Genomic DNA, 104,409 nt, shown 5'->3' on the forward strand with positions numbered 1-104,409 from the left:
TTCCCTTGGCAATAGAAGGCTCTAAAGAATGTCACCATTGACAATAGTGGATTTATAGACATTAGTACATTAAGTGACAGACAAAGACACTAGTAATATAGACCTAGACACTAGTAGCATAGACCTAGACTCTAGCATCATAGACCTGGACATTAGTAACATGGACTTAGACACTAGTAACATAAACCTAGACACTAATAACATAGACCTAGACACCTAATAACATAGACCTAGACACTAGTAATATAGACTTAGGCACTGTAACATAGACTTAGACACTAGAAACATATACCTAAACACTAGTAACATGGACAGTAGTAGCATAGACCTAGACACTAGCATCATAGACCTGGACATTAGTAACATGGACCTAGACACTAGTAACATAGACCTAGACACTAATAACATAGACCTAGACACTAATAACATAGACCTAGACACTAGTAATATAGACTTAGGCACTGTAACGTACACTTAGACCCTAGTAACATAGACCTAGAGACTAGTAAGATAGACTTAGACACTAGTAATACACACCTCGACACTAATATCATAGACACTAGTAACATAGACCTAGACACTAGTAGCATCACAGAAAACTTACTTCTTCTGAGGATCTCCTGTCTCACCAGCTCACTCTTTTTATAATTGCATCTGAGTTTCTTTAGTTTTGCTCTCTCAGGCACAGTTCGCATGTCACACTCTGGGCATTTATCTATGTCTTCATCTTGAAGGCAGGCTAAACAAAATGTATGCCCACAGTCTAAATCTCTTGGGTCTGTTAATAGATCACTACAAATCTTACAGACGATATTAGGAACCGCACCTGACCCGAATGTAGCCATTACTGACACAGATCACTCTCTCAGTGATTAGCTAGTTATTTATCAACAAGTTGCAAGAGCGTAGCCAGGAATGGGTACCAAAGTCTGAAAGGTGTACTTTTTCATTGACTTATTTTATAAAATTGCTTCAACTAGTTGTTTAGTAATTAAATAATTTAATTAAGCAAACAGCTACAATGTAACTTTGCTGGATTTTGTGGCAAAGTTTTAGGATCAACATCATATTTACTCCACCCCTCTTATTCCACCCCTCTTATATAGGGTTTTCCAAGGTGAATAATGTGGTGGATTTGCCACCATGTAAATAACGTTCTTTTTATAGGGAGTTGTGCCCTATTTTATTTTTATCTTTTTCCGAGTAGCTACGCCGTCGTGGGCTGGCCTTATGTTCCACTAGTTTGCATATCTTATAGTATATAAAGGAAGGCATAAGCCTTATTATTTCGTTCTGAAATACATGTTGTTCCATGAACCATCTCTCTCTTCAGTTTTTCTGATAAGGAGAATTACTTGCTTTATCGCAAGTATCTCGGCATTTTGCCTCTAAGCGCTGCTCGGTATATCAGGACAAGTCGACCTGTCGACCTGTCGACCTCTACTGGCTGTCGACCCTGTCGACCTTGCTGTAGATTGTCGACCTGTCGACCGGGGGTCGACCCCTGTCTAGAGACGAGCAATTGTGTTGCCTATAGCGTAAGACGTCTTGTACGCCGCTGTGTGTTGGTGACGCAATCTAACGCAAGGTTGCCCGAGTTGGTGACTTGTTACCTGTAGCATAAGACATTCCATATGCCGCTGCGTGTTGGTAACTCGGCCCAACGCAGTGCTACCCGAAGTTAGAGATTGGTTGTCACCTGTAGCGTAAGACGTCTCGTACGCCGCTGCGTGTCGGTGATTCAGTCCAACGCAGTGCTCCCTGAATTAGGGATTGTTGTTACCTGTAGTGTAAGACGTTTTGTACGCCGCTACGTGTGGGTGGCTCAATCCAACACAATAATCAGTTTCGGAGCAATTACCAGTCAGCTTCGGTGCGCATAGGAATTTTCCAGTGACGTATTGGACTTCCCAACCACGTACCATAGTACGTTGCGCTGCAGCCCTTCTATACTATACAGCGCAGTGGTAGCGATTATCATGATTCATCTCTCCAATATTGTTATGTTTCTGTTTAAAAACAAGTTAGCTTTCCTCTCATCAGGTATAGAGTGAGCTTCTACAAAAGTATCATATCGAGTCATGTAATCAGTCAATAGTTCTGTGGCTGGATCATACTCTAAAAAATTGGGTAAGGCTGCTGCTGGTGCTAGCTTACCTGCTGCCTCAGCTTGACCTTTTATCAGTAGTTCTATGAGTTTTTATTTTCTCCTAGAGAAGCTTGAGGAGTTGTTCTTGAGGAGCGTTTTTGGTTCTTTCATCTTCTTGTTTTGAGCCGTAATTGCTTCAATTACGGCAATCTACTTATACACTTCCGAAAATATACATGTATATTGATGTTGTATAGAATGCTGTATAAGTTTCTGAATTATATTCTTGTAACTATTTCAGTTGTACTACAGGTGTACTACTATCCCATCCTTGTTGCCAATAACTTCTGTTACGTTTCTGTATGAATAGCACAAACTACATTGTATAACAAATGTGGTTTATTCACTCTCATAGTATGTAATGAACTTATGCCTTCAAAATCTAGTTTACATTACCATTAGTTATAGCTGTTGTGTAAATGAATAGACTCACATGAACTGAAGCAAAAAAGGATGAGAATAAAATCCATCTTTTGTTCCACTTCCTAATATACTGCCAATACCACCTATTGTACTTGCCTGTAAGATCACCTGTACTGCTTGGAGCTCAGACACCAATATATTCTGAGCCTAACAAATCCCATAATGCAACAATAGCTATTTAATAAATAGCTAAACAAATCATAAAATTTATATATTAGATATATAGCGCAAAGTTAGGTTTATCTAAGCTTTTTTATTATAGCATTACATCAAATATAACGATAAAAGTCACAATTCTCCTCATCCTTTTCTTCAATTTTTTGCAAAATCACAAATTTAAATAATAACTCACCTAATATAAACTCATCTTTGTAGTTACTAAAGAAAAGTTGAAATACAGGTGACAGCTATGAGTAAAGTGTGCAACTCTGAAAAAGTGGAATAACAATTCTGAGATAAAAAGACATGAAAGTTTCTGAGAGTTTAGTAAACTGTAAAAATAAAATAAATTCCACTGAAAAAAGTAAGAGCTATTTAACATAATTGGTTTCTTGTCTGTAGGTTCAACAATACAGCTAACATTCTTTAAGGGAACATGGTACTCTGGAGCTAAGAAGAGAAACTAGCAGTCAGTGTAAGTAGGTCATAGTAAGTAGTAAACAGCTATTATATGATAAACTTACTAGTATCATCGACCTTTGTGTCAGCAACTGAGAGAAGTGAGGTCATATTTAATATTTATGGTCTGGCTATACTAGTAATTAGGTATCTATAGTATTTACTCTAATAGTTGTCTCTACTGCAAAAGTAACCTTTCTAACAGCTTAGAGTGTTGTCAATACTGTATGAAATAGCCTACAATAAGTTTGTTCACTAAGGTTCTCCTACCTTACAAAATATATGGATTTAACTGATGAAAACTAAAAAGACTCTGACCTTTGATTGACCTCAAAGTGCTGTGGAATGTAAAAACTTGGTGGTGTACCATTTATCAGCAGCTACAGAACTTGAGATCAAAGAAATACAAAAAGGAAAAGATAGCAATAAAAACAACTTGTAAAGTCATTATTGACAGTAGCAGCCAAAAAAAATAACTGGAACAGCTAATATTTAAAAAAAAACTGCTGGTTTCCTTTAATCTACACGAGAATAAATACACCGAGTGTATCAGTAATGCAAATACAATGTATATGTTTAAAAAAAAAGTAAACACATGCAGCTCATGTTTGCGCATACCAGTAACTACATGCAGAGAGATCGCTGCAATCTCTCTCTTTCTCTCTCTTTCTCTGTTTCTCTCTCTCTTTTTCTTTCTTTCTTTCTCTCTCTTTCTTCCTCTTTCACTCTCTCTTTCTCTCTCTCACCCTCTTTCTCTCTCTCTCTCTCACCCTCTTTCTCTCTCTCTCTCTCTCTCTCTCTCTCTCTCTTTCCCTCTTTCTCTCTTTCTTTCTCTCTTTCTCTCTTTCTCTCTCTCTTCTTCAGGCTCAGCTGGCCGGTTTTTTGTTAAACAAGCTCAGCATACCGAGCTGGCTCATTGATGCCGAGTTGCCTGCTGTGATGAGATTCGGTCCAGTTGAGCGGTCGATCGTAAATCCAGTTTGGCATCCGGCTTTGATTTCAGGGCCAGCTGCCGTGATAATATAGAATACAACTAAATAAGAGGCAGTCATATAGCTGTGGAGACAGCAGCTGACTCTCTATAGCTGTCTAGTTGACCTCCAGAGCTGATCAGACAATCTTATCGTATAAACATAAACTATAGGAAGTATAAAACTCGGTTAGTAGGAGCTTTAATATACAACCCTATTTAGACTAGAATGGTTGGATAAACATGTGCTTTCTATTGTTTATCACTAGTGTGTCGACCAACAGCTCTGATTCTCATAACACTGACTATCATACAATATATTTATTATATTTATATTCAGGTTATCTGATGAGCTAATGATCTCTTTATTCCGATGACTCTATAAGCTGACATGTTGTACTTTATCCTACTGCTGCCTTCTCTAGTGTTAGCTGAGCAGAAATGTGAAGAACACCCTAACTACCAGACCAAGGCTTACACCTATATCATCTGTAGTGGAACTTCTGCAACAACCTTAAACTCTAGCCGTGTGTTCTGTCAGAAATATGATGATGGGACAGATGTTGTGACATTCTCTAATCAGAAAGAGTATGAATTCATAGCTTCTAAAATAAACCAAACAATGAATGGTGGTTTTAAGTACTTTCCTGGGTTTTTCCAAAAAGCGGATAGAAGTAATAAGTTTGACCCATCCACAGGAGAATACTATTGGACGAGCGATCCTGATACAGTTATCACTATTAACAGTACAACTTATTGGGAGCCCTTCAGAGAGTTTATTACCAATTTTGACAGTTTGCTTGCTACCTATGCACTGACAGCTACCTTCCTTCTTGATGCCAATGGGCAGTGGTTTTTAGGTGAAACTTTTAGAGGAGGAATCTCACGTACACCGCTTCACGGTAATGTTGTCTGCATAAAACGTGGAACAAAAGAAAAGCCACCTAGGACACTTTCACCTCTTATATCTAGCTATCTCATCATTGGTGGTATTGTCGTTCTTGACTTGGTTATATTGGTTGTTTCCTTCTTTATTAATATAGCCCAAAGAAAGAGACAGAAAAGTTGTAGTGGTAGTTTTAATCACTCAAGGAGAGAAAAGATAAATAATGTGTATGATTACTAACAACCAATCAGCAATATGTTAAACAATCATGGCATAACAGTTCAGGAAACTGTTATCATATGATTTGATATATTCTAAACCCTCTCTTTACTATAGCTATTCAACTGTATATATATATAAATAAGACTTTACATATGCTTGCCAACAGCGTATCATAAATCAACAAAAATAAACTTGAGCTTCCAATATTTTATTGGAGTTGTTCTCTTTCTGAATAGATTGACTATTACATCTATATACATGTATACAGATGTATTATAGTCTTGTATATGAATCTCAAAGTTTGTGTGTATGTGTGTGATTTGGTTTGTCCAGCTATAGCTATTAAAATATTAGAATGAAAAACTCGTATCGCAGAAGATTTTTATCTCGAAACCTCCCGTTGCCCAGACAATATGCTAAACCATTGAGCTACGCGAGATTGATGGCTTTATTGGGCGATAAGAGTCGATATCTGGGTGAAAACTTAAGTCATATCATAAAAGCTTGCTCTCACAGCTCTTATTAGTAAATTACAAGCGTACTCAAATTATCCATTGGCAATGTGCCAGGCTAATGGCGATTGGCAGGCAATTAAATTATTTCCCATTGTTTATAAGCTGATTTTTAACTCCCGTGCAATGCCACGCATTCTGCTAGTTATGACTTAAGTTAGAATTTACAGCAAACAACCATCTTATGAAAAACAACTTATGTAAATTATTGTCAAACAGAAAGAGTAGACTTTTAAAGACTCAACTTCTTGATACTGTTTGATTTTTACGATTGAATTTCCTCAGTCGTGAGTTTAATGCTGACCGTTATATCATTATGCTGACTCTCTCTAGTTGATGCCACCCAATCTATCTTTAATAGGAATATCAGAGCCCAGCAAATGGTCTAATTTAAATTTATAATTGGCAACTTGTCTCCTAACACAGGGAGGTTACAGTGTCTCCCTTAGTAGGAAGGAAAACATATAGGCTATCAGCCCAGATATAAAAAAGTGCTTTTTGACTTTGTGGCCACCTCCTTTCAGATGGAAGACCCCTTCAATTTACATACGCTAACTCAAGTATGTAGATTTCAAATCTGATGAGTGACTCTGAATTTGATTCCCATTTCTTTGTAAAACCAAATTTGTATACCTATAAATCGGTAGTTATCTCCACCTAATATATGAACATATGTGACTTTCTGGGCCAAATAGCAATAAAAATACAAGTTATTGCAAAATAGATATTTATTATCATCTCCAAGCCTCCAATAAAAACTATGTAAATGACATGAATAAAAAAACTTCACATAACTTCACACAAATACTGATATCATTGAGAGTTAATCAACGTCGCTTTCAGCATCACTGTCCTTTTTTTGCATCTACATCAGATTTTGTGTCTTCCAGATCCAGAATCTTCCGCAGAAGAGCTGTCGCTCAGTATTGACTGTACCAAATCAACCATCCTCGCATCTTTACAGTGGACGATCTTCCTCTCATTGCATCTCATAGACTTTAGACCACTTTAGACCACTATTACCATCTCCTAACCCATAATAACAAAAAGACCACAGAACAGCCCACCAAATACTTGGATGGTCCCAGGAATGGCACCAAATCACAGCTCTTTAAATCATTATTTGAAGAGAAATATGAAAACTGATAGATTGTGATTTGTTAGCAGGTTAATGTTATTCACAATCATCACAAACACACAATTAGTCTCACACAGTGACATATAATTTACCTGTATGCTTATTTCATGCTAAAAGACAATAATTTTCAATCACCACGTAACACCTTCTGGTTACTATAGATTTATTTTACAAGAAAAAACTTAACAAATGAATGGAATGATACATAAAAACAATGAAACATTGTTTTAAGTTTTACAAGATTTAAACTTTGTCATGCGTATTCTATTGAACTTGAATGGGTGATGTGAAATCTACTATACCGTTTGCTTTCAGCAGCGGAGACGTAGGTATCATGTGGCATTTCTGTGGTATCACAGGTAATCTCTGTGGCGTTTCTTGGGATAATGTATCTTTGAAGCAATAGGATTTTTGACAAAGTTCATAAGTATGCGGTTATCTTGTTTTTGTCTTGCATCCTTTAGACCAACAGAGCAGGATATGGGAAAACACAACCTTGCTAAACTTCAGAGTGCAATCTGTTTTTCATAACCATTTTTAATCATAGCCCAAATAACTCACCTGCATGAACAGTTTCAGCTCGCATGAGTGTGTCGAGCACTGTCTTTGATTTTACAGACAAGTATCTGGTGTGTTTCTCGCAGATCACACATACTCTCTCCAGTACAGGCTTACTTGTGGACAGCTTCACGTTACCTGCAGATCCTAATGTTTTCTTTGGCGGAGGGATACTGAAATGCCTACTGGGTCATCTGCTACTAACAACTGTGGTAAAAAAGAAAGCTAATTTTTCACACCACATGACAAAACAGGGACATAACATGCATTCACAAGCCAAATTAAACTTACTATGAGGGTAACCCAATTAGTGCTGGAAAAGTTATCATTTTTTTATCTTTTTTAATCTAATGTAACTTCTCAAGGACTTAACTGCAGTGAGTTTGTCTGTACTCTGTGTGAAAGTGAATGAAAGAGATACACTAAGAACCTAACACACAACACAATATGACATGATCTCGGCAGGATTGGGTAGTGCTACCTAAAATTACCTCTGAGTAGTTCCTCTTTGCTTTCCCAAGCTTGCTTTTATTAACTAATCTGGAGTAGCAATTCCTGTGGATAGTTGCTCCAACCACCAATGAATCTCCTTCTTTTAGTCTAGCACACACAATCTTCTCAGGTTCTTTGTTAAGTTCCATCCATTGTTAGACAGAATTCTGTAGCACTGAGGCTGAATAGTCAGTTAAATTAATTAAGGCACCTTTGTTGCCTTCAAAGTGAGCCACACAAGCCATCACAGACAAACAACACAGACGAATATCATCATGCTTACAGTTCTGTAATGTGATAACATGACTCGACTGATCTGTCCTAATTATAGAATGAAATCTGATTGGTTAAGAAGAAAAAGTTAACTAATTAAAACGATCATTTTGAGAGAAAACAACTCCCTATTCATAAGATTTGTTTCATCAATTTGACATAGACCTGGGAATTGTACATTGAGTCACTCATCAGATTCATAATCAGTACCCTCTCTATATCTAAAAGCACTTGGTTAATTTTTTGAATCAAATCCCAAATAGTTGTTACAATTATCGAAGCTAAACAATTAATCAAATCAATTCAAGTCACTAACTAATAAATCAAATCAGTTCAGCTCACTATTTAGTAAATCAGCTCACCTCGCTAAATGGTAAATCAACTCACTATAAAAATGACTTTTTTTGTAATATTTCAATTTTCGAACCACTGTTGATTAAGGTAGAGATCTTTTAGTACGTGGACAGAAATATCTGCTGTAGGTCCAATTAGGAACCAATAAGGTTTAGGCTTATTCTCACTTTTAACACAGCTATTTGCTTTTATAACATTTCTCAGGACATTTGTATTTTTGTACTTTTTGTATTTCTCAGGACATATGTATGCAGAGTTATTCTGGCCAGCTTTTATCCTGAATCCATGTATCTGTCCTCATCTCATGTCTACTTTAATTTCAACTTTCCACTCAAAAAAAGTTCTTTTGTTTTGACTGCAAAACAAGGGATGTAGTTTTGCAGAACTCTTGGGTGTTATAAAGTTTTATTCAACAATTTAGTTGAAGGTTGAGGGGCGAGGCAGGTACAGTACTAGGATTGTAAATTGATAGCTTATCATCTGCTGTAGTCAAAGTGCTTACTGAGTGCCCACTGAGTGAAGCGAACAGTCGAGCAATCACCCAAATATATCGCCTGGATACTGCAACGCTTCCATTATTCGCTCGTAGTTCTAGAAAAATCATCATATCATTGGAATATTTTAATTATTCCACTTCTATTGTTGTTTTTTAAAAAAGTACTAAAGAGAAACACAAATATTTTTTACACACATTTAAACAATAGCAAATTACAAAACCTTCACAGTAGAAATGCTGCTCATATATCTGGTAAGGGGTGTAGTTGGGAGATTACAGTGCACATAATTTTGTCACTAGCGTTTTACAAAGCGGAACATATCGCAGGTGCTAGTAGAGTCAACTAAAATGCCTTCTGCATCCCTAGACATTCAGGAGACAGACTCTGGGGATTCAGGGAATTCAGGGAAAAAATCACCCAGACGAGAAAAGTGTTTTGTTGTATTCGGTAAGACTGATTTATCATATCATGATTTGTTGTGGCAATTGACTGAATTTCTGCTCAGTACACCCAGTTTAGACTTTACAACACCTGAATATTCGTGAGTCTATAATTAGTAATACACAAAATATTTATTCACAAATTCTTCTCATTCCATATTGCTCAATACCTCAAACACCTTGATCATGTTCGCAACAAGCTTTCATCAAACATGTTCCTTTAGAGCAGGCCTGCCAACCCAAGAGTGGGGCAATGCGTGAGATTTGGTTTTGGGGCAATTGATGTATTAATGATAGTATATATCAAATTATGGAATTTGGGGCAAAAATCTCACGCATCTCTCACACATTTTCATTTTTTCTTTGGGGTGATTGCGTGAGTCTCACACCTAATGCGTGAGAGTTGGCAGGTATGCTTTAGAGGCCATACACATATTTCATAAACAGAAAGATAGCGCTGTTGTTTTACTCTCAATTCATGCATCGTCATCTTATCTATGACTTTGATATATATTTCCCCATCTCACCATAGCGACAGCAAAAAAGGATATTTCTCTGACAGCAATCTCTACTCAGGCTTGTGCACTACCGATCGCGTATCCCAGCTCACCACACTTCCACTAATCACATCAAAAAATCTCTGAACATACTGCCTTATCCCAAACTTGCTCAGTTCTGCATCTGTGTTACAGGTTTCAAAATCCTGCAAAACCTATTTCAAGAATATTTGTATTTATCCTCCCACACATTTGACCAACTTCCTTTTACACTTCGTGACACCAACATATTACATCTACCACCGTATGTTTCAGTTGATTGAACTTTCTGTCACTACAACCTTCAATTCACTATCCTGACTCCTCAATACTATTCGATCAGCAACTTTTACAAGACTTTTGTTATACTTACTCAATAATTCTTGATTTCTGTATTTTTATTTTTTTATTTGTTTTGGCCTGCAAAAAAAAAAAAAAGAAAAAAAAAAAGAAAAAAAAAAGAAAGAAAAACAAAGAAAACTTACACATGCATCCCATATTTGAGAGCTCGGCTGTAAGACTAGCAATAAGAAAGGTAGAAGCATATAAAACTGTTTAGCTGTAACCAAATATGTGAGAAATCTAGATGAATATCTTAGAATCACAGTTTGCAAGGATATGCAATGAATAAGTTGATGATAGACCTAACACATTGGCTAATTTGATATCAGTTAGCTAGCAGCTCGCAACAGATTGAAGTGGCTGTGCAAGGATATGGTAACAGAACCAAGGCACACGGGAGGCACCATGACAAGTTGCTACATCTCTATTTAACTCACCAGTGCTATACCAAATGTTTGCTGTTGGAAGAGATAAAACTGAATGAAAGAGTCTTAAGAGTTTCACTACTGTTCTAAATTCGTTATTCTGACCAAATTAATTCGAACAGATTTTTGAAAAATCCATATATCGCTGGTATTTAAGCAATAAATTGAGAATAAATACAGATATTGTTTTACTGTAAAATGCATCTTATTCAGAACAAAATTCTCTACAGGATAAAGATAAAATTGTTTAGTGAATCTCACTCTCACAACATTTCCAATGCTTTCTTTGCGTTGAACAACCGTGGTGAGTTTCTTATTGCTATGACGATAACAATCTGGTTTTTCCGGTTTAAAAATGACTAGAAATGGAATAGCTGAGCCAAAAGATTTTCAATTAGTTGCACGTGATTTGCAACAACGTTTTTTCGTAGAAGACAAAATTTGATTGGTCTAGCTAATGTGTAGGCTTTGTAATGAAAAGCAAAGTGAAACCTTATCGATAAGCCGATACATCGGCTCACAGTTTTTACTTTTATTACCGCCAAAGCCGATAGATCGGCTTACGATAGCGAAAGAGTTAATGGCTCTAAACACAAACATTTGTTTAGACGGCGATGCTTGAAAGGCTTTCTCCTGTTCCATTGTATTATAGGTTACAAGATGAGTTGGCTTAAAATCTATTGTTTATATATCTGTGGAGTTACTTGCTCCACATTTCATCCCTCTTCTCAGCTTGAATTTTTTCTCTCTTCTTAAGATTCATACAAGTTTTAAACCAGTTTTAAATATCTGTTTTAGCGATAGTTTTACTGCTGATCGCTACTGCCGTAGCGCTGTACATGATAATACGCCCCTACTCATCGGTTGTTGTGGTTAACTCAAGGCCGGAGAGACTTGTTCCATGCCCTCTTACCCATTCCCGGTCAGAAGGCTACACTGCAGAAACTTGTGAACAGGACAAACGGTATGAACTTACAAAAACAGTCTATGGCAGTAAATAGAATGAAACTAAATTTTTGCTTGAGCGGTTTTCTATTAGTTGTAAATAGATTCACTGTTACAAGTCCTTTGGTATTCCCTAGTAGTTTACATATGTTGCAACTTGCAAGTGATCAAGAGAATTATTGGACTGTTGAAGTTACAACACTTTTAAGCAGCAGTTCTGGTAGCTTCGAGTTGTATGAAATCTTTGATGGAGTTGTCTTCTATTCGTTGTAGATGTGAATGGATTCACTATAATAAATCCCTTGGTATTCCCTATAATTGCACATATGTTGCAAATGATAAAGAGAATTATTGGATACTTAAAACTTCAACACCTGTACCCACTTCTACGGTCTATAAGCTAGAGAGGGAAAAGACGACTCTCGCAATCAGCGTTTCTTGTCGAACAGCGAATCAGCTCAGTCTCACGGTATGTAGTACTACTGTCTTCTAAGTACAGAATAATCGCTTAAACTCCAAAGTCAATATCAACCGGTGGGATAAATATTCTCTATGTTCTGGTAAAGTAATCCCTCCTACTTACATCCCAGTCCCAACCGCAGAAGTAGAACTTCTGCCAAGTAAAATCTCGATTACTTCTTCAACTACTAATTTTAATTTAAACATTTTTTAGCAATTTTTAAATTTTTTTAAAAATTAACAATGTTTTTAATTTTTTAACAATTTTTTTAACATAACTTTAACAATCCAGAACACTTAAAACTGCTTTTTAAACTTTTCCACTTACAATACATGTAAGTGTGTATATGTGTCTTTGTACACGCAGCATACTTGTATTGCTACATTATATACATACAATACTAATATTTGTGAGAGATCAATGGGAACTTAACACTGAAGTATGACTGGGCTGAAAATCAGTAAGGAAAAAGTCAGTGCTTCAATTCAGGTTTTTAACCAATTAGGCTAGCAAAAATACTACATCTATACTTTTCAAAGTTTGTGTATTTGTCGTCGTATATGTCCAATGTACTATTACAATTTTCATATCTTGGAAAAAAGATTCCGTAAAGCAAAAACTTTGATCTCGGAATCTCCCGTTCACCCGTACGACTGCCTTATTAACTACGCCAAACAAGCTTGATCGATGCGATAGACAATATATGCGACTATATGGGAGCAAATACACTACGCTTTTGGTCACCACGTAAAGTCATTGTGTAGCATCATGAGGTAGCTCTTATTAGTAAGCTCACTCAAATTATCCATTGGCAATATGCCAGGCTAATAACAAGTGGCTGGCAACTCTCATTAATTCTCATTGTTTATAAGCTGATTTTTAATTCCGGGCAACGCCGAGTAGCACAACTAGTTGTACATATAAATCTCTAAGTTTTTGTGTGTCTTTAGGTTTGTCCAGCTATAGCTATTAAAATATTAGAATGAAGAATCCGTAGCGTAGAAGATTAGATCTCGGAACCTCCCGTTCACCAGGCAAATACCTTACCAATTAAACTACGCGAGATTGATGGATTCATTGGGCGATATATGTCGCTATGTCAATGAAAATATGCTACCATGCTTTGTTATGTCGCAACGTAATTTTATGCTTAGTCTCATGGCTCTTATTAGTAAGCTTACTCAAATTAGCTATTGGTCAGGCTAATGGCAAGTGGCAGGCAACTGCATTACCTCTCACTGTTTATAAGCTGATTTTTAATATCAGTGCAAGGTCGGGCATTCCGCTAGTTGCATATAAAATTCTGAAATCCGTGAGAGATTAATAAAAAGTGAATGAAGAAGCATGACTAGGGCAAAACGAAAAAGGCAAAGTCAATGATGAATATTTTTGAGTCCATCAGTATCAAGATAGCAAAAAGATGGCATGTGCTTATTGGTGATTCTCTGTAGATGAAGGAGGCTTTTGATATTCTATCCAATAGATGAAAAGTGGTCTTGAGCTATTATTGGAAGAGGTATTCTATTCGCAGACATCAACCGTTGTTACTAGTGACTGCCATAGCGATAGACTGTGTGCTCCACATTTGAGCCTTAGTGACAAGAATGACAGGGCTTTTATATACGTACTCAAATCAAGGCCACCAAAAGTCTGTTATAAAACGAATCATGCAACATTTGGAGCCTCAAAGTAGAAGGAATTCCCATATAAGAAGGCTCTTGCTTATACATAGGCAGGCAGTTATCCATGAATGGCAGTAGCGCCTCAGATAATAGCTTTACAGCATAGCTGCATGGCTGACATGCATCGGTCAGTGCTTGTTTGCATATGAGCCTTTCTAGAGAGCAAGCAATACTTTTTAGTTAATCACTCAAATGCAAACAAAAGGTTTTGATCATGCAAAGGTTAAAGTTAAACTTGCACAAAGTCTTACTAGATTTCATCAGAAAGTATCAGTATTTTTCTATCATTTGCTATTGTTCCTGATGTTTGAGGTGATCTGACTACCAGGATGTTTCTAGACTAAAAACTACAACTTTATTGCAGGTGAAACGCTCAGGAAAAGAAACATGCAGAATAACCTCGTTAGTTGTTACCGTTACTGTAGTTGATACCAGCAATAGCGATAAAGTTGTAGCATTTCGTGTCTCTATTCTGTCCGTCTCTTTGCATCTATAGACATCATAATCACACTTTTACTTGTTCTGAGAATCTTTACCGCGATCAAGTTTTGTCGATTTTAATCGTGGAACTTCCTAGCAATATCAAATGAAAAAAACCCTCAATATTTTCTGATGAAATCTGCTAAAATGTTGTTCGGGTTCATCTTTGAGCAGACAATAATACCAATGACAAGATTCCTAATGGTGTACTTAGTAAGTGTTTGTAAGTAATTTGTCAGGAGTGAATATGACCTGATGAACTCTCAAATCATAGCCCATCGAAAGTGTTGATATGAACAGCTGTGACTCGCTGATACGTACTGACTTATTATCAGTAGGTTGCTGGTTCGAGTCACAAAATGACCATTTGGTGTTAGGGAAGGCATTCAAGCACAGCTCTTTTATTAGATCTCCTGTTCACACTAAATCTTAAACCCAGGGGCGACAACCCCTATCGGGAAAAGCTGGAAAAAGATTTTTTTATTTTTTTATTTATTTATTTTCATCAACAACAGTAACTAAACAAAAGAAAAAGAGCTGGAAAAACGATGAAGCCAATAATACGCATTAGTATAGCTAGTCGTGCCATCGAGCTTGTCATCGTGTAATCAAGATCAATTTTTATGAGTAATTAGGTTTTATCCACTTGTTAAAAGATGTAATTTAAGTTTTTTCTTGAAACTGGTGGGTGGAAAGATGAGCAACAGTTTTGCTGAAAAACAATTGACTAACACATGTGAATAGCAAAAGGCAAAACTAAGTAATCGGGACAAAAAAGCTATGAATTGCATCCGAATACTATGAAAAGATGCGGCTCTCTGATCATCTACCAACTAACCTGACTGTAGTTACACGAGCAGTCAATTTAGTGATAAGAAGTCTTAGTGCTGATAAACACTGCAATCAAAGGGCCTGAGTAAGGACTATTGGCAAGAGATAATGGATGCATAGCTAACTGGTTTGTGCCAAGCGAGGCTTAGAATGTAGCAATCTTTTTAGGTGGGAACGTGAGAGGAGCAACAGTTGGTACCGCCCCACCCTAAACTCCTAAGGCTATGTTTAAACTTAGTATTATGGTTTCTTAAAACATTGTTGTTCCTGGCACCTGGGCAGCCCAGTGTGCTCTGAGAGATAGTCAGGTGTGCTAATGAAGCACAAAGTATATGCACAGTAATTCTAGAAGGTTCTAGAACATAGAAAAGCAAACAATCGGTACAATAGCTGGTGACTGTCAAAGAAATGGTTGTGAGTTCGAACCCTGTACAACGCAATCTTTTTTCTCAACATCTCGGCCTCGGATGAACAGATGTGGTTCTTATAATAGTGAAGGTTTAGAATGGCAAAAAACTTTACATCAACATTCAAGAGAGGGACGTGTGTGCACGCATCCCAGTCTGACAGCTCATCTACAGATGCATAATAGTCGTAAGGCTGTAATTGTAAGGCAAAAATCTGTCACAAGGTTAGTTAGTCTGAAAGCCAGAAATTCTCAAAGTTCAAAGTAGAAGTTGACTCGCTACTTTCTTATGATAGGCTGCAATTCTACTTGCATTGTGGTAATGCTCAAGTTACATCAGACTAAATGACAGACCATACCGTTTCTCTCAACAATAAACTATCAATTAGACCACTTAACTTCCTGTTCACAACTAGTCAGATACAAGTCGCATACAGACTGTCTGAAAGGTGAAACTCTTTTTTAGGGTGGGTTCACACTATATCGCCGTATCTCGGCAATGGTGCCACAATACTTTGGTGATAACCATGTTCACACTATCACAAACCCATCTGCATTTGCATCGACAAATACTCATTTTTCTTTTAATGTTTCTCGAAAAAACCTCTTTGTTTCTGCGTGCTTGAATCAAATACTAGTTATGTAGAAACTATCGTGAACGGAAATAATTAGATTACGCTATCTAGGACAACAAATCACCATCGCTGAAATGGTGCACGTTGTATAGGCTGTCGTTGATGCTCAGAAAGCTATTTGGAAAATTTGACCCTTGCAAACTTTTCGGACACATCCGCTTTGATTCATCGATACCGATATCGGTTTACAGTGTACATAGTCAACGATGAATTAAACGGAGGGAAATAGAAAATCATCTAATCATCAACTTGGAGCAGCAGTCTTTAGTTTTGGAACAAATTTATATATCATTAATAATGTGAAAAGTATGCTATCAAAAGTTTATTCTAGGCGCAATCTCTTAACAAATAAACTAATTCTGTAGAAGGCTTGGAATTTATTTTCAGTGTTTTGCTGACTTAGCTTTGAGAGACCTTTAGCGCGGGTGTTCAGTTCACTAGAAACGAGGTGATCTCCAGAAGGTATCAAATATTCAACTGTAATCGCACTGCTTGCCTTTGATTTTTTCTTATTTCAGTAAAAATGACTAAAAGACTAAAAACCAACAATATTGAAAGCTTAAAAATAGCTTTCAAGGTAGAGCGATTCAAATAAAAAAGTGCCAACAAAAGTTTGTATCTATTCACTTTTTCAAAAGTTTGCAAGCATCGAAAAATCGTTAATTACAATTATTCAAGAGATATTAAACAACAAATCACACATTTATTTACTAATCAGATAAAACCAATAAAACTACTTTCTCACAAATCAAGAGAATTAGTAAATACTAAGAATACATCGTAAGTAATAACTTACTGTTGATCTTTACAGACTTTTACTGGTGCCTTCAACACGCTTATTCCTCTCTTTTCACCTCCGTGTAAAAGTACTTATCTTTTGTTTTCTTTACATATAACCATTAGTTCAATGCTGTTGATTGTTCCAAGCTTTAAGGTAAATGTTATTTGCCATAGATCACAGACAGAGAAAACAGATTTGAAGTGCCAGAAGAAGCGCTGCCGATATCGAATAAGTCAATCAATTGTAGTGATGCAGTTTATGAGTATGAGATGAAGCAAACCTCCTTTCCTACCTTCTACATCAAACACAAGGGAGTAAATGTGTAGGTAGTTGCTACTACTGAGCAGTGATGGTCGGCAATATTGTTTTAAGCTAAGAGTTGTGTGCCCACGACGTACAGTGGGTTATGCGCGTGCATTGGTTATGCTAAGAGCTGTGTGCCCCAAATCAGTCTATTGTACACAAATCAGTGTAGAGTGGGACATGGACATGCATTGGTTGTGCTAAGAGCTGTGTGTCTCCAGTGTACCTAGTGGACACCCACCATATGACATGAATTCCTTCTGATTTTGGGATAGTAAGGCAAACATGCTGTATGGTGGGGCATAGGGACCTATAGCAATTACTTCATACAAACCTTTGGTAAAACATCCAAATCTGATATACATACTGCACATATTAAAAATTAGGGATAAAATAATATATTACCCTCAGTAACTATAGTTAGATACCTATTAATTTTTAGCGTTATGATCTGCAATAAAATGATAAATTACTATGTACAGTACAGTATGTAGTTCTTACCTTCAAGACAGACGGAGTGCTAATGGCTGTGTGAGAGAGACTTGACAGTGAAGGGTTCTGTACAATAAATATTTTGTGGCATAAGATAAACTTTAAAATTAACTTAAATGAATTCAGCTTACTAAACACACTTGTTTTAGTGTGTATTCTACTAGACTAAACTCTATCAAAGCTTTAATATTTTACTAAACTTAACTTGGATTTTGTCATCGTCTTAATTTTTTAGTGCTTGTCTGTTTCCGGCTTGGTGATTTTTGCCTCGCTATCACTATAACTTTTAGCCTAGCCAAGCTTAATAAAGCTTTATTAAAACCAATTTGACAAGAAAGACTGAGCAGTGCTGTTTTAATTTGAATCTTGAAGAGAATTTTGTCGAAGTCGTATGGTGAAGACAATGGTTTAATGAGAGACCGGAAAACTTCGTGTTCGACTCCATAAGGCCAAAAAACCATAACCCACTTTAGTGTGTTTTGTGAAGGTTTACCTGTACAAGATCAAGCTTAGCCGAAGTTGATGAATAGTGGAGACTATTAGAGCTTATAGAAATATCTCTTAAAGCTGAGCTGAAAAATTGCAAAAATTTACTGACTATCAAACTCTTGTTTGCTTAGCAGCATACAAAGAACGATTATTTGACAAATTAATGTTGAGACTACGAGTGTTTTTTGTAGAATAAGGACTAACAGTCTTTGAACTAGTTGTTTTATGCAATGCGTGACTCTCAGTGTTCACCATGTGTAAGGCTGCATAACTCTCACATATTGTTTATCATATGTAAGAGTGAATAACTCCCACATAATGTTCACTGTGTGTAAAGGCACAATTTTCACATAGTGTTTACAGTATGTAAGAGTGAGTAACTCCCAAATAATGTTTACAGTGTGTAAGGGTGCATAACTTTCACATAGTGTTTACAGTATGTAAGAGTGAATAACTCCTCTATAGTGCTTACAGTATGTAAGAGGGAATAACTCCCACATAGTGTTTACGGTATGTAAGGGTGAATAACATCTGAAAGTTTTCCAACAGGCTGTCCATTCCCTTTGACTCAGCCTTTGTCTATGATGAACAGTTTCTACAGATGACTGCTCGACTCAACAGCTCTACCAACTACGGTTTTGGAGAACATAATCATAAACAACTCCTGCTTGACATGAACTACAAGACCTGGTCGATATTCGCCAGGGATGTTGGAGTTGTCGTATGTTGCATTAACTGCTTTGTCTTGGGTGATAGATTTAACTCTTTGACTTGGTAAAAGCCCCGCAGAAACAACCGAAAATCATGTAATTTCTTTTTGAAAATTCATTAAAATTGGTATTCTGTGTACATAGCTCACACTAAAATTTATTTCTATTAACGAAATCTTTTGTATGTAAACATTCATTTACATATGTACTACTACAAAAAATCTACGACTATGTACAGTTGTCTATGTATAAAATGCCTGGAAGCATTCTTTTTGGCTTGAGTTCAACGCCACAGCGTAGCTAACGCCAGTAGCATCGTCATCGTCCGAGCTACCATAACCATCACTTTTCTCTGTATATTCAAAGTCTTCAAAATTTACATCACTGCCATCATCTGAATTATTATTATACTGATCAGACAAGAGATTGCTAACGATCGCGGGATGAAATAAACTATTATTTTTCTGCTTTGAATGTCGTGCCGTATGTTGACTGGTTTTTCCAACTTTCATTTTTCAAGATAGTCGTTATTTCTTCAGCTTTTAGCACAAGGCACCGTCTCTCAAATGATCGTTTGACATTGTAATTCATCGACTAACATCTTGTCGATAATATTTAAGCTTTACTATCGTTCAAATCCTCTGTTTATTGTTACTAGGCAACAGCTTTATAAATGTCTACCAAATGCTACAGAAAAATCATTTCCCTACGAAACCTAAAAACGACATTTTGGTCATTTTCCCAGCCAAAGAGTAAAAGAATTCTACTTGCAACTATGATATTTACGACCTCCTTCATAGTATAACCAAACCTCGACATAATATGTTTGGTTTATATGTTGAAGCAGTTGTATCTTGAAGCAAACACTTTTATAATAATACATTTTATTTAGTTTAATTCATTCAAAAGTTGTAGAAACAATAATAAATATTTTTAAGTATGTCAAGTCTAAAGTAAGTGTAAAAAAACAATTAAAGTGCTCAGTGAGAAGACAATTTATTGTCGTGATTAACCTTCCCTTGCCTTATGAATATGAATGTAGGTTTGGTGCTGCTTAGGTTCAGACATGAGGAATAGAGATACGTAGCATAAATTACACTATTACACACAAAATATAGTTTAAATTACCTTAATTTGTATTTATTTGTCGCTTTTATATTGGAATTGAAATTTGTTTTGCATCAATTTTTTATCAACTTACAAAATTAACATATTTTGAGAAACCAGAAATATTGCATGCTTTGTGTTTAATATGTAGAAAATTACTTCTCGCGCTGAAAAAATATGTTCAGAAGTTTTATTCTAAAAATTTGTATGTAGAAGTGATTGTAAGCTGAGGTTTGACTGTAGTAAAAATTTCAAGACTTAACTTTATTACAGTTACAGTTAGAATTTAAAGTTGAAGATTTGAAGTTGAAGTTAAAGGTTTGAATTTGAAGTTAAAGGTTAGAAGGTATTAGAAATTTCAAGGTTTGACTGTATTAAAAATTTCCAAGTTTGACTGTATAAATATTTCAAGGTTTGGCTGTATTATATTAAATACTTCCAGGTTTGGCTGTATTAAAGATTTTCAGGTTTGACTGTATTAAAGATTTCAAGGTTTGACTATATTCACGGTTTCCAGGTTTGACTGTATTAAATATTTCCAGCTTTAAACATAATTGCTTTGGTATTTCTCTTAATGAATGTTACAGACTGCAGGTACAAGATGAGACTCTGACATTGATATTGCGATGGATATGCATTGAGTTCTCACTGGTTACATTTTGTAGGATGAGTGGAACCTTTATGGCGTCCACCCGTACTTTATGAGTGTTAATTCCATGGCTAAGTCTGTAATAGGAACACTCCTCCTCAACTCTAATGCTATGGGTAAGTGTTAAGACAGAGAAAGTACATATTATAAGCTGGAACTCAATAAAACCTTTTTTTGGAATTATCCTTGCATGGAGCACCACTTCTATAGTAAGCTCACAACACTTCCTAAAAGGCCTAACAGTTATTATAAAGCTAAGGGAAAAGGGCGCATGTGTAAGAAAACTAGCAACCAATTAGGCTAACCCCCTTTAGCTCTACTAACAGCACACATCTATGCCTCTTTAGCTCTACTAACAGCACACATCTATGCCTCTTTAGCTCTACTAACAGCACACATCTATGCCTCCTTAGCTCTACTAACAGCACACATCTATGCCTCTTTAGCTCTACTAACAGCCCACATCTATGCCTCCTTATCTCTACTAACAGCACACATCTATGCTTCTTTAGCTCTACTAACAACGCACATCTATGCCTCTTTAGCTCTACTAACAGCACACATCTATGCCTCCTTAGCTCTACTAACAGTACACATCTATGCCTCTTTAGCTCTACTAACAGCACTCATTTATGCCTCCTTAGCTCTACTAACAGCACACATCTATGCCTCCTTAGCTCTACTAACAGCATACATCTATGCTTTTTTAGCTATACTAACAGCATACAGCTCTGCCTCTCGGATCAGAAATCTTAAAAAATGCATGTAGTTGTTCATCTGAGAATTGTAATGCTAGATAGCACGATACATTTGTACATTCACTACAGCAGATTAGCCGACAATCTCCTGAAAGAATTGACCAGCCAATCACAAACAATTTAATGCACTCTCTACAGAAGGGTTGGTACCTGCTGACAGGTGATAGTGTACATGCTAATAACTATACAGGCAATAGAGCAGCTGTACTAAGCAGGGCTGTATTTGCTATCATTGCCCTGTTTCATAGAGTTTATAGTTCTTGAGTTCAGCCTTTCCATAAGATTATCCAAATTACACTGCTGTGACTGCATCATTGACCAACGGCTAAATTATCTAATCATTTCACCCTATCACCTCTACTGCACAGTTCAGTATAATGGTTCGCTATGTGTAACTGATTTGGTGTAATCGAATTGGCTGAGAGTCAGACTGATAACAACGCGTAAGCCTAAATGAAAATGCAGAAGTGAAACGTCTATGCTAACAAGTTGATAGTATGACGAAGGTGCCAAAGACTGACAGGGCGTGTCTTCAGTTATCAGCTATCCTTTTAAAAAGTGTGTGTTTTTGATATGATACAACAATCATAAGCAGAACACTGTTTTCAAGTTAAAACGTGAGCTGCTGAACAAAATAATAAAATACCGCATGCTTTGGGAATTACCATGGGCCTGGGATCAGCTTAGAGATTTCTAGTATTAATAACAACTTGTAAATCTAGCTACTCTTTTGAGGGGAGGCCAATTATTCAAGCCTAACTACTTCAACAAAATCACAGGCTAAATCAAACTCTAGCTAAATGAAACCTATTTGCGCTTCATATTTCAATTCCTTCGTAGTTACCACAACTTAACTTATGTGATAGTTTGATTGTCTTAAAGCTGAGGCTACTTATTCTAAGACTTATTCTAAGACAATAGTCTGTTGTTAGCTTTTTGTTAGCAATTTTTGTGGCAGCCAGCTCGGCTGCCAAAGGATATTACACACACAAATAGGTAAATGTGAAATGTAATTTTTCTATGAAGAAAATTGTTTTGAAAATGAAATTTATTTTTGTAATTTCTTTTAAATAACATAATATCTTGTATTTTTCTTTGTACCATAAACCTGAATTTTTTCATGAAATTGCGCTTTATCTACTCTGATTGGTTGTTGCAACTGAACAAACATTTACAAATTGAACTGGCAAAAGCATGTTGAGATGTCTAAAAATGAACGTAATGGATCAGTTGTTGGAGATTCTGATACACTCTGTTCAATTAATAACAAATGTACACGCAGTTAATATAGCTTCTTGTTGACTTTGACGTTTCCAGATTATGGTAATTTGTGTTGGAAAGCAAAGGGAATAAAAGACAAATTAAGTTGCATTGCTTGCTTGCACATTTCCGCTTGATCAAAGCATTCATCAAATATTTAGTTGCTCCTATGAAATCAGAAAGCCTTAAAGGTTGACTTGCAACAAAATTCACATTACAGTTATTTGGTATCAGAAGATTCACCATGTCTTACTCTGTTTTGCTGTAAGTGCCAAATATGTGGAAATGTGATTACAAGCTCTTAAAAGCTCAAAAATCAAAAGCCGTCGTAGATTGGAATTTCTTTATTTCGGTGACGTAGCCAAGAAATTTGGTTATCGTCTTGTCACGAATGTTCTCACGTGAATTGAAGGGCCAATAAAAAGCTCAATATAAAACTTATCGTAGTACTAGTTTATGACAAACACTTCGGGTTTTACCGAAGACCCCCGTATCAAATATAGATGCTCGCTACTTTACAGTTTTGTTTCGGCCTGGTCTAATCGGCAAGTCGTAGTCTGATCATGTGACCCAATACTTTGTAATTAATTTTTGCAGCACTTTTCGATTTTCACAGGTGACTAACAAGCTCATCATGATTATCAGACAATGATATGTACTCCTTCGAGCTAAGGTTAAAAAGTTTAACGATTTTTTACAGTAAGTTATAAGATATCAGTGCTAAAAGTGACAGCATTGCAATGATGATAAAACAGACGCGTAAGAACAATAGACATGGTTTTATTGAATGCGTGAAGTATATTTGTGAAAATATTTCAATGAATTAGGTTGCAAGAAAGTGTAAACAGAAACCATCTCTCACAACTACATCACATTTGAGCCGTTTTGGAAAGGGAATCCAAACTACGGCGGTCTTGTGTGGCTGCGATTTTCTGTTCGCTTTTGAGCTTTTAAGAGCTTGTAATCACATTTTCACATATTTTGCACCTACAACACAACAGAGTAAGACATGGTGAATCTTTTCATATCAAATAACAGTAACGTGAATTTTGTTGCTAGTCAACCTTTAAAGGTTGACTTGCAATAAAATTCACATTACATTTATTTGGTATCATAAGATTCACCATGTCTTACTCTGTTGTGCTGTAGGTGCAAAATATATGGGAATGTGATTACAAGCTCTTAAAAGCTAAAAAACGAACAGTTAATCGCAGCCACACGAGATCGTAGTTTGGATTCGCTTTCCAAAACGGCTCAAATGGGACGTAGTTGTTACAGGATGGTTTCTGTTTACACTTTCATGCAACCTCATTCGTCAAAATATTTTCACAAATATACTTCACGCATTCAATAAGACCATGTCTATTGTTCTTACATGTCTGTTTTATCGTCATTGTAATGCTGTCACTTTTAGCACTGATATCTTATAACTTACTGTAAAAATTCATTTAATGTTTTAACCTTACCTCGAAGGAGTACATATAATTGTCTGATAATCATGATGAGCCTGTTGGTAACCTGTGATAATCGAAAAGTGCTGCAAAAATTATTTGCGAAGTATTGGGTCACATGATCAGATTACGACTAGACAATGAGACCAAACCGAAACTAAACTGTAAAGTAGTGAGCATCTATACCTGATACGGGGTCTTCGGTAAAACTCGAAGTGTTTATCATAAACTAGTGCTACGATAAGTTTTATATTGAGCTTTTTGTTGGCCTTTCAATTCACGTGAGAACATCACGTGACAAGACGATAACCAAACTGTAATGACTACGTCAGAGAAATAATGAGATTCCAATCTACGGTGGCTTTTCGTTTTTGAGCTTTTAGGAGCTTGTAATCACATTTCCACATACTTTGCACTTACAACACAGCAGAGTAAGACATGGTGAACCTTTTGATAACAAATAACTGGAATGTGAATTTTATTGCAAGTCAATCTTTAAGTGTGTTTTAAAGAGCCAAATGCATGCGTTGATCCGGTGCTTTTTTTTGACAGTCCTAGGACTATGCGGAAACTGCCTTGTTTGAATCTTTCTGTAACTTTGGTAGCAGAACATTTGTTTTATCACACTTTGGCATATATATATATATATTTATATATATTATATATATAAATATTTATATATAAATATTCTAATCAAAAGCACAAATGGCTTGTTTCAAATTAAATGCTTCTAATGTAAAGTTTAAAACGTTTTTATCAAAAATTATAGAGATGTTTCTATCACTTGAGATTGGTTTGTTGTTTGAGGTGATGTTATTGCCAGGACGTTTTTTAGATTGACATTGGCCAAACTTGATCGTTGTTGAAATGCTCAAAAGAAAAGACATCTTTTTCTTTTGAGCGTTTTACCCACGATCAATTTTGCCGATTTTTCTTGAAGTTTATGCAAAGATTATCTCACTTTACCTTGCTTCCGAAGGGCGATCGCTAAGCGGATGTTTGCTATAAATCAAATTTCCCCAAACCTTTAGAAAAGTCGTTGACAAAAATATTTTGCTGATGGCGGTAATAACGACGCTTATGAATTACGAAAAGTTGAGGTTCACCTCCATGGCTTGGAATAAAGTGATTTTCTAAAGAGATAACAACCCTTTCGGTAGTCGTTGGGAAAAAACAGTTCGAGTTAACAGTGTTGAGTTCGAGTTATCTATAGCAATTTATTATTACGTGGGAACGGACCAAAGAAACCGTTCGAGTTAACCAGGTGTTCGAGCTATCCGTGGGCGAGTTATCCATGTTTGACTGTATTTATATATAATATATAAATCTAAGTGTTTGTTTGTTGGTTTGTCGTGTGTCCTATTATAATTGTATTATAATGATAAAATAAGCATACTCACAGCGTTTGCTAACATTAGGAATAAAACAAACCGCTTTGACTGAAATTGATTGCGAAAACAGTGGTTTTGCAGACAGACGCGCTAACCACTGCACCACCTTGCCATACTATAGAATAATTATAGACTAATAAGTATGCACGCTAGTATAGTAATGCTTGAACTACTAGAGACACGGTTGTACACAAGAGATCATGAGGTGTAACGATTATAAGCGCAATTATTCCAAGCTATGGCAAGCTGGTTGCATGGTTTAGTGGTATTGACTTGGCTTAATATCCGTGCACCTAAATGTATAGGTTTGGTTCCGTGAGGTGCAATGTTTTTTCTTAATGCCAATGGTGAAGGACAGACACCGCTCTTATTATAGTAAAAATTTAGAATAACTGAGTTACTCAAATACATTGGGTAGAGAAACATAGTCAATGGCAACTACATTACCTGTTTATAAGCTGTTTTAAATCTAGAACAAATCTGTACCATAAGAAGTAAATTGTTTTTCAGCAATCTGTTTTAGCCATTATGCTTGATTTGAATCATGCATTGGCTGGACACACACAAAAATAAACAAACACCTTTATTTAAAAGCTAGAATGATAAATGTTGTATATGTTGATAGAAAGTAAGTCTTCTGTGCTAAAATCTTTTTGTTACCTGCACAACACCAAGCATTTAGGTATTTATTGTTAATTTTCTTGCTAGCAGTTTCATGTCTACCTATAATTCTAGTACAATAGGGTGAGTAAGCTCTCACACAGCAAGTATGATTTTTTGTGTACATGTTTTAGAGAATTGTATTGGTTGGACATGTTTTGACTCAGTGATGATGGTTTCTCAATCCAGAGACATGCCTGGTTGCAGGATAGTGATTGAGGATTGGAATGCCATTTATGGGAGTTGAACCCCAGCCTGCTGTACATTGGTCAAGCGCTCTAAACCACTAGGCCACGACTGCCCATGCGGAAAGGGCACAAATTTTATACGTACTTCCTATTGCACTGTAAATGTCATTTCTTTGTAGATGTGCACATGCAGCCTGCACCGTATCCATCTGTTACCTACAGAGTCATCGGTGGCCTTTTCAAGTTTTATTTTACTATTGGAGACACTCCAGATGAGGTGACTCAACATTACACAGAGGTAATTAGTCTATTTTTAGCTAATGGTAATTGGTAATCGTCGTCCTTGGTTTATTCCAATTAGGCAGTTAATATAGTGTAGACATGAAGTTGTGACTAGGTAACTTTAGTAACCAAACATGCCACTTTATAAATAATTAGGTTCTTTATTGTTTATCTCAAAGACGTTTAACTAGTTGACAACAGCGCCAATAATAAATGAATTAATGAAATATAAGATTTAATTAATAAAGAATAAATAAACTGTGAACAAAGGAATGTTGACTCACTAATACAGTATTAAACTATAGTAACTAGCATGTAATTATTTAGAATTCATCATAGTTATGCCTTATTGACAACAGGTTGATGAATAGAACATTGCTAAATGGTATTCTCTGTTTGATTTCCCATTCTGCGGGTCATGGTAGGATAAATCAGTTCATTACATATAGTTATGGGTGCCTTCAGAGTTCAGACTCCTATGCGTATTCTAAAAGGTGAAAATTGCAAAAATTCAATAAAAGATTTTATTGTGAAATGGTAATGTGATAATCATTCACTAAGTACTCCATGTATAAATTAAATTGAAGTTGTCTCTTATATGCTGCTTTCATGTACATGTACATGCGTTTGTTATGAAGCAAGCATACGATTGTCATAACCTAAAACACTAGCACATTTTTAAAGATCTTAGAATTATTTTAATTATTCGTTGCTCTGAATTCATGTGTTCTCCATCGACAAACTTAACATGACTTGGTTATTATGTAATTACCAAGTCATGCCAGTCACGTGATTAGCACATGACTGGCATGTGGTTAGAATCTAAACACCTCACCTGTACCCCTTATGCACTGGGAACCCAGTATCATCTTTAATGATATATCCTGATATTGCAGTTGATAGGCCGGCCGATTTTACCTCCTTACTGGAGTTTAGGATTTCAGCTATCGCGATGGGGCTACTCAGACACAGATCATCTCAAAGAAGTAGTGAGGAGGAATAAAGAAGCTGGCATACCATTGGTGAGAAGACAACTCCTGCCTGTTACTTTTCAGCCTCACTGAGACCTACATGCAGTTGAAACAATTGACTGTGAAAACTCGTCCTACTGGTGCCAGTTCTCCACCTCTCTGGACTTTGTACTGCTTTTGCTAATCTCAAGAAAGTGTTGGTTGTCGACATAGATATAATAAACCCATTATTATATCTATTATTATTATATCTATGGTTATTATATCTATTATTATTATATCTATGGTTATTATATATATTATATATTTGTATTATGTATGATAATATATATAATATAACATAACATATTATTATATATATTGTATATGATATAATATATATAATATAATAATATAATATATTATTAATATTATAATATATTATTATGATATATGATAATATATTACTATGATATATTATGTATATATTATATATAATGTATATATAATGTATATATAATATATATATATTATTATAAATATATTATATCTATGGTTTTCGGTCTATTTCAAACTGATGAGTTTAACAAACAATAAATTCTGAGATATTTGGTTAATTCGCGAAGGTACTTTGTGGTATGTATAATTAAATGTGCTTCGTAAAACTAAACACTTTAGTTGCAAGTCGAATAACTACAGTAATTCCTCATCTTTCACAGTTAATCTGGCTAATCTTTAATTAATTTAAATTAATTTAATTAATCAGTTAATCTTTGCAATAATAGAAAGTCTGCATAGTAGTAAACCCACATCTAATAAAATCTCTTTATCATTATTTGTAAGCATTTTCCTATTTCTCTCAGGTATATTAAACAAACAAACAATGTTGTGACATTTAAGAGGCATGATGTACACATATATCTCTCTCTTACATATATCTCTTACTTACATATATCTCTTACTTTTATTGCCAATAAAGTACTATATATATATATATCTTACATAGATCTCTCTCTTACATATATCTCTCTCTTACATATATCTCTCTCACATATATCTCTCTCTTACATATATCTCTCTCTTACATATATCTCTCTCTTACATATATCTCTCTCTTACATATATATCTCTCTTACATATATATCTCTCTTACATATATCTCTCTCTTACATATATATCTCTCTTACATATATCTCTCTCTTACATATATCTCTCTCTTACATATATCTCTCTCTTACATATATCTCTCTCTTACATATATCTCTCTCTTACATATATCTCTCTCTCTTACATATATCTCTCTCTTACATAAATCTCTCTCTTACATATATCTCTCTCTTACGTATATCTCTCTTACATATATCTCTCTCTTACTGGGCCAGAGTAAGAGAGAGATTTATGCATCTTACGCGTTTTTTGATACAGTTTTTAATTTTTTAATAAATAATTTTACTCCATGAAGTACTGAAACTACAAAATGTAAACTCGCAAACAGTACAGAGGATTACGGTTGTTAGTTTTACTGGTCACTTCCTGTTTGTTTTTCTGTTGACAGGACGTTGTTTATGGAGACATTGACTATATGCTCCACAAGTTTGCTTTTACATATGATAAGCAGAACTTTGGAGACCTTCCAGATTACGTGAAGGAACTTCAAGCTAACCACACCCATTATGTTATAATTCTGGTAAGAAATGAAGCTGTTTGCTCCTACTTAAGTTGTGACTTTTATGAGTGGCATATTATTCCACCACAATTCTTATCAATGTATATCAAACAGCAGAAACAGGAAACAGGTTGTGATACAAAGCAAATATTTATTGTATGTTTGCCGAAGTTGTTACAGCCTACCTACCAACCTACCCTGTCCTGGGTACACAGCTTCTAAAAAACTTTCTGTTTTCATTCAACAAACTTATTTTTAATATATTTCAAAGTATAAAAGCAAAAACAAAGTAAATTCTATGAAGTTGGTGAAGTTTATGCAACTGCATGAGATATTTTGTCTATTAAAATGGACACTCCTATAGCTTAAATAATCCATCCAGAGTTTACATTATACAAGGCATAAAATATGTGTAAACAGCACAATCTATTTTAAGATCTTTTCAAATTCCCATTTTGGCTTTTTAAAAAGAGAAAACTAAACATATCTGCTTAATTTAATGACCTTTAATGACCATATATATATATATATATATATATATATATATATATATATATATATATATATATATATATACTCATGCTACAGACAGTACTGTTTCGGCTATTGAAGCCTCATCAGTGCAGCTCAGAGCTTAGGCAAGGGACACAAATCCCATTACCACAAATCCCATAATACCACATATATATATATATATATATATATATATATATATATATATATATATATATATATGGTATTATTGGTTTGTATCAACAGCACTTCCCTGTTTTTCTGATGCTAGCGTTCTTATGTGCAGCGCGATTTAAATTTATATCAATTTTTTCACCACTGCTTCATGCGAAATAAAAGTATAATAGCAATATAAAAGCAAAATAGAGTAAAATATATATATTAGCTGAATGCCTGGCATTGCTCGGATAATAAAAGTCTTTGCACAGAAAAAAATATTTTTATTTAACATAACAGGTGCATTGTAACTTTCAAATTTCATATCATGAGGGAAATGTTTTGTGTAGGTCAAATAAATTAACAAAATAAGATGACTATAAAAGGTTTAGATGTAAATGTGAAATAACTAGCAAGTAATAGCTAAATTAAGTCTGTTTTGCTACGATTACAATAAAAAATAATTCTGCACGATTTAAATTTATATTAATTTTTTGCCATTGCAAAAAAAAGTATATGTGCCAAATAAAGTAAAATATAAATACAGTCAAACATGGATAACTCAAACTTCACGGGACCGAGCGAAAGTGTTCGAGTTATCAGAGCATTTAAGTTATCAGAGCACTGTCACAAGTCTATGTATTTATTAGTAGATACATGTACATATACAAACTATAATTTAATTCAAAAGCATAGATGGCTTGTTTCAAATTAAATGCTTCTAATGTAAAGTTGAAAAAAATTTCATCAGAAAGTATAGAGATTTTTCTATGACTTGAGATTTGTTTGTTGTTTTAGGTGATGTGACTGCCAGGACATTTTTTACATTACCATTGGCAAAAATTGATCGCTTTTGAAATACTCAGAAGAAAAGACATTTTTTCTTTTGAGTGGTTTAACAAAGATCAATTTTGCCGATTTTTCTTGAAATTTATCCGAAGCTAACCTAATTTTTCTTTGCTTTCGAAGGGCCATTGCTAAGCAGATGTTACAATAAAAGATAATTCGGCAATAGTACAATTAATAAAAACTGAAAAAAAAATCCTGAATATGTTGAATTAGTAATAACAGTTCATGCATAGATGTGTAAGTGTATAAAAAAGTTTACTGTTCCACCAGAAGCTATCCATCAAAACTTTGAATGCAACGATACTGGTACCTCTCCATACTACTACAAATGAAAAAATGAGATATCGGACTGTCTTTGTTTGGTACTTTGTCTGACTGAACGGAGCGAGAATGTAGAGGCAATTCCTACTGGAGATAATACAATCGACCGCGTGAAAAGTATTTAGCTTTTACTGATTGAGCGATCGAAGCTTACAAAAACAAAAGTAGAAGTGTGAAGGCACATTTTAAATTTAAATGGCACATTTAAAAAATACAAATTAAAAAAATGGGGTTTTCAACAGCTTCAAAAAATAACAAATGCAAAAGGTAATTAGTTAATAATCAAAAGTGCACATTTACTGTGTTCATGCGGTATACGGTATATGATAAAAGCGATAGAATGCTAAGAACTGTATTGCTCAGTGGTTAAAGGTTTGAACCTTGCAGTTGCAATCTCCAGGAATTAAAATCCAGCACAATGTGAGCTTTTCATCCCAAGATTACTAGCTATAACTGGACAAACCAAAGAACACACACAAACTTTCAGATTTATGTATCATATATATGTATATACATATATATATAACATAATATGTATATAAATATATATGTATATACATATATATGTTTATATAATATATATAAATAATAATTACCTCTATGCGCCTTTTTTATTAAAACTGCGGTAAAAGAGAAAATGATATTTTTAAGGCTAACTATGAAGCTCTCGTTATTCTAATTGAATTTGAGAACGTGCATCGACTTAACATTTTAGGTTAAGTATAATTTTTTATGTAACATAATGCAAGAACTTTAAATAAACTTTTTGCGTTCAGTAGAAGTTACTTGAAGGTTGACTTGCAACAAAATTCACATTACAGTTATTTGGTGTTAAAAGGTTCACCATGTCTTACTCTGCTGTGTTGTAGATGCAAAATATGTGGAAATGTGATTACAAACTCTTAAAAGCTCAGAAACAAACAGTTAATCACAGCCATTATGAGAACGGCGTGATAACACGTGTTTTCGTTTTGACATCTGATAACATCACGTGTCAAAACAATAACCATGTCGAGTTGAGTACATCATCAAAATAAAGGGATTCCAACCTGCAGACTTTTTTTAACTGTTAGTTTTTGAGTTTTTAAGAGCTTGTAATCACATTTCCACATATTTGGCACTTACAAGTTAACAGAGCAAGACATGGTGAATCTTATGATACCAAATAACTGTAATTTCGTCGAATTTTGTTGCAAGTCAACCGCCAATCGTTTTATTTTGTGTAATGCTCTACAGTGTTAGTTGATAACCCGAAGTTTTTAAGTGTGAATAATTATTTTAACCGATGTGATCACAAGCACCCATTGCATGGGAATCGTAGTGTAGTGGAGTAGATCGCTGGACTGTAGACCTGGAAGTTCTGAGATCAAATCCTCTGCCAATTGGATCTTTCATTCCTTGATTTTAACTATGATAGTTACACATACACACAACACACAGACTTTGAGAGATGTATAGACTAGCTGTGCCATCAAGCGTTGCCCAGGTATTAAAAATCCCTTATAAACAATGAGAGGTAATGAGAGTTGCCTGTTATTTGCTATTAGCTATTAAACCTTTAAAAGGTTTATATTATAAGAGCGTCTACTGTATAAGTTCTATTTTAAGCTGTATTATAAGAGTGCCTACTGTATAAGCTCTATTTTAAGCTGTATTATAAGAGTGTCTACTGTATAAGCTCTATTTTAAGCTGTATTATAAGAGCGTCTACTGTATAAGCTCTATTTTAAGCTGTATTATAAGAGCGTCTACTGTATAAGCTCTATTTTAAGCTGTATTATAAGAGCGTCTAGTCTATAAGCTCTATTTTAAGCTGATGACAAAGTATTTTATTTTTTCTGTTTGTTAGTAACTAAATCATTTTTTTGACAAAATTGTTGACAAAATATTTTCTGTTGATAATATCAAACATGCTGTTGAACTCGGTCCATACAAGTCTTGGAGCACAAATAAACAACAGTGGACCTTGGAGTGGGTAGTAGCTACTCATTAGTGGTTCATTTGTTTTCTATGTCCATCTACTGTCCTTTTTACACCGCTCTGTAGGACCCTGGCATAGGCATAGAAAAGGAAAAGATAAAGGATATAAATAATGGGACGTACAAGGCTCTAGAAGAGGGTAAAGATATGGACGTGTTCATCAGATCTGAGGATGGAACCAGGCTAGTAGGCGAGGTGAAACAACTTTTATCAAATTTTAATCATACTGTGTGGACGTTTTTGTGTTGGTGGGATCGGCTAAGGGATATTGATTCAGACAGTCTTTTATACACCAAGCTATGTAATAAAGTTGTCTGGTATGTTTTCATAGCAGGTGGCAGCTATTGGGTAGTGGCTATTTGTCACTAGCTAGTAGAGCAACAGGAATGGCATTTATTAGCGGGTGGCGGCTATTGGGTAGTGGTTATTTGCCATAAGCTAGTAGAGCGACAGGCTTGACATTTGATAGCAGGTGGCAACTATTGGGTAGCGGCCATTTGCCATGACATTTGATAGCATACGTTTGAGTTCAATCTGTGATAGCAACAAGCTATTGCAGCAGTTTTAATTATTTTTTTTTAAGCAGCCATCAAACAATCATGCATTGAGCCGGTAAAAATATGTTTACAGCCAACCTTAACCTTAATTTTGCAAAGCAAAACTACAGCCAACCTTAAGCGTAGTTTTGCTTTGCAAAATTTTGATTTTTATAACATCTTCTTAGCAATGACGAGTCGTGTCAGACACATTACAGCTACGGAGGTTTCACCAATTTTAGATCTACAGACTTCTGATGATTATCTATTGAATAATAGTACTACTGAGAGTGATTGTGTTGTTTTTAGCTGTAATAATAATGCCATAAACTATAATAATATTGATAACTCGTCAGACTTGGAACATGATCACGGTAGTAGTGAAATGTTCAACAGAAGTCTGAGAGCTCATTCTGCAAAACGTAGTATTGTAAAAGAAACTGCCAGTTCCTTTTACTCTCCACAAAACAGTCAAACAACAATAGCGAGTGTTAAACACCAACGATATATAATATTATATTTAAATAAATATTAATTATCATGTAAGATAAGCAATAAACCAAATGCAAACATGTAGAGAGTGGGTGTACAACTCTGTTCGAATGTTCGTTTTGGGCTCCTTTTACATATTTTCTTTCTTTTTAGGCTTCGCCTACTTTTTGTTTTGTTTTACGTTCAGTCTTTTAGTATGATTCACTCTTCTAGTACACAGCCTCCTCATTCGTCAGCCATCTTCAACGGTGACCGAGCCTTCTTCTGTGACAGCAAAGCTCAGCCCGGTTAGCCGTTAGCCCGTTACCCGGTTAGCTGTGGCGGCCAGCAGGTCGATCGTTACGGCCCTGACCACAGCACTCTGCTATAACAGTATTTTTATAGCACGAGTTGAAGTAGACCTTTATACTGAATAATATGATATCAAGCTTAACCATAGACCTTGTAGTTCAACAGCTATACATTGGATTAAACCAATTATGTAATTACATGTACCCGGTATGTCCTTAAGACGTAGTTTATTAGCAAAAGAGTTAACTAAAAGAAGGCAAATCGCACATCGAGTCTCGTTTCATTTTGAGTCACATACGATAATGCCTATGGAACTAAAATCGACTCTATCTCTGATAAACAAACTTCAGTTTACTGTAGTTTATATAATGGTCAAATGAACACAAAATAGCCAAAGGTTCTCTACACTGTTGCAGGTCTGGCCCGGTCTGGTGTACTATCCAGACTTTACCAATCCAATTACTACCACCTGGTGGAAAAGTCAAATATTGGATTTCTACAACAATACTGGATTTCATTTCGATGGTTTGTGGGTAGATATGAATGAGCCCTCCAACTTCAGGGAGGGAAACAAGGCTGAAGAAGAGTGTGATATGGAAAGCCGATGGAATTCACCTCCATATATACCAGGTGTGTAGGTGGACACTAGAAGGGAGCATGGACCTTACAATCGTACTAGCTCTATAAACTACTATTAATTAATAAGTGCCAAGTTAAGTAAGTTACGTTTAGTAAATCAATAAGTCGTTCAACATTAGCACTGACTATCCTACAGGTAGATTGTCTAACTAGAAATATTAGAGACAATTATTACCTGTTTATCAAACGTTCAAACCAAAGAATTTTTAGGATGTTAGTTCAGAGTAGTAATCATGATGGTTTTCCCGAATGCATTGGAATTGTCTACTCTTGTTCTCATGTTGAGTAAATCAACAAAATCATCGCTTCGTCATCTTTGAGAGAGAGAATAGTGCACAATAGTTTTGTATGTAATTTATTATTCTGCGCATAAAGACGTTAAAATTATTGAACAAGCTTTTTAATGTGAATAGGAGAATTTTGCAACTGTGGTAGAATTTTATTGGCTAGTTTTTGTTGATAAAAAGATAATAAACAGATTACATGTATATAGTTAAACAAATTGAAATAAAGTGACTATGTGATTACAGTAAAAAACTTTTAGGCACCATTTAATCCTCACCCTACACCCATCGCCTTATAGTCCTTACCCCAGAGTCCCCAACATGTAGTCCTCACCCTACAGTCCACACTCTACATTTCTCACCCTACAGTCCTCACTCTACAGCCCTCACCATACAGTCCTCGCCATACAGTCTTCATCATACAGTCCTCATCATAAAGTCCTCATCATACAGTCCTCACCATACAGTCCTCGCCATACAGTCTTCATCATACAGTCCTCATCATAAAGTCCTCATCATACAGTCCTCACCATACAGTCCTCACTATACAGTCTTCACCATACAGTCCTCATCATACAGTCCTCACCATACAGTCCTCACCATACAGTCCTCACCATACGGTCCTCACCATACAGTCCTCACCCTACAGTCCTCACCATACAGTCCTCACCCTACAGTCCTCATCCTACAGTCCTCACCATACAGTCCTCACCCTACAGTCCTCACCATACAGTCCTCACCCTACAGTCCTCATCCTACAGCCCTCGCCCTACAGCCCTCACCCTACAGTCCTCACTCAACAGTCCTCGCCATACAGTCTTCACCCTATAGTCATCACCCTACAGTCCTCACCCTACAGTTCTCACTCTACATTCCTCACCCTACGGTCCTCACCATACGGTCCTCACCATACAGTCTTCACCCTACAGTCCTCACCCTACAGTCCTCAACCTACAGTAACAATTGCAATCATGAATGTCCTATACTCTGTTATATGAATCAGTTGTTTGTATGCAGAGCTTGTTAGTAAAAATTTTCTTTATTAGAATATCTCCAGGGTGGTCTGCTCACAGTCTAGTTTGCTTAAAAACAGTTTGACTTCCAATTTGCACTTTATTTTTTTATGTATCTGGTTGTGTCTGCTCATAAAGGTAAATTTTTTTATTGATTTCACAAAGCAACTGCAACACCACACTGCAGCTTGTTGAAAATTGTTACATACACAATAACCTTGCCAATGCACAGGATGGTAAGGTTGAAAGAGTTATGTGTATGGCTATTTCTTAACAAGTTAATCCAGAACTTAGCATTCTTCAGCGTTTTTCCCCTAAATGTATATCTGCAAGAACAGCCAGCTCCAGAGAAATTAATGAATCATCAAAAAGCTCTAAAGATTTTCACTGTTAACCAAGTTTTTTTTGCCTGAGAGATGTAGAGAGAAGGATTATCATTGGTTAGTTAAGAGTTGGTGGTTGTAAAAACTGTTTAGCAATACAATCTGTTTACATTTGAACGGCGTAACCTTTGCAATACTAACATACAGTGGACCCCCGCAATACAGTATTAATTCGTTCCGTTGTTGGCATCGTAAAGCGAAATAGTTCTATGAAAGGGGTATAAGAACCTATAGTCATTATCTAATACCAACACTCCTAGCAAAAAACATCAAAATTTCATGTACATATTAAAAAACTAGTAACCAAACAGTATATTAACCTAAGTAACTATGGTTACTTACAGTAACTTAGTAGTTATGATCAGCGTATGATTATGATTCTTACTTCTTCATTTAATGTTGTTATCAATCTTAAAAACTATGGATAGTTAAATAGTTATATGCGTATAATGAATTAAAGTTTATAGTAAATATTATATTAAACGCTAGAATGCATAACCAATTTTCGCTTCCGCTTACTTTTCTCTAATTTTCATTTAATTTGCGTAATATCAAGCCTTTCCGAACCACAAAGAATGCTGAACCGAAAGAATGCGCGAGCAATGTGTCTCCTTTAAGTATTTTGGGAGAGATTTGGGAGTATTTTGGGAGAGATTTTGGAGTATTTTGGGAGAGATTTTGGAGTATTTTGGGAGAGATTTTGGAGTATTTTGGGAGAGATTTTGGAGTATTTTGAGATTTTGGGAGAAAAAAATTTAAATTTCGAGAGCCGTTTTTTTGATGTAACAAAAAAAGAAAAAAAAATAACAAAAAAAAAGGCTGGATAGAGGAGACAAAAAACATAATGTTCCGCTGCGCAAAGCGAAAAGACTGAAAAACAAGCGTTGTAACCCTGGGTGCACTGTATTGTTTGACATAAACTCATATTTACTGTCTGTATGTCCAATTATGTTTTCATACTTTGCAATACCATGTTTATATTATCATGAGACCCTTCTGTCTCTATCAAATAATGTTTCTGATCAGTTTGTTGTTGAATGTAGAAAACCTACTGGGCAACTCCTTGGTTGATAAGACAATCTGCATGGACTCCGTGCAACACTGGGGGAAACACTATGATGTTCACAGTTTATATGGCCACAGCATGGCTATATCTACTTACAGGTATTGAGAGTCTAGTAGCAGTTAAAAATATGTAGCAGTAGTTGTTACTAGTGGTTAGTAGTCATTAGTAGTCGTTAGTAGTTGTTAGTAGTGGTTAGAAGTCATTAGTAGTCGTTAGTAGTTATTAGTAGCCGTTAGTAGTTATTAGTGGTTGTTAGTAGTTATTAGTAGCCGTTAGTAGTTATTAGTAGCCATTAGTAGTTATTAGTAGTTATTAGTAGTCGTTAGAAGCCATTAGTAGTCGTTAGTAGTTATTAGTAGCCGTTAGTAGTTATTAGTAGCCATTAGTAGTTATTAGTAGTCGTTAGAAGTCATTAGTAGTCGTTAGAGGTCATTAGTAGTCGTTAGTAGTTATTAGTAGCCGTTAGTAGTTATTAGTGGTTGTTAGTAGTTATTAGTAGCCGTTAGTGGTTATTAGTAGCCATTAGTAGTTATTAGTAGTCGTTAGTAGTTATTAGTAGTCGTTAGTAATTATTAGTGGTTGTTAGTAGTTATTAGTAGTCATTAGTAGTTATTAGTAGTCATTAGTACTAATAACTAATGGCAGTCATGGCAGGTCATCATTGGCAGTTTTTAGAATAAATAATTTGCCTCAGTTAGATCCTTGTGTTATAGGCAGTCACACAGGAAGCAAGCAAGTGCGAAAACTCTTTCTTCGAATGCATTATTGTTATTTACATATAGGTAAATGTTGATGGCGGTTATTAATAAAAAATAGTAAATGTTGGTGATCAACATAACGGTTTACTAGTCATGCCTATGAGTAGTTATACTTGTGAGCGGAGTGAGTAGTAACAGTTCAACCTTGGTTGGTGCTAACATCTGTTTCTAACAAACGGCGGTAAATATCATTAACCAATCATTAATAACATCCAATGAATACAAATTGTCAGGGCTGTATAGTAGTTACCTCAAGTAGCCTTAATACTTACTTTCTCTCAATCCCTTACATTGAAATTGCAGAGCCCTTCAACAGATTTTTCCTGACAAGAGGCCTTTCGTCCTCAGCAGGTCTACATTTGCTGGTACAAGCAAGTATGCTATACACTGGCTTGGAGACAACCAGAGTAAACCTGGTCACATGACCTGGTCCATTGTCGGCATGCTAGAGTTCAGCTTGTTTGGCTTCCCTATGGCAAGTCTTTAATTTTTGTAGCAGAATATTAGGAGAGTGGAGTCATGTTCCCATGGTCTTTTACCCTAGAAAACCTTTCTAACCTTAGATTGTTAATCTACTTTGCATTTGTTATAGGCTAATGGTAAAGTCTTTTGGTTTCTTTGCCCTCTGACCTTTTTGCTTGAGCTTTTATTGAACAGTTCTTTGGTTGGGTTGTCATTGAATTCTGCTCTCGTCCTAAGAAATGTTTTTACTAACCACCATGAGTTTCTGTTTGAAGACGTAAATGGCTCCAATTGCTTATATACTGACCATGAACTCAAAGCAAAGTTTTCATTTGTGTACAAATTCCTTAAGTATGGCTGAGTAGAGCGAAATATGACAGTCATACTGTGTTTGGTTTTGTAGACTGGAGCAGATATCTGTGGTTTCTGGTTTAACGCGACAGAGAGCATGTGCCAAAGATGGACACAAGTTGGTGCCTTTTATCCATTTGCTAGAAACCACAATGGAGGAAACTATGGTGGCACAACACATGTGGTATGATAACTCACTGCTCTTGACTCACTTATAACGCCTAACTACTAATGACTAACTTATAACACATTACTACTAATGACTCACTTATAACACATAACTACTAATGACTCACTTATAACACATAACTACTAATGACTCACTTATAACATATAACTACTAATGACTCACTTATAACACATAACTACTAATGACTCACTTATAACACATAACTACTAATGACTCACTTATAACACATAACTACTAATGACTCACTTATAACACATAACTACTAATGACTCACTTATAACATATAACTACTAATGACTCACTTATAACACATAACTACTAATGACTCACTTATAACACATAACTACTAATGACTCACTTATAACACATAACTACTAATGACTCACTTATAACACATAACTACTAATGACTCACTTATAACACATAACTACTAATGACTCACTTATAACACATAACTACTAATGACTCACTTATAACACATAACTACTAATGACTCACTTATAACATATAACTACTAATGACTCACTTATAACACATAACTACTAATGACTCACTTATAACACATAACTACTAATGACTCACTTATAACACATAACTACTAATGACTCATGCCCAAGTTAACATGTTTGCTCAAACGAGCCGTAAGGCTCAACTCACAAATGAATTGGATTGATTCTTAGGGATTTTTTACTTGCTGTAAAATTGAGTTGACTCGAAGCATCCCACCAGTAAAGATTGAATTGAATTAGCTCTTAACTGTCATCATAATTGAATGGACTTGATTCTCTATTTTCAATATGCAAAACGACTCTAGTTAAAATGCACCAAAGCTTCCCTTATTATTACTACTACTACGATAACTACAGCACTGATGGAAAATCCATCACGAACAATGATATATTAAGTAAACCATCCTGTTATCTGATGCGCTCCGAAGTGAAGACGTCATTGCAGTCAAATGTTGCCAGCAACTCTTGTTTCCAAAATACACTGTACCTAGATATGACTGCGTATATTTTATTAGTCGATAAAATGTATTATGCACTAATATATTATTATAACTCTGGGGTTTGCCTGTGCATTGACAGTAGACCTAGTTATGCTGCTTTTATGGAGGCACAATTTAAATGTAATATTGCTTGGCATATACCCGCCAATTATCCAGAATTTTATGTTTATTTTTATGCTTATATTTTCATGCGTGTATTTACTTTGCATTTTATGAAAAATTCGCCTATACTAAGTCTCTACTAAAAGCCCTTATACCAGTTTCCTTCACAGCCTATACAAAATATTGACCCCAGACCACACAGAGTTAACAGATCTATTCAAAACTTTGCCAAAAACCAACCAGCTAGTTTTTCTTTTACTCAGAAATCCCTGAAATCATGATTTCTAAGTTCTTGTTCCGGAGTTCTTGATCTAAGTTCTTGTTACTTGCTGTTGCGGAGTTCTTGTTTCCGCCTTAAAATGGATAAAAAGTAAAATTGTAAACGGCGGCCTAAACAGATTTTTGATTGTGAAATTCTTCAGCATTAGTGATACACTTACATGTATCGCCTTCATTGTATCAGTTATGGTTGTAGTTTTGCCATTGTGCTTTACATTCTGTTTTAGGTTGTGCTTTCTATTATGTTTTACGTTGTGTTTTGCATGAAGTTTTCATCGTTTTGTTTGACTAGTTCAGTTTAACTTGCGTATTGCTGCTTGCAATAAACATAATACTACAAAATCTAACATACCAATCAACAAGTAGTAGGAAAAGTGCAGCAGTTTGGTCTAAGATATCGGTCTTAGTTGTTTTGGTCAAACTGTGAAAACAATAGTTTTTTTGCATCCAGTTTCTCTAAATTGCAAAAATATTAAACATGCTTTTGTTTGTCAAATTTATTAGTTCTGTTGTAAAAATTTTCTGTTGATTCCAAAAAACTTTAAATTAAAGCTTTATGACGGAAACTCTAGCTTTGGAAGCAAAAATATCGAGTGTCGGCAAAAGGTTTTCGGCATGACTTAATTCTGTCTGAACAAGATAAAAATTTCACAGTGATAAAGTTAATAATATTTGCTATAGTTGACAGTCGAAAGACTGAGCTAATGTGCGTACATGTGAATTAAATTAAACCAATTCATTGAAGTTAGAATAGGTAAATAATTGAAAATTGAATTGTGATGTTTCGCGATTAAATACCGAATTGAATGAATTTCACACAACACATGATGCAAAAGAATTAACAATTGAATTATTAATTTCTTGAAGAGAGTTGAATTGAGTCATTGTGAAATCCTTGAATCATCTTTACAGCTCATTACTAACAACTCGTGACAAATGACTCACTAGTAACAACACTAGCTGTGATTCTAGTGGAATTTTACTCACAAACCCAGCAGTTTAAGTAAGCCATGTTTTTTCAGGCAAGACATTCTCATGCCTTTTTGCGGATTTTTACATAACGTCCAATCACAATCTTTAAATGTATTTTCTGCAAGAGTGACACAAGATGAGTCTGCTCATGTTTCAGCTGTTAAAGAGTGGGCGGCCGATCTGCACCTTTTCACTGATTGATTATAATTGCAAAATGCAAATAGCCGTTAAATAAAAGAGGTGACAAAATACTTGTAAAACAATGGTACTTTTCAGAATTTTTTTATCTCGCAATGGGTAGACAACTCCTGTAGTTATTCTCAGTGTACTGTACACTGAAATTGGTTTCGTTGTTCACATGAAGCAAATTACTAAAGATTTTCTTATGATAAAGATAATGTCTAAATTACTTTTGTAGCACTATAAAACTTAATGGTTACATCACTCTATTGATTATGTGTAGTTAAACAGCTGCATCACTCAATTGATCCTGTGTAGTTAAACGGTTGCATCACTCTATTGATCCTGTGTAGTTATATATTTGCTGTTATAAACAAACAGGTTACAAGTATAAAAATGTGGCAGATAAAAAAAGCTTGCATAAACAGATTTGAATTTGATTCGCTCATGAAAGCCACTTTTATTAAACCTATTTGTCTTTTGGAGTGAATATTTCTCTAGTGCCAGATCAGTTAGTTATCTCCTCCATGCTTTTATTCTTTGGTATCTTTTCTCTGATTGGCTAGGACCAGGATCCAGCCAACTTTGGTCCAGACATGATCGCATCGTCTCGAAACGTTTTACTCACCCGATACAAGCTCCTCCCATATCTCTACACTCTAATGTATCGAGCAAGTGAAAGAGGTTCTACAGTCGCTCGACCTCTATTCTTTGAGTAAGTAGCTTAAGAGGAACTTTACAGTAGCCATATCATTTTAGTCGTGTTCTGGATACAATAGTTTTAAAGGCATTCACTAATATCACAGTTACATTTAAACTGAGAAGACTTCAATGAATACGAGAGAAAACATTCATATTTCACGCTTAAAGGTTGACTTGCAACAAAACTCACATTACAGTTATTTGGTATGAAAAGATTCACCGTGTCTTACTCTATTGTGTTGTAGGTGCCAAATAAGTGGAAATGTGATTACAAGCTTTTAAAAACTCAAAAACGAACAGAAAATCGCAGCCCCACGAGACCGCCGTAGTTTGGATTCTCTTTCCAAAACGACTCAAGTGTGATGTAGTTGTGAGAGATGGTTTCTGTTTACACTTTCATGCAACCTCATTCGTCGAAATATTTTCACAAATAGACTTCACGCATTCAATAAAACCATGTCTATTGTTCTTACGCATCTGTTTTTTCATCATTGTAATGCTGTCTTTATTAGCACTGATATCCTATAACTTACCGTAAAAATTCGTTTAATTTTTTAGCCTTGACTTGAAGGAGTACATATCATTGTCTGACAATCATGACGAGTCTGTTGATCACTTGTGATAATCGAAAAGTACTGCAGAAATTATTTGCGAAGTATTGGGTCACATGATCAGATTACGACTTGCCGATTAGATCAAACCTAAACTAAAATGTAAAGTAGCGAGTATCTATATTTGATACGGGGTCTTCGGTAAAGCCCAAAGTGTTTGTCATAAACTAGTGCTACGATAAGCTTTATATTGAGCTTTTTATTGTCCTTTCAATTCACCTGAGAACATCACGTGACAAGACAATAACCAAATTTCATGGTTACGTCATCAAAATAAAGAGATTTCAATCTACGGCGGCTTTTCATTTTTGAGCTTTTAAGAGCTTGTAATCACATTTTCACATATTTCGCACCTACAATACAACAGAGTAAGACATGGTGAATCTTTTGATACGAAATAACTGTAATGTGAATTTTATTGCAAGTCAACCTTTAAGGTAAACACCATGATAACAATTAAAAATACAAAGCTTTTTTATCTAGTGCATCGGCAGACGACACAAAAGACATCTACATGTATTTGAAAAAAATTATTGTACAAAATATTACATGAAAAATCCCACCACCTTCTTTACCACCTTCTTGCATAACCGAGCTGTTCTGCTTAAGCAACGCTTTATTTGGTGCTTGTATTGCCTCCCAGGAAGCCATGTGAAAAGACTTCAGCCAGCTCCAAACTACCTATAAGTAAGCTTCATATGTTTTTATAAGTTTGATAATGTCATAAGGTCATACTTAAGTATTAACAATTAATTATTTAGTGAGGCATGCCTCATGCACCTTACTATTCTTAATAGCGTTAAAATTTCTTTGGGTTTGGGGTTTGGGACCAAATTCTGAACCAAATTCATATTCATTTAGTAGAGTTAAAATTCATATACATGTAGTTATCTTGTCTCACTGGCATCTGTGCAGGCAGCTTGGCTGAAGACAAACAAAGGAAGACAACTGTTTGCTCACATGTACATCAAAAAATATCTATTTGTCATTGTACATCTGTCTGTTAGCTCATGTATATGCTGATTTCCACAGTTCTTGGTCGATTTCATCCAAAATTCACACACACGTATGTTCCGCGCCTTTCGCTAATTCACTAAAGTATTTGGTTAAAGATTCCACCCGATTCCTGAGAATCAACCTGTTAGGGACCTGCAGGCTATCTGATGAAAAATGAAAGAAATCTTGGTCACTGCCAGACTTACTGCTAATATAACATAAAATACTAGATGAATGCCCGGCATTGCATGGGTATTGAAAAGACAACTTACAAACAGTGGCTAACTTGACTAGTTAGCCAATCGCAAAGCTGATGAAATAGCTAATTTGGGCAACTTAAGTAGTAACTTAAACCTGTCTAAACCTTTTCTATAAGCCGTGAAGTACAGCCATGAAGCCAGCTGTATTAGCTCTGCTTGTAAATGATCTCTAATGTGATCAATTGTAGTAACCAATAGTACTTTTTCAATCACTGCATAAATATGTGCACAACTATTCTATTGTGTCACAATGTAGCTGCTAGTTGATAGACTTGCCTGCCTGCAAACCTGGAGGTTCAGAGCTCAAATCCAGAGCGAAGCAGATTTTTTATTTCTATAACTTCCTCGATATAATTAGAAACACAAGACACAGATCAAGAGACAAACACTGAGATTCATATGTATATGTTTGCACATCAAACCACTAGATGGGTTTTTATTAGAATGATAGATCACCTTTTTAAACTAAAGGTGCAAGTTCATATCGGCAGCCTTCTCTCTCAAAATATTGATGTCGCTGCAAAGCCTTTATTTAACGACTTGATAGGTTTTCGAAGAGCCAATTTTATCTGTTGTGATTGCATGATTTTTAGGTTTATGGATGACGATATAACACATGACATAGGCAAACAATTCCTATGGGGACCTGCACTGCTTATCTCCCCATGCCTGGAAGAAGTTGGTATTTTACAGTATACAGTATTAGACAATTGCCATTCATACCGTGGCACCTGTTGGCAAGCGCCAGCACTTGTAAACTTTGCCACTTCCACACATTAGTTGCTGTAGCTATGAGAATTATGTCAACTGCACTTTGACACTTGCAGGACTGTGAGAAGGTAGAGGCTTATATCCCAGAAGGCATCTGGTATGACTACTATGGTGTAAGTATATTTGCCTCCATCATGCATGATAAGAGCTTATGTTTTCCAGCCTGTCGGGTTATAATGGTAGGCAATACAGCTCTTGTGGTAGTTTCCAATATAATTTTATCAACGTCATTTTTCTTCCTAAAACATCTATTTTAGCATTTCAATAAGCGTTTCTAATGTGTCTGTATATTTTTTGACAGCCCATTTGACCTCATAACGTTTTAATAGTTCGACCACTACAATTGTTGTTATTGTATTAGGTATTAAGGTATTTCAACACCATAACGGTTGTTCTAGTATCATATTACATTTATAATCAGTTTAACTATTAGAGCGATATATTATTAGATTATATATTATTATATAGAAATATTAAGATATAGAAATATTAAGGAGATATTTGATGTAGATACAATAGATATTTATAGGTTATTGGTTTACTGATTAGTAACAGAACATTAATTATGGTGTATGATTGGCCACTGGTGGTATCTGACCACTTAGAAACTTTTTGCCTTATATATATATATATATACATTATATATGTATATATATATATATATATATATATATATATATATATATATATCTTTTTTCCATAAATGAATAAATACAAACAAGTAAATACATTAATATTTGTATTTGCATAATAATATATATACATTATATATATATATATATCTCTTTTTTCCATAAATGAATAAATACAAACAAGTAAATACATTAATATTTGTATTTGCATAATAAAATGAACTAATATCTATGCAACACAAAAGATCTGAACCGAATTATTTTTCAATAAGAATCGGTATATCGGATCGGTATCTGAATCGGCTGGTTAATTTAGAATCATTGCATATCTACTAGTACTATTTACTATTTACTGATAATGTCAAGACTTGCTAAAAGCTGCTGATATGTCACAACTGCTACATAGAAAGTCTTTGCAATTAATCATCTAAAGTAGATTCTACTGTTTTATCATTCCAGCAAGACTGAAACATTACTAAGGCAAACAAAATTACTGCTGTCATCTTTTGGCGTTGCTCTATAATACCATAGAGTTATTACCTTTAATAGAACCATCTGTTAGTAACTCATACCTGTAGGAAGAGATACCATAGTATAATACCATAGAGTTATTACCTTTAATAGAACTATCAATTAGTAAACCATACCTGTAGGGTGAGAAGATCGAGTCCAGAAGATGGCATACAATACTTACTCCTGAGAACCAAATAAATCTGCATGTTAGAGGAGGTCATGTGATTCCATGGCAACATCCTGCCGACAACACTCATAACAGGTAACCATGGAGACTGCATCGTTTAGTAGCAAGTACCTTATCAACAAATTAGATAAGAAATAAAGAAAAAAAATACATTGGAAGTAACATCTGTTAGAATATACTCCATCTATACGCATCTATATTTCTCAAAGATTTTCCATTGGCAATGTGCCATGCTAAATAGTGGTAGGTGAGCAAGTGATAGGCCAACTCTCATCACTTCTCATGGTTTATAAGCTGATTTTTAAAACCCGGGCAACGACGGAAGGCATAGCTAGTTTTAATATAAAGAAAGTTCATATCAGTGTAAAAAACCTTGTTCTGACAAATTTTAAACAATGGAAATCTGGAGTTGTCCTTTTGCACCTTGAACAAGTATACAGGAGTAGACAAGTCCTAACATAAGCTAAACTATGGTACAGATGCATTATGAATGTTTCATCTTGTAGTAAGCTTCACCCATATGGGCTACTGGTTGCATTGGACTATAAAAAAGAAGCCATTGGAGAACTTTACATAGATGACGGAGAGAGCGCAGGTAATAATAGAACTGCTAATTCAGAGTGTAGGTAACAATGGAGGAGCATCAATGTTTATATAACTGTGATATAATGTCTCAAATACTTAGAAGGCTCTTATAGTTTGTAATGCTATTTTTGTAGATCCTATTGAGAGGGGCACCTATGACCTTGTCTCATTTATATCCACCTCAGGAAAGTTGCAAATCATAGCAGAATATTTAGGCTATAAATCTGCTCCTAATTCCCGCATTGATACTATAGAGATCTATGGAGTAGAGAGAAGAGTGAGTGGAGTCGAAATAGATGAGGGGACAATTACTAACTTCACTGTCAAGCAGGTAAATCGTAAATCATTTTCTGACATTTTTATTAGCAGAAAGTAGTGTGAATTCATTTAAAGAAACGCTTTGCTTGCTTTGTGTGACCCGAGGAAAAGGATTAAAAGATATTATAGTCAAGCTTCGACATACCAGGCCAATCAATTTAGCTGTCTGCTTTGAATGTCAAGGTTAAAGTTTTCACAAAGACATGTATTTGAGTTGTTCTGTTCCACAGCTGCGATACTTTGTGATAAATGCTTCAGACAATTACTGTACATATCATAACAATAAACTACATAAAAAATAAAAATTAAATATAAAGAAACATTAATAAGCTGTAATTGTCTCCTCTCCTTTACATGAGAAACGGGAGACAAAGCATGTAAGTAGTAATACATTGCTATTCCAAGTTCAACTGTGTAAACTTCTACTTTACAAAATTATATATTATTATTGCTAATTATTTATATCAGATACAGTAGGGCGCTTTTACAACGTAAATAATCTGTTCCAGGAACGTTTACATTATCGGGAGTTTACGTTAAAAACAGTAAAATACATGTACATGTAAATTGCCTAATCCATTCCAAGATCTTTCCAAACTCACCCTTTAGGCATACAGAAAGGAAAAACTTGATGTAACTTTTTTAATTTGTGGGCTGTACCGTAGCTGGAGTATTATTGGTTTGCATCAACAACTTTTCTCCTTTTATGATCAATCTCACTGGTTTTATAGACCATAGTTTTACAAGTCGACGGGGACTTGAGTTGTCTGAACATTTTCAACGTTCATTTACAACAATTTTCTTATTTTTCCTTAACAGCAAAGTCTATTCTGCAAAATAAAATTAGTAATAAATATTATTTATGTATACATGTACAATTAGGCAAAACAACAAAATTTTTACTATGAAAAGTGGTTCCGCCTAGTCGTCGTCTATCTGTATCAAGGGGTCAAGGTTAGGATAAAAGATAACTTTTGACAACTCAACTTGTGACATTCAAATTGATAGGCGGACACCATAAAAATGTGGCGGATTAAATTAACATTTGAATCAAATTCGAAAACTTCTTAACGTAGTACGAAGCAACAAATTTACCTATACATTTTACGTTATCTGGAATTTACGTTATAAGAAGCATAGTTAGTAGGAGCGTCTACTGTACTTTCTTGTCTTTTTTCACCTTTAATTTGGTGTTTTTCATATAGCCTTCAATTTTATTATTATTAATTGTTATTACAGTAAATCACTATGAAATTAGATTTTTCAAAAGAATTCCTTAAAAGATAATCGCTTGCATTTTTCAATTCCATCCAGGCGAAGCATTGTCAATTTTCTTGACTACCACCACACACAAGTCTTATGAGTTACCTGAGTTTCAACCTAAAAATGTATGCACGAGAGGCAGTTATTCCAACACTGTAGAATCCGACTATGTCACGGAGAACTGCATACTAACGTACTGGTTGACGTGCCGCTTCATATTTCTACCACATGAAATATTGACAATGTTGAGATAAAACATTTGCTTAAATGTTGTTATGCATTAAAAATTTGCACAACGATGTTGGACTTTATAATACAATTTCGAAGATTTATCTGTTGAGGTTATATAACAAAATGTTATTCTCAAAAAATACAGAATTTAAGAAATTGACAAACACAAAACCCGGAGTTGCCCGCTCAACATAATGGGCTATACTTCGATAAAAGCAAACCATATACTAGCTGAGTAAAGCTTGTCAGTGTTTCGTCTATATTGCTGTCAGACTTTTCTATATGCCATTGACATAGGAATTATTGTGGTTAGTTGGAATATAATTAACACTGTGCATATGGATTTCTGTGATCTAGATTCTATGTTCACATTTCCTTGGTCCATAGAATAGTGACAAACTTGGTGACTAAATGGAAGCTCTTTGCTAGAATCTCTCAAGGCACAAGTTGTACAAATAATAGTACCATTCAGATTACAGAATTTGTACTATATGCGTTTTGATTGGTTGTGTTCATTTTACTTTCCTCACATCGCTAAAAACTTGAAAAAAAAGAAAGCCTTGGGAAACTCATTTTTCATACACATTCCGTGCTATGTTCTTACATTGCAGTATTTACTAGGTTGCGATTTAACATCTACCATTTTGTTAATTGCCAACTGAGGAACAATGACTTTTGTGCTAGTGAGAGGCAGATACCCACACAACTTCATAGAGATAAGTAACAAATACTCCCAAGAGCAGCAAACTCCTGTAATTTTTTTCATTGTAGGATGAGATTCTGACCATCAAAGTAGAAGATAGCTCTTTCACATATTTGACCAATCACACGATCCGCTGGTTCTCCAATTGAATGACAAGTTACAGCAAGCTGCTGTCAGCCATTAAATACACTTCTGATCAACTAAACAGATATTATCTATATATATATTATGTAAATCTCTTCATTATATATTTCACCTATTTCAAAATCTGTAGATTTTATTGAGCTGTACAACAAAAAAGATCCGTGCTACTTTTAGTAATGGGGCCACCCAAAGGAGACAGTTTAGTGTATGGGCAGACATGATGGTTATTGAAACGAACTGAGAAGTGACACCAAGCAACAGGTAGCTAACAGCTTGGTGAGAAGAGATTGCAAAGTCCAGCCTCATCACTGTCCAACGCTTCGCTTATTAAGTCTGACTTGTTTGTTATCTTTTTGACGAGTGGCGGCAGGTTCTTTATTACGATATTTTCTTTGAATTGTTCACTGACATTCCTCTACAAAACAAAATGATATTCATATTTTTCTTCACAAATAGTGAGATAATATTTCATATATGAATCATATAGCAAGTGGTAGCCAAGGTCAATTTGGGTCCAACTGAACCCAAGAAAAACGAAGTGATTGAAGGTAGGAGTTGCCTACCCAGAGCACTTTGAGCATGTGAAGCATTAGACAACAGAAAAAATGCTTAAACTGCAAAAAAATTTGATATGACCTTGACACCAGTCAGCTTGATAACGGCTAGGCAGTGCGACTCTATCTATGATGTGTACAATGGCATGTACAAAAAAAAAACTTAAAAAGTTTCGCAGAAGTAAACTTTTGTAGTTAGACTTCAGTAGTGTTGTCAAGGAGTAAAGAGCAAATTGAGGGACGAGCGATGACCCACCCCAACAATCTCAGAGATTAGAGCCCTCAGTTTTTCTCTCTTTTTCTTGGCGGAGGCCGCTACCTTGGGAGGGGCTGAACCAGGTCGGAGAACGAGGCCTGTATCATGGTCATATTGCTGCAAGGCAAGAATACGACTTGAAGAGTTGAGAGTTGACATCGTACTATCATGTGACTTTGACAATACGAGGACGTGCAGCCACAGCCATTCAACAGTTGAACAGCATGATATACTTTTGTTGAAAGAGCTAAATAGCTGAGTTCGATTAAAACTGACAACGATTAACTGACAACTGACAACGATTAAGACTGAAACGATAACCTTAATTGGTTAGATAATGCTTATCTAACCAATCAAAACATCTGATAAGTGTGAAAACATCTGATAAGTGTGATAGGACCAACTTTGTGACTAGAAAATGTGGTAGATTTTTCATTTCACGAGATTTTACTTTATCACATACCAAAATAAAGAAATTCTACTGATAAAATTACATGAACAAAATGAAGTGTCTGCTGATTACATTTTGTGAGATGAAAATGAAACCATTTACTGAACGAACATTTATTGATTTGCTTGAATGGAACGTTTTTCTCTCAATTTGTAATGCACTACAAATACCTTGAGTTTGTCTTCTGTGACACCGGGCACCTGCACCATGATGTTAACCACAGTGTCAGAGAACTGACGCTTGAATAGCTCATAGACATTGACGACGCAGGTGAGTAGTTTCACTGATACATAATCGTGATGTCCGTGCATATGCACAGATGTAAGCAGACTACGGAGCACCTGTTGAGCAATGTCATCTCTTAATGAACTCGTCGACAAAAGCTGCAAAAGATAATTTTCATAGATTCCAGGCACTGCTAGACTGTTTCAAACAGAGAAAAATAACGAAGCAAAGAAGAAAGGATACTTACGTATCTAACTAAAGGATATACAAGGTCAATAGACTTCTGTGAGACCATGGAGTCTGGCCAGCATGAACAGTTGGTAGCGAACCAGAGGAGATACAGAACCGCATCCTGTCAAATACATTTGATGACTATAGTAACAGACTAAATGGCTACCCGCGAAACACACTATAGGGCTCAAAGCTAACCTGAGATAAAGATTTGACTAAAGCTGTCACTTCTGCTTCGCTGTCCGAGGGAGCGTTAGACAACTCGGAGTGGTCCGTCATCTCTACATCATCTCCTCCATCCACCTGACTATTTTTCTAACAAAATATAACCTTGACTCTATCTTACAAACTTAACAATTTCATACAGAATTTGTAAAAATACAGGCAAACTTTCTTTCACTTTGTGAAAGTTGCATAATGCAGCCGTTTTTATCACACTTATTCAAACCCACAGGTCAATTACATACTGGCAGCGACAAGACCTGTCTTACGCTGCCGATGGAATCTAGCCAGCTACAATTTATACTGAACCGACCATCAGATTAACCCAATGTGCTATTGCCAAGCTAAAACAGTGAAGCTAAAATTTAAAAATCACACAACTGCTTTGGCCACACCTTGGGGTCACACCATCATGTCACAAAAGAGATTTGATTTTAACAAGTTGAACAAGACAGTTACTAATACTAGTAATACTAATACAAGACAGTTACTAATACTCCACCAGAAGAAATGCCATCACTGCTCATGTTTCTGCCATTTGCAGTTCATAAAGCTCTTCAAAATAATTCAGGCATTCAATATGCTTACTTAGGTACATTGGCTTCGATCTGAAAACAACCACCTGTAATACCACAATATCTATAGGAAACCAGCTTTGAGAAGTACTATGGCCATAAAAAAGTGTAGCATGAATCGCTGGATATCGGATATAAAAACATCAGGAAATGATAGAGACACATCAGCAAGATGCGGGCTTATAAACGGGTCAGTTCGTTGGTGATAGACAATTACCTGTTTGCTTTTGCCTTCTGGAGCGACAAGAAACAGTCCAAGGCAGGTGTCTAGTAGAGTCCTGCTCGCTATTCTCAGCAACTCATTCTCTATTATCTCATTGTCAGGCCTGTCATCTCTGACAACAAATAAAAAGTGCCACCAATAAATGTCATTAAACCAAGCGACAATAACTGGCAAGTGTCTTGCATCAAATATGCCCAAGACTGTCTATAAATTCTCACCCATCATCTAATTCTGGTAAGGCCTTCAGCTGTTGCCAACTAGTGTCAAGCCTGCTGACGATTGGAGGCAGCGTTGTAAGCAGCAACGGAGAGACAAACGCATCCGTCAGTGACAGCGGGCAGTTGAGGCAAAGGGGTTTGAGCAGGGACTTGATACAACCTTTCAGAGTGAATGAGCCCATCTGAGAAAAGAGTTGAAACTCTGAAGCTAAGGCTAGGCTTTCCCAATCCTATTGCGTGTACATCAACTAGCCAAAGCAGAAATCTCAAATATCGACTACATATGTAGCTAAAAGATTTTTTAGCCAGTATATTTCTTTGCCTGGATTCATTGGCAGGAAAATATGAACATAGAGGAGCACCCTTGCCTTTATCTGACAGAATGCAGCTTATGTACTGTAGATCTCCGACCAAAACAAACAACTACCCTAGGACATTTATATTTCGCTAGTATTTAGTTTCGCGAGTAGCACACAGAGTAAAATTTCGCAGCAACTTAATTTCGCAGCTCTGATGAGTGTGAAAATATAGTGATGTAAAAATAAATGCAGTGGAACAAACATAATTAGATTCCTCAGGTTCAGTTCACCGATGAAAAAAATTCAATCTGGGCGAGTTTGTAACTGTGAACCACAGGTAGAATTGTGTGGGCAAGGTCGATAATGCAATTTGATCGCTTGCTGCCATTTGTTTCTTGGACTATCAACAGGTCCGTATTCCCTGGGGCGGCTGGCCGGCCCCAACTTTTGGGAAATTTTTCACGGCTAAATACAGTCAAACTCGAATAACTCGCCCTCGGATAAAATGTAACATTTCATTTCAAACACAAGGTTAACTCGAACAGATTTGGTCAGTTCCAACGCAATGATAAATTGCTTCAGATAACTCGATCTCAACATCATTTATTCGAGAAGTTTTTTGCCCAACGGCCATGAACACGGTTTTTATCGCTGTAGAATATCACTTCATTCCAAGCCATAGAGACAAACATCAACTTTTAGTAGTTCTTATGCGTCATTATTATCATCATCGGCAGCAAAATATTCTTGTTAACGACTTTTATCAAAGTTTGCAAAATATCAAGCTTTACCAAAGACCCACTTGGCCATGTCCCATTGAAAGTGTAGAAACCTCCGAATGAACTTGAAATTAAATCTGCAAAAATTGATCTTTGTTAAAACGCTCAAAAGAAAAATATGTCTTTTTTAGCGTTTTAACTGTGGTCAAGTTTTGCCTATTTTAATTTAAAACGTCCCGGCAGTCATATCACCTAAAACAAAACAAATCTCAAAAAATAAAAAAATGTTGATACTTTCCGATAAAACTTTTTAAAACCTCACATGAGAGGCCAGGCTGAGGCCCTACATGAGAGAAACCTGTTGGGGGCTTACACCGCCCGCCCCCTCCACACCCCTAGATGGTAATAACTAGTCGCCTAACATTAGCTGCCCCAACTTGCAACCAATAAATACAGGCCTGATTATCAATGAACAAAGCTATTTATTTTCGCGTTTTCGCTCGTTTGTTATGATAGTTTAGTTTTGCACATGAAATTTTCACGAGAGGATGACTCCGGGAAAACGCGAAAGTTAGATGAGGCGAATACATAAGTGTCCTAGGGTACAGCCACTAACATGAGTGTAAACACTAACAGACATTTGCTAAAGAATACGTATAAAATGTGAACAAATATTCTAAGGAAATTTTAATTCATTTCCTTTATCCTGAGTTGTGGCCGGATTTCTCTATAACATTATCTGACAGTGGTTGTGCCGAGACACATCTATGTGACCTTGTAACGAAGGCTTCTTCATGATACATTTACAACAACCTATACAGAGCTATATAACGTGACAAGCTATCAGTAACTAGATAACTTCATGGCTTTCAGTAGCTATATAACTTCCCAACTATTGATCGCTACATAGCCTTTCTAAAAATAAGTTACGTCTGTATAAGTTACTACTCAGCCTTCCATGTTGATAGCAAGAATCAAGAAACCAACCTTTGCTATGCAACTTATTTCGCCTTTTTAAATTTGATAGAGTGAATCCAAGCCATGGTAGACGACCTTGCAATTCAGTATCAACCCATTTATTAATATAATTATAGAGTTAGGCCATTTGATTTTGGTTCATAGAAGTTTGCCTATATTAGAGTTTCACAGAGTCTCAAGCAGAGAAGGGATTCAAATGACGAAGAGAGTTGAATATTCCCATAAACTTGATAAAATAACAGAAAATAAAACAAATTAAGCCAAGGCACTTATAAACTCCGCCTTTTTCAAGCACAGCACATCTTTTAATTTCCACCTCTTTAGACCAAAAAGGGGTACCTTCCAACACGCTTAATGAAAAAGCTGGTTATGACTTCTCAAATGGAGTAAATTGACTCGACTTGAACATAAAAAAGTCTTGGACTTTTTTATGCTCAAGATAAGCAAAATAACAAAATAAGCAGCACTTGAACATAAAAAATAGACCATCAGCCAACAGCTGCTGAAGTCATCGCTACTATATTGTGTTATGAAAGGCAAGAAACAGACTAGGTAGAGGTATAAAGAGCACCTCATTGATGTTGTCTATGATGATGTGTGAGAGCATATCAGCGAGCTGACGAGAATAGAAGGTAGGAGAGAGTTTACCCATCATCACCAGCAGCTGGTTTCTACAAATAGTTTGGTAGTGGACAGGCTCAGCGTGTGATGAACATACAACATGGAATGCTGATGCAATGTTTCACCTGAACAAACAGGTGCCTTTATATTGTCAATATACTGATCTCTATACGGCCTGCCAATATGCAAATTGGAATTGCTTAAAAATCTTGGGTTGAATTCTTGAGTTTCACAGAAGGTCCGGTTAAAATTAACTAAACTTGCTGGACAGTTTGATCTCGCAATGCCTGATGGAAAGCAATTGTATTCTATATTGTATTCTATATAATATATTATAATATATTATATATATAATATATATATATTATATATAATATATATATATTATATATATAATATATATATATATTATATATTAATATATAATATAGAATATATATATTCTATATTATATATTCTATATAAGCAATATATATTTTCTATATTTGTTGTCAAACTTACTGTTTTGATGAGCCAAGGTCAGCCAGCTAAAACTGTTACCTGAAGCAAACTAAATCTTCTTATCACAAAAAAGCTGCCCTCAGGTGGTAAAATCATAAACAATCGGATTCCAACAAGTTACCTAGCAATATTCTTACCAAATGGTAAGGGTCTTTCTTAAAGATTGAAAACAGGAACTCCGCTTCAAGCCCTGTACACAGTACCGATAAGCCACCACATCAGGAGACATGACACGTATCAGAGCACACTATCATTGCAACCTTAAAGGTTGACTTGCAACAAAATTCACATTACCGCTATTTGATATGAAAAGATTCACCGTGTCTTACTCGGTTGTGTTGTAGGTGCAAAATATGTGGAAATGTGATTACAAGCTCTCAAAAGCTCAGAAACGAACAGAGAATCCCAGCCACACGAGACCGCCGTAGTTTGGATAACCTTTCCGAAACGGCTCAAATGTGATGTAGTTGTGAGAGATGGTTTCTGTTTACACTTTCTTGCAACCTTATTCATCGAAATATTTTCACAAATATACTTCACGCATTCAATAAAACTATGTCTATTGTTCTTACGCGTCTGTTTTATCGTCATCGTAATGCTGTCACTTTTAGCACTGATACCTTATAACTTACCGTAAAAAACTGTTAAACTTTTTAACCTTGCCTCGAAGGAGTACATATCATTGTCTGATAATCATGACGAGCCTGTTGGTTACCTGTGATAATCGAAAAGTGCTGCAAAAATTATTTGCGAAGTATTGGGTCCCGTGATCAGATTACGACTTGACGATTGAATAATGCCGAAACAAAACTGTAAAGTAGCGAGCATCTATATTTGATACGGGGTCTTCGGTAAAACCCGAAGTGTTTGTCATAAACTAGTACTTATAAGTTTTATATTGAGCTTTTTATTGGCCTTTCAATTCACGTGAAAACATACGTGACAAGACGATAACCAAATTTCGTGGTTACGTCAGAGAAATAAACAGATTCCGATCTACGGCGGCTTTTAGTTTTTGAGCTTTTAAGAGCTTGTAATCACTTTTCCACACATTTTGCACCTACAACACAACAGAGTAGGATACGGTGGATCCTTTCATTTCACATAATGGTAATGTGAATTTTGTTGCAAGTCAACCTTTAAGGAGATCAACAAGCACCTGTTGGTGCATGCCGTTGAAACAAGGAAAGACGAGTCTAAACACTCACATAACGTCCAGGACATCGAGTACGTGCTTCTGCAGAGACTGATGCCTACCATCATTCACATCCTCTTCTATTGTCATACCTAAAGATAATGAGCAGACGACTACGAGTAGGAAACAGATCAGTACAGTCATACCTACAGGCAATGAGCAGACAAGTATGAGTAAGAAACAGAGAGCAATAGTCAAACTTAGAGACAATGAACAGACAACTTCAAGTTAGAAACATAGAACATTAGAATCATACCTTCAGACTACGAGCAGACAACTACGAGTAGGAAACAGGTCAGTACAGTCATACCTACAGGCAATGAGCAGACAACTATGAGTAGGAAACAGGTCAGTACAGTCATACCTACAGGCAATGAGCAGACAACTATGAGTAAGAAACAGAGGGCAATAGTCAAACTTACAGACAATGAACAGACAACTACAAGTTAGAAACAGAACATTAGAATCATACCTTCAGACTACGAGCAGACAACTACGAGTTAGAAACGGAGAGCAATAGATCCATACTTAAAGACAATTTGCAAACATGAATTAGAAACAGAGCGCAGTAGAATCATACCTACAAACCATGAACAGACAACTACGAGTAGGAAACAGATCAGTAGAGTCATACCTATAGACAATGAGCAGACAACTATGAATAGGAAACAAGGTGCAGTATAGGCTCAAAGTGAAACACTGAATACGAGACTCAAATCTTATAAGAAAAACTCCCATTATAGTAGAGTTTATGTTGCATGATGAATAGCCCAAAATCATAGACAATAAAACTTTTACTAAAATCTAAAGGCAACCTGGCAGCTTGACGGACTTCCTAAAAACTTGACAGCAAATCAACTGAAAGAACTTTAAAGAATAGAGAAAGCATAATATTATTTATTATTTTATTTAACATGCTTTATTATTTATCTTGAGGTGTTGACTGATGTTCTAAAAAAAGAATCAAGGAGATTGACCCACCAGAAGCTGAGATATAGCCAGCCAAACACAGGTCTACCTAATAAAGAATCAGAGGAAAACCCTTCGAAAATCTCGAAAACTATGACGTATAAAAACTATTGACGAAAACTATTCCGGTTGTATGTCATTGAAACAGATACCAGGTCGTATCCAATTAACCTCCGGGTAATCCGGGTTAATAATCAAAGAATAGAGAAAGCATAATATTATGCTTTATTATTTATCTTGAGGTGTTGACTGATGTTCTAAAAAAGAATCAAGGAGATTGACCCACCAGAAGCTGAGACATAGCCAACCAAACACAGGTCTACCAAAAAACAAGTGTTTTGGTAATCATCAATATTTGATGTATGAAATCGACTTGTGTGCCATTGGTCAATTAAGCCAACTAATGCGCTCTCCGATAACAATCACGGCGTTTTAATTGGTTTAATCCCTGGAAGTATAGAACAATCAAATTGGGCCTAACAATCATTACTCTGAGAATTCCGAACCAGTCCCTCTGACGTGTAGATTAGTTTTAGCATAAAATAATTACACGCATCTATTATTTCGCAACATTTCGCTATCTTTAGTTAGTTAGGTCGCCATCTTGCTAGTTCAGCTCAGTTTTGTTGTTCTCCCACTTAGCTTTCCTATTCAGACTCATCTTTAGCGCTGTTCAGATTTTTTTAACTATAGCTAATAAATGTAATCAATTAAATCAATCATCAATCTCGGCTATCATTTGGAATTTTCTACAATTTACATGTATATTAGTTACATCATTTATTCTAGAGGCAGTTATATTATAATTTTGTATAACATGCATTATGATTATTATATTAATCATAAAAAATAATCATAGATAAGATAGGTATAATAGATCAATAGAAAAATCAAATCAAAAGTTATCGTTTTCTTTTCTTACACCAAGAGCAGCACGGTCAAGTTATGCTTTTTAAAATTATGGCTGTAGTGAGCTTACAGTCTGTTAATAGTGACGATAATCATGAAAATCAACTGAATGCTACAGTAGGTACACAGTAGAAGAATGATGAATGAACAAAAAGTCACAATCCCATTTCTTATTCTAAACAAACTGCAATTCGCGGATGTCATATATAGACTATACACGCGCCATTCGTTGAGCAGAGGATCTGCGGAGCATATCCGTAGAGATCGAGTTAAAATTTGAAGCACAATAGTCAAAATCTGCTCTTCTATTTTGAAAAATCATGGCGAGGGGTTGTGGGCAAATGCCTTTACCACACAATGTTTGCTTGATTTTCCTGAGAAACCAGAGCTAGCCTGTAAATTCTTTACTATCGCGAGAAGCGTTTCACATCTCGTAGCCTAAAACAATCATTATACGTAACGGCGGTAAAGGTGCGCAACTCCGGCACATTACCAAGAAGTCGATTTAATAAGTCACAATTCTCGGGATTTTCGAAGGGTTTTCCTCTGATTCGTTATTAGGTAGACCTGTGTTTGGTTGGCTATATCTCAGCTTCTAGTAAGTCAATCTCCTTGATTCTTTTTTTAGAACATCAGTCAACACCTCAAGATAACTAATAAAGCATAATAATATTATGCTTTCTCTATTCTTTAAGTTAATGAATCATAATAGATTTACAAAAGTGGCCACACTTGTTGGTTGTCAAGCTAAGGTTAGTGTAGAATTGCATAGCAGGGGAGTGATTACATGAGCATTAGAGTAATACAACCATTATGGCAGATTATCGCTAAAATATAACAAATATCTTTTTTTGTTTCTCATCTCATCGAAAAGCTCTTACAAAATTTGTTTAAAAAGTAATTCTATTGGTTGCTTGATTGTGAATAAATTACTCACAGTTTAGAAATAAACTAGGTGATTACCCGGATACGAAAGACTACGAGATTTTTGTCCCTTTGTGAGTAATGTTTCAGTATAATTCTGAAGTTTCGAGTCGATGGGTTATCAGTTCTTGAGAAACGGAAGAAACTTCTAGAAAAGGATGTAAAATGGCAGCTGACAGAATGGCTTTCAATGACACACTGATCGATATTTTTTGCAATGAAGGATTATATATCCATCGTTTTTTTTTACATCATCAAGCCGTTTGCACATGCGTTTGTTCACAAAAAAGCCATCATATTTGTAGAAAACAATCGGTTTTCTTTTTTATTTAAGAGTACTTTTTGGTGTTGGTCTTATACTATAGTAAGAACATTTCAAACAAAAGCATCGTTCTCAAACATTTATTGCAAAAGTTTCCTGTTTTTAACGATAAAATTGTCTAAAAAGATGGCCGATAAAATTACGTCACGAAAAAGTGAAGGATATATACGAAGCTAAAAAGCTTCTCCTTAGCAACAAAAGCTTTGCACTAAAACCATTTGTTTTTCTATTCATAACAAATATATGGACTCTATACGATTTGGTGTACTGTAATCATCATTGTTTCATCAGTTACTTTTAAAACATCACTACTTTAAATAGCATGAAAAAAAACTATTTATTGGATTTCTATTTTTTCATCGAAATTTATTTTTGATGTATGCATGATTGGAGCTGCACAATGATATTCAGTTCAAACGAATTGTGCTATTCTGAGTGCTTTCAGTGTTGATGAAAAGTTGTAAGGCCTAGGATCAAAAGGCCCTCTTGTATATATACACAACTAAGCATCTTACCTATAATATGTTACTTACTGCAAGTAACTTACCTATAATATGTTACTTATTGTAAGTAACTTACCTATAATATGTTACTTACTGTAAGTAACTTACCTATAATATGTTACTTACTGTAAGTAACTTACCTATAATATGTTACTTACTGTAAGTAACTTACCTATAGTCTATTACTTACTGTAAGTATCTCACCTATAATCTGTGATCGTTCACAGTCGGCCAACTCGAGGAGGGTTGATGGTGAATAGCTCGTATGAAACTCATTCATGACTTCTCTCTTGAAGAGCCCCATTGTTGAGTTGAGACACAACATCACACCTGCAATTCATCATCAAGCCTTTTAATACCCTTGAGTTCATCAGGCAACCTTCTGCACGTAATATACTGCAGTGAGATGTATTCTAGACCTACTATTTATTCCACGACCAAACACGACTGAAGCGATTGTTTGGGAGACTTATGATAAATGCATAAGTGCAGACAACTCACGAAAATTATTAATCAACGGATGTCGCAAACCCTTGTACCGAAATCTCATCAACAAATTTAACCCTTTTTTAATGGATTCGCTTAAGTATAATAACAATACAAAACACATATTTTAAAACTTGACAAGCCTTATTTTTATCAAAATTAAGACCGACATACGAAATGCCGAGCGACAGAGAATAAAACCATATTGTCATGCGCTTTTCACAAAAAAACGTGCACATTTCACCAGCCTATAGCATTGTCGAAGGTTCCTGTAATTAACGTAGAAGTACTGAAAAAGCAATGGCTTTTTTTGCAGATTTCAAAGTAACTGACATTTTGGACACTTATGAATACTTTGGTATTCCAACTGATGTCCAAAGCAGTGAAAGTAAAAGAACTGACGATAATATTTTTTTAACGATTCTTATGAGATTATTACAATATTTAATTATAAGAATAATTATTCGGTTTTATAAGGTTTAGTTATAAGAATAATTATTTGATTTTGTAAGATTTAATTATAAGAATAAGCATTCAAATTTACAAGATCGAAGTATATAGTGACCGATGTTGGGCAATATGTTACTGTTATTATTTTTTCTAAATAGTTTTGTTAAATAGATTTTCTAAAAATCTATATAAATATCACAATTTCTTAATATTTTTAGCTATAACGCTTTGAAATGTAAACAAAATTGTGCAATGGTTTTTATTATTACTGTATTACTATATTAATAATATTGGTTATTATAATAATATCAGTGAATTTTACTTCTAATATTGCATTTCTCCTATTGCGGGGGAGAAATATAAACATTTAATCTTTTCCTTTCATTATTGCTGTTTGTTGTACATAATAACATCCAGTACATTTCAGCTACCATTGCAGTTATCCTATTGCAATGCAGTGCCATTTGACTGCTAATATTGCATTTCTCAACCATCAGTACCCTTTCTTTTGTCCAATACCGCTTTGGTCGTGGGCTGTATGACAAGCTAACCAAGTATTGATAAGTATTGATCTCGGAACCCTCCATTCACAAGTCGACAAGCTAACCAATTAATCTACAAGGGATGCAACTGATACATCGGGCAATATTAGTCATTATCTGGGTTAAACTAGCATGACTCTGCATTACACGCAACATCACTAAAGCTTGCTCTCACTGTTCTTATTAGTAAGTTTAGCACAACGGATACTAGATTACTCAAATTAGCCAATGGCAATTTGGGGCTGCGACCGGTTAGCTTAGCTATTTCGCACTGACTCCATCATCTCTGCTTTTGTTTGATTCTTGATATACAATTGTTTGAAACTTGAAACAACAAATGTATCACAGTAGATATCACTTGCCAGCCAAACCCAAATGACAAGTGGTGAAAGCTAGTAGCAAGTGATAACAGGTGGTAGCAGATTGTGACAAGTGGTAACATATGGCTACAGGTTACAAAAAAAACAAATAGACTTACTGTTCATCTGATGAGAAAGAAAATTAAAGGAGGGAGAGAGCTGATGCCCATCTTTGTCAAGGTAACCTGAGGCTGCAGCAACCTGCAGTAATTACACAATCTACTGAATAGATACGAAGTTAATAGTTCCTGGTAAATATGACATGTTGTGACACTGAGTGAGTTCACTAAAACTGTGTTTACCAATGTCAAGTGAATATGATGTGGCAGTTTCGATACTGCAGACAACTCAAGACATTGCTGCCAATGCCAGGTAATCAATCGGGAGGGCATTACAGCATTACTATTACATTACTAGCATTTACAGGTACTCAAGACAGAGCGACCAACATTGACATGTATTCAGGAGAGAGTGACAAGCACTTAAGAAGGTGCTATTAACATTTAAAAAGATCCAAAGAGCGACAAAAATTACCAGATGCTCAAGCAAGGAGGACTAGCATTTACAAGGACTCAAGAAGGATTGACTAGCATTGACAGGTGTTCCAGAGAGAATGACTACCATTTACAGGTACTCGAGGTAGTTTGACTAGTGATGACAGATGCTCCAGAGAGATTCACTACCAGTTACAACTACTGATGAGGGATTAACCAGTTGTAAAAGAATGAATAATAACTTCCATGGAAAAAAATATCATGAAGCTGTAAAAGTTGTAAAAAAATAGTATTTATAATAAAGAACTTGTTTACAGATGTTAATCTTTATCAAAGAAAAATTGAACTGGACATTTTTGCCTCCTCACAAAATGGCACATTGTCAGTAATCTAAAGCAAGATAACTCTTTAACTGCAATGATTAGCTACACAAATTAACCCTCATTAGGTTGGGTGAAACTACCAGTTACATGCTGAAAAGTATTTCATATCCTAGGATACGCGGTGGCTTGGATTTGATGGTCACCTTGAAACTAGTATTTTGACAAATGAAACAGGAAATGACACAGTTCAGGTAAGCAATGCTATATACATGAAAATTTTGTTCTTCAGTTGTCTTTTCTTTGTTAAGGCAAAAACTATGAATAATATTATAATTTTATCTGCTCGTGAAATGATGAGTTAAACAGTCAAGGAAACATAACTCTGCCTGGCTAAAGAGCCTACCTCAGGGTCTGCAGGGGTGACAACTCGACGAGCGACAATAAGAAAGTCTCTAAAGAGCTCCTGCAACTGTAAATATATAAAGAGGACAATTCCTAAAGCCTCTGACATGGGTCTCTGGTACAACTATGATATAACAGATAACAGCTGCTGCCTATTCGATATTTTACTTTGACAGCAGTCATGGCTAAAAATATACAGCCTACTTGTAACCTGCGAACAGAAACAGAAAGCTAGATGAAAGAACATCAGTTCATGACATACCTGATACCTTCGCTCGTTAAATATTGGGTCAGAGTCAGGAGGAGACAACAAGCCGATATAAGACGCCATCTCTAAAGCACTCTTTCTCGCCCTGTAGCAGAAGAAGCAATGAAGAACAAGGGCTCATCTAGTGGGGATCAACAAAGCAGCTTGACAGCATTAATCACAGGCTGAAGCAACAATACAAAGTGAAAATTCATAACATAGAAATTGTGCCGATATGCGTTGCTCATAATTACTGACCTACTTCTACTCACTACTGCTTAAAAGTGAACTTACCCAAAGTTTTAAGAATAAGTATCGGTCTTATTCTATCATGTGATTGATTGTGTTTGGCGTTTGAGATGGTGTGACACCCAGGATATTTCAACGTTAAATCGACAAAACTTGATCATGGTTAAAACGCTCAGAACGGAAACATGTCGAAAATGACATGTTTCCAGTTATTATGGAGATGGTTGATATAAGCTATCGGGTTCCAAGTTGTAGCGTTACGCGTCTATATTCTATTGGTCTCTTTGCAACGATCGACATCACAATCGCACAGAGATCACTTTTTGTCGATTTTAATATTAAAGCATCCTAGTAGTCAAACTGAAAAAAAGAATCGCAATAGAAAAATTTAATTTTTTTGAACCAACTAAAACTTTGCGTACGTTTATCTTTAACCTGGCAAGAGTTTGACCTTGACACTTTGACCAACAAGCTGAAAAGTAATATAAAAAAGTGTCTGTACTAAATGACAGTAGTCCATAGAGACACCCGACAGCCAGACCTGGTTTACCAAGCACCGGCAGCAAACATTATTAAAGTTGTACTGTAGAGCTGAATGTTTTGTACTTGTAATACTGTTTGACTGTGCATTGTATGTTTGGAATGTAGTAAATGATTTGTACTGCAGCATGTGCTGTTTGACTGTGTATTGTATGTTTGGTATGTAGTAAATGATTTGTACTGCAGCATGTGCTGTTTGACTTGAAGCTAACAAACAGTAGGAAATTTTGGAGAAAAGACTCTATTGTTACAAAGGAAAGGCTAAAGACTGAAAAATGAAATCGGGACACAACTAGCTGTCAAAAAGTGGTGATGCAATGTGACAGGTTCGAGATATCTGGTGATGCAATGTGACAGGTTCGAGATATCTGGTGATGCAATGTGACAGGTTCGAGATATCTGGTGTTGTGATTGTATCCTGATGTCTGCACAAGACTAAGAGTTAAGACGACCGGGTGTAATATTGCGGCTATGTATAAGTAATATAGTGTCTATATAATAATATGCAAGAGATTGCTGTGAGAGTATAAAATAATCCTTTATTGCTAACTTGTAGACATGTACACTGTAAACTGAATTGTTATGAATTGCTCTTTATTAGCTGCAGTCAGGCTATTTATACATCCTTACAATTATTCTAGAAAATTCCAGAAAATCCATTCAGAGAAAATCTAGTAATAGAACAATATTCTAAATTTATTCTAAATTTAATTTAATAGAATAAATTCTAAATATTAAATTGATGAGATAAATTTAATATTTTAAATTTATCTCATCAAAATATGTCCATCTACATTTATAGAGGGCTAATAATAATCCGCTGCGCTGCTACTGTATGATTCATCAGCGTATTACGCAATAGCTATTGTCATACTATAACTTTGTTTACTATACTAAATGTATACTATATACAGTACTCAGAATCTGTGACACTAGCACATGCTGGTTTGGTTAAATATGCCTGAATAATGTAAAAGATTAAAAATTACAGATTTTAAAAATTATTAATTGTTTGTATTTAAACAGGTGTGCTGACATAACAGGTGCGATGATATGAACAGGCGTGACGATATAAAAATTCAACAAAGACCGACGACACCAACTACTAGTCCAGGTAAGAAAAAAAGCAGAGACTCACTGTTGAAGTTGAGGTTCATTCCACTTCTTTATAGAGTTTTCAAGAACTAACTCTATGTATTCCAGTTGGAGACTGTAGTTCTTCATCTCATTGCTATACACAGATATGACAGTCAGTAGGATCACAGTCTATGAAGGCATAATTAGACAAGAGAAGAAAACATACCTATAAAAATATTACAGACCTCACCAGGAGAAGGCCTTCGAGGAGATAGCGAAATGTACGATTGTCTGTATTTTGCCTGCACCTCTGAGTGCTCTCATGGAGTGTCTTGAACTGGGGCTGCGGGGAAGAGAGGAAACACTGAGGAAAAAGGGCTACGAATTTAACAAACAGGATAATATAACATAACCTAAAGAAACGTGTTGAAAAAGCAAGAGCCGATGTAGAAACGAAAAATACCAAAAAGTGTTCAAGAATGAACTAACACAATTTTAGTTGATTTTTTCAGAAGGTATTTGGGTATTTTTCTATAATTTCTGCTTTTTCTATGTGTGAGATAACCTGACTGTCACGATATTTCAAGATTAAAATTGACAAAACGTGATTCCGGTTAAAACGCTCAGAACGTAAGTTTGCGTCAAATGATGTGTAACTACCCTAGGACACTTAAGTATTCGCGGCATCTAACTTTCGCGTTTTCGCGGAGTCATCATCACGCGAAAAATTCATGCGCGAAACTAAACTATCATAACGAACTAGCGAAAATTCGAAATTAAATAGCTATGTTCTACACAGGCCTGTATTCACTGGTTGCAAGGTGGGGGGCTAATGTTAGACGACTAGTTATGAACATCTGGGGTGTGGAGAAGGAGGGGGGGTGCTGTAAGCTCCCAACAGGTTTCTCTTATGTAGGGCCTCAGCCGGGCCTCTCACGTGAAGTTTTAAAAAATTTTATTGGCAAGTATCAACATTTTTCTATTTTTTGAGATTTGCTTTGTTTTAGCTGATGTGACTGACAAAACGTTTTAAAATTAAAACAGGCAAAACTTGTATGCAGTTAAAAAGCTCAGAAAGAAGACATCTTTTTCTTTTAAGCGTTTTAACAAAGATCATTTTTGCCGATTTTATTTCAAGTTCATTAAGTAGGATATGGGCAAGCAGATGTTTGCTAAAACTTGATATTTTGCAAACCTTTATAAAGGTCGTTAACAAGAATATTTTGCCGCTGATGAAGATAATAATGACGCCTAAGAACTACTAAAAGTTGATGTTTGTATCTATGGCTTCGAATAAAGTGATATTCTACAGCGATAAAAACCTTTCTATAGCCGTTGGACTATGAAATTCCTAAAAAGTTGGGGCGTCTTAGCCGGCCAGCTGTCCAAGGGAATACGGCCCTGTAGTTCATTGATATCCACAACAAAATCGTGATATTAGAAATGCAGATAATTTTGTGTGTGATTGAGCTCATCGGGAAATTTCTAGTAAATTCGTTAATACACCGAATGAGCAGCATGGCAAAGCAAATTAAGATAACAAGTTTTTTTGGAAAAGCCAAGACAAACGAAGAAGATGATGATATCAGTTTAGTCACCGAATTTGTAACTGATGAGGATGAAAGTCTGGTAGGTGAAGTCATACAATTAAATAATACTTATTGTAGTGATGAATTTTACTGCCAACCAAAAACGATAACAACCCTCACCAGGTCCAACCATGTTATACAGTTCTGGTTGTGATGTTGGTTGTTATCTATTTTCTTTTTTATGAGACATGTACTGTATTTGATTTTTTTTAAATTTGAAATATTGTGAACTCAAAACGTGCCATGGCCATCGCTTGCTATAAATACTTGAGATCTAATATTGGTACCATATCGGTCACGACGGAAAGGACCGAGTCGTCATTGATAGTCCAAGAAACAAATGGCAGCAAGCGATCACGTTGAATTATCGATTTCTGCCATACATTTATACCTGCGGGTTACAAATACAAACTAGTCGCAAATATAAAAAATTTTTTTACTAGAGGACCGGACCTGAGGAATCTAATTTGTTTGTTCCACTGCATTTATTTTCACATCACTATATTTTCGCACTCATCAGAGCTGCGAAATTAAGTTGCAGCGAAATTTTACTCTGTGTGCTACTCACGAAACTAAATACTAGCGAAATATAAGTGTCCTAGGGTAGTTGATATCTGCTAAAGCGTTCAAGTTGCCTCTAATCTGTCTCTTAACAACTATAGAAGCCATAATCACACTTTCGCTTGATTTAAGTATTTTAATCATAATCAAGTTTTATTAATTTTAATCTTGAAACATCCTGGCAGTCAGATCACCTCAAACATGAAAAACAATGGCAAATGATAGAAAAATACCTATATACAAATACATACCAAATATTTAAATAATAATAATAAATAATAATAAATACCAAATATTTAAATAATAATAATAAATAATAATACATACCAAATATTTAAATAATAATAATAAATAATAATACATACCAAATATTTAAATAATAATAATAAATAATAATACATACCAAATATTTAAATAATAATAATAAATAATAATAAATACCAAATATTTAAATAATAATAATAAATAATAATACATACCAAATATTTAAATAATAATAATAAATAATAATACATACCAAATATTTAAATAATAATAATAAATAATAATACATACCAAATATTTAAATAATAATAATAAATAATAATACATACCAAATATTTAAATAATAATAATAAATAATAATACATACCAAATATTTAAATAATAAATAATAATACATACCAAATATTTAAATAATAATAATAAATAATAATACATACCAAATATTTAAATAATAAATAATAATACATACCAAATATTTAAATAATAAATAATAATACATACCAAATATTTAAATAACAATAATAAACAATAATACATACCAAATATTTAAATAATAATAATAAATAATAATAAATACCAAATATTTAAATAATAATAATAAATAATAATACATACCAAATATTTAAATAATAATAATAAATAATAATACATACCAAATATTTAAATAATAATAATAAATAATAATACATACCAAATATTTAAATAATAATAATAAATAATAAAACATACCAAATATTTAAATAATAATAATAAATAATAATACATACCAAATATTTAAATAATAATAATAAATAATAATACATACCAAATATTTAAATAATAATAATAAATAATAATACATACCAAATATTTAAATAATAAATAATAATACATACCAAATATTTAAATAATAAATAATAATACATACCAAATATTTAAATAATAATAATAAATAATAATACATACCAAATATTTAAATAATAAATAATAATACATACCAAATATTTAAATAATAAATAATAATACATACCAAATATTTAAATAATAATAATAAACAATAATACATACCAAATATTTAAATAATAATAATAAATAATAATACATACCAAATATTTAAATAATAATAATAATACATACCAAATATTTAAATAATAATAATAAATAATAATACATACCAAATATTTAAATAATAAATAATAATACATACCAAATATTTAAATAATAAATAATAATACATACCAAATATTTAAATAATAATAATAAATAATAATACATACCAAATATTTAAATAATAAATAATAATACATACCAAATATTTAAATAATAAATAATAATACATACCAAATATTTAAATAATAATAATAAATAATAATACATACCAAATATTTAAATAATAATAATAAATAATAATACATACCAAATATTTAAATAATAATAATAAATAATAATAAATACCAAATATTTAAATAATAATAATAAATAATAACACATACCAAATATTTAAATAATAATAATAAATAATAATACATACCAAATATTTAAATAATAATAATAAATAATAATACATACCAAATATTTAAATAATAATAATAAATAATAATACATACCAAATATTTAAATAATAAATAATAATACATACCAAATATTTAAATAATAAATAATAATACATACCAAATATTTAAATAATAATAATAAATAATAACACATACCAAATATTTAAATAATAATAATAAATAATAATACATACCAAATATTTAAATAATAATAATAAATAATAATACATACCAAATATTTAAATAATAAATAATAATACATACCAAATATTTAAATAATAAATAATAATACATACCAAATATTTAAATAATAATAATAAATAATAACACATATCAAATATTTAAATAATAATAATAAATAATAATACATACCAAATATTTTCAGATTGAATTTACTAAAATTTATGCAAGTTCCTCTTTAAAGACTTTAGTTAATCAAGTAATGGCCTTGACCTCTACAGACATACAACTTCAAGATAGGCAAGCAATGGATACAGGCTTCCTCTATGATAAGCTAAATTTCATCTCATCCAGTCTGGCAGTTAGAACAGGAAGTGATAAAGAACTCACGACAAGCTGTTTGGGGTGCATAGTAGCGAGTCTAATGAAAATAGCCCCAGCATGCCTAGCCAGAGCTGTACGCCTCTCCCGCGTACAGGTCGGGTCGCTGTATTGGATGGCCTCAAATATCTGAAATAACACAAGTATGAGAAACACAGGCTCTTCTGTCCTTTTTAACTTTATCGGTACAAAATTATTTTGTTACCGGGACATAAATACTTGGTAAAACCTAATATTTGACAAAGGCGTGTATAATTTATAACATTTGAACTCCATGGTATATGAAACTGACTTTGATACTAAGTTAACACTTGAGACCCCAGAACTCAAGAGACTCTTGAGAACAGATTAATTTTTTCACAAACTGATTTAACAAAATCATTGATACACTTCTATTTATGATATTGTATACACATATTATGTTCTTATTATACAGGTAAATACAAATAAACATTTATAAGTCAAATTCTTATATAACTGTTTCTCTAGCTATAGTAATTTTGGAAACATTTGCCCTCGCAGAGGCCTATACTGCAGTCTTGACATGTGCTTATTATGGTTCCTCTATAACTTTGCCTACAGCCTTTGGAGGACGCCATGACAGTAAAAGAAAGTTGTTGCTCTCTGGGAAAATATTCAGAAAGCAGTAACAGAAGCATAAAATATCTACAAAAAAAATACGTTTTTATTTCGGATTTTTCGTTCGTTTAGTATTGCAAAAACGATGTTTTTTTCTCAAACCAGCTAATATTTTGGTTGCTAACAGAGACCAATATATTGTAGATTACTATTAGTAAAAAAATTAAATAAAAAAAAGGCATTAAGCTAACCAGAAATCAATTCTTAAAAAAAGTTCGCGTGGCGACATAATAGTCGCTCTGACCATTGGCGTCAGTATCGCGAAACGGCAATAATGTTGCTCTGCCTGCAAATGGTTAACTAGCATCAAATTTTACACTAATTGGTGCGATGAAGAAGCTACAGTATATTGCAAAATGAGTGTAGACACTATTTTGCTACTACCGCGATCATGTTCCAAGTCTGATGAATTATCAATATTATTATAGTTTATAGCATTATTATTACTGCTATAAAACACAATCACTCTCAGTAGTACTATTATTCAATAGATAATCATCAGAAGTCTGTAGATCTACAATTATGGAAACCTACGTAGCTGTAATTCGTCTGAGGTGACTGGTCACCGTTAAAAGATTGCAACAAAAATTTATGATTTAACAGTGCGAAACTAAGCTCAGAGGGTGATGTAAATATGTTTTCTATTGGCTCAATGCAAGCAGATGATTTTTTTTATTTTGTGTAAGTACAGATATGACAGACTGATTAATCAACTACTCACTAATCAAAACACTGCACAAAGCCTACTAAAGCTGTACCATGGGACTCCTGACCATACACAAACTTTGTGTCGAGCCGTACTACCTGACTAGGGGTATGCCATGAGTTCAATGATCCCTGTAACCAGCAACCTCCCGGTTATGGCTGCTTGTGAAATGATAGCCTAAATCGTCAAGACAACTTCTGCATGACCGAAGAGATATCTATTACTGTTCCAAAGCTAATGGCAAAAGTATACCTGATAATTTTAAGGCTCAATTGTTCCCTACAGTTTCGGAATCTCTCTGTAGTAGCCCGAGGTAAGGCCAAAGTGAACGCGAGGATATTGAAATGATTGACTGGAAAGCTTGACCACTTGTAGTAGGATTGAGAGTGCAATGACAGTGACTAACTCCTTGGGTGTACATTAAACTTCTACTGAGTATTTGATAACTCGATAGGGTCAAATGTTTTGGAGCTCAGGCTACAATGATGTCTTAGTAAAAAGCAACCTTATTTTCATCCAGACCAATACAGCTAATTCCGTATCCATGTGTATGCATGCATTAAACCTGCTCATTTCCGCCAAAGAAGCAGTTAAAAGGAAATATCATTCTACTGTGCTGGTAATCTACTGTGCTGGTAATCCAGTTAGAACAAAGTGACAGCACAGTGTAGTTGAAGGTCAGCTAGAGGTCAGCTTGTAAAATAAGTCTAAGCTAATTTATGGCCTCCTGTCAACATACTTACACATTTATAATGGGAGGGTGGGGGCTTTATTAATGATTGCAGAGTCAGTAAAGAAACCAAGCAATGTGCAGGTAGATGAGGGTGACCAATACTTACCCTGTTTAGCAGAATGTCGAACATATCGGATGAGAGAGAGCTCACAACAGGAAGCAGTGCTGAGAAGATGGAAAGTATCATCTCAATCAGGTCACAATTCTATTGGAGAAGAAACAGCCAATAAGACTCTGCTCTAAATAAGCTGTATTTAACCAATTAAATGTCAGTGTTATATTTATAGTAATCAATAGATTGTAGGATGCTACAGGCTACTCGCATGTTATATCTAGCCAATCAAATGGCAGTGAACTACAGTGGAACTCCGTTCTCGAACATAATCCGTTCCAGAAGGTTGTTCGAAAACTGAGTTGTTCGAGATCTGAAACAACTCTTCCCATTAAAATTAATGCATGTAGATTTTAATCCATTCCAAGTCGAGAAAATCACTTCGGTAAGATATTTTTTTAACATTTAAAACCATAAACTGTACAGTATACTATAAATAAAAACGGGTAGAGTTGAACCAGTTAAAGTTAAAAAAATTTTTCTATCCAAGACGATGAAAAAAGAAAACAAAAAGTAAACGTTTTGTATGTTTTGCTTTTAAAACAAAAACATGAAAGGTTAAGATCCAATATCAAAAATTGCAGAAATTGATAATACAGACGGTTCCCAACCTACAGCAGCAAAAGATGCAACAGATCAGTTACGTCAAAAATCGTGTGAAAAAGAAAATATACTGGTTTACAGCGGTTTACGATGGTACTTATGTCCGATTTTGCTATGCGACACTCGTTAGCCAGCAAAGATACACGCACACCAGATGCATATTTAGCTATGAATTCCTTTTTAAATTCAATATTTTTGCAAACAATTTTTCGTTTTTCCTCAGCATCTTTCTTTGCTTTTTGGAGCCATGGTAAGGAATGTTTCCATGCTGTTTTCAGAACTGTTCCAAACGTTTAATTCAAATGCGCATGCTCCGGTTTGGTTGAGAACCGAATTTATGTTTGAGATTCGAGACGAACAATCTTTTGATCAGAAACCGAGTTGGGCAAGAACCGAAGCATTTGAAAACTGAGGTTACACTGTATTTCTAACCAATGACCTACCATGGTATACCTAACCGATCAAATGACAGTAAAGTAGGTTCAATTAACAAACTGACAATATGCTTCACATTCTATCTAACAAATAACTAAGTATAAATATATAAATAAAATAAATAAATAAATATATAAGTATAAATAAACTCACCAATGAACGAAGTAGCAACCATATCCAAAACTTGATATAATACAAGGCTGTCTTAACTCTTTCGCTACTGTAAGCCGATATATCGGCTTTTGTGGTAATTCAAGTACAAACCGTAAGCCGATATATCGGGATTTCAATATGGTTTCACTTTTCTTTTAATTACAAAGCTTATACAACAGCTAGACCAATAGAATTTTGTCTCCAGTGAAGCAACCTTGTCGCCAATCACTCGCTATTAATAGAATTTTTTTTAGCTAAATATTTTCAACAATTCGCGGTGATAAAAGTACAAACCTTAAAACGATATATCGGCTTTCAATAAGGTTTCCATTTTCTTTTCATTACGAAGCCTACACATAAGCTAGACCAATCAAAATTTGTCTCCAGTGAAACAACCTTGTTGCCAATCACGCAGACATAAAAGAAAATATTTTGGTTAAACGATTCCATTTCTAATAATTTTTCAAAACGGCAAAACCAGATCGTTATCGTCATGACAAGGAAAAACACACCGTGTCAATCAACGAAAATAAAACGTTGGATATTGTGTGAGAGTGGAATTCACTTTGTACTTATCTTGTAGAAAATTTTGTTTTGAATAAGATGTATTTTACAGTAAAACGATATATGTATTTATTCTCGAGTTATTGCTAAATATCGGTATATCGGCTTTTCGAAAAATTCATTTTATTAATTCGAGCAGTATATTCATTCGATAAGATTTTAATGCGGTAGTGAAAGAGTTAGGAATATACTGTTAGACTCAACTAACAAAATGAGAGTACATTGAAATAGGCTGAATACTAGGTTTACCTGAGTGGTGGATTGTAGGAGCAACTGAATCATAGACAAGCACCGGACATCAGATGTCAATGTCATATCCTTGCCAACAGCATGGAGGAAAGTGCTAGCCGCTTGCCACTGAAGTGAGAGTTGTGAGCTGGGGTCTGAGAGAGAGGCAGCACCTGACAGGAATAGAGGCAGCATCCATGAAAGTCACACAAAGATTGTAGAGTGAGGACTGGAGGGCTTCTAGTAGACTGACTAGTGAAAGGTGAAGGACAACACAGTGCAGAGTTGTGACAACAGAGAGAGGGAAGGTTTGCATACTGTTTAGATCACTAACTCTTAGATTACTTCAAGGAGCAAAGGAGCATAAAGTCATACATGTCATATGTATGACTTTATTAGCATTGGGAGTCATCGATAAAATTATGTTTTTCATCACTCATTTATAACCCCTTTCAACAAGATTCTTTGACAATACATTTAAGCACTAAACATCGAAAACACTCGATATATGATAATGGCTACAAAAAGAAAAATAAGCTTATTCTGCGCAGGGAACCAACAAAAACATTTCAAAGTGGCTTTGGATGTTAGCTAAGAGCATTTTGCCATAGGGTAGGCAACTCCCTCACGCCATCATATTCTACAATTGCTTGAATTATACATTTGATGAGTTTTCGTGGTAGTGTACAGATGTAGTTTCCCCACTGCCATCCTTATGTTGTTCTGTTGGAGCTGTCTCTCTTAACACAGAAGACATTAATACCCAGATGCCCTTTCTGATACGCTGGGAGCAGCTGTAGTGCTAATCACTTCGGCTGCACCCATCTTTGGATGCTAGTCAAATAAATAGACATTCACACTTCAAACAGTAAAACTTGAAAAGATTCAATAAGCGATGATTACATATTCATCCACTTGGACACATAATGACACCAAAGAGCACCTGTCTCATGTCTTCTCTTGTAATTGGATATTTCACACCCAGACCAGCTACATGTCTCTTTCTTACAACCAATACATGCTCTCTACAGATAAGTGACTTTACTGCAAAAAGTTGCTTTTTAGTGATAACATTATTCTAAGTTGATCAGTCTATGAACAGCTGATAACTCTATAGCTGATCACTCTATGAACAGCTGATCACTCTACAAATAGCTGATCACTCTATGAACAGCTGATGCCTCTATGAACAGCATAGACCCTACTGAGGAAGTAGCGAAATAATGCTGTAGTTCTCATTCCAAGAAGAGACAACTCTGTTCGAATCAGAAGTCTCTAGAGAATAGTAACTTTACTTAAAACACTATAAAACAACTTCAGTAGACAGGTCATGTGATTTGTTGAAAATTAAAATGTTCTCCATAAAACTGCCATCAGTTACTTGCACACCTTAACAAAGAGTGTCAGGTGAGGGTAACTCTACTTGCGTGGTCAGGATGATAAATGGTGTGAAAAAGGACGAAAATAATTGTTAGATAAGCTTACCAGTTTTTATGGAGAGGTCATGAAGTCGCATGATCTCATCAATGATGAAGTCAATGAGCTCTCTTTCACTGTATGTCATCATATGCTGAAGGAGAGTGCATATGGAGGACTTTGTCTCTACAGAACACAGTCTAAGGTGCTCAGCTCACCACGGACACAGATAAGCATTTTGAAACTGAGCTCATATGTCAATTTACTTGTATCTCAAAGCCTTATTTCCTATATAAAATAACTAAATAGAATTAACTCGCTACCATGCTATGAAAAAGACATAAAACAAGATATTACAATGAAAAACCTGTTTTATTATGTTGTAATTTAGCACATACGCTAAAAAGTACCAAATACCTATTTAGTTGGTAAAATATGCCATAAAATGTAACATAAATATGAACACTACTGTGCCTTTTTACCTTCGCGACAGACGTGGTGGCTAGCGGAAAACTGAGAGACTTGACAGCAATGCGTTCAGTACACTAAGCTTTTGTGTCGGTACATAATAGATACTTTGGATTTAACTTATATATATATAATATATATAATAATATATATATAATTATAACTTAATTTAGCTAAACACAAACTTAAAGCTGAGTTTCAATCATTTATTAAACGTACTTTAATTTTGTCGTTTTAACTTTTCATAACCTGTTTCCGCTTTGGTGCTTTTGCCTTATTTTTACAAAAACTTTTAGCCAACCTTTGAAAAAATATTTTTAAACTGACTCGAGGAGAAAGACTTGGCGATGCTGTTCTTGAAAGGAGTCTCTCACATACTTGGCAGTATAGTGACCATCAAGACCAAGCTCGTATGTTCATATCTCAAAGATAACTCGTATCCCAAAAACAAAACTTGCTAAAAATTTTGCTCGTATCTCGATTTTTTCATATGTTGGGACAATCGAATGTCGAGGTATCCCTGTATTAGTGCTGCGTGATAAACCGATATAATTCTATGTGACGATATATTTCAATGGATGATTTTATATTTTGTCAGTTTTCAAATCGATATGAATATCGAAACCGATGTTTTATCAGAATATCGGCGCAGTTCATTTTGAAAAACTAGAGTTGTCCACTCTCTTTATTGAAAGAGGGGACAATTCTTGTTTTTTAAACCGATATTGACCAATATCTTTTCATGTCGTTCATGTTAAAGCCTAAAGGTGAAAACACACTAGGCGATATTTAGAGCGATATCGCGCTGCGTGGCGATAATCTACGCTAGAATTCACTCAGCGTGTTCATGCAGAGCGATAACGCTAGACTTTCTCTACACAACTTAATCGCTAGCGAGATGCATTTCAATTGGTTGGTTTTTACAAGAATGCAATTTTATGGCGGGTAATTATTTCTTATCGATGTTCCACAATGTACAGAAGCCACAATTTGCTTTTTTGTTACGATTGAAACATCTTCAGAACGTACACCGAATTGCTCATAAATTTAATAATAGCACTCCCAGTTCTGTACACCGTAACAAACAAAGATTACAAAAAATCCGAGTTGAAATCCAACATTTGGAGTCAATCATTGTGCAGGTTGACCATCTTGAGAACGGTAAATTTTTAATATATTAAATATAAAAAACCAGTACAAAATAAAATATGTATAACCGTAAAAATATTACAGTTAAAAATACAATAGTCGTTTTTCTCATGTCTTATTGTAGTGTAGCCAGTGTAAAATCCGTGAAAGTGAGATAGCTTTAATAACCAACGCGGAAGTTGTTTACGTTGTTGCCTAGACGGCGCCATATTGACTTACCTAAATTTATTAACAACTCCGAAGAAACTACTGCTACCAAAGTTTATTGGCAGTTTGTGAGCGTGCCCATTATATCGTTTGCTAGTGAATCGCTCAAGTGTGTTTATGCACACACCAGCGATATCGCCGCCCTCCTCATGACGCTCGCGATAAAATCGCTTAGTGTGTTTGGACCTTTACACTATATATCGATAGAAGACAACTCCAACAATCGATATTCGATATTTGAGACCAAATAATCAAATGCAGGCCTGTATTCACTGGTTGCAAGTTAGGGCGGTTAATGTTAGGCAACTAGTTATGAACACTTGGGGGTGTGGAGGGGCGGGGGCGGTGTAAGCCCCCCAACAGGTTTCTCTCATGTAGGACCTCAGCCGGGCCTCTCATGTGGCGTTTTAAAAAAATTTATCGGAAAGTATCAACATTTTTCTATTTTTTGAGATTTGTTTTGTTTTAGGTGATGTGACTGCCTGGACATTTTTAGATTAAAATTGGCAAAACTTGACCCCAGTTAAAACGCTCAGAAAAAGACATATTTTTCCTTTGAGATCAATTTTTCCAATTTTATTTTAAATTCATCTGGAGGTTTCCATGCTTTCTATGGGACATGGCCAAGCGGATGTTTGGTAAAACTTGACCTTTTGCAAACCTTTATAAAAGTCGTTAACAAGAATATTTTGCCGCTGATGATACTAATGACGCCTAAGAACTACTAAAAGTTGATGTTTGTTTCTATAGCTTGGAATAAAGTGATATTCTACAGCGATAAAAACCGTCTCCATAGCCGTTGGGCAAATAACTGTTCGAGTAAATGATGTTGAGGTCGAGTTATCTGAAGCAATTTATCATTGCGTGGGAATGAACCAAACAAATCTGTTCGAGTCAACCTCATGTTCGAGATGAAATGTTACATTTTATCCGAGGGCGAGTTATCTGAGTTTGACTGTACTTAACCGCAGAAATTTCCTAAAAGGTTTGGGCGGCTCAGCCGGCCAGCCGCCCCAGAGAATACGGGCCTGATCAAATGTACATGCAAAGATATCGTGCAGCACTACACTGTATTGACATGTAAAGTAAATTTGACAATGTTCAACCTTGTCAAAACATTAGTTTCAGAATATTGTTTATTTAGTTTTATGATTATTGTATGGCATAATTTGAAAAACATTTGTTTGAAATGAAATAATTGCTAATCAAGTAATACATATATATATATTGTTACAAAAACTAAAAGCCTGATAGAAATTAAAATGTAAAAAATAATATTTAAATAAAGTCAATTTATAGCTGATGTAAGTAGGAGTTACCCACCCTACACATTTCTATTAAACTACATCTAAACCTACGCATCGCAGAGCCTGCACTTCCATCAACATGTCTCCACGGTTACGTAACAATAATAACCTTTATATCATATTATATTTCAATAATTTCGTTTTGACACATAATTTACCTTTAATTTTAACCTAATGTAGTTTCAAATAATAAATTTTCTAATGCTAACTACTTTGTAATCATTATTTTTGGCTTTATAGCGAATTAGACAGCGTCTAATATAATATCTCATCCGTATTATTACACTATATCATATAATTTCGTCTTATAAGTATAATATAAGTATAGTTCCAGCAGGACGATGCCAACATCAGAAGCAGTTGTCAGAAGATTCCTTTGGTATGTCAGGGTTTGACTAACTCATAGCTAATCTACTATTTCACTATCTGCAATGCTGCTGGAAGGAATGTAAATTATATATCCTACACTGGATGATTGTGGAAGATATGAGTTTTTTACACTATTTATAATTGCTGAAATTTTGTAACTTTTATAGTCATTTCATTCTGAAAATGATTGTATTATAAATAAAATACATTGGATTACCAGTTCAAAGAATAAATAAAAATAAAAATTTAATAAATAAAAAATTTGATGTAATAGAAATAAATATAAGACCACAAAATAACATTGGTAACATCCGAAAATATCGGATGTTACCAATTCTACCGAGTTTAATTATTATGTTTTATTAAAACATAATAATAGTTTAATAAGTATTATTAAACGTACTATATACACTCTAGGCTAAAAGGAAAGACAACTTATTGTGGCATGCACACTGAGGCTGTAAGAGAAGGCAACTTACTGTGGTATGTGTACTGAGGCTGTAAGAGAAGGCAACTTACTGTGGTATGTGTACTGAGGCTGTAGGAGAAGACAACTTACTGTGGTATGTGACGAGCCAGTCAGCCTCAGAGTCAAAATCGAGTTTTGAGTAAAGACAAGAAGCGTGATCAGATGCAGAAGGACAGCCAACCTGAAGTAGATGATGGCAGCAGGATAATAGTAGTGATGATAATAGTAGTAGATAACAAGCTTGATAGAAAAAATACTGACATTGCCGAGGATTACACATTAAAGGTTGACTTGCAACAAAATTCACATTACAGTTATTTGATATCAAAAGATTTACCATGTCTCACTCTGTTGTGTTGTGGGTGCCAAATATGTGGAAAGGTGATTACAAGCTCTTAAAAGCTCTAAAACGAACAGTTAATCGCCGCCATCATAAAACCGCTGTAGATTAGAATCTCTTTCCAAAACGGCTCAAATGGGACGTAGTTGTACAAGATGGCTTTTGTTTACACTTTCATGCCACCTTATTCGTCGAAATATTTTCACAAATATACTTCACGCATTCAATAAAACCATGTCTATTGTTTTTACGCGTCTATTTTATCGACATTGTAATGCTATCACTTTTAGCACCGATATCTTATAACTTACCGTAAAAACTCAGTTAATTTTTTAACTTTAGCTCACAGTAGTACATATCATTGTCTGACAATCATGACGAGCCTGTTGGTCACCTGTGATAATCGAAAAGTGCTGCAAAAACTATTTGCAAAGTATTGGGTCACATGATCAGATTACGACTTGACGATTAGATCAAGCCGAAACAAAATTGTAAAGTAGCGAGCATCTACATTTGATACGGGCTTTTCGGTAAAACTCGAAGTGTTTGTCATAAACTAGTGCTACGAGAAGTTTTATATTGAGCCTTTTATTGGCCTTTCAATTCACGTGAGAACATCACGTGATAAAAAAAAACCAAATGTAATGACAACGTCAGAGAAATAAACTGATTCCAATCTACGGCGGCTTTTCGTTTTTTAGCTTTCAAGAGCTTGTAATCACATTTCCACATATTTGGCACCTACAACACAACAGAGTAAGACATGGTAAATCTTTTGATACCAAATAACTGCAATGCAAATTTTGTTGCAAGTCAACCTTTAACAAAGAGAATGGGTGGGGGAATGTAATACCTTGCAAAACTTCCTGAGGCAGAGGGCTGGCAATTCTGGTGTAACCCGAGTTCTCAGTGCTGAGTCAGTTTGGACACGCATGAGAGTCGCCCAAAACTCGAAGCACTCTGATGATATGAAGAGACTATCATGACTGGTTAAGAGCAGCAGTATTTCCAAGTACTTTATGAAAGAGGGTGGTCGCCCTCCCTTCCCTTCTCTAGACTAAACACAAAAGATAGCAAGAATTTAACTATAATTACAATTAGAGATTAAGTGAAGACAAATCTTCGTTCGAGGAGTAACTGGGCAAGCATTTGATGATCTGTCGTGGTTACACTGTCAGTCATAGAAACAGGGATAGTTTGTCAAATGACTCATCTCAAAATACCTTTTAAAAACAAAATTACGCAAACTTCTAGTAAATTTTATCAGAAAACATTGCTATTTTTCTATCATTTCTGATTGTTTTTGATGTTTGAGATCATCTGATGGCCAGAAGGTTTTAAGAACAAAATCTACATACAAGACTTGATTCTGGTTAAAATACTCAGAAAAGAAATACTTGTAAAATGACATTATTAGTTGCTATCGTTGATATCGACTATTGCGTTTACAGCATTACCTATCTATCCTGCCAGTTATCCTTGCATTATCTCTATCCTGCCAGTTATCCTTGCATTATCTCTATCTTGCCAGTTATCCTTGCATTATCTCTATCCTGCCAGTTATCCTTGCATTATCTCTATCTTGCCAGTTATCCTTGCATTATCTCTATCTTGCCAGTTATCCTTGCATTATCTCTATCTTGCCAGTTATCCTTGCATTATCTCTATCTTGCCAGTTATCCTTGCATTATCTCTATCTTGCCAGTTATCCTTGCATTATCTCTATCTTGCCAGTTATCCTTGCATTATCTCTATCTTGCCAGTTATCCTTGCATTATCTCTATCTTGCCAGTTATCCTGGCATTATCTCTATCCTGCCAGTTATCCTTGCATTATCTCTATCTTGCCAGTTATCCTGGCAGTATCTCTATCCTGCTAGTCTCTTTGCAACTATAGACATCATAATCGTACTTCACTTGAATCTGAGTTTTTTAATAGTGATCAAGTTTTGTTGATTTCAGTCCATAAACATCCCGGCAGCGAAATTTTTTTCCAAACACGTTCACCTATGGCAGTAAAATCTTGACTCCTACATCTTTATATTAAAACTGAATAGTTATAATTAGAAAGAAACACAAAACTCTAAATAACGTAGTAAAAATGATGTTATCATTCACCAAGTGCTGTTAAACCGTAAGAGGCGCTCACTTAAAACTCTTTGATTTAAACCATTTTTAATAAAATTTTGGAATCCTTTCTAATTATAACTATTAATTTTGAATCTAATAAATATGTAGGTTTTGGTTAATAAAACTCAATTATTAAAACCAATCGGGAGTGAAGATTTTACTGCCATAGGTAAACGTGTTTGGGATAAAGAAATTTGAATTCTGGCACAGGCCACCTCAAACATCAAAAAAATCGCAAATAATAAAAAATGTCGATACTTTCTGATAAAATCTACTAAAGGTGAAAGGCCATCAACCATTTTAAAAAAGGGTTTTGATGTTCCTGTGATGCTAACTAGTAAGCAATGGAAGACAATGTGTGTTAGTTATTACAGCACTCTCCTACGAGCTGAAACATTTGACTGAAGGAAAGCTGCCTATATCTGACATGCGTTAGCAGGTACTTGACACATAGCAAAATTTCCAGTTTAGCTCTAGCCTTTGGGTGTCTTGCAGGGCAGCAGTGCCGCACCAACTTTAGTTAACCTGAGTTCCACAGGCTTCAAGGTGGGATCAGCTGATAAAATTGGGTGTTTTTACTACAGCTTCACAAATTGATTTAATCTGAAAACTTTAGAAGTAATGGCAAAGCCCTAACGGCTATAATATTACTAACCAGAAAAGCGAGGAGTTGCTCTCCCATAGCTATAGTAAACTGGCATAACCGTTTTTGAAAGGGATGTTTGCCAAGATCGGAGTCAGTCGGGTGTGACCGCCTGCAACAGACGGAGAGTAAGTCAGCTCTATGAAAAATATTTATAAAAGTAGAAATCATCTGAAGCCAAAAAACTATGAACTTTACAGGAAATAAGACTGGTCAGTTTATAGGAATGACAACTCTCAAACTACTCCTAGACATAGTGCAAGTTTACACCGGTGATAAATTGAGGCAGATGTGTCTGTGACTTAATTTGGTCAAAGTAACAGATCTGGCTGATCCATTTCTTAAAATGTATGTGAAAGATGTAACACATTTGTCAAATTAATTATGAGCAGACAACTTTCAGTTTTAAACTTTGAGTCAAACCCATGCAGTAGTAGCGGTGTCAGTATCAAGACTAGCAGAGGGTAAAATAATCCAATGTGAAAGGCAAGAAAATCGGTGTTGAATATGCAAATTTGGTTAAGTAATGGAACTACCTTCGAAAGCTAAAATATTGCCAATTGCTAGTAAAATATTGCCAATTGCTAGTATAATATTGCCAATTGCTAATATAATATTGCCAATTGCTAGTATACTATTGCCAATTGCTAATATAATATTGCCAATTGCTAGTATAATATTGCCAATTGCTAGTATACTATTGCCAATTGCTAATATAATATTGCCAATTGCTAGTATAATATTGCCAATTGCTAGTATAATATTGCCAATTTCTAATATAATATTGCCAATTGCTAGCATAATATTGTCAATTGATGATATAATATTGCCAATTGATGATATAATATTGTCAATTGCTAGTATAATATTGCCAATTGCTAATATAATATTGCCAATTGCTAGCATAATATTGCCAATTGATGATATAATATTGCCAATTGATGATATAATATTGCCAATTGATGATATATTGTCAATTGCTAATATAATATTGCCAATTGCTAGCATAATATTGCCAATTGATGATATAATATTGCCAATTGCTAGTATAATATTGTCAATTGCTAGTATAATATTGCCAATTGCTAATATAATATTGCCAATTGCTAGCATAATATTGCCAATTGATGATATAATATTGCCAATTGATGATATAATATTGTCAATTGCTAATATAATATTGCCAATTGCTAGCATAATATTGCCAATTGATGATATAATATTGCCAATTGCTAGTATAATATTGTCAATTGCTAGTATAATATTGCCAATTGCTAATATAATATTGCCAATTGCTAGCATAATATTGCCAATTGATGATATAATATTGCCAATTGATGATATAATATTGCCAATTGATGATATAATATTGCCAATTGATGATATAATATTGTCAATTGCTAGTATAATATTGCCAATTGCTAATATAATATTGCCAATTGCTAGCATAATATTGCCAATTGATGATATAATATTGCCAATTGATGATATAATATTGTCAATTGCTAATATAATATTGCCAATTGCTAGCATAATATTGCCAATTGATGATATAATATTGCCAATTGCTAGTATAATATTGTCAATTGCTAGTATAATATTGCCAATTGCTAGTATAATATTGCTCATTGATAATATAATCCTGCCAATTGCTAGTATAATATTGCCAATTGCTAGTATAATATTGCCAATTGCTAATATAATATTGCCAATTGCTAATATAATATTGCCAAATGCTAGTATAATATTGCCAATTGCTAGTATAATATTGCCAATTGATGATATAATGTTGCCAATTGCTAGTATAATATTGCCAATTGATGATATAATATTGCCAATTGCTAGTATAATATTGCTCATTGATAATATAATATTGCCGATTGCTAATATAGTATCACTAATTGCTAATAGTTTTTATTACTAATATAATGTGGGGCCAAAAGGAACGAGGGGGAGAGACAGAAGGAAGCCAGAGCGAGTGGAAGAATAGAAGCGAGCAAACGAGAGGGGGAAAGAGAAAGATGAAGTGAGAGAGAGAAGGAGGAAGCGAGAGGGGGAAAGAGAGGTAGAGGGTAGAATGAGGAGAGGGAGAACAAATCCAAATATTGGAAGAGTGATCATCACAGAGTAGAACCATAAGATGCTGTTAGTTAGCTACTCATCAGTACCAAAACTCACTCCCACTTATCTAAGCGCTGTTTTTATTATGTTGCTTTACGAACACTGCAAGAAATTTCTAATATCACTCTCAGACTCCGTATGATTCAAATGTCACCAAACCAGCCATAGCAACCATTTTAAGAAATAGCTAAAACAGTGGTTTCTCCAAGCATGAAAGAGCCAGATATTTACTATGATTAAAAATATATCAAAATGCTTTTGAGAACAAATGAAAGTTGTCCTCTCCTGCGGAACATAAAAGAAGAAAGCTCTAAGTTTAATTACATAAATCACATTTTGTTAATGTTCAGAACATCTTGTAACACTCACAACAGTGTAAAAGAGATAAGAGAAGACAACTCACAGTAAGGCCTGGTGAAGGGAGTCGAGGAAGTGTTCATAGAAGAGAACAATGACAGGAGAGATTGCTTCCGCATTGCCATGTCTTTGAGCAATAACTAAGAGACATTCCACACATGGGAGCTGTAGGTCAGCCTCTCCTAAGCCCTCGAACAGCAACTGTAGAAAACCAGGTTATAATCATACCAACAAAATAATGGAAAATTTAGCAACATGACAAAAGATATAAGCAAATGGTATTAGCTTATTCAGCCGGTCAGACACTTCAAACACAAAAAGCTTAGTATTTAATAAGAAAACTCCATCTTTCACTACTATGGGCTGTGTAGTACGGCTAGTAGTGGTCACTGTAGTACGGCTTGGTGAAGCGAATGCATACAGCTAAGAGCAGCACAGTGCGGCCATAGTAGGCTTCATACAAAACGTTTTTGATTAGTGAGTAGTAAATTAATCAGCCTATCACATCTTTACTTAAATGAAAGAAAAGGATTATCTGCATGTGTTGAGCCAATAGAAAACATGCTTATAATCCATCCTGGGTATAGTTTCACTATGCAAATACTTTGCAATCGCTTCTTAGCAATGGCCAGTTGTATCAGACACATTACAGCTACGGAGGTTTCACTCGGAGGAAGATGAATGAACTTCTGATGATTATCTATTGAATAATAGTACTACTAAGAGTGAGGCAGTAAGCTGTAATAATATTGATAAATCCTCCGACTCGCCGATAGTCTCAGTCGTAATGAGAATGTCCGAAAAAGCGTCTGAGCTCATTCTGCAACACATTTTTATGGCATCAGCTGATGTAAAATTTTATGCTGAATAATTTGGTATGGAAATATTTTTTATAGACCATGTGGTTTAATGTTATGACAATTTATATACCCACCTTGCCAAATATTAGGTTTTACTAAATATGTAATTGTGTCCCAGTAAAGAAATTTATTTGGTAGCGAAGAAGTTAAAAGGCAGCTAAATAAAAAGCTACATTATAGAGCAATTTGCTACAATGATGAGCGTTATGGGCTAACGTAAGACAAGCCACCTACCATGGCATGTCACTAATAAACTAAAACTTGCCACCTTGTCATGATATGCCACCAAACAATAGAAAATGTCACCTGGCATTACATGTCACTAAGCAATCAGAAGACCCTTGTTGCCATGATAAACCACCCAGATTATCCATCAACTATGGTATGTGACCAGGCAATCGGAAATACTACTTCTGCGATATGTTAGAAGATGCCACCTACCTTGAAATATCACAAAGCAATGGGAATGCGTTACCTAACAATTGTACATTACTAGGTAATCAGAACTTATCAGGAAATGTCATCAGACTATGAAAAAATATCACAAGATGATCAGTAGATGTTGTAGCATGTCACCAGGCTACCAAAACACGCCACTTACCATAACATGCTTTCAGGAAATAAAACTATGCCACCTACTATAGTATGTCACCAACAATTAAAGCATGCCACCCACAGGGCTATGTTAACACGTTGGGTAGCATGTTTTATGTCACCTACCAAGATGTGTCAACAGCCAATCTAAAAATGTCACCTACCGTAAGTCAACAGCCAAGCAGAAGATATGTTACAAGTATATCGAAAGATGCCACTTACCGTGATAAGCCTGTTATTATGTGATGTGACTAGGGCAGCATTGCACCAGCTCACGTAACCCATAATCGTCTCCAGTGTACATGTTATGAGCTGCAGGACCCTCTCTGACGGCCCCTACAGATGGTGAACACATAATAATTAAACTATGGCACCTTGCCTTACCGTGAAACAAACTGAAATGCTCGGCATCCATTTTTCTCTTCTAGTACTATTATGGCAACATAATAGCAGCTCAGAATATTTGCTCTGCATTCCAAAGTCTGTTGTTCAGACCAATGTTGTATGTATAGCATGCGAGGTGCTGCGCCCTGCTATGCAAGCAAGCACACAAACACACAACTATTACCTCATACAAAAAGAAATGTCCTTACTGGCGGAATTGATAGCTACACAATCTGTGTTTACTTCCTACCGGCAGGACACGCGATGAGCCTGACATTACGCTGCGCACTCGAATCACACCATTGGGAGATTCACATCAATGCAATCTTGTGGAGTGCGCACAAGATTTAGTTAACCATCCTGCGAATTCACAGCAATTTGCATAGCAGTGTTACTTAAATATCTTCAAAGTTTTAAATCGTCTACTATACGAGAGAAGACAACTTCTTATTTGAGTAGCTAATAGCAACTCTGCTACTAGGTTGGGTTGGTGACAAGATATGACAGGTGCCCCTACATACCAGCCTATAGGATTGCATATTGGAACCAAGGCTTTGCACGAGGAATGGCACTATGACTGACACTTGATCATGGAGAGCCGTCTGGACATCTTTCCGTCTCCGTGGTTGCAAGGTGTTAAGTATTACGACGTCTTCAGCCAACCTCAACAATATCCGCATAACCAGCTTCGTCCTTTCTGGCTAAGAGAAACAGAGGTTTGGCATGACGAATTGATCGCTAAATTTCACAAATTTTGCCAAAATGTAACGAGTCATTATGCATGGCTACTATTAAACATGTTCGCGTTTTAACAGCGATCAAGTTTTGTCAATTTCAATTTTGAAACATCTTGGCAATCAGATCAGCTCAAACATAAAAAACAATCGCAAGTGATAGAAAAATACTGATACTTTCTGATAAAATCCAATAAAAACTTGGGCAAGTTCATCTTTAAGAGTTCCACAAGGTAATTTTACCGTTGATCAAGCGTTGTCCATTGAAATAAATTATTGAACTACAAAATTTAAACGTAATTACATTGTTATTACAATAAAATACATAACTGAGCACAATGCTATTACATTATTACTAGTAAAAGCATTTACAGAATGTTCGGGAAAAATTTAATCTCGTAGACCTTAAGAGTGCATGCAGTATTTTTGAGTTTTTACTGTAAAAAAAGGAATAAAGAACATATTTCCTGCGAACAATAAGGTCAAACTTCTGATGCTTAAGCGAAATATTGCCATAGACAAATAAAATACATATTTGATAGCCTTTAAAGATGTAGTTGCGTCAAAATTTAAGTTGATCTTAAAAGACAGCATTTTTTTTTCTCTATCAGTTGATATGTTGTTTGTTGTTTTACGCGATCGCATTGCCAAGATATTTGAAGATTAAAACCGAAAAAATCTGATCACCGTAAAAACGCTCAGGCCACAAAAACGTGCCCAGCCTCGCCAAAAATGATGTCACGGGTTTGGCAACCTCTCTCTATCTCTCGTATTCACATCGGCTATTTGCGATAAAAGTCTAGTCTTACGCGGCTCTATTGGCATATATCTTATTTTGTATTTGCTCGTGTTGGCTAAAATAAAATTTTAAATCCTGCTACAGATGCATTATTATGAATGTTTAAAAGGCCTCAAATAACGAAAATTGAAAGTTTGTTCTACTCACTTTCTCCAAATGTTGTGTAAACATTTGGGTACCGACTACCAATTCTACCGGTCTACGGTAATTCTGTCTAGTCACTTTATGTAGAACGCGGTCTTTGTATCAGCACAGTTCTGCAGCTACCCATATAAACGATATACAGCCTCCCATAAGCCCCGCCCACATTATGTCGCCTATTACCTATTGCCTACGTACTAGTTTCTCACTACTAGCAAGCCACCTCTTTGAAAAGAATATAGACAGGGATAGAGTTTTAAGGATGAGAAGTCTGCTGCAAACTGGATTTGAACTCACATTCTCCAGTTCTGCGGACACCCATATACCATATCCGATTCACTACAATATTCTGCAAATCATGTTTTGCATTATCTTCAACAATATTATTTTATTATATAATTTTTACAAGCAAAAATATTTTCATCTCGGCATAAAGCTTTTATTAAAAATATTCATCAAGTCGTGGCCACTCACATAGTATTAGCTGATACAATAAGACAAATTCATCTACTGCAACAAACTCAAACAAAACATCCAGCACGCATTCAAGTCTTGCTTTCTCCTTTATAGCAGTTTCCACACTGACAAAGCTTCTTCGGCTGGTGGGACGACATAAACATTCTGTAATCAGTAAAACAAGTAAATGTAAACAAAGTAGATGCAATAAATATGTCATTCATAGATATGTCATTCTAAAGCGTATCTATTGACAGCTTCCAAATTGGGAGTTAAATAGATTGCGAGTGTAATTTTAAAAACGAATAAACATTTAATAAAGGCACAAGTACGCCAAGCCAACTATTCGAAGCTTTGGTTCTGGAAATTAAAGATTTGCAATGATCAATCGATTTTACCCACTTCCTACGTGTGAAAATAATTTGTAATCATGACTCTAATTTACCAAAGAAAATTCGAAAAAAATATTATAGCTAGGTAAAACGGCAGATAAGCTATGAAATGATGATTGGAGATAGCAAAGAATTATCATTTTATTAATTAGTATATGTATTTATGACCTTAAAAAATATTACATTTACTAAAGTATAGAAGACTCTAAGTTAATTTACCTCCATTCTGTCTTCTTCTGCAGCAAAACGCTGCTGACGCCTGTCAGCTTTGGCCATAGGCTGTCTACTCTAATCTTTTACTAAACGTTGCTCAGATAACTCTGAGTAGCGGTCGCTCGAACTTGAAGCCATTTTAAAACTATGTATAACTTAGTAATTGTTGAAACGCGTTGAATCAGTAACGATGAGCATGAATTCTCTAGCGATGAGAATCTTCGAGATCACAGACAACGCGTTTTACGAGTGATAACATTTATTACGGTCTATATAAAAACTTCGCAATCGTGATTGGCTAACGAAGCGACCTCATATTTATCGCTCGTGGTTTCGTTTCAGAAAACAAGCTAGTGACGTCACGAAATTGGCACCCGCTGGAACGTGAGCTTTTTAAAAGAGGGCCTCATTCAAACGCATATATCTCTGGTCAGGGTTGGTCTACAAAGACAAAAAGGGCATCAAATTGTAGCTGATGTTTTAGCCTTTTATGGGTCCTAATTTCATTTTTGACGCAACTACATCTGCACCTTCGCATAGACAGAAATCTAAAAGAAATTCTAACATGAATCATAGTATGAGAATTCTTATCTAACACCATTGAAACAATTAAAAACTTTTTATTATGTAATATTATGTAATATTTTTTTAAAACAGTTGAATTTTGTAGTAAGCTAAGAGGGTTGTTTGTGGAACAACTAATGGTAATAAATATGTAGTGAGCTGAGAAACTTCCTGTTCAACATTGAGTAAATACTATCAAGAATAAGGTGGCGAATAAGGTGAAACCATAGAGTTATCTTCCCCTAGAGTGATAACTACACGAGCGTTTCCGGTGCCAACAAGGAGCGTTTAAGCCACGCCTCTTTTTTGTGCTAGTCAGTCGTAGTGATTGACTAGATCAATAACATCAGCCATGAGAAGGGTTAAACAAGGAGCATGAATTTCCAGTTAAGATAGTAATTAATGCTCATATTAAAAAAATGATGATTATAGTTTATTACTCTAATATATGCTTATTATTTAAAGCAATTCAATTCCTACCAGGATCACCAAACATATTATGGAAATGTTTACTTTTTCATATTCATTTCCATCAATGATATACAGCCCCCCACAGCCCCATACAGCAATGATATACAGCCAATAATATACAGCCCCCTGTATATCATTGTTTCCATAAACATAAATATTTCCATAATTTTAGGGAAATGAATATGGAAATTTTATTTTAGAAATTTTGAAATGTTATTGAAATGGAAATAATATGGAAATGTTATGGAAATGGAAATAATATAGAATTGAAGTGGGGAGATGTTATAGAAATGGAAATGAATTATGGAAATGATATAGAAACACTATGGAAAAGAAGAAGGGAAATGTTCTGGAAATAGAAATAATATGGAAATGAATTATGGAAATGTTATGGAAATGGAATTAATATGAAAATGAATTATGGAAATTTTATGCAATAGAAACAATATGGAAATAAATTATGGAAATGTTATGGAAATGGAAATAATATAGAAATGAAGTAAGGAAATGTTATGGAAATGGAAATTGTGACATACACGTAATCCCTGATACCTGCATGACTTGCAAAGGCACTGAATAGATAGTGTTAAGTAAATGAGTTAATGCAATCAGTTACTCATAGATAAGATAGATAGTCCTACTGGGGTTGTATGACATTAGTGTGATGGGAAGCTAGTCGACTGCCATCAACTATGAGCTGTACTACCCGAGTTGCCCGAGTAATAAAAAAGTCTTTCGACAGAAAATTTATTTTTATATAACATTTACCATTCTAACATTTAAACTTCATATAATGAGAAAAAATTTCAAGCAGTTCAAATGAATTAATAGGAAAAAGAAAACAACCGTAAAGGTTTTCAAGCTTTTTCAAAAGACTAAAACTTTTAAATTTCATATCATTAAAGAAGTGTTTTGTTGAAATAAATTAGAAAAAAAAAACTGTAAATGTGTTTAAATGTAAAATAATTAGCAAGTAATGGCTAAATATAATTTGTTTAGCTATGATTACAATAAAAAATTATTTAATAAATAAAGTAATAAAAAAGTCTATTTTATTTTTAAATAATTAAAATTTAGTATAATTAAGTATAATTTATTTTTATCTAACATATAACAACATTTGCCACAACGATGTCCACAACGATTTGCCATTTGCCGCAACGATGTCCACTAACTAGTGGACATCTTTGCTTCAAGCTAGTCTATGTATTTGATTGATATGTATTGAAATCTAATATTACAGGCAAGAGCTGTTTGTGGACTGTGGGTCAATGAATCACTCTATCACCATACAATGTCAATACTTTCAGTTGATGGCAGTTGATTAGCTTCCCATCACACTAATGTAATACAACCCCAGTATGACTATCTATCTTATCTATGAGTAATCAATGATATACAGCCCCCCATGTGTGGGGGCTGTATATCATTGGAGTAACTGATTGCATTAACTCACTTAACACTATCTATTCAGTGCCTTTGCAATGCATGTAGGTATTGAATTGCTTTAAATAATAAGCATATATTAGAGTAATAAACTATAATCATCATTTCTTTAATATGAGCAATAATTACTATCTTAAAGAATAGAGAAAGCATAATATTATTATGCTTTATTATTCATCTGGAAGTGTTGACTGATGTTCTAAAAAAAGAATCAAGGAGATTGACCAACCAGAAGCTGAGATATAGCCAGCCAAACACAGGTCTACCAAAAAACAAAAGTGTTTTGGTAATCATCAATATATGACGTATGAAATCGACTTGTGTGTCATTGGTCAATTAAGTCAACTAATGCGCTCTCCTATAACAATCACGGCGTTTTAATTGGTTTAATCCCTGGAAGTATAGAACAATCAAATTGGGCCTAACAATCATTGCTCCTAGAATTCCGAACCAGTCCCTCTGACGTGTAGATTAGTTTTAGCATAAAATAATTACACGCATCTATTATTTCGCTATCTTGCTAGTTCAGCTCAGTTTTGTTGTTCTCCTACTTAGCTTCCCTATTCAGACTCATCTTTAGCGTTGTTCAGATTTTTTAACTATAGCTAATAAATAGAATCAATTACATCAATCTCGGTTATCATTTGGAATTTTCTACAAATTATATTAGTTACATCATTTATTCTATACGCAATTATATTATTATTTTGTATAATATGCATTATGAATATTATATAAATCATAAAAAATAATCATAGATAAGATAATAGATCAATAGAAAAATCAAAGCAAAAGTTATCGTTTTCTTTTCTTATAGCAAGAGCAGCACGGTCAAGTTAGTCTTTTTAAGATTATGGCTGTAGTGAACTTCCAGTCTGTTAATAGTGACGATAATCATGAAAATCAACTGAATGCTGCAGTAGATACACAGTAGAAAAATGATGAAGCAACAAAAAGTCCCATTCCTATTTCGTATTCTAAACAAACTGCAATCGCGGATATCGCATATAGACTATACACGCGCCGTTCGTTGAACAGATGATCTTCGGAGCATATCCGTGGAGATCGAGTTAAAATTTGAAGCACAATAGTCAAAATCTGCTCTTCTGCTTTAAAAAATCATGGCGAGGGGTTGTGGGCAAATGCCTTTACCACACAATGTTTGGATGATTTTCCTGAGAAACCAGAGCTAGTATGTAAATTATTTACTATCGCGAGAAGCGTTTCACACCTCGTAGCCAAAACAATCATTATAAGTAACGGCGGTAAGGGTGCGCAACTCCGGCACATGACCATTAAGTCGATTTTATACGTCATAGTTTTCGGGATTTTCGAAGGGTTTTCCTCTGATTCTTTATTAGGTAGACCTGTTTTTGGCTGTCTATATCTCGGCTTCTAGAGGGTCAATCTCCTTGATTCTTTTTTTAGAACATCAGTCAACACCTCAAGATAACTAATAAAGCATAATAATATTATGCTTTCTCTATTCTTTAACTGTGGAAATTCATGATCATTCTCATGGCTGATGTTATCGTTCCGTCAATTACTACGATTGACTAGCACAAAAAAGGGGCGTGGCCTAAACGATCCTTGTTGGCACCGGAAACGCTCGTGTTGTTGAATGCACAGTTATCACTCTAGGGGGAGATTACTCTATGGGCGAAACACTAGAAATTAAACACTCTATGAGAGATGAAATTCTATCTAAAAACTTAACTCAGTACAGAAGAACTGTTGATGATTATTGTTACCCGTACCATGGTAATATGTGTGCAATTATTCAATAAAATCAGATGGTGGCTGATTGGTATGGTTGTTAAAGGCTTTTAACTCGTAGTCGTCTGCTCGTAGTCTCAAAGTATGATTCTACTGCTCAATTTTTAACTTGTAGTTGTCTGTTCATTGTCTGTAGGTATGACTATTGCTCTCTGTTTCTTACTCATACTTGTCTACTCATTGCCTGTAGGTATGACTGTACTGATCTGTTTCTTACTCATAATTGTCTGCTCATTGCCTGTAGGTATGACTGTACTGATCTGTTTCCTACTCGTAGTCGTCTGCTCATTATCTTTAGGTATGACAATAGAAGAGGATGTGAATGATGGTAGGCATCAGTCTCTGCAGTAGCACGTACTCGATGTCGTGGACATTATGTGAGTGTTTAGACTCGTCTTTCCTTGTGTCAACGGCATGCACCAACAGGTGCTTGTTGATCTCCTTAAAGGTTAACTTGCAACAAAATTCACATTACCATTATGTGAAATGAAAGGATCCACCGTATCCTACTCTGTTGTGTTGTAGGTGCAAAATATGTGGAAAGGTGATTACAAGCTCTTAAAAGCTCAGAAACGAACAGAAAATCGCAGCCACACGAGATTGCCGTAGTTTAGATTCTCTTTCCAAAACGGCTCAAATGTGATGTAGTTGTGGTAGATGGTTTCTGTTTACGCTTTCATGCAACCTCGTTCGTCAAAATATTTTCACAAATATACTTCACGCGTTCAATAAAACCATGTCTATTGTTCTTACGCGTCTATTTTACCATCATTGTAATGCTGTCACTTTTAGCAGTGATATCTTATAACTTGCCGTAAAAATTCATTTAAATTTTTAACCTTACCTCGAAGGAGTACATATCATTGTCTGATAATCATGATGAGCCTGTTGGTCACTTGTGATAATCGAAAAGTGCTGCAAAAATTATTTGCGAAGTATTGGGTCACATGATCAGATTACGACTTGACGATTAGATCAAGCTGAAACAAAACTGTAAAGTAGCGAGCATCTATATTTGATACGGGGTCTTCGGTGAAACCCGAAGTGTTTGTCATAAACTAGTGCTGCGAGAAGTTTTATATTGAGCTTTTTATTGGCCTTTCAATTGACGTGAGAACATCACATGACAAGACAATAACCAAACTGTACTTTGATCATGTGACCCAATACTTCACAAATAATTTCTGCAGCATTTTTCGATTATCACAAGTGATCAACAGGTTCGCCATGATTATCAGACAGTGATACATATGTACTCCGAGCTAAGGTTAAAAAGTTAAACGATTTTTTATGGTAAGTTATAAGATATCACTGCTAAAAGTGACAGCATTACAATGATGATAAAACAGACGCGTAAGAACAATAGACATGGTTTTATTGAATGCGTGAAGTTTATTTGTGAAAATATTTAAAAGCTATTAAAAGCTCAGAAACGAACAGAAAATCGCAGCCACACGAGATTGCCATAGTTTGGATTCCCTTTCCAAAATGGCTCAAATGTGATGCAGTTGTGAGAGATGGTTTCTGTTTACAATTTCTTGCAACCTTATCCGTCGAAATATTTTCACAAATATACTTTACGCATTCAATAAAACCATGTCTATTGTTCTTACGCGTCAGTTTTACCATCATTGTAATGCTGTCACTTTTAGCAGTGATATCTTATAACTTATCGTAAAAATTCGTTTAATTTTTTGGCCTTAGCTTGAAGGAGTACATATCATTGTCTGATAATCATGACGAACCTGTTGGTCACTTGTGATAATCGAAAAGTGCTGCAAAAATTATTTGCGAAGTCTTGGGTCACATGATCAAATTACGACTTGCCGATTAGACTATGCCGAAATAAAACTGTAAAGTAGCGAGCATCTATATTTGAGACGGGGTCTTCGGTAAAACCCGAAGTGTTTGTCATAAACTAGTACTACGATAAGTTTTATATTGAGCTTTGTATTGGCCTTTTAATTCACATGAGAACATACGTGACAAGACGATAACCAAATTTCGTGGTTACGTCATCGAAATAACGAGATTCCAATCTACGGCGGCTTTTCGTTTTTGAGCTTTTAGAGCTTGTAATCGCATTTCCACATATTTTGCACTTACAACACAACAGAGTAAGACATGGTAAATCTTTTGATACCAAATAACTGTAATGTGAATTTTGTTGCAAGTCAACCTTTAATGTGTCTGGCTACTCAGCTGAATGTTAAAGGTTCAAGACCTGCATGAAGCAATTTTTTTACCAACAATTAAATGTGTCAACAGAGAGACGGACATGGCCCTCATAGTACCAAAGATTACATGTGTTGCTATCAGGAGTTTGAAACTGCATGAAAGGAAAAAATATACTGCAGGAGAACATCGTATATACTTGGGAGCAGATGCACGAAGGTGTAGGAAAGAGCAGGAGACCACTTGCGGGTAAGATAGGTGTGTATGGAGAAAAGATGGAAGGACAATGAAAGAGTAGTATGTAGAAGGAAAGGCGCAGAAGGTGACAATGGAAAGGGTGGAAATATGTACTAAAATGATCAAAAAGAGGGAAGGGGAGCTGGTAGGGAAGAAATTAATGAAATAGACAATGGGGCGTTTAAGGAAAGAGGGGTTTATAAAGAAAACAGAAGGGTGGTGAGAAATTAAGACAAGAAAAATAAAAACAGATGGAGGAAAAGGAGCACCTGGTTGCCTTGACAGAGGTCACTCATTTCAGAGATGAAGGTGGGCCACTGCTGAGGCCACTCCCTTTTCACTATCTCCACTGTACATCGTGCCACCCCCTCAGCCACATAGCTCGGCTCTGATTCCGATACCTACAATGTCCAAGGATAGGTAAGTTTCTGGAGATGAACAGGCCTGACAAGAACTGCAAACCACAGAGATTTACTTGCGAATGAACTAACATTATTACTAAGTTATGGCCTAACTATGGCTCATATGCACATACATTCATACAAACTTCCAAATATTGATATTTTGTGAAATCGGTCGATGAAGTGAAATTGAAATATTGATTATTTGATATTTTATGTACTTCTCAGTTGTGTTCCGATGGACCTACTACTGCTGATGGTGCTAGCAAGGACATCTAACCACTATTGTTTTTGTGTCGTACCATATGAGCACATTATCATGCTAAATCCTATATCAAGAGGAAGACCATTTGCGGTGGAGACCACCTAACAGGAAAAGTCAAACAAAGATGGCTCTTTTTTCAATATTCACCAGTTTTTCTAGTCTCACAGATGTGAAATGATTCGAGAAACTCTAAAAGTCACACGATTTGTGCCAACACATGTTTTAGTCAATGGGTATTTGGTCTATAACATGAAAACAGGTATTCATACTATGTTGTCTGCGAATGTAGTCAATTGACGCAAAAAGCAAGCCAACAAACAATTGACAACATGAAAAAAAATACCGGTGCTATGTTGTCAGTCAGCGTATTAAATTGACACAAAAAATTAAACCAACAGACGATTCCAAAAAGGAAAACCTGTACTATGCTGTCAGTGAATATGCTAAATTGACACCAAAACTAAGCCAACGAACATTTGATACAAAATATGAAAGCAAGTACCTGTGCTATGTTGTCCACACAAAGAGTCTTTAGTCGGAACTTGCCATCTGTAGGCATGCTATTCCATGACTGCCTGAAACCGAATCTCCAAATCAGACTACAAATTCTATTTCTCAAATAAACAACGATGAACCACATGAATTAAGGTAGTGGACAAAACAACTGATTCAACATAAGGCAGGCTGATCCTAGCTCCACTCTTCAATGCCTTGGAGAACAAAGTAAGACACAGTCTACCTACTTGATGACATGTTCAATGACGTGAAGAGCGTAGTGCTTCACCCTGCTGTCACGTCCTAACTCCAGCAGACGATATAACATCTGTGAGTGCTTCATCGCAGTTGCCTTGAATGCCTCAAGCACCTGCCCATATTGTCAATAATCAACACCACAAACCTCTGGTTAGTTAACACAGTCTTACAGAAACACCTGCTCTCAATAAACTCTGATATGGTTATCGATGTGTGAATGACCCTTACGCTGACCCATGGAAAGAGACAGAGTTCTCAATACCCTAGCACACAAACCGTTATATCATAGTTAAGGAGCAACCATGAGTTAACAAACAACTGAGTATGGAAGTTAACTAGTTAACAGTCTGATAGTGAGTATCTCATGAAACTAGGTGTTCGTAAGACGTTCCTACATTAAGCGTTATCAAGTATTCCCAGGATTTCTTTTCATTTCAAGGTGTTTAAGGGGGATCAGGAATCGTCTGTTCCCAGGAATGAGACGGAATTTTGAAACCAAATATCTTTGGCAACTTTGGTGGAATGTAGCGAGCGTGTAAAGTTAGGATGAAATCAGCCAAAAAATTGGAAAACACAAAGTTTACAAAAACTAAGAGGCAGACAAAGTTGGATTTGCTAATATATATTAGTAAGTACCGTACTTTTCGGACTATAAACCTTTAAACCTCTTTAAAAGCCGCATCTGCTTTATTTTGCAAAAAACGATGATAAAACAATATATAGGCCGCATCTTTGTATAGGCCGCAGAACTCAGGACGGTGCTTTTCAACGCGGTAGCCACTTTGCTGTTTAAAACGGAACAGTGCCATTAAGCACTGTTTCGTATTTTCTCTCACCGCTAGAGGTGCACTAACCAGGGATTCTGGTTAATGCGCCCGAGCAGTGAAAGAAAAGGCCACAGATTAGCTGCACTCTTATATAAGCCGCATGGCTCAAATCAACAGAAAAATGTAGCGGCTAATAGTCCGAAACGTACGGTACTAGTAATAGTCCTACTAGCCAGTTAAAATGAAAATCACTGACCGGCATGTTTAAAACATTGTCAAACAGAGAAATGACAATACATGTGTTTAACTTGCAGTTCCCTTTAATTTTAATCTATCCTATATTAAAAACTAGCATAAAGAACTGACTTATCCCAGGCTTCAGGTCACCACTACAGCTGGCAGATCTAGCGGCCTTAAAATCAGTTGATGTGAGCTGTTTTACTAGCTGCAGTATCCTTAGTACCCTTACATTTAGTTATCCATGGTTTTTTGACGACATCAAGCCGTTTGCACATGCGCTCGCCCACGAAAAAGCCGCCACATTTGTAAAAAACGATTATTTTATTCAATAGTACTTTTTCGTGTTGTTTTGATACTATAATAAAAAATTGCAACAACATAACAAAAAATGCATGGAAAAAGCTTCGTGTTTTAACGATAAAATTGTCTATAAAAATTACCGACAACGATGAACTGACATCACGAACAAACGAAGAAAACGTTTAAAAGATATACTGCTGTAGCAGATAGATTTACACACAATGGTTTTGAAGATAACAAATGCAGATCAAGTTTATACAAGATAATCAATCATGATACCTTGTAAGCTTCAATGCGATCCTGTTGGCTGGCAGATGGACTGACGGAGCAGAGGACAGCATTTGTTATAGTGGCTTCCAGTGAGTTTTCTTCCATATTGCCAGCTGGCTACAACGAACCAAAACTAGCTAGAGCAAATAAAAAAACTGGGGAGCGTCATAAATGGTCTAAACAACGTTCACCATCATTAGGTGTGGCATCCGCATAAGGAATGTTGCCAAAAGGGGAGATAGATGGATGAGACAATATGTGAAATACTGCGAAGCCAGGGAATCACAGCAAAATACCTTCATAAGACACCCAATAACGACAACCATGAAAGATGGATACAATGAAATTTGAAACACCACATTTTGAAGCAAGTAGACAGGAGAGAAGCAACCGTTTGACCTTCTCATTTAAATCGCCTTTTGGTTTGTTACAATGATGGGAAGACTAGTCATGCTAACCAGTAGGGAAGGCTTTGAGAATGAAATAATTTTCATGACGTACCCTAATCCCACGATAATGTCTGCTAACTATAAAAAGGAAAACAAGATACTCTTGATTGGAAACAATATCATAGATTATATCCACTCCATACAAGTTTATTGAAGCCTGAGTAAAAAAAAGACTGGATGATTTTTCAACAAATACCTTTTGGGAAATAGAGAAGAAAACTAAGATAGACTCATTTCCAGGCGACCACACAGCATGAATCCCAGTATGTAGTAACCGAAACAGCAAAAAATAATGTGCATCATTTACGCTTAACTTTAAATCTAAAAATAACTGCTTAGGTATTGTCAATGGTTTCTTGCTCTCTCACTGCTTCCACACCTATCCCTTTCCCTCCTGCCCAACCCATCCGCCTTATTACTCCGTCACCTTTCGCCCTAATTTGTAACACCCCTTTTCCGCCCATTCTAGCCAAGCTCACTAATTGGATGACAGATATACGTTGTTCATGTTCAAATGAAATAATCCTCATAACTTTGTCAAATACAACATGACTCAACCTGTTTGAAAAGTGCAAAATTCACCCTTCTTAGCTATTGTACAACCTTAACAATTTAAATCTAACAAATCAGCATTGTGAAATAGGCTGAATTGATAGTAGGCAATGGTAGAGTAGAGAAACCAAAATTTATATATATTATATTCGTGTCCAAAATTAACACAATAAAAACACTCAAATACTGTACAAATTTTATTTGGGTTTTCAACTTGTCACAAGCGTTAAATTTTATGCTGTCAAAGCTCTAATCATTTTCGCCTTAAAAAGTTCAAGAAAACTGAAAAGGCTACACAAAAATAAAAAAGAATAGCCTACTTGGCTATTTAAAAGAAAATGTGCAAAGAATGAAATGCAAAATTTGGAATCATTGCAATTGGGACCAACCTGGCCCCGTTATACTTCCAAACACAACGTAAATTGCCTTGTGGGACTGGAGCAACTTGTAACGATGACAAAATATCCAACATTGGCAAATCACGAAGCAAGAGGTTAGCTTTTAAACTAATTAGAAATAGCTTTTTTTGCAAACTTAATGGCGTGTTTCTACAAAATAGTAGGCCTACAAATAGTTTATATCAGAAAAAAGTAGAGTGAGTCACCTTACCAGAAATAACTGACCACTGCATTGCGCTCAGCCGATGACATTACTCTGCTTATACAGCGCTCTAGTCATATTTATAAAATGGAGAAGCGACCTGCAAGCTGAGGAGTGTGAAAGATGAAGAAGAATTTAGAGCAATGCAATCCAATAATGGAACTACCTTTCTGTGCGAGGAGATTTGCTTTGGCACTAAACTAACGGCCCTACTTATTAAAATTCAGTGGCCACATACACGATAAACTTCACATCCTTCAATCTTTAAATGTGCAACTGTTTGTGGACAATTTGGTATTTTAGTATATAATGTAAATCGGAAATAGTAGTGATAACTTGCAGTTCGAACTCTATGAAATTTGTAGTCAGTGAAAGATCAGCTGGTACGTACAGTAAAACATAGCCTGGACTGAGTTTGAATGGAAAGACTGAGTTTGAATGGCTTTTTTGTATCAAGCAAGCTAGTCAAACAGCTGACTATCTATTCAAAATGATTTCATCATGTTGGCATGTTAAAATTTGAATATTATTATGTGAAGCTGCCAGAATATCACAGCTATTCATTTTAGTAGTTAGGAGTAATTATAATATTTTGTAAGTAGAATTTTATTGATACATTGACATTTTTCTTAGGAAAATAAATAACTTTTTCACTTATTAAGCTATAAATAGAGCTTACTGTTAACATAAAATATTGTTCACTGCTAATTATATACAGCTTGAAAGTGACGTTTATGGTGGCCATTTTGTTGTACGATTTGGGTTGATTTTTTGTTATTCAGTTTTTTACTTTTATGAAATGAGAATGTTTACATAATTTATGGTGAGCAACATTCGCGACTGTATGATTCTGTTACATATGGGTCTACGCACGTTATAGGTTCCAGGGTTACAAGTGACTCGCCAAAGCCTTAACCAAGGTTAGGACGTCGCGTGGCGTAAAAGGGAGATCCAACGATATATATATTAGGATCACAGACGAGAACGCTTTTTATAGCAATTTATGCGGATTGCTAGCTTGTAATGTTTGTTTTGCAATTTATACGGATTGCACTATGTTACCATAGACTAAAGGACGGTTTAAGTTCACTAATGGTTGAGATGGTAACGGTTGCTTTATTTATTGAATATGACCATCTGTTGCACCGTGAATTCTACAAACGAAGATATAATATGACAACAAGCAACAAATACTAGCGAGTAAATATATAATACACGATAACACAAACATGAAAGCATATCTGTAAAAATTTACATAACACATTGCAGACTTGCATAACAATACACAAATAATGTCTTTAAAAATATATCTTTGCCTCCGTTTAGACTATGTAACAGTATAATAGTTCTCTGCTTTAGGTTAACACTATACAGTAAATAAATGATAAAGAAATGTAACAATTATTGTCTAGCACTGTAAGCATTGATAAAGGGCAGTCAGTGGCTGTTACCACTGCTGCTAGCTCTCAACTGGCTTGACAAAATAGGTGCTGCTGCCGGCTACTTGAATGGCCTAAAAAACACCTCATTGGGTTCCTAGAATGGCGCCATCTCCCCGGTACCAATCAATAATGGTTGCCCTCATAACACCAGACCACAGCAACATCCTACTTCACAAAAGACATATTTTTTTAATGTTGTGTTATAATACTCTAAAACTCATTAAATGGGCAGTTGTATGTTGACTGCCAATTCGCAGGAGGCAGATGTTTTCATTACACTATTGTTCAAATCTTCTTCATACTAGATCGAATTGAAACATACACCCATCAGCATGTGTTGGAAAAAGGCCAAAAATATGCAGTGCCGACAAAGTAGCCGTTCACCACCGAAATCTCCTCGTAAGAGCGAAGCAAGTCGAGATAAAACTAGAGATCAGACAGTAAAAGCCCGGCGCCGCTTCCGCCCAGATAGGAGAGCCGAGCGTGAAATACATAAGCTCGAACAACCGGCTCATCTCCCTATCTGAAAGTTGTCGTTCTCTCGTTTGGGTTGTGATATCGCTAAAAAACACCATACAGGCACCTGTGTTGGAATGCAACTGCTAATTGTGCATTACAAGAGGCAACCGAGGCATACCTAACGGGTATGTTCACGGACGCGAATAAATGTGCTGCTCAAGCGAAAAGGGTTACAGTCGTGATATAAAGACAAGTGTTTAGTATTGTGTTACAGGAATTAGTTACCTATTCGTTTCAGAAAAAGCGAGGGTGAGTGTTTGTATACTTTTGTGTGGTGATTGTGGTAGAGGTGCTTAAGTTATTTTAACAATGGCTACATTCAGGTTCAATGTTAACAACTTCCCTAGGTTAGTGATTAAACCTAGTGATGTAGCCGATTCATATAAGTCTTGGCTATCAGAATTTAATTCATGTGTAGAATTTACCACTCTGCAAATGGGTAAGGCTGAAGGAGGTCAGGTTAACTTTAGCAGTCGCAGCCCGAGATGGCCGTGAGGCTTTACAGTCTGTGGGATTTAGTTTAGAGTCTTATGATTCTACTTATGAGCAGGCCATGGATCACCTAAATAGAACTTATGGTAGAGAGGAAATAGTATACGTTTGGGTTATGAAATTTGTTACTTGTTCTCAAACATGTGACGAAAATGAAAGGGATTATATATTAAGGGTTGAGAAACTCAGCAGAAATTTAAACTTTGGTGGTGATGATAACAGGAAAGATGTTGCTCTTGCGATAG

At 35.1% G+C, this 104,409-nt stretch overlaps 2 protein-coding genes across 2 annotated transcripts; one reads left to right on the forward strand and one right to left on the reverse strand.

The window, feature by feature from the left end:
• The first annotated feature begins 12,131 nt into the window (after positions 1 to 12,131).
• Positions 12,132 to 50,210, forward strand: LOC137396178 (sucrase-isomaltase, intestinal-like). Its single transcript, XM_068082330.1, has 19 exons — positions 12,132 to 12,249; positions 17,229 to 17,377; positions 18,889 to 19,060; positions 20,822 to 20,921; positions 26,693 to 26,811; positions 27,692 to 27,817; positions 29,301 to 29,432; positions 33,297 to 33,425; positions 34,966 to 35,179; positions 37,912 to 38,032; positions 38,996 to 39,167; positions 39,558 to 39,689; positions 42,804 to 42,952; positions 45,400 to 45,484; positions 45,634 to 45,690; positions 46,863 to 46,984; positions 47,416 to 47,504; positions 47,629 to 47,825; positions 50,078 to 50,210. The coding sequence occupies exons 2-19, from the start codon at positions 17,325 to 17,327 to the stop codon at positions 50,156 to 50,158; spliced, it is 2,250 nt and encodes a 749-aa protein (XP_067938431.1). The 5' UTR covers positions 12,132 to 12,249; positions 17,229 to 17,324; the 3' UTR covers positions 50,159 to 50,210.
• A 190-nt stretch (positions 50,211 to 50,400) lies between these two features.
• Positions 50,401 to 101,023, reverse strand: LOC137396693 (exportin-5-like). The gene is made up of 30 exons (XM_068083009.1): positions 100,928 to 101,023; positions 100,120 to 100,227; positions 98,524 to 98,645; positions 98,283 to 98,355; positions 97,384 to 97,515; positions 88,232 to 88,411; positions 87,549 to 87,662; positions 85,919 to 86,073; positions 83,407 to 83,506; positions 81,476 to 81,679; positions 80,373 to 80,463; positions 76,383 to 76,499; positions 74,919 to 75,070; positions 72,909 to 73,007; positions 70,734 to 70,853; positions 66,463 to 66,560; positions 66,279 to 66,371; positions 64,367 to 64,457; positions 64,106 to 64,171; positions 63,005 to 63,086; positions 61,253 to 61,378; positions 57,435 to 57,513; positions 55,676 to 55,775; positions 53,109 to 53,290; positions 52,885 to 53,002; positions 52,069 to 52,185; positions 51,887 to 51,991; positions 51,585 to 51,797; positions 50,964 to 51,080; positions 50,401 to 50,568 (listed from the first exon to the last, which is right to left on the reverse strand). Exons 1-30 carry the CDS (start codon positions 101,021 to 101,023, stop codon positions 50,419 to 50,421), a joined length of 3,600 nt encoding a protein of 1,199 aa, XP_067939110.1. The 3' UTR covers positions 50,401 to 50,418.
• Between the last annotated feature and the right edge of the window lie 3,386 nt (positions 101,024 to 104,409).

This window comes from Watersipora subatra, chromosome 5 (genome assembly GCF_963576615.1).
Source record: "Watersipora subatra chromosome 5, tzWatSuba1.1, whole genome shotgun sequence".
Lineage (NCBI taxonomy): Eukaryota > Metazoa > Bryozoa > Gymnolaemata > Cheilostomatida > Watersiporidae > Watersipora > Watersipora subatra.

Excerpts from the sequence above, each read along its gene's own strand:
- LOC137396178 (XM_068082330.1), top strand. The coding sequence starts at position 17,325 with ATGAAGCAAACCTCCTTTCCTACCTTCTACATCAAACACAAGGGAGTA. Across the intron at positions 17,378-18,888 it reads AAACACAAGGGAGTAAATGT|GCTGTCCATTCCCTTTGACT; the intron begins GTAGGTAGTTGC and ends GTTTTCCAACAG. Across the intron at positions 42,953-45,399 it reads GCTCGACCTCTATTCTTTGA|GTTTATGGATGACGATATAA; the intron begins GTAAGTAGCTTA and ends CATGATTTTTAG.
- LOC137396693 (XM_068083009.1), bottom strand. The coding sequence starts at position 101,023 with ATGGGCGGAAAAGGGGTGTTACAAATTAGGGCGAAAGGTGACGGAGTA. Across the intron at positions 73,008-74,918 it reads TCCTACAATCCACCACTCAG|AATTGTGACCTGATTGAGAT; the intron begins GTAAACCTAGTA and ends CTTCTCCAATAG. Across the intron at positions 61,379-63,004 it reads TCTTTCTCATCAGATGAACA|GTGTGATGTTGTGTCTCAAC; the intron begins GTAAGTCTATTT and ends GATGAATTGCAG.